Consider the following 144,179-nt stretch of genomic DNA (forward strand, 5'->3'; position numbering starts at 1 on the left):
TTAGTCTCAGGGATCATGAGGCCTTTACAACATAAAATATAACATTAGTCTCAGGGGTCATGAGGCCTTTACAACATAAAATATAACATTAGTCTCAGGGATCATGAGGCCTTTACAACATAAAATATAACATTAGTCTCAGGGATCATGAGGCCTTTACAACATAAAATATAACATTAGTCTCAGGGATCATGAGGCCTTTACAACATAAAATATAACATTAGTCTCAGGGGTCATGAGGCCTTTACAACATAAAATATAACATTAGTCTCAGGGATCATGAGCCCTTTACAACATAAAATATAACATTAGTCTCAGGGATCATGAGGCCTTTACAACATAAAATATAACATTAGTCTCAGGGATCATGAGGCCTTTACAACATAAAATATAACATTAGTCTCAGGGGTCATGAGGCCTTTACAACATAAAATATAACATTAGTCTCAGGGGTCATGAGGCCTTTACAACATAAAATATAACATTAGTCTCAGGGATCATGAGGCCTTTACAACATAAAATATAACATTAGTCTCAGGGGTCATGAGGCCTTTACAACATAAAATATAACATTAGTCTCAGGGATCATGAGGCCTTTACAACATAAAATATAACATTAGTCTCAGGGATCATGAGGCCTTTACAACATAAAATATAACATTAGTCTCAGGGATCATGAGGCCTTTACAACATAAAATATAACATTAGTCTCAGGGGTCATGAGGCCTTTACAACATAAAATATAACATTAGTCTCAGGGATCATGAGGCCTTTACAACATAAAATATAACATTAGTCTCAGGGGTCATGAGGCCTTTACAACATAAAATATAACATTAGTCTCAGGGATCATGAGGCCTTTACAACATAAAATATAACATTAGTCTCAGGGATCATGAGGCCTTTACAACATAAAATATAACATTAGTCTCAGGGGTCATGAGGCCTTTACAACATAAAATATAACATTAGTCTCAGGGATCATGAGGCCTTTACAACATAAAATATAACATTAGTCTCAGGGGTCATGAGGCCTTTACAACATAAAATATAACATTAGTCTCAGGGATCATGAGGCCTTTACAACATAAAATATAACATTAGTCTCAGGGGTCATGAGGCCTTTACAACATAAAATATAACATTAGTCTCAGGGGTCATGAGGCCTTTACAACATAAAATATAACATTAGTCTCAGGGATCATGAGGCCTTTACAACATAAAATATAACATTAGTCTCAGGGATCATGAGGCCTTTACAACATAAAATATAACATTAGTCTCAGGGATCATGAGGCCTTTACAACATAAAATATAACATTAGTCTCAGGGATCATGAGGCCTTTACAACATAAAATATAACATTAGTCTCAGGGATCATGAGGCCTTTACAACATAAAATATAACATTAGTCTCAGGGATCATGAGGCCTTTACAACATAAAATATAACATTAGTCTCAGGGATCATGAGGCCTTTACAACATAAAATATAACATTAGTCTCAGGGATCATGAGGCCTTTACAACATAAAATATAACATTAGTCTCAGGGATCATGAGGCCTTTACAACATAAAATATAACATTAGTCTCAGGGATCATGAGGCCTTTACAACATAAAATATAACATTAGTCTCAGGGATCATGAGGCCTTTACAACATAAAATATAACATTAGTCTCAGGGATCATGAGGCCTTTACAACATAAAATATAACATTAGTCTCAGGGATCATGAGGCCTTTACAACATAAAATATAACATTAGTCTCAGGGATCATGAGGCCTTTACAACATAAAATATAACATTAGTCTCAGGGATCATGAGGCCTTTACAACATAAAATATAACATTAGTCTCAGGGATTTTATTTTTTATTTCACCTTTATTTAACCAGGTAGACTAGTTGAGAACAAGTTCTCATTTGCAACTGCGATCTGGCCAAGATAAAGCAAAGCAGTTCGACACATACAACAACACAGAGTTACACATGGAATAAACAAACATACAATCAATAATACAGTAGAAAAATCTATATACAGCATGTGCAAATGAGGTAGGACAAGAGAGGTAAGGCAATAAATAGGCCATGGTGGCAAAGTAATTACAATATAGCAATTAAACACTGGAATGGTAGGATGTGCAGAAGATGAATGTGCAAGTTGAGATACTGGGGTGCAAAGGAGCAAGATAAATAAATAAATAAATAAATAAATACAGTATGGGGATGAGGTAGATTGGATGGGCTATTTACAGATGAGCTATGTACAGGTGCAGTGATCTGTGAGCTGCTCTGACAGCTGGTGCTTAAAGCTAGTGAGGGAGGTAAGAGTCTCCAGCTTCAGAGATTTTTTGTAGTTCGTTCCAGTCATTGGCAGCAGAGAACTGGAAGGAGAGGCGGCCAAAGGAAGAATTGGCTTTGGGGGTGACCAGTGAGATATACCTGCTGGAGCGCGTGCTACGGGTGGGTGCTGCTATGGTGACCAGTGAGCTGAGATAAAGCGGGGCTTTACCTAGCAGAGACTTGTAGATGACCGGGAGCCAGTGGGTTTGGCGACGAGTATGAAGCGAGGGCCAGCCAGCAAGATCATACAGGTCGCAGTGGTGGGTAGTATATGGGGCTTTGGTGACAAAACGGATGGCCCTGTGATAGACTGCATCCAATTTGTTGAGTAGAGTGTTGGAGGCTATTTTGTAAATGACATCGCCGAAGTCGAGGATCGGTAGGATGGTCAGTTTTACGAGGGTATGTTTGGCAGCATGAGTGAAGGATGCTTTGTTTGCGAAATAGGAAGCCGATTCTAGATTTAATTTTGGATTGGAGATGTTTAATGTGAGTCTGGAAGGAGAGTTTACAGTCTAACCAGACACCCAGGTATTTGTAGTGGTCCACATATTCTAAGTCAGAACCGTCCAGAGTAGTGATGCTGGATGGGCGGGCAGGTGCAGGCAGCGATCCGTTGAAGAGCATGCATTTAGTTTTACTTGTATTTAAGAGCAGTTGGAGGCCACGGAAGGAGAGTTGTATGGCATTGAAGCTCGTCTGGAGGGTTGTTAACACAGTGTCCAAAGAAGGGCCAGAAGTATACAGAATGGTGTCGTCTGCGTAGATCAGAGACTCACCAGCAGCAAGAGCGACATCATTGATGTATACAGAGAAGAGAGTCGGCCCAAGAATTGAACCCTGTGGCACCCCCATAGAGACTGCCAGAGGCTCAGACAACAGGCCCTCCGATTTGACACACTGAACTCTATCAGAGAAGTAGTTGGGGAACCAGGCGAGGCAATCATTTGAGAAACCAAGACTATTGAGTCTGCCGATGAGGATGTGGTGATTGACAGAGTCAAACGCCTTGGCCAGGTCAATGAATACGGCTGCACAGTATTGTTTCTTATCGATGGCGGTTAAGATATCGTTTAGGACCTTGAGCGTGGCTGAGGTGCACCCATGACCAGCTCTGAAACCAGATTGCATAGCGGAGAAGGTGCGGTGGATTCGAAATGGTCGGTAATTTGTTTGTTGACTTGGCTTTCGAAGACCTTAGAAAGGCAGGGTAGGATAGATATAGGTCTGTAGCAGTTTGGGTCAAGAGTGTCCCCCCCTTTGAATAGGGCGATGATCGCAGCTGCTTTCCAATCTTTGGGAATCTCAGACGACACGAAAGAGAGGTTGAACAGGCTAGTAATAGAGGTTGCAACAATTTCGTGGTGAAATAAAAAAAAAGATATACACTGCTCAAAAAAATAAAAGGAACACTTAAACAACACAATGTAAATCCAAGTCAATCACACTTCTGTGAAATCAAGCTGTCCACTTAGGAAGCAACACTGATTGACAATACATTTCACATGCTGTTGTGCAAATGGAATAGACAACAGGTGGAAATTATAGGCAATTAGCAAGACACCCCCAATAAAAGAGTGGTTCTGCAGGTGGGGACCACAGACCACTTCTCAGTTCCTATGCTTCCTGGCTGATGTTTTGGTCACTTTTGAATGCTGGCGGTGCTTTCACTCTAGTGGTAGCATGAGACGGAGTCTACATCCCACACAAGTGGCTCAGGTAGTGCAGCTCATCCAGGATGGCACATCAATGCGAGCTGGGGCAAGAAGGTTTGCTGTGTCTGTCAGCGTAGTGTCCAGAGCATGGAGGCGCTACCAGGAGACAGGCCAGTACATCAGGAGACGTGGAGGAGGCCGTAGGAGGGCAACAACCCAGCAGCAGGACCGCTACCTCCGCCTTTGTGCAAGGAGGAGCAGGAGAAGCACTGCCAGAGCCCTGCAAAATGACCTCCAGCAGGCCACAAATGTGCATGTGTCTGCTCAAACGGTCAGAAACAGACTCCATGAGGGTGGTATGAGGGCCCGACGTCCACAGGTGGGGGTTGTGCTTACAGCCCAACACCGTGCAGGACGTTTGGCATTTGCCAGAGAACACCAAGATTGGCAAATTCGCCACTGGCGCCCTGTGGAGTCTGGAGACACCGTGGAGGACATTCTGCTGCCTGCAGCATCCTCCAGCATGACCGGTTTGGCGGTGGGTCAGTCATGGTGTGGGGTGGCATTTCTTTGGGGGGCCGCACAGCCCTCCATGTGCTCGCCAGAGGTAGCCTGACTGCCATTAGGTACCGAGATTAGATCCTCAGACCCCTTTTGAGACCATATGCTGGTGCGGTTGGCCCTGGGTTCCTCCTAATGCAAGACAATGCTAGACCTCATGTGGCTGGAGTGTGTCAGTAGTTCCTGCAAGAGGAAGGCATTGATGCTATGGACTGGCCCGCCCATTCCCCAGACCTGAATCCAATTGAGCACATCTGGGACATCATGTCTCGCTCCATCCACCAACGCCACGTTGCACCACAGACTGTCCAGGAGGTGGCGGATGCTTTAGTCCAGGTCTGGGAGGAGATCCCTCAGGAGACCATCCATCACCTCATCAGGAGCATGCCCAGGCGTTGTAGGGAGGTCATACAGGCACGTGGAGGCCACACACACTACTGAACCTCATTTTGACTTGTTTTAAGGACATTACATCAAAGTTGGATCAGCCTGTAGTGTGGTTTTCCACTTTTATTTTGAGTGTGACTCCAAATCCAGACCTCCATGGGTTGATAAATTGGATTTCCATTGATTATTTTTGTGTGATTTTGTTGTCAGCACATTCAACTATGTAAAGAAAAAAGTATTTAATAAGATTATTTCTTTCATTCAGATCTAGGATGTGTTGTTTAAGTGTTCCCTTTATTTTTTTGAGCAGTATATATTATATTATAATTTCCCACATTTGGTAGGTCATATTATAATTTCTGACATCTGGTAGGTCATATTATAATTTCCCACATTTGGTAGGCCATTTTATAATTTCTGACATCTGGTAGACCACATTATAATTTCCCACATCTGGTAGGCCATATTATAATTTCCCACATCTGGTAGGCCATATTATAATTTCCCACATTTGGTAGGCCATATTATAATTTCTGACATTTGGTAGGCCATATTATAATTTCTGACATTTGGTAGGCCATATTATAATTTCCCACATTTGGTAGCCCATTTGTTTGTCAACTATAGTTAGATACATGCAGCTTCTCTTCTGTCTTGTTGCCCCAGAAGACTTAATAAAGTAGTGCTCAGCAGAATAATGTTTTACATCGATAGAATGAATGCATTAGTAATCTAGTTAACACAGGTAAAGTTGTCTGTTTTGTTTAGGGACGCATTAACTCCAAAACAGTGGAAAGATTGGTCCTGTGTAAAATGTCCAAATGTCATCAGTTTGACCGGTTTTAAGGAAATGAAAAGCTGAGAAACGATTAAATACGTTTAATATTGGGTGCATATTTTATGTAGTTGAAATACTGTCTGCTTGAATAACATAATCAAAGATAACACATTACATGCCCATTCCAAAATAAATCATATTTCTTCACTCCTGTTCCCAAGACAACATTGGCATTTGTTGTATCATTTTACTTTAAAAAAAAATCCATTGTTCTGCAGGAGTTAATATTAAATTTGCTACAAGTGAGAGGTTACAGGCCTACAGTCAGTATCTCTGTTTTAGTTACTATTCCATTTAACCCAAATTAAATTAGGAATATTCTGTTTATTCAGGGATACAGGGATACTCGTGAGCGGGATATCAAAGGTGCATTTAAACAGTTTATCCCGAATAAAACTGGAATATGAGCTACTATCATAATACCATGCGCATAAACGTGGTCATTGTTGTAAAGTCTAGTCTATAGCAGGTGTTTACTCCCATCTAGTGGAATATACCAATAAACACATTTATGAGTGTGTGGAGACTGCTGAGATGAAACCGAAAGTATATTTGTTGTTTTGTACAGGATCTATTTTGAGACGACAGCAGAAACCACTATTCGCAGAGTAGAAAATAAAGTAAGTATTTCTGAACAATCTAAAGGACAGAGTAAGAGAATGAATATCTGGAATGAGATATTACTAGTTAGTAGAACTGCTACTTGGGCTTAGTTGCTGACAAACAGCAGTTTTCAATGTGGAAACGAATCATTTAATCCTACGCGTTATCAGTCAAAAGTCTGCTAAAGATGGTGGAGCTCTTAAATTATAGGGTTTTATGTTTATCCCAGGGTTTCTTAATATTTTGGTTATTGCCCAGCACTTGCACACCTGATTCAACTAATAATACAATATTTTAAGAGTTTAATATTTGAGGCATATAAGTTAAATGAACATTCTCAAATTTAAACATTTTGGGTTTGTAGGCCTGTTTACAATTATATGCCTAGAGTAATTCACATGTTTTAATGAAAAAACACAACTAAATCTGTTCTCGAATAAATTATACATTTAGCTAAAATTATGTCTCGAGTTAAATGAACATTGTCGAATTAAAACATGTTGGGTTTGTAGGCCTGTTTACAATTATATGCCTAGAGTAATTCACATTTTATTATGAAAAAACACAGCTAAATCTGTTCTCGAGTAAATTATACATTTAGCTAAAATTATGTATTGAAGAAGGACTACAAATAATAAAATAAACTGAAGCAAGATTCGAAACAATGTCACGAGTTACTGCATGCGACTGACTGTTAGCTCCACCCTCTGGTTACTGTTATATAAAGGAGTGACGCCGTGACGACAGTTGAAACTGAAAATAAAGTATCTGTGCAGGGTACAGGTCTTCTCCTCTAATTTTTGTTTTATTTAAATGAAAAAGGCCTCTATCTTCGCACTCACATAGGCCAAGGCTCCGTTCACTCCCTCTCTTTCTCCTCAGCAGCAGGCGCACGTCAAGTGAGCAGCCGGAACCAGTTTCACGTTTTATTGAGTTGCAATTGGCTGACACAGATAACAAACTCGCATAGTTTTAAGTTCATTCGATTTTTCTTGAAGATTTGGTGATTTTTAAAAATTCATTGTTATAACAATAACATTTTCAAACACCCAGCACTAGAAACACATCAGGGGTGAGCAACCCTCCTGGAGAGCAAGCAGGATTTTCTTCCAGCCCTATATCTATAATTTGGTTACCCACTAATTACAAAATATAAAATGTTTGTGTACTTACCTTGAAAGCAGTCTATGGACAAGCAGACTGCAATCTATGATTTGGTTACCCACTGCCACCAACCATTAATATAACAATTTCCTGTGCAAAACCTTGGTGTAGTGGTAACACTCTGGCATGTGTAGAACCTTGGTGTAGTGGTAACACTCTGGCATGTGTAGAACCTTGGTGTAGTGGTAACACTCTGGCATGTGTAGAACCTTGGTGTAGTGGTAACACTCTCTGGCATGTGTAGAACCTTGGTGTAGTGGTAACACTCTCTGGCGTGTGTGGAACCTTGTTGTAGTGGTAACACTCTCTGGCATGTGTAGAACCTTGGTGTAGTGGTAACAATCTGGCATGTGTAGAACCTTGGTGTAGTGGTAACACTCTGGCATGTGCAGAACCTTGGTATAGTGGTAACACTCTGGCATGTGAAGAACCTTGTTGTAGTGGTAACACTGTGGCATGTGTAGAACATTGGTGTAGTGGTAACACTGTGGCATGTGTAGAACCCTGGTGTAGTGGTAACACTCTCTTGCATGTGTAGTACCTTGTTGTAGTGGTAACACTCTGGCATGTGTAGAACCTTGGTGTAGTGGTAACAGTCTCTGGCATGTGTAGAACCTTGTTGTAGTGGTAACACTCTGGCATGTGTAGAACCTTGGTGTAGTGGTAACACTCTGGCATGTGTAGAACCTTGTTGTAGTGGTAACACTCTGGCATGTGAAGAACCTTGGTGTAGTGGTAACACTGTGGCATGTGTAGAACCTTGTTGTAGTGGTAACACTCTGGCATGTGTAGAACCTTGGTGTAGTATTAACACTGTGGCATGTGTAGAACCTTGGTGTAGTGGTAACACTCTGGCATGTGTAGAACCTTGGTGTAGTGGTAACACTCTCTGGCATGTGTAGAACCTTGGTGTAGTGGTAACACTCTGGCATGTGTAGAACCTTGGTGTAGTGGTAACACTCTGGCATGTGTAGAACCTTGGTGTAGTGGTAACACTGTGGCATGTGTAGAACCTTGGTGTAGTGGTAACACTCTCTGGCATGTGTAGAACCTTGGTGTAGTGGTAACACTCTCTGGCGTGTGTAGAACCTTGGTGTAGTGGTAACACTCTCTGGCGTGTGTAGAACCTTGGTGTAGTGGTAACACTCTCTGGCGTGTGTGGAACCTTGCTATAGTGGTAACACTCTCTGGCATGTGTAGAACCTTGGTGTAGTGGTAACACTCTCTGGCATGTGTAGAACCTTGGTTTAGTGGTAACACTCTCTGGCGTTTGTAGAACCTTGGTGTAGTGGTAACACTCTCTGGCATGTGTAGAACCTTGGTGTAGTGGTAACACTCTCTGGCGTGTGTAGAACCTTGGTGTAGTGGTAACACTCTCTGGCGTGTGTGGAACCTTGGTGTAGTGGTAACACTCTGGCATGTGTAGAACCTTGGTGTAGTGGTAACACTCTGGCATGTGTAGAACCTTGGTGTAGTGGTAACACTCTGGCATGTGTAGAACCTTGGTGTAGTGGTAACACTCTCTGGCATGTGTAGAACCTTGGTGTAGTGGTAACACTGTGGCATGTGCAGAACCTTGGTGTAGTGGTAACACTCTCTGGCATGTGTAGAACCTTGGTGTAGTGGTAACACTCTCTGGCATGTGTAGAACCTTGGTGTAGTGGTAACACTCTGGCATGTGTAGAACCTTGTTGCAGTGGTAACACTGGCATGTGTAGAACCTTGTTGCAGTGGTAACACTCTGGCATGTGTAGAACCTTGGTGTAGTGGTAACACTCTGGCATGTGTAGAACCTTGGTGTAGTGGTAACACTGTGGCATGTGTAGAACCTTGGTGTAGTGGTAACACTCTCTGGCATGTGTAGAACCTTGTTGTAGTGGTAACACTCTCTGGCATATGTAGAACCTTGGTGTAGTGGTATGATAATATCGAGCTGGAGGGATTTTCAATGCACCGGCAGAACAGAGAAGCTACGTCTGGTAAGACGAGGGGGGGGGGATGTCTTTTTGTCATTAACAGCTGATGCGTGATGTCTAATATTAAAGAAGTCTCGAGGTATTGCTCGCCTGAGGTAGAGTACCTTATGATAAGCTGTAGACCACACTATCTACCAAGAGAGTTCTCATCTATATTATTCGTAGCTGTCTATTTACCACCACAGACCGATGCTGGCACTAAGACTGCTCTCAACCAACTCCATAAGGCCATAAGCAAACAAGAAAATTCTCACCCAGAAGCGGCGCTCCTGGTGGCTGGGGACTTTAATGCAGGCAAACTTTTACCAGCATGTCACATGTCACATGTGCAACCAGAGGAAAAAAAATTCTAGACCACCTTTACTCCACACAAAGAGATGCATACAAAGCTCTCCCCCGCCCTCCATTTGGAAAATCTGACCATAATTCTATCCTCCTGATTCCTGCTTATAAGCAAAAACTAAAGGAGGAAGTACCAGTGACTCGCTCAATACGGATGTGGTCAGATGACACGGATGCTACGCTAAAGGACTGTTTTGCCAGCACAGACTGGAATATGTTCCGGGATTCATCCAATGGCATTGAGGAGTGTACCACCTCAGTCATCGGCTTCATCAATAAGTGCATCAACGATGTCGTCCCCACAGTGACCGTACGTATATATCCCAACCAGAAGCCATGGATTACAGGCAACATCTGCATCGAGCTAAAGGCTAGAGCTGCCGCTTTCAAGGAGCGGGACACTAATTCGGATGCCTATAAGAAATCCTGCTATGCCCTCAGACGAACCACCAAACAAGCAAAGCGTCAATACAGGATTAGAATTGAATCCTACTACACCGGCTCTGACACTCGTCAGATGTGGCAAGGCTTGAAAACTATTACGGACTACAAAGTGAAACCCAGACGCGAGCTGCCCAGTGACGCAAGCCTACCAGATGAGCTAAATGTATTTTATGCTCGCTTTGAGGAAAGCAACACTGAAGCATGCACGACAGCACCAGCTGTTCTGGATGACTGTTTGATAACGCTCTCGGGAGCCGATGTGAGCAAGAACTTTCAACAGGTCAACATTCACAAAGCCGCAGGCCAGAAGGATTACCAGGACGTGTACTCAAAGCATGCACGGACCAACTGGCAAGTGTCTTCGCTGACATTTTCAACCTCTCCCAGACTGAGTCTGTAATACCTACAGGTTTCAAGCAGACCACCATAGTCCCTGTGCCCATGGAAGAACAGGCCCCATTAACATCAACGGGGCTGTAGTGGAGCGGGTCGAGAGCGTCATGTTCCTTGGTGTCCACATCACCAACGATCTATCATGGTCCAAGCACACCAAGACAGTCGTGAAGAGGGCACGACAAAACCTTTTTCCCCTCAGGAGACTGAAAAGATTTGTCATGGTTCTCCAGATCCTCAAAAAGTTCTAAAGCTGCACCATCGAGAGCATCCTGACCGGTTGCATCACCGCCTGGTATGGCAACTGCTCGGCATCTGACCGTAAGGCGCTATAGAGGGTAGAGCGTACGGCCCAGTGCATCGCTGGGGCCAAGCTTCCTGCAATCCAGGACCTATATAATAGGCGGTGTCAGAGGAAAGCCCATAAAATTGTCCCCCAGGTCTCCAGTCACCCATGTCATAGACTGTTTTCTCTGCTACCGCACGGCAAGTGGTACCGGAGCGCCAAGTCTAGGACCAAAAGGCTCCTTAACAGCTTCTACCCCCAAGCCATAAGACTGCTGAACAATTAATCAAATGGCCACAGGACTATTACATTGACCCTTCTAGGGGTTGTGCCAGTGGGCAATGAAATTCACATAGCAAATCTCACACCAGGCATTCTTCAAAAGTTGGCAGCCCTGTTCGCTGCTACTTGTCTCAATTTTTGTGACATCATGCAAATATTTTGTAAAAAGGGGGAGGGGACCACATCAGACATGGTGTGAATGGTTTTGTGTGTCAAAATCGGAATCCTTATTATTTTATCGAATTGAGACAAAAAATCACTACATCAAAAAGGACTCGTTTTGTGGAACGACCCCGGCTGTGTGGCGACCAGGTTGCTGGGGTAGACATCGCCCAAGACATACTATTATAAATGTGAGTCGTCATTAGCTCTATATAGGGTGCCGTGTATAGGTGACTACAATGCGGAGCCACGACTCGACTGTGTGGCGACCAGGTTGCTGGGGTAGACATTGCCCAAGACACGTTTCTCCTTAACCTACACAGCCCAGTTATAACAGCCGGTTTGGAAAAAAGTTAGGTTCAGACGGTTTCTATACAGATATCCACACAAACAATCCGGATTAGGAATGAGTCACGGATTATAGATATCCCTTCAGTAATAGATTTATCGGAAACAATTGGTAACCCCCTGAAATGTTTTGCCGAATAGATTCCCTATTTTTATGGCCTCCACATTGTATGGGCTCCCGAGTGACGCAGAGGTCTAACATGCTGACCAGACCTTAAATGTCGCGTGCGCGAGCATTGCAAAATAAATGTTGAAATCCATGTTATTCAATTATTGCACCCACACTGCTCGCGCGCACCAACGAGCGTCTGCGTTGCCAAGAGCTAAAATAGAAGTGCTTTCTATTTCTGACGCAGATCGCGCTGCAAGTCTTGCCTCTCCCATCTCCTCATTTGTTTATAGAAGCAGGTACCCACGTGCCATCTCCTCATTGGTTATACCCACGTGAGTGATTGAAAGACGAACTGTTTTGCCAGTTGTCGTGGTAATACTATGAAAGTGTAGATGCCAATCACCATATAAGTTCAAAGATGAAAAAGCCTGGAAGGAGAAGAGATGACTAGAAACGATTCGGTTGACTGTTTTATGTGTGGATTAATTGTCGGAGTAGAGGACCTTGTGCATTTCAGGTAAAATAACAACTCAATGTTTATATCCCAGGACAAATTAGCTAGCAACAGCAAGCTAGCTAAATAGGACAAATTAGCTAGCATGTGCAAGCTAGCTAGCTAAATTACCATACATGTTTAACCTCTCTGGCACCCTAGTCAACAGCCAGTGGAATCCCGTGGCGCGATATTCAAATACCTTAGAAATGCTATTACTTCAATTTCTCAAACATATGACTATTTTACACCATTTTAAAGACAAGACTCTTGTTAATCTAACCACACTGTCCGATTTCAAAAAGGCTTTACAACGAAAGCAAAACATTAGATTATGTCAGCAGAGTACACAGCCAGAAATAATCAGACACCCATTTTTCAAGCTAGCATATAATGTCACAAAAACCAAAACCACAGCTAAATGCAGCACTAACCTTTGATGATCTTCATCAGATGACACTCCTAGGACATTATGTTATACAATACATGCATGTTTTGTTCAATCAAGTTCATATTTATATCAAAAAACTGCTTTTTACATTAGCATGTGACTAGCATGTGACTAGCATTCCCACCGAACACTTCCGGTGAATTTACTAAATTACTTATCCGATTTTAAAATAGCTTTTCGGTGAAAGCACATTTTGCAATATTCTGAGTAGATAGCCCGGCCATCACAGGCTAGCTATTTTGACACCCACCAAGTTTGGTACTCACCAAACTCAGATTTACTATAAGTGTGACGACCCTCCCACTCTGTCTGCCGTATTCTCTCTCTTTGTTCTTGTTTCTTTATTAGGATGCCGGTGGGCGGAGTTGGAAGGGTCGTCAGCTAAATGGGAAACACCTGGGCTCGGGTGTGTCCCAGCATAAAGGCACCTCTTCCACAGTCATTGAGGAGACTCTCTCCACGCAGACACTTTGTTGATTTTGGTTGTGTAGTTTTGTGGCTTTTTGGTTATTTGCTTTGGCACTTTTCAACACCCTGCATTATTACATTCAAGTATGCAAAACACTCACTTACACTACTGATTACACACACCATTGTTAATTACTTAGTTACATTATTTAATAAATATATATTTTGATACTCCTTGTCTCCACGTTGTCTCCCTTTTGTTGCGAACTCTGAGCCGGTTCGTAACGTAAGAAATTTGATTACCTTTGCTGTTCTTCGTCAGAATGCACTCCCAGGACTTCTACTTAAACAACAAATGTTGGTTTGGTTCCAAATAATCCATAGTTGTATCCAAATAGCGGCGTTTTGTTCGTGCGTTCAAGACACTATCCGAAGGGTGACGCGCCCGGCGCGTTTCGTGACAAAAAAATTCAAAATATTCCATTACCGTACTTCGAAGCATGTCAAACGCTGTTTAAAATCAATTATTATGCGATTTTTCTCGTAAAATAGCGATAATATTCCGACCGGGAGTCGTTGTTTTCGTTCAAAGACTGAGAAAGTAAAATGGACTCTTCACGTGCACGCGCGCACCCGTCTCATTGTTCTCAGATCGACCACTTACCAAATGCGCTACTGTTTTTCAGACAGTAACTGCAGAGTCATCATTCAACGTTCTGGTGCCTTCTGAGAGCCTATGGGAGCCTTAGAAAATGTCACGTTACAGCAGAGATCCTTTGTTTTGGATAGAGATGACAAAGAAGGCTAAGAAATGGTCAGAGGGTGCATTCTGTTTGGAATCTTGTCAGGTTTTGGCCTGCCATATGAGTTCTGTTATACTCAGACACCATTCAAACAGTTTTAGAAACTTTAGGGTATTTTCTATCCAAATCAAACAATTATATGCATATTCTAGTTACTGGGCAGGAGTAGTAACCAGATTAAATCGGGTACGTGTTTTTTATCCGGCCGTGCAAATACTGCCTCCTATCCCCAACAGGTTAACGCTTTTCGATCTGTCCCCAAATTAATGTAATTGGTTCAGAGTTTGTTTTGATATTTTAACCTGCGTGTTGTGATCGCGTTTGGTGTGGAGGGACAAAATAAATGTATGCAAGATGATGCACGATGGCACACGCGCACAGCCGGTTTGGGTTCCGTGTAAGGCACTGCGTCTCAATGCAAGAGGGATTAATGCAGTCTCTGGTTTGAATCCAGGCTGCATCACATCCGGCTGTGATTGGGAGTCCAATAGGGCGGTGCACAATTGGCCCAGCGTCGTCTGAGTTTGGCTGGGGTAGGCCGCCATTGTAAGTAAGAATTTGTTCTTAACTGACTTTCCTAGTTAAATAAAGGTTAAATTAAAATGTAAAAAAGCCACCTGTGAGGATGATAAGTTGTAGGACATTCAATAATTCAATAGTTCCAGGCATGTGATATGGTCCTTTATCATGGTGAACAACCTGTTGGTATAAAATTCTAAAGAAAATGTGATTGTATACAAGGTTTGAAATGATTGTTTTAGTCAAATATTATGCAGTATCTGTTGGTAAATGTTTAATTTCTAATAGATGTTATGAATAATAGAGAACAATTGATATTCATGACTATCTTGTCACTGTGTTAACCACAACCAACATGTTGGATCTCTGTTTAGTTGCCACTATGTTAACCACAACCAACATGTTGGATCTCTGTTTAGTTGTCACTGTGTTAACCACAACCAACATGCTGGATCTCTGTTTAGTTGTCACTATGTTAACCACAACCAACATGCTGGATCTCTGTTTAGTTGTCACTGTGTTAACCACAACCAACATGCTGGATCTCTGTTTAGTTGTCACTGTGTTAACCACAACCAACATGCTGGATCTCTGTTTAGTTGTCACTGTGTTAACCACAACCAACATGCTGGATCTCTGTTTAGTTGTCACTGTGTTAACCACAACCAACATGCTGGATCTCTGTTTAGTTGTCACTGTGTTAACCACAACCAACATGCTGGATCTCTGTTTAGTTGTCACTGTGTTAACCACTACTACTACTGCTACTACTACTACTACCACCACTACTGCTACCACTACTATTACTACTACTACTACTACTACTACTACTCCTCTTTCAGGAACTGCTGACACATTCCAGCCACATGAGGTCTAGCATTGTCTTCCATTAGGAGGAACCCAGGGCCAACCGCACCAGCATATGGTCTCACAAGGGGTCTGAGGAGCTCATCTCGGTACCTAATGGCAGTCAGGCTACCTCTGGCGAGCACATGGAGGGCTGTGCGGCCCCCCAAAGAAATGCCAACCCACACCATGACTGACCCACCGCCAAATCAGTCATGCTGGAGAATGTTGCAGACAGCAGAACGTTCTCCACGGCATCTCCAGACTCTGTCACGTCTGTCACATGTGCTCAGTGTGAACCTGCTTCATCTGTGAAGAGCACAGGGCACCAGTGGCGAATTTGCCAATCTTGGTGTTCTCTGGCAAATGCCAAACGTCCTGCACGGTGTTGGGCTGTAAGCACAACCCCCACCTGTGGACGTCGGGCCCTCATACCACCCTCATGGAGTCTGTTTCTGACCGTTTGAGCAGACACATGCACATTTGTGGCCTGCTGGATGTCATTTTGCAGGGCTCTGGCAGTGCTCCTCCTGCTCCTCCTTGCACAAAGGCGGAGGTAGCGGTCCTGCTGCTGGGTTGTTGCCCTCCTACGGCCTCCTCCACGTCTCCTGATGTACTGGCCTGTCTCCTGGTAGTGCCTCCATGCTCTGGACACTACGCTGACAGACACAGCAAACCTTCTTGCCACAGCTCGCATTGATGTGCCATCCTGGATGAGCTGCACTACCTGAGCCACTTGTGTGGGTTGTAGACTCCGTCTCATGCTACCACTAGAGTGAAAGCACCGCCAGCATTCAAAAGTGACCAAAACATCAGCCAGGAAGCATAGGAACTGAGAAGTGGTCTGTGGTCACCACCTGCCGAATCACTCCTTTATTGGGGGTGTCTTGCTAATTGCCTATAATTTCCACCTGTTCTCTATTCCATTAGCACAACAGCATGTGAAATGTATTGTCAATCAGTGTTGCTTCCTAAGTGGACAGTTTGATTTCACAGAAGTGTGATTGACTTGGAGTTACATTGTGTTGTTTAAGTGTTCCCTTTATTTTTTTGAGCAGTGTATATACTCCACTTTAGGCACTCCTCCCTCTCTCCAATCCTTCAGGGGATCTGACCTGACCTCCTGACCTCAACCCCTCCTTCCCCTAATCCACAGATGTCCTCTCTCTTATCACCTATCACACTCCCGTGACTCCCTCCCGTCCACCCAGCACATTTCATAGCCACTCTCTCTTTCTACAGAGAACCATTAACTTCTCACTCCTTTATATACTATGCGTCTGATCTATCATGTCTTTAATATCTCAATGTTCAAAGTTTAGCCCGAATCCAACACCTCGTTAAATTAAAAATGAACAAATACCTCCACTACTACTACTGCTACTACTACTACTACCACCACTACTGCTACCACTACTATTACTACTACTACTACTACTACTACTACTACTACTACTACTACCACCACTACTACTGCCACTAGTACAACTGCTACTACTGCTACTACTACTACTGATACTGCTACTACTACTGATGCTACTACGACTGATATTACTACTACTACTGATACTTCTATTACTACTATTACTACCTGTACCACAGGGGTCTCCAACAGGTCGATCATGAGCTACCAGTATCTCGCCAAACAATTCTGAAAGTACTTGCCGTTTTCACGTGTTCCACCACAAACTGTCATTAACAAATCTCACAAGTATCAGACAGCGCAAGCTACTATCTCATCAACTCTACATTGACATTATCCCACCTCTGGTTAGCCACAATTGGCTTAAGAAGCCAAACCTAACACATTGTCTGGCAATTAATTTCCAGCAATATTACTTCAACTAATACTACTACCACTACTACTACCACTACTACTACTACTACTGCTGCTACTATCATTGCTACTGCTACTACTACTACTACTACTAGGTGGAATCCTCTTAGTTTTTAAACTAAAATCACTATGTTTGCCAGGGTCCAGCAGAAGAGACCAGACTCACCTGAACCCAGCTGTGTATCCATGAAGAGTGACTCATCTATGGAGCAGCCAATCAAATTCAGAAAAGGAGCTTGTACCATTGATCCAGGGTAAGAATTGAAAAATGTGGCAGTGTTTTACATACTGCTACTGCTACTGCTACTATTACTACTACTACTACTACTACTACTGCTTCTGCTACTGCTGCTACTACTGCTACTGCTGCTACTACTACTACTGCTACTACTACAACTGGTACTACTACTACTACTGCTACTGCTGCTACTGGTACTACTACTGGTACTACTGCTACTACTGCTGCCACTACTACTGCTACTACTGCTGCCACTACTACTGGTACTACTACTACTGGTACTACTACTACTGGTACTACTGCTACTGCTACTACTACTGCTAATGCTACTGTTACTGCTGCTACTGCTACTACTGCTACTAATACTACTGGTACTAATACTACTTCTGCTGCTACTACTTCTGCTGCTACTACTACTGCTGTCACTACTACTGGTACTACTGCTACTGGTACTACTGCTACTGGTACTACTGCTACTGGTACTACTACTACTACTACTACTACTGCCACTGCTACTACTACTGCTACTACTACTTTGACTACTAATGCTACTGTTACTACTGCTACTAGTACTACTGCTATTACTACTGGTACTACTGCTACTAATACTACTGCTACTACTACTGCTACTGCTGCTACTGGTACTACTGCTGCTACTACTACTGGTACTACTGCTGCTACTACTGCTGCTACTACTGCTGCTAACACTACTGGTACTACTACTACTACTGCTGCTACTACTGCTACTATTACTACTACTAATGCTATTACTACTAATGCTATTACTGCTGTTACTACTACTGCTGTTACTACTACTGCTACTACTACTACTGCTACTACTGCTACAACTAATGCTACTACTACTGCTACTAATGCTGCTGCTGCTACTACTGCTGCTGCTGCTACTACTGCTGCTGCTACTACTGCTGCTGCTACTACTGCTGCTGCTACTGCTGCTACTACTGCTGCTGCTACTACTTCTGCTACGACTACTAATGCTACTACTACTGCTAATGCTACTACTGCTACTACTAATGTTACTACTAATGCTACTACTACTAATGCTCCTACTAATGCTACTACCAATGCTACTACTACTACTACTAATGCTACTTCTACTGCTACTACTACTGCTACTACTAGAATACATCTACACTAACACAATATTTCTTCTTAATTTGGGTCGTTGGAGGAAGAGTTGGATCATGGGAAGACGGTACATTTGTAATTTGTGTCTTGAGCTGAAAAGGTTTAAGAACCCCTGCTGTACAGAATGAAACTTTTTCAACACATCCATCCTATTTGCAACAAGGCACTAAAGTTATACTGCAAACCAATGTGGCAAAGCAATTAACTTTTTGTCCTGAATACAAAGCGTTATGTTTGGAGCAAATCCAATACAACACATTATTGAGTACCACTCCATGTTTTCAAGCATACTGGTGGCTACATCATGTTATGGGTATGCTTATACATTGTTAAGGACTGGGGAGTTTTTTCAGGCCCAAAAAATTTAATCCTAGAGGAGAACCTGCTTCAGTCTGCTTTCCACCAGACACTGGGAGATGAATTCACCTTTCATCAGGACAATAACCTAAATTCTTTTTTAAAGAATAATGGGCAAATGTTGCACACAAAGACTTACATCTGTAATCTTCCCTGTAGCTCAGTTGGTAGAGCATGGTGTTTGCAACGCATGGTGTTTGCAACGCCAGGGTTGTGGGTTCGATTCCCATGGGGGGCCAGTATGAAAAAAAATATATATATATATGAAATTAAATGCTCTGGATAAGAGCATCTGCTAAATGACTAAAATGTCAATGTAATCACTGCCAAAGGTGCATAAATAAAGTATTGACTCAGGGGTGTGAATACTTATGTAAAGGAGATATTTCTATATTTCATTATATATATATATATATATATATTTCATTATATATATATATATATATATCTATATATCTATATCACTTTGTCATAATGGGGTGTTCTGTGTAGATGGGTAAGAAAAAATTCAGCCTGAGTACTTTCTGAAGGCACTGTATACTACTACTACTACGACCAATTCCTACTACTGCTGCTACTACTACTACTTCTTCCTACTACTACTACTACTTCATGGATTCCTCTCACAAATATTGATTTTACAACTGATATTGATTGTACAACTGATCCAGGGTAAGAACTGAAAAGTCAAGATTGTGATTTATCATTAAGATATTTCCATGGATTAACAAACCCATCTACAAATCAATCTAGTTCTTTGTTCCATTCTGATCATTAAAACATTAATGGTGTTACTGGAGGTCCATCTACTGTAAATGTCAAGGTCCTGATTCATACTGTATGACTCCAAACATCACTAAGGTCCTGATTCATACTGTATGACTCCAAACATCACTAAGGTCCTGATTCATACTGTATGACTCCAAACATCGCTAAGGTCCTGATTCATACTGTATGAATACAAACATCGCTAAGGTCCTGATTCATACTGTATGACTCTAAACATCGCTAAGGTCCTGATTCATACTGTATGAATACAAACATCGCTAAGGTCCTGATTCATACTGTATGACTCCAAACATCGCTAAGGTCCTGATTCATACTGTATGACTCCAAACATCGCTAAGGTCCTGATTCATACTGTATGACTCCAAACATCAAACTTTTTGCAGTTCTTCCAGAGGATCACTATTACGTTTCTTTCTCTCTCTCTTTCTCTCTTTCTCTCTCTCTCTCTGTCTGTCTGTTCTGCCAAAGGATCAGTAGTAACATCTAGAAGTCTTTCTCTCTCCTTTATCACTGTAGTCGATAGTCTACTCTGTTAGAGGATCAGTAGTACCATCTACAATCTCTCTCTCATTTATCTCTGTAGTGGATGGTCTACTCTGTTAGAGGATCAGTATCTCTCCCTCTCCTTTATCTCTGCAGTGGATGGTCTACTCTGCAAGAGGATCAGTCCAGGTGTGCAGTGTGTCAGCAGGTGCTGAGGAATCCCGTCTCTATCACCTGTGGACACAAGTTCTGCAGACAGTGTATCACCAGATACTGGGAGCAACCTGCTCCTTCAGGAGACTATGACTGTCCTCAGTGTAGAAAGAGATCCAGAACACTTCCTGTACTACAGCACCTGAGGGAACCCAATGATGCAAGAGGCTCTGAAAACAGTAATACCACTTGTACACGTGTGCTAAGTCAATACCTCATTATGATTTACAGTAGTTAACTGCAATAATATGAGAGATTATAAATTACTGTAGTTGTGGAAGGCCCACATTTCATCCCGCCAATGAATGTGTCTGATGCACATCCTTTTTACTCTTCCCTCTTAGTGGATGACAGCCTGCAGAGAGCTATAATAAACCACAAAGACAGTCTGAAAAGGAGGTATGAATGTGTGATAGAAGGCATGGAAAAAGCAGGGAATCAAACTCCCCTCAACAGGATTTACACAGAGCTCTACATCACAGAAGGAGAGAGTGAAGGGGTTAACAATGAACATGAGGTGTGGCAGCTAGAGACCGCACCCAGGACACAAACCTCACATGACACAGCAGTCCACTGCAATGACATATTTAAACCCTTACTTGGCCAAGAGAGAAGCATCAGAACTGTGCTGACGAAGGGTATCTCTGGCATCGGAAAAACAGTCTCTGTGCAGAAGTTCATCCTAGACTGGGCTGAAGGGAAGGCAAACCAAGATGTGGATATCATATTTGTGCTTCCTTTCCGGGAGCTGAACTTGATTAAAGATCGGCTGTACAGTCTTCTCAGACTTTTAAATGACTTCCACACAGAACTAGACATAGATAATGCAAAGAAACTCACTGCCTGTAAAGCTATGTTCATCTTGGATGGTTTGGATGAAAGCAGACTTTCATTGGATTTCCAGCACATTGAAAGGGTGTCTGATGTCACACAGGCATCGTCTGTTGATGTTCTGCTAACAAATCTCATCGAGGGAAATCTGCTTCCCTCTGCTGTCCTTTGGATAACTACTCGACCTGCAGCAGCCAATCAGATCCCTTCAGGGTGTGTTGACCAGGTGACAGAGGTACGAGGGTTCAATGACCCACAGAAGGAGGAGTACTTCAGGAAGAGATTCAGTGATGAGGACCTGGCCAGCAGAATCATCTCACACAAAGACATCAAGGAGCCTCCACATCATGTGCCACATTCCAGTCTTCTGTTGGATTTCTGCAACAGTCCTTGAACACATGTTGAGGACAGACAAGAGGAGAGAGATGCCCACGACTCTGACTGAGATGTCCATACACTTCCTGCTCATTCAGACCAGCCTGAAGAACCAGAAGTATCATGGACGAGATGAGATGGGTCAAGAGGAGCTCATGGAGTCAGATAAGGACATTCTTTTGAAGCTGGGGAAGCTGGCGTTTGAAAATCTGGAGAAGGGTAATCTCATGTTCTATGAAGAAGACCTGAAAGAGTATGGCATTGATGTCAAAGAAGCCTCAGTGTACTCAGGAGTGTGCACACAAATCGTTAAAGAAGAGTCTGTGTTATTTCAGAGAGTGGTGTACTGCTTTATTCATCTGAGCATTCAGGAGTTTCTCTCAGCTGTCTACATTTACCATTGTTACACAACCAAGAACATGGATGCACTGAAGCCCTTCCTCAAGAGAAAGTCTGGAGCTGTGTCTGAAGAGCTAACCTTGCATGAGCTGCTGAAGAGTGCCGTGGATGACGCCTTGGAGAGTAAGAATGGACACCTGGACCTTTTTGTCCGCTTCCTTCATGGCATGTCACTGGAGTCCAATCAGAAACTCTTACGACGTCTGGTGACACAGACAGAATGCAGTCCAGAGAGCATCCAGAAAACAATCCGATCCCTTAAGGTGATGCAGAGGAAGAACATCTCCCCTGAGAGGTGCATCAATCTCTTCCACTGTCTGATAGAGATGAAAGACCATTCAGTACAGGAGGAAATCCAAGGGTACTTGAGATCAGAGGACAGATCCAAAAACCTCTCCCATACTCAGTGTTCAGCGCTGGCCTACATGCTGCAGATATCAGAGGAGGTTCTGGATGTGCTTGACCTGAAGGAATACAAGACATCAGAGGAGGGTCGTAGGAGACTGCTGCCAGCTGTGAGAGGCTGCAGGAAAGCTCTGTAAGTATTCATGTAAATAACGTACACCAAAAGAAACTCTTAAACTATAATTAAAACTGATTTAAAAAAAAAGTTGTTGCGGGCCTCCCTAGTGGCGCTGCATCACTACAGATCCTGGTTTGATCCCAGGCTGTGTCGCAGCCGGCCACGACCGTAGAGACCCATGAGGTGGCGGACAATTGGCCCATCGTCATCCGGGTTAGGGGAGTGTTTGGCCGGCCGATGGGTCCTTGTCCCATCGCGCTCTAGCGACTCTTGTGGTGGGCTGGGCGCAATGCACGCTGACACGGACGCCAGTTGTACGGTGTTTCCTCCGCCACATTGGTGCGGCTGGCTTCCAGTTTAAGCGAGCAGTGTGTAAGAAGCAATGCGGCTTAACAGGGTCGTGTTTCGGAGGACGCACGGCTCTCGACCTTCGTCTCTCCCGAGTCCATATGGGAGTTGCAGCGATGGGACAAGACTGTAACTACCAATTGAATACCACAAAATTGTGAAGAAAAAGGGGTGAAAAAAGAAATACAATAAAAAAAAAGAAAACAATTAAAATGAAATAAAATTGCCGCATCAAGCCGTGTATCACGTTTTAAGATATGACCCAAAGGCAGACAAGGTTGAAGAAACAAAAGTTTATTCCTATAACAGGGCAAGGCAAATGACAGGTCAAGGCAAGCAGGGGTCAATAATCCAGCGAGGGTGTAAAGGTACAGGACGGCGGTCAGGGTCAAGTCAGGCAGAGGTCGGTAATCCGGAGTAGTGGGGCAAAGGTACAGGATGGCAGGCAGGCTCAGGGTCAGGTCAGGCAGGAATGGTCAAAACCAGGAAACTGGGAAAAACCGGAACTATAGGAAGGACAGGAGCAAGGGAAAAGCACTGGTAGGTCTGACGAACAAAAAGAACTGTCAACAGACAGAGAACACAGGTATAAATACACAGGGGATAATGGGGAAAATGAGCGACAAGCACGGAGACAGGTGAAACAGATCAGGATGTAACACCATGTATGAATGGTGTAAACATTAGTCATGCACTGGTAACTGTGTAAGGAAGGAAAGCTAACCGTACCATTATAATAACCTGTCTGTCATGGTATTTACTCTGTGTTGACAGACTCACTGACTGTGAACTCACGGACACATCCTGTGAAATGTTGGTCCCAGCTCTCAGTTCAAACTCCTCACACATGAGAGAGCTGGATCTGAGTAACAATGACCTGAAGGATTCAGGAGTGAAGCTGCTCTCTGCTGGACTGGGGAATCCCCACTGTAAACTGGAGACTCTGAGGTCAGTGTTCTTTCACTTGATCAGTAAGTGATAACTGTTCAGTAAATCCATGTGTTTCTAATATAATAATGGGCCTTAATTTAGTGACTTTTATTTAAACTCACAGCCTGTAAAGCTATGTTCATCTTGGATGGTTTGGAGTCTATACCTGAAGTTGTGTTGCTCAAATTAAACCTGGAGTCTATACCTGAAGTTGTTGCTCTAATTAAACCTGGAGTCTATACCTGACATCGTGTTGCTCTAATTAAACCTGGAGTCTATACCTGAAGTTTTGTTGCTCTAATTAAACCTGGAGTCTATACCTGACATTGTGTTGATTTAATTAAACCTGGAGTCTATACCTCACATTGTGTTGCTCTAATTAAACCTGGAGTCTATACCTGAAGTTGTGTTGATCTAATTAAACCTGGAGTCTATACCTGACGTTGTGTTGCTCTAATTAAACCTGGATGTCTATATCTGACGTTAAAGTGGATCATTATTTACCCCAGCTTTACAATAGTATTACTGCTCCTGTTATCAGCTTTAAATCCAAATTAGAGGAGGGACGTTGGAGACTGGGCCCAGTTTTGGAGTGCTGCAGAAAAGCCCTGTAAATACTATCACACAGATCAAATTACCTTTTTTGTAATCTATCGTGGAATGACGCACGTAACATAACTGGTATCGTACTGTCTGTCAACAGACTGGGATGTGACGACTAACGAGAAACTTTTTTATGGTACACAGATTTTTCATCAATGATCATTTTGGCAAATCACAAATTCGCAGAAGTTCGCATCTTTTGATTTTCATTTGGGCCATAGACTTGACCGTAACTTGCAGAGGTGGGTGGAGCTACCGCCCTGCTTCCACTCCTCATTCTAGAATATTTTTAACACGTCTCCCCCAGAACTTAATCAAGCATCTACGTAAGATTTAGTTCTGTGGTTCCGAGATTATCTTTGTTCCCACAAAGATAATTGGCTGAATTGGCTGAATAGATTGTCTATGAGCTGAAAACTCTTGAACAAATTACAATACAAACTGATCAAATAAAGTTGTATGCACAGTGTTCACATTAGTCTTGCACGATAACAGGGTTAGCAGGGAAAGCTAAACGTACCATTGTAATACAACCTGTCTGTCATGGTATTTCCTCTGTGTTGGCAGACTCACTGACTGTGAACTCACGGACACATCCTGTGAAGTGTTGGCCTCAGCTCTCAGTTCAAACACCTCACACCTGAGAGAGCTGGATCTGAGTAACAATGACCTGAAGGATTCAGGAGTGAAGCATCTCTCTGCTGGACTGGGGAACCCAAACTGTAAACTGGAGACTCTGAGGTCTGTATTCCTGTAGTTGGTCAACAGGTGATAACCTTTAATCAGATCCAAATGTAATGTTTTATATTAAAATGTTTACTCTGTGTTCATAGACTCGCTGGCTGTAAACTCACAGACACGTCCTGTGAAGTTTTGACCTCAGTTCTCAGCTCAAACTCCTCACACCTGAGAGAGCTAAATCTGAGTAACAATGACCTGATGGATTCAGGAGTGAAGCGACTCTCTGCTGGACTGGGGAATCCCCACTGTAAACTGGAGACTCTGAGGTCAATATTGCTGTAGTTGGTCAACAAGTGATAACTGTTCACCAGATCCTTGTGTTTATGTGTTTATAAAGGACTAAAATACACAATTCAATGAAATCTGACAATCCACTCCCTTTGACTGACAATAAAGCTGCCACTTTCTTTTCACCGCCAAAAAATAGCAGTTTTATATCATGTTCAAATCTGCAGGTTGTCGCTCTGTGGAGTTGAAGAGGAAGGCTGTGCTTCTCTGGTCTCAGCTCTGAGGTCAAACCCCACACACCTGAGAGAGCTGGACCTGAGTAACAATCGCCCAGGAGACTCAGGAGTCAGACTGCTCTCTGCTGGACTGGAGGATCCACACTGGAGACTGGAGAAACTCAAGTATGTAGAGGGTTTATGTCAATATGTGTTGATGATTAACATACTGTAATAAACCTTGAGACCACCTGAGTGGAGGGACAAGTACTGGTAGATCAGAGTAGACCACCTGAGTGAAGGGGCAAGTACTGTTGATCAGAGTAGACCACCTGAGTGGAGGGACAAGTACTGGTAGATCAGAGTAGACCACCTGAGTGGAGGGACAAGTACTGGTAGATCAGAGTCGACCACCTGAGTGGAGGGACAAGTACTGTTGATCAGAGTAGACCACCTGAGTGGAGGGACAAGTACTGGTAGATCAGAGTAGACCACCTGAGTGGAGGGACAAGTACTGGTAGATCAGAGTCGACCACCTGAGTGGAGGGACAAGTACTGTTGATCAGAGTAGACCACCTGAGTGGAGGGACAAGTACTGGTAGATCAGAGTCGACCACCTGAGTGGAGGGACAAGTACTGTTGATCAGAGTAGACCACCTGAGTGAAGGGACAAGTACTGTTAGATCAGAGTAGACCACCTGAGTGGAGGGACAAGTACTGGTAGATCAGAGTAGACCACCTGAGTGGAGGGACAAGTACTGGTAGATCAGAGTAGACCACCTGAGTGGAGGGACAAGTACTGTTGATCAGAGTAGACCACCTGAGTGGAGGGACAAGTACTATTGATCAGAGTAGACCACCTGAGTGGAGGGACAAGTACTGGTAGATCAGAGTAGACCACCTGAGTGGAGGGACAAGTACTGGTAGATCAGAGTAGACCACCTGAGTGGAGGGACAAGTACTGGTAGATCAGAGTAGACCACCTGAGTGGAGGGACAAGTACTGGTAGATCAGAGTAGACCACCTGAGTGAAGGGACAAGTACTGTTGATCAGAGTAGACCACCTGAGTGGAGGGACAAGTACTGGTAGATCAGAGTAGACCACCTGAGTGGAGGGACAAGTACTGGTAGATCAGAGTAGACCACCTGAGTGGTGATAAGTACTGTTAGATCAGAGTAGACCACCTGAGTGAAGGGACAAGTACTGTTAGATCAGAGTAGACCACCTGAGTGGAGGGACAGGTACTGGATTAATCAGGGTAGACCACCTGTGTGGAGGGACAAGTACTGGTAGATCAGAGTAGCATAGCGCTATCACCATCTTTGCATTAACCAGTATGGGCCGGCGTCAGAGGTCTGAACACACAAACCACAACCTGAGAAAAAACATTTAAATACTTCATTACTTTCAAGTTCATAGGATAACATGGATAAAATGTGAGGTTGCCTATTAAATGTCAAATAAAAAATGTTGCGCAATATTTCAAATGCTTGAATTGCAGAATCAAGAATTTTGTATTTTTCATTTTCATGAGTGTTTATGTCCGCTTGTTTTCATGTTGTCTTTTTGGTCTCGTTCGCTCCTTCTCTGCTGTGCACCTTCCCATTTACACCAGAGATCTGTATATAATGTCGAGATGTTCATGTCTCCGCCCTAATAGGAGTCGTTGTCTCAAAGTTGGGAAGGCAGACGACAAGCTTAAAATAAGTTCATAGAAACGCATTCGCCTTATTTTGGACAGATTTTAGTGAAAGTGAAAAATCTCGCTTCGCCTCTTCCTCTGGTTTACATTACACACACACACTAAGCCCCTCCCCCAGCCTCTCACGCCAACAAAGTTGAGAGATCAAATCTTCCTCTCTGACAAGCGTTTTCAACTCTCTATTTGCATTTGAGGTTTGGTCCAACAGAATGGGTCATATGGACACCACAACACAGAGACATTATTATACTGTAATAGAGGAGAAGTTAACCTTCCTAATGAAACCCTGTTTATGTCTCAACTCCTCAGATTGAGAGCAGAGCAGACACTACTACAACAGGAGTATCTGAACATTGATTCTGGAAAATGAATGCTCAGTTTGTCTCGTGTTGGGGTACCACATACCACTAGCAGCATTTTAGCCAGACTGTTATACTAGCTGTCTGGTCAGTGTTTTATAAATGTGCAATACGCATAAAACACAATTATATAAGGAATTGGCAACTCGTTCTCATTCTGATAAATCAGCTAGGCAACTTGATTTCAACATCTGAACAAAGTGGACAACCTAGCATGCTATTCAAACAGCTGGAGACGGACAGAAGGGTGTGTTCATAACAATTCAACTGTTCAACATGGTTAGCTAGCAGATAGATCCAAGTTGGCTAAACTTGAAATATAAAGATTAACTGGCTAATCACTAGCCCGTGGGCTTGAGAGATTGTTGATGAGACCTGTGTTAATTTTCTATAGTCTAATGCCTGCTACAAGAAGTTGTTAGAACTGTAAAATACACAGTCTACAACAACCCTCCCCTATAGTTATATAGGACCCAGCCCACTGTAATATACACAGTCTACAACAACCCTCCCCTGTAGTTATATAGGACCCAGCCCACTGTAATATACACAGTCTACAACAACCCTCCCCTGTAGTTATATAGGACCCAGCCCACTGTAAAATACACAGTCTACAACAACCCTCCACTATAGTTATATAGGACCCAGCCCACTGTAAAATACACAGTCTACGTTTTAATAAACCGCACCAATCTCGGTCCCTCTACCAATAGTGGAGAAAAATTCCTGTCGTGTCTCCCTTTTCGCTGTCTTAATCGTTCTTCTCGCCATCACTCTCTTCCTTTGATACTCCATGAGGTTTCTAGAGTCCCCAAATTCCCCCTCACTACCTGTCTTTGTCGCCAGCAGCCCTACCCAGCAGCGAACGACAACCTCCCACCATTAGAGTGAGTGCAATACAGATACCTGCAAAGTTTATGAAACCCAACTTTCCTCAAAGCACAATACAAGTTTCTCAGAGTCCCAGGCAAAGTTGGCAAGCAATTATTTAAGGATTTGGTGATGTCGTCATTCCTCGCAAAGCTGTAATCACAACTTGACATGTTATTGAAGTGTTGTGGTTGCAGGTTCATCTGCCTCATCTAATGCCTATTTTTGGGGTGTGTTGCTATGGGCCACCAAGTGCTAACAGTCAGTATCTAGATAATGTTTGTGAAATGCTTGTTAGAGTATGTGATGTAAACTGTTTATGAACAAACAAAGTAAAAACTCAAATAGACGTGTAGAAAAAGATCAAACCAAGTTTATTCACCCACTGGGTCAAACAGCTGCAAAGACAAAGCATGATTACACCAGCACATATATTTATACCCTCCTACTAGACGGAGTCAACTCCCTGCACAACTAGACAGCCAATACATCTCTGTTGCGAGGCAGGAACTTAAGTGGTTCCTTTCACTGGTGTAGTCATGGCCCTGCCTGATGCTAGAACCTTTGTGGGAGTTAAAGTGTATGCATGTGAGATAGGACTGTAGTAGGAGGGTCGTTGGGGTGGGCCCCTCTGGCAGCCCTCCCATAGGTATCTTCTCACTTCATCTGTTGACTTGACCTCGAGCTGAATTCCTCACTCCTCCCTAGTTCCGTAGCTGGCCTGCCTTATCAGGAACTGAAAGTGTTGCCTGTTGCCTCCCTCCTTAGGAACAGAATATGAACTTTCTGGACTTCCCCTTGTCTCACACAGTACCTTTCCATACACCAAATTCTTATCCACCCTTCATTAACCCCAACATATATTCCTTATACATGGAAAGTAATCAGTAAGTTTTAGTATGGTAACTTGAATAAGTATATTTTTAAGCTAAAATCCAACAGTCCTTCCTTTTTGAATAGTAACTCCACACTGTTCAATATTATACAAACTTTGAAATGACTTATAAATGAACAGAAAATAAAACATGATTCATATTCTCAGTTGATTTGTATGTTTACACTTTCGAGACTTATGGCCTCTGACTATGTAATCTTCTTCCATGGCTTAATCTTCCATGGCTTTATAATCACACGAAACACACTCTTACTCCCCCCCCCTATCTGCCATTACCCCTCCTGTTGTACAACTGATAATGACATTTCAGCTGGAGCTTTTGACTTTCTCTTCCTCTTTCGGGTTCCTGAGAGAGTGATAGAAAAAGACTTGAAAAACAAAAGAAAACACCAAATATGACAAGTGTTAGTAATGCATTAAGCTATGCATAATCATACAGTGCATTCAGAAAGTATTCAGACCCCTTGACTTTTTCCACATTTTGTTAAGTTACAGCCTTATTCTAAAATGTATTAAAAATATAAAAAAATCCCTGATCAATCTACACACTACCCCATAATGACAAAGCAAAAACACTTTTAGAATTTTTTGCAAGTTTATAAAAAAATTCTAAACTGAAATATCACATTTCCATAAGTATTCATACCCATTACTCAGTACTTTGTTGAAGCACCTTTGGCAGCGATTACAGCCTCGAGTCTTCTTGGGTATGATGCTACAAACTTGGCACACCTGTATTTGGGGAGTGTCTCCCATTCTTCTTTGCAGATCCTGCCAATGCTCTGTCAGGTTGGATGGGGAGCGTTGCTGCAGAGCTATATTCAGGTCTCTCCAGAGATGTTCGATCGGGTTCAAGTCCGGGCTCTGGCTGGGCCACTCAAGGAAATTCAGAGACTTGTCCTGAAGCTACTCTTGCATTGTCTTGGCTGTGTGCTTAGGCTTGTTGGCCTGTTGGAAGGTGAACCTTCACCCCAGTCTGAGGTCCTGAGCACTCTGGAGCAGATCTTCATCAAGGATCTCTCTGTACTTTGCTCTGTTCATCTTTCCCTCAATCCTGACTAGTCTCCAAAAAAACATCCCCACAGCATGATGCTGCACCACCATGCATCACCGTAGAGATGGTGCCAGGTTTCCTCCAGACGTGACGCTTGGCGTTCAGGCAAAAGAGTTCAATCTTGGTTACATCAGACCAGAGACCATTTAAGAATGATGGTGGCCACTGTGTTCTTGGGGACCTTCAATGCTGCAGCAATTTTTTGGTACCCTTCCCCTGAACTGTGCCTCGAGACAATCCTGTCTCGGAGCTATACAGACAATTCCTTCGACCTCATGGCTTGGTTTATGTTCTGACATGCACTGTCAACTGTGGGACCTTATATAGACAGGTGTGTGCCTTTCCAAACCATGTCCAATCAATTGAATTTACCACAGGTGGACTCCAATCAAATTGTAGAAACATCTCAAGGATGATCAATGGAAACAGTATGCACCTGAGCTTAATTTCAAGTCTCAAGCAAAGGGTCTGAATACTTATGTAAATAATATTATTTTTGTTTTATATTTTTTATATATTTGCTAGAATTTTAAAACCTGTTTTCGTTTTGTCATTATGGAGTATTGTGTGTAGATTGAGGATTTTTAGTAATTTAATCAATTTTAGAATAAGGCTGTAACGTAATAATATTTGGAAAAAGTCAAGGGGTCTGAATACTTTCTGAATGCATGTATATGGCAAAAACCAAAGTTTGATAACATGACGATTCCAACTCTCCCTTAGCCTGACTCCATACCTTTGGGATACTGTTCTGTTGGGGTCCACAAAAATGAAGACTCTATACTTATACCCAGCCTTTCCCCTCAGGCTGCCGGTTTTACATGTGTTCGGACGCAATGTCATCCTCACTTCGCCTCTGTTTCCCAGATAAACCCTCCCCCCTCCTGAGTCTAGGATGTACAATGAATCACTGTGGCTAGGCTGGTGGTGTTATCGTCCCAGCCAGAGTCCAGAGCCTTTGGTGCTCCTCCACACGTCCATCTCTTCTTATCAGTAGGGAGTATACATTAATGCACCTTGCCTCAGTCCATTGTTAATTACCCAGACTCATACACAGAGCTATTTGAGAATAAGCAACCCATTCCTACTCAAGTGAATATCATGATGCAAAACGTAGAGAGAATACAATAATATAAAACAGTGAAGCGATAAGACAGTGTTGTAGGGCAATAGTTCACAATCTATAGTATTAGCTCTATCATATGACTCCTATCTCACCCTTAGGGAGATCATTCCATCTAACTCATAACATGTTTATCACTACTGCAAGGCCAATTATATAGTTATAAACATACTAAAACTTGCTCAAGTCAATTAGTCAGTTTCCAACAGTCCCTCATCTGGAACAATGATCATTCACATGTTCCACGCCACCTAGAATACATATTGACTTGAACAGGAAGATAGAGAATACATGTTTAATCATTTCACACCACCTTTGATGAGAATGAGATTGGGGCAAAGACCTTCCATCCGATCTCTTCTATGTCAATGTGACGCTAGATCTTCACTGGGCTCCATGAAAAGTTGTTCCCTGTTGGATATCCCTCTCACTTCTACTCAGTCTTTGCCAATCGACTTCAGATCATCAGAGACAGCTCACTAGCACCCTCTCCTTCATCCTCATCCTCAGGTGTCAAAGCAAGACTCAGACTACGAGCCTTGATAGTAATTCATTGGACCGTATTGTCCAGAAAGCCATATGTATTAATGCGCTTCAACATTAGGATTCTGATGGCATCTTATAACAAAGCCCATAGTATCAGTGTTCCAATAATGGTTAGCCCAAGTTACAATCTAGTGGGTTTTCTGAAAACCTCCCTCTCAGAGGACACAAAAAGATAAGGTTTCCTCTGAGGAACCCTCCCTAGACTCACTGGATTCTTACAAATATTTAATTAGTTTTAGAAACCACCTGCAGGATGAGCAGTGCAACCCCTCTCACTTTGTGGTCTAAGAGCAGTGCTCTGTCTCTCCTTCTCGCCTTTCCGAATCGTTAGAACTGTTGATAAATTATCCAAACCAAATTTAGAATGACAGTCCTTAGTTCTTCACGTTGAATCTATCACTCAAATTTAAGACCCTCAACTTAGCACACACCGACACTGGCAGAAAGTACATTTACAGACAGGGGCAAATATATACAGTACCAGTCAAAAGTTTGGACACTTATACTCATTCCAGGGTTATTCTTTATTTTTTTACTATTTTCTACATTGAAATAACACATATGGAATAATGTAGTAATCAAAAAAGTGTTAAACAAAACAAAATATATTTAGGGTGCAAAGCTGTCATCAAGGCAAAGGGTGGCTACTTTGAAGAATCTCAAATATAAAATATATTTTGATTTGTTTAACACTTTTGGTTAATACATGATTCCATATGTGTTATTTCATAGTTTTGATGTCTTCTATAAAAATAGTAAAAATAAGCTATTCTTCCAAGCTAGAATCCAACTAAATGGAGGGGTCTACTTTCTTGGGGACCTGAATGTGGACTGGTTTTCATCAAGCTGTCCACAATTTTTTTTATTTAACCAGGCAAGTCAGTTAATCACATCAGACCCACAAATATGTTTATCATCATCCACATAAGAGTCACAGGTAACTCTTTTGTATGATCTCTTATAAACTATTTTAGGCCCAGCTTTTGGAATCTTGGCTTTCCTGGATATAGCCACTGTGATCACTGCATCCAATGGGAATTGATACAGCTTAAGAACAAAGATCTTCAGTATTAGTAAAAATGTAATCAATACATGTGGATGATATAGTTCCTGTAGTGTTTGTAAACACCATGGTAGGTTGATTAATAGCCTGAACCAGATTACAGGCACTGGTTTACAGGCACAGTGAGAAGCTTCCTCATGAGCGGCAGGTAGCCTAGTGGTTAGAGCGTTGGGCCAGTAACCGAAAGGTTGCTAGATCGAATCCTGAGCTGACAAGGTAAAAATCTGTCATTCTGTCCCTGAACAAGGCAGTTCCTAGGCCGTCATTGTAAATAAGAATTTGTTCTTAATAAGGAGCATCCAGACGCTGCACTTGATGACATTGCTTCTTCTGATTATTGATAAACATGCATCTGTGAGAAACTGACTGTTAGAACTGTTAAGGCTCCATGGATTGATGCAGAATTTTAAAACTGTATGGTTGAAAGAGATAAGGCAAAAGGAGTGGCTAATAAGTCTGGCTGCACATCTGAGTGGCTGACATAGTGCAAATTGAGAAATTATGTGACTAAACTCAACAAGAAGAAAAATAAACTGTATTATGAAGCCAAGATCAATGATATAAAGATTGATGGGAAAAACTTTGGAGTACTTTGAATGACATAATGGGCAGAAAGACAAATTCAACTCCATCTTTCATCGAATCAGATGGCTTTTTCGTCACAAAACCATTTGATGTTGCCAATTATTTTAATGATTACTTCATTGGCAAAGTGGGCAAACTTAGGCAGGAAATGTCAACAACAAACAGTGAGCCATCGTATTCATGCATTAAAAAAACTAATAATGAAAAAAAAAGAGCATTGTAAGTTTTAATTTTGTAAAGTTAGTGTGGGAGAGGTGGATTTAAAAAAAAATCTAGCAATATTGTTAAACTCCTAGCATTGACAACTTGTATGCAAAGCTACAGAGGATGGTAGCTGACTATATAGCCACTCCTGTCAGTCATATCTGTCCTGAGGCCTGGTGGGTAGCCAAAGTCATTCTACCCAAGAATGGTAAAGCGGCCTTTACTGGTTCTAACAGCTGACCTATCAACTTGCTGCCAGCTCTTGGCAAACTTTTGGAAAATAATTGTTTGACCAAATACACTAAAATGTGCCGTTTTGTCACACAACACAATGCCACAGATGTCTAAAGTTTTAAGGGAGCGTGCAATTGGCATTTTGACCGCAGGAATGTTCACCAGAGCTGTTGCCAAATAATTGAATGTTAATTTCTCTACCATAAGCTGCCTACAATGTTGTTTTAGAGAATTTGGCAATATGTCCAACTGGCCTCACAACAGCAGACCACGTGTAACCACGCCAGCCCAGATCCTCTACATCCTGCTGAGGAGTATTTCTGATTGTAATAAAGCCCTTTTGTGGGGAAAAAAGGATTCTGATTGGCTGGGCCTGGCTCCCATGAATTTATTTGAATCGACTGATTTCCTTATGTGAACAGTAACACAGTAAAATCTTTGAAATTGTTGCATGTTGCGTTTATATTTTTTGTTCAGTATAAATTGTTGTCTTTTGTCTGTAATGTCTTTTTAGTTACGTGTCAGATCCCAGTAAGGTTATCGCCATTGGCGTCAGCTAAGAGCCAATTTATCCTTGATCTGAAAATGTGGTTGGAGACTTCATATGGAGGGTCTGATGCAATTGTGGAGCCTCCGGAGGCTCGCCGAGGCCAAATTGAGCTCCATACCGCATCGCTATACGCCTCCCAAATTTTGTAACAATGCGGGGGCTCCGTATAGCTCTGAATTGTCATGATTGGTTGACAGTAGGTGGGGGCGGGAGGTCCTGTATAAACAAGCTCACTTCCGTGAAAACTTCCTTCACAACAGCTCTGCGCTGCTCGTCGAAACGCAAGAAGTATGAATGCCCTGACTTCTGCACAGGCCGTATCACTGTAAATGCTGCACGGCCAATGCAGACATCGGATTGACTGTGCATCGCCTTTAAAGGCCTCATCTTGCTTCAGTTCAGCTGGCAGCTAACCAAAGTTTGCTAGGCGAACCGAACGAGTGCTCACATACTCCCTTAAAGACCTTTGCTTGAAAAACAAGAAAAAGTGGCAATAGTACTGTTTGTCCATTTTGAGACTCCGTAGCCTCAAAGTAGTCAGAATTAATCTAAAATAACTCAAATCTGCCATACATTTTTACGTTTTTTGCAGAGGAGATCTTAGTCGCGCAGTTTTACATCTAACTACGATGTTTGGTGCAGTATTTCTCAATGAACGAATGTCAACAAAGACTTTATTGAAGAATTCCTACAGTTGACCAATCATGGACAAAGGGGAGTAGACTTTGGCTCCCGAACTTCGGCTTGTGTGCCCGAACAGCTAAAAGAAAAACCTTACCGAAGTCCCCCCCCCCTCCCAAAAAATAAATGTCACAGTGTTGTCATAATATATGCATGAACTCTTCTGAACTGTTCCGGCTGGGAAGCAGATGCTTTAATGGGACGCCTTAATGGGAATCCAAATAAAATGTCTGCCTGTGTGTTCGTTTGTGTGCGAGTGTGTACATTTACTGTCTGTTCTCCTGCTCCCCCTACAGTGTGGAACCTGGTGGAGTGGAAACAATCAAACCTTGGCCTAGAAAATGTGAGTGTTGACTGCTGTGAAGAATTAGCTTGTTATTACTCAGTCTTATTTCAAGATGATTCAAATAAATATATTGTTTCAGAGCTTGATAAGTGAGTTATGCATGTGTGGTTACACACTAATAGGACTTCACTCTTTTGTGGTTATATTTTGATGCGTGTGCTTTATATGACCATAGAGTATGTGCCTTCAGAAAGTATTCATACCCGTTGACTTATTCCACATTTTGTTGTGCCACAGCCAGAATTCAACAGTGATAAAAAAATAACAATGACAAAGTGAAAACATGCTTTTAGAAATGTTTGCATATTTTTTGAAAATTAAATACAGAAATATCTAATTTACATAAGTATTCACACCCCTGAGTCAATACTTTGTAGAAGCACCTTTGTCAGCGATTACAGCTGTGAGCTTTTCACACCTGGATTGTGCAACATTTGCCCATTATTCTTTTCAAAAGTCTTTGAGCTCTCTGCTAGACAACCATTTTCAGGTCATACATAGATTTTCAAGTAGTTTTCAGTAAAAACTGGAACTCAGTCACTCAGGAACATTCACTGTCTTCTTGGTAAGCAAGTCCAGTGTAGATTTGGCCTTGTGTTTTAGGTTATTGAATTAATCTCCCAGTGTCTGGTGGAAAGCACACTGAACCAGGTTTTCCTCTAGGATTTTCATCTTTTCATTTAATTAATTTGTAAAAAAAAGAAAAGAAAAACTTTGACATTATGTGTTATTGTGTATAGGCTGTTGGATTCGGGGTAAACTTTGAACATTGAGATATTAAAGACATGATAGATCAGACGCATAGTATATAAAGGAGTGAGAAGTAAATGGTTCTCTGTAGAAAGAGAGAGTGGCTATGAAATGTGCTGGGTGGACGGGAGGGAGTCACAGGAGTGTGATAGGTGATAAGAGAGAGGACATCTTTGGATTAGGGGAAGGAGGGGTTGAGGTCAGGAGGTCAGGTCAGATCCCCTGAAGGGAGTAATAAGGGTTTAGTATCCTGTTACCCTCTTCCTGTGGAACCATAAGATGTAAGGATTGGAGAGAGGGAGGAGTGCCTAAAGTGGAGCATATATATACTTGTAATGGTGGGAACATGTCTTTGTCTGAATACAGCTGTGTCGGCCCTTTGGGAAGAATTAAACTTGGTTAAGCTTCTCTAGCGTCCGTGAGTTATTTACTCTGAAAAATTAAAACCTAACAAGGCCATTGACAAAAAAATCTCTATTTAATCAATTTTGAAATCAGGCTGTAACAATAAAATGTGGAGCAAGTCAAGGGGTGTGAATACTTTCTGAAAGTACTGATAAATAAGTCTTAAATTAACTTTATATGAAGATTTACAATATATTGTGTCTTGGTGTCTCCCATCAGATGCCTGTGATCTCACACTGGACCCAAATACAGCAAACCAACAGCTCTCTCTGTCTGAGGACAACAGAAAGGCGACACGTAGGAGAGACAAGCAGCTGTATCCTGATTACCCAGAGAGATTTGAGATCTGGAAACAGGTGCTGTGTAGAGAGGGTCTGACTGGGCGCTGTTACTGGGAGGTAGAGTGGAGTGGGAGAGGGGCTTACATAGCAGTGACATATAAAGGAATCAGCAGGAAAGGAGTAGGTAATGACTGTGTGATTGGATTAAATGAGAAGTCCTGGAGTCTGCTCTGCTGTGACAACAGTTACACTGCATGGCACAATAATAACTCGAATACCATAGCCGTCCCCTCTTCCAGCTCCCACAGAGTAGGAGTGTATCTGGACTGGCCAGCCGGCACTCTGTCCTTCTACAGAGTCTCCTCTGACACACTGACCCAGCTGTACACATTCCACACTACATTCACTGAGCCCCTCTATCCAGGGTTTAGGTTTTACTATGACACCTCAGTGTCCCTGTGTCAGGTGTAGGGCTGACCCCATTTAGTCGACTGGTCGATAGGCTGTTGGTCAGCCAAGATTTATTTAGTCAAGCAGTGGCAAATATATGTAAAATGTTACGGCACGTGAGACAGCTGTTTGATTCACACCTGTCTGCGTGGACTTATCCATTGTGGATGCCGCAGGGATGGAACACCAGTTTATTTTAATGTTTTATTTCACCTTTATTTAACCAGCTAGGCCAGTTGAGAACAAGTTCTCATTTAGAACTGCGACCTGGCCAAGATAAAGCAAAGCAGTGCGACAGAAACAACAACACAGAGTTACACATAAACAAACGTACAGTCAATAACAACTTCCCTGTAGCTCAGTTGGTAGAGCATGGTGTTTGCAACGCCAGGGTTGTGGGTTCGATTCCCACAGGGGGCCAGCACAAAAAAAAAAATAATCAAAAAAAAATGTATGAAGTGAAATGTATGCATTCACTACTGTAAGTCGCTCTGGATAAGAGCGTCTGCTAAATGACTAAAATGTAAAAATGTAAATGTAATAACACAATAGAAAAATCTATATACAGTGTGTGCAAATGTAGAAGAGTGGGGAGGTAAGGCAATAAATAGGCCATAGAGGTGAAATAATTACAATTTAGCATTAACACTGGAGTGATAGATGTGCAGATGATGATGTGCAAGTAGAGATACTGGGGAGCAAGAGGTTAAGTAACAATATGGGGATGAGGTTGTTGGGTGTGCTATTTACAGATTGGCTGTGTACAGGTACAGTGATTGGTAAGCTGCTCTGACAGCTGATGCTTAAAGTTAGAGAGGGAGATATAAGACTCCAGCTTCAGTGATTTTTGCATTTCCTTCCAATCATTGGCAGCAGAGAACTGGAAGGAAAGGCAGCCAAAGGAAGTGTTGGCTTTGGGGATGACCAGTGAAATATACCTGCTGGAGGGCGTGCTACGGGTGGGTGTTGCTATGGTGACCAGTGAGCTGAGATAAGGTGGGGCTTTACCTAGCATAGACTTATAGATGACCTGGAGCCAGTGGTTTTGGCGACGAATATGTGGTGAGGGCCAGCCAACGAGAGCATAAAGGTCACAGTGGTGGGTAGTATATGGGGCTTTGGTGACAAAACGGATGGCACTGTGATAGACTACATCCAGTTTGCTGAGTAGAGTGTTGGAGGCTATTTTGTAAATGACATTGCCGAAGTCAAGGATCGGTAGGATAGTCAGTTTTACGAGGGTATGTTTTGCAGCGTGAGTGAAGGAGGCTTTGTTTTGCGAAATAGGAAGCTGATTCTAGATTTAATTTTGGATTGGAGATGTTTAATATGAGTCTGGAAGGAGAGTTTACAGTCTAACCAGACACCTAGCTATATGGGAAATGCAAAAGCAAAGTGCAGCATCTAGAAATCTAAATGTGTTGATTCAACTTTCTTGTTGTTTTTCAGTTTGAGAGTTCCAACTGTATTTAATGGTGTTTTGTAGTTGTGTTTTCATTTTTTGAATGTTGTATTGTAGTAACCCTCAAGCTTTTTTTAGCCATAAGCTAAGAACTTTTTAATCACGGAAAATGTTTATACTTTTATAAAATATTTGACATTGTATTACTATCACCGCTGTCATTTTCTTTATGTTAGCTAGCCAATAAAATATTTAAAAGCTATCTTTCTGACCATTATCTGGGTAATTGCATTTCAATGTGAGTTAAAAAAAAAAAGTAAATGTAACCATACATTTTCTGTGGGATTGTCATGTAAATTCTGGTGATAACTGCAGGGGCGCAACTTTAGTTTTAGAAGTGGGGGGGGGCATAATTTTTGTAATTATTATTTAAAGAATTGTTGGATAATCACTCCAAACACCCTACCAGACCACTTGGAGGAATCTGCATGGTCTTAAACCACACTGTTGCATTGTTTTGTATCACATTCCAATGATAAAACTGGGGGGGGGGGGGCAAAAATGCAATTTCAGAATGTGGAGGGGACATGTCCCCAGTAAAAGTTGTGCACCTGGATAACTGGATCACTGCTTGTCTCATGGAGAGTGTGAGAGTGGGTGTCATGGTGGGATGGCCTGAACTCAGAGTCTGATAGAATACCAAGGAAAACCACTGTAACTGCAGTAAAACATGGTGGAATAAAGCCAGCTGGCAGTAACTTCACTTACTGCTGTTTGCCTTGGTTTTAACTTAGATTTTGTAGTTACAGCAAATTTAACACTCCATGTTCTCTGAAACAGAAGGTAATAGAACCAGGACACTTTGTCACAAGATTTAACAGATACTACTAAGCCTGATTTCAGTCTGAACTCATCTTTGACCAAATGTGTAGCAGCAGTTAGCAATTGTATGGTAGAATAGCTGTGTACATAATCCTAATTCCTCTTCATCGACTACAGTTGAACATTGTCTTGTTTTAGGGTGTGAACTGGTATGGTCTGATTGAATTACAGCAGTTATTTTAACAATGCTGGTTATAAATATTGTTGACATTCATCCAAGGAGACCTTGACTTGCATTACACTCACTGCAGAAAAAACATTCCTATAAATGACCCCTAAAATACTGATAACCCCTAAAATACTGATACTGCACTCTGCCTTGGTATGACCTTTATCAGCTATATGGGAATTGAAAAAGCTAAGTGCAGTATCTAGAATTCTAAATGTGTCGATCCAACATTGTTTTTCTGTTTGATGGAAACAGTTTGAGAGTTCTAACTACATTCCAACTGTATTTAATGGTGTTATGTAGTTGTGATGTCATGTTGTGACTGTTGTATTGTAGTAATCCTTAACTGTATTTAATGGTGTTATGTAGTTGTGATGTCATGTTGTGAATGTTGTATTGTAGTAACTAACTGTATTTAATGGTGTTATGTTGTCATGTTGTGACTGTTGTATTGTAGTAATCCTTAACTGTATTTAATGGTGTTTTGTAGTTGTTGTCATGTTGTGAATGTTGTATTGTAGTAACCAACTGTATCAATGGTGTTTTGTAGTTGTGTTGTCATGTTGTGAATGTTGTATTGTAGTAACCAACTGTATTTCATGGTGTTATGTAGTTGTGTTGTCATGTTGTGACTGTTGTATTGTAGTAACCCTCAACTGTATCAATGGTGTTTTGTAGTTGTGTTGTCATGTTTTGACTGTTATATTGTCGTAACCCTCAAGCTTTTTTTATCCATAAGGTTATTTAATCACGGAGAATGTTCATACTTAATAAATATTTGGCTTTGTATTACTATCAATGCTGTCATTATTTTTATGATAGCGATTATTTCTATATTTTGTTTATCTTTCTTACCATTATCTGGGTATTTACTCTCTCTCTCTCTCTCTCTCACACACACTCACTCACTCACTCACTCACTCACTCACTCACTCACTCACTCACTCACTCACTCACTCACTCACTCACTCACTCACTCACTCACTCACTCTATCACTCACTCACTCACTCACTCACTCACTCACTCACTCTATCACTCTATCACTCTATCACTCTATCACTCTATCACTCTATCACTCACTCACTCTATCACTCACTCACTCTATCACTCACTCACTCTATCACTCACTCACTCTATCACTCACTCACTCTATCACTCACTCACTCACTCACTCACTCACTCACTCACTCACTCACTCACTCACTCACTCACTCACTCACTCACTCACTCACTCACTCACTCACTCACTCACTCACTCACTCACTCACTCACCACACACACACACACACACACACACACACACTCTATCACACTCTATCACACACAATCTACACACACATTATGACACCGTCTCTTTGGCTAGGGAGATCTGGCCAAGAAGGCAGCAGTAGGAAAAACAGAATACAAACAGCACAACAACACGTTATCAAGAGCTGGTCCTGTCTCCAGGAAACATTTACATTCCTCCGGGGTAAACCCGTTTCATAGAGTACAGCAGGTAGCCTACAGCAGGATTTTGATCCAACTTGGCCTCATACCTGACCAACTGACCTAATTGATCAATTCAGTGATTGCCTAAATTCAACACACCTGGTATTCCAGGTTGATTAAATCAAAAACATGAATTGTTGTGCTGACCTTATGGGGACATTGAACTGTTTGCACACATCCCGTGTGGGGACGTCTTGACAAACTGTGGACAAAATAATTATCCCAATAAGGCAGACCATGTCAAAACCTAACCTTAACCCTAACCCTAATTCTAACTCTAATTCTAACCCTAAACCCCCTAGAAATTTCCTTTTTCCTTTTGGGTTTCGGCAAAATGTCCCCAGTTGGTCGAATTTCTATTAGTTTACTTGTGGGGACTTCTGGTCCCCACAAGTAAAGTTAAACGTGCACTCTCTCACACTCAAACACACACAATCTACCCACACATTATTCTTTAGTTGTGCTGTTTGTATATTGTTGTATTGTAGAGAATACAAAACATTGGCACCTGTATGTTTGAGAATTATTCTGCAATATTATGCTCAGTCCAAAACTTTGCACAGACAGAACTGCCTGCCTCAGATAAGACGCTTGCATGTCTACGAACTTTAGGTAGAGGGAACCCTCATCATGTGTCATCGGCACCTGTTTAGCTTTTGCAGAGAAGTCTCCCGTCTTGATCAGCATAGAACAGAGTCCCTAACAATCTGCATCACCTCTGTGGGGAGACTAAACTCATCAAATCTTGTTTCAAAGTTATCTTTCAGTTTAACTAAAAACTCTGACATCACGGGAGTCATCTGTACTGATGACTGGAAATAGTTACGCGCTGTAGGGAAATTGATGATTTTGTTCTGGGCTCAAATCAGAGGAGACAATAACAAAGGTATTTTGAAAAGCAATACATTTTTCAAGCATGCCAAAAACTGTTTTACCCCTCCCCTGTAGTCCCCAGTTAAGTCCATTCAAGGGATTTCAAAATGTCACTCAAACAAACCTCAGCTACAAACTCCTCATCAACAGTTTACACTAGTATGTGTTGGGTTTGTTGTGGCGGTAAGGTATGTTACTCCTCATCAACAGTTTACACTGGTATGTGTTGGGTTTGTTGTGGCGGTAAGGTATGTTACTCATCAACAGTTTACACTAGTATGTGTTGGGTTTGTTGTGGCGGTAAGGTATGTTACTCCTCATCAACAGTTTACACTAGTATGTGTTGGGTTTGTTGTGGCGGTAAGGTATGTTACTCCTCATCAACAGTTTACACTAGTATGTGTTGGGTTTGTTGTGGCGGTAAGGTATGTTACTCCTCATCAACAGTTTACACTAGTATGTGTTGGGTTTGTTGTGGCGGTAAGGTATGTTACTCCTCATCAACAGTTTACACTGGTATGTGTTGGGTTTGTTGTGGCGGTAAGGTATGTTACTCCTCATCAACAGTTTACACTAGTATGTGTTGGGTTTGTTGTGGCGGTAAGATATGTTACTCCTCATCAACAGTTTACACTAGTATGTGTTGGGTTTGTTGTGGCGGTAAGGTATGTTACTCCTCATCAACAGTTTACACTGGTATGTGTTGGGTTTGTTGTGGCGGTAAGGTATGTTACTCCTCATCAACAGTTTACACTAGTATGTGTTGGGTTTGTTGTGGCGGTAAGATATGTTACTCCTCATCAACAGTTTACACTAGTATGTGTTGGGTTTGTTGTGGCGGTAAGGTATGTTACTCCTCATCAACAGTTTACACTAGTATGTGTTGGGTTTGTTGTGGCGGTAAGGTATGTTACTCCTCATCAACAGTTTACACTAGTATGTGTTGGGTTTGTTGTGGCGGTAAGGTATGTTACTCCTCATCAACAGTTTACACTAGTATGTGTTGGGTTTGTTGTGGCGGTAAGGTATGTTACTCCTCATCAACAGTTTACACTAGTATGTGTTGGGTTTGTTGTGGCGGTAAGATATGTTACTCCTCATCAACAGTTTACACTAGTATGTGTTGGGTTTGTTGTGGCGGTAAGGTATGTTACTCCTCATCAACAGTTTACACTAGTATGTGTTGGGTTTGTTGTGGCGGTAAGGTATGTTACTCCTCATCAACAGTTTACACTAGTATGTGTTGGGTTTGTTGTGGCGGTAAGGTATGTTACTCCTCATCAACAGTTTACACTGGTATGTGTTGGGTTTGTTGTGACGGTAAGGTATGTTACTCCTCATCAACAGTTTACACTAGTATGTGTTGGGTTTGTTGTGGCGGTAAGGTATGTTACTCATCAACAGTTTACACTAGTATGTGTTGGGTTTGTTGTGGCGGTAAGGTATGTTACTCCTCATCAACAGTTTACACTAGTATGTGTTGGGTTTGTTGTGGCGGTAAGGTATGTTACTCCTCATCAACAGTTTACACTAGTATGTGTTGGGTTTGTTGTGGCGGTAAGGTATGTTACTCCTCATCAACAGTTTACACCAGTATGTGTTGGGTTTGTTGTGGCGGTAAGGTATGTTACTCCTCATCAACAGTTTACACTAGTATGTGTTGGGTTTGTTGTGGCGGTAAGGTATGTTACTCCTCATCAACAGTTTACACTAGTATGTGTTGGGTTTGTTGTGGCGGTAAGGTATGTTACTCCTCATCAACAGTTTACACTAGTATGTGTTGGGTTTGTTGTGGCGGTAAGGTATGTTACTCCTCATCAACAGTTTACACTAGTATGTGTTGGGTTTGTTGTGGCGGCAATCGCAGAGTAAAGCAATTATCTCCTCCCTAAACTCACATACTCTCTTGAGTGCATTAGGCCTACCCTTACTTAGCTACCTAACATCATTATGTAAAAGTAGATCATGATGCTCAGCAGACTACGAAACAAGCCATGTTGAAGGATAAATGTTGATCAGATAAAGTTTATGAAAGCCATAACAGAGTCCATTGTTTAACTCACTGCTGAGTTTAGCCAAAGCGCACAGGCAGTGTAATCATATCTGCAGCGAAAGAGCCAATAGGCAGGCAGACAGACTCTGTAACCCTGTTCCCAGTTACAGTCAGTCAGAGCTGCTATGTTACTGCTATTGATTGACAGCACTTAAAGGGGAATGGAAACAGTTTAGGAAGTAAATCTAAGTAAAGAGATGTATTCAATCCACTAATACTAAACATGTGCATTTAACATAAAAACATCTCTATATTTAGTATTTTGATCGCCGACCAGGTTTATTTGAGCTATGGTCAGCGCCATTTTAAATTGCCATAGTAACGACTGCTGCATCTTAACTTCTTAAAGTGGCAATCAGCAGTAGAAATAATAACACAGTGTCTCCCTGCTCCTCTTTCGGTAAAAATCTGCAAGGACTGACCATCCATGATATCAAAATTGTAATCCTGATCTGTTTCCACTACCATGTACCCAGTTGGCTCCTACTCTAGCCATTATCTGGCAGCACCCCTGTAACGCCCTGGCCATAGAGAGGGGTTTTTGTTCTTTATTTTGGTTAGGCCAGGGTGTTACATTGGGTGGGCGTTCTATGTTCTTTTTCTATGTTTTTGTATTTCTTTGTTTTGGGCCGTGTGTGGCTCCCAATCAGGCACAGCTGAAGTTCGTTGTTGTTGATTGGGAGTCACACATAAGGAGCCTGTTTTTCCTTTGGGTTTTGTGGGGGATTGTTTCTGTTTAGTGTTTTGCACCTGACAGGACTGTTTGGCTGTCGGTTTCCTTGTTTTGTTGTTGTTGTTGTTGTTGTTGTTGTTGTTGTTGTTGTATAGTGTTCTTGCTGAATTAAATTCAAAGATGAACACTAACTCCGCTGCGTATTGGTCCACGTTCTCAGACGATGACTTCTCTGTTTCGTCTGACGAAGAAGACAGCCGTTACAACCCCCACTCACACCTGTTTGTGTTTGGCTACGCAGACCCTTTAGCTGAGGTGTTTCAGGCGTGTCTGTGTAATTACTGCTACGAGAACAAACTCATTAATCTGGAGCAACGATCGTCTCAAACATGAACGGCTTCAGTAGGCTTATTGGCTCCCTAACTAACATTATTTCATTCTCTGTAATAAACTCATTCTCAGAGGTAGTTGGTAAATTCAGCCATTCTTGGGAGTTCCAAAATGTTCTCTCCTGCCAGTGATGCAACAATGCCAATAATCTGTTCCATTTTTGTCAAACAATTGTACAGACTAACAGACTTCTAGTCTTTCATGTTATTTATTATTGGGATCCCCATGATCTGTTACAAATCAGCAGCTACTCTTCCTGGGGTCCAGACACTCTAAAGTTGTATCCAAGTATATTAGACATCTCTTTACAGGACAGGGGAACAGTGGTGGTAGCAGTTGATGGGCTTTTTGGTTTGCCTTGGAGAAAGTCATCTGGATCAAGTTATGAGCCACCAAAACATGGGGAAAAGCACTTTGCCAACCAAGCTGATGTGGATCGATTCATTTGTAAGCCCATATCACCAACAGAGGTAAAGTGATAACATTATGCCTGAATGTAATATGAGCTGCATTTTAAGGACACCTTCCATTGTTTCCTTATGCACAACTGGAAGGGAATGCGAATGAAATCTATAATTTTTTGAAGTCATGATATCAAACCTGGCCACTAATTCATATTTAAATGATGAAGTTGTCCCTCCACTTCATCTGTTTAACTCAGTGGTCTTATGGTTGGAGACGGTATGTTGGTATTGTGTATGTTGAATGTAATATTATTGGTTGTCTCATGCAACATCCACTTAGACACTGAACCTGGTACAACTGTGATCTGCTTCAGGCAACAGCTCAGTACGGTATACCTGTACTGTACTTGATATAAAAACAAATGTTTAGGGTTACCATAGATTTCAGGCGGGCAACACCATCAGGTCCAAACCCAAAGCAAGGAAATTGGATGAGACTGGCGTGTTGGGGGGGTTTGCTGCAAGCATCAGCCCCCACTTCACTTCTTGAACATAGAAAAGGGTGAAAGGTGGGATGCAGTAATAATGAGGGTTTTTCATTTTCTTTTTCCATATTTTTTGCAGTGTTTGATTCATTTAGTTTGCAAATAATGATGTATCTCTACAGTAGTTTGTCAAATGCAGTGTACCTGCTGAGAGATGATGAAGGAGGAGTTGAAAGGAAAGAAGATCAATCTCATCTTCATGGAAAACATTGATGGCAGATGCAGCCACACGTGCAAGTAATTAACCTTTTTTTATTCACGATCTCATTGACTGTAACATTTGAATAGCAGTTTTCACCAAAAATAGTTTTAACATGAACATTTTGTACATAACTGTATAGAGAAACCTTCCTGAATTGAATCATGGGACCAAATTCATTGTGCCAGATTTCCATGCTTATGGATAGGACTTGCCATGTCAGGCACATGAACATGATCATTATATTGTCAGTAGGTATTTATTCATATTTTATAAGGTTTAACCAAATAACCCTTTTACCATGATGACTCCGTCCCATCGTATTGACCTCCTGACTGATGCACTTCTCCGCCATGGGAAAAAGATGCACCAGAGGCAAAAATTGTACACTTGGAATCGTTATTAATTTATGCTGGTTGACTATAGTGATGTTCCTAACATTTCCTGTTTTTTGTTTTAGTGGACTCTCTGCCACAGAGGCTTTCCCAAGCAACAGAAGTTGCAACAGAGGCAGAAAGGGAAATGGCAGAAATTGCACAGTCTCTTCCAGGTAAACCACTGTATCAATAATCTAAGCATAGAATTTCAGTATTGATTAGAAATGGGATCCTCGAAGGGGAGTGCTCCAGGGAGAGAGAGACACAGCTGCATGTGAGCTCTCGCATTTTTCAACATGTTTTTTTTTTTACAAAAAGATAGATTTGGAGTTAGATAAACTTGGATTTTTCGGGCAGGGACTTATACAGGATCCTACCCTCTACAGCATAACCTTCACTCCAGATCAAAACTCCAAGTCTACAACATAATTTTGGACAAAACTACCTGGAAGGATTAGATCTACCAAGTATTCCTTTTTCCAGCGATGGCAAACAAACAGCAGAGACCTGAGAACCTAGAACTGAGACAGACCAGATACAACTTCAATTAGCAGTGAGGTGTGAAGTGAGAGGTGTTGAAGCCTTTGAGCCCAACAAATGGCAGGCGTATCACAGGCTACCCCATCCCAAATCCAGAGGCCTTTGAAGCTGTTCAGAGACCATCCACTGCCATTTTCTACAAGAAATCTGCCTCCAGAAATAAAAGCTACTCCCAAGTGGGTGACCACTACTTCCGTTGCCTGCTGCACTGCTGCTTGGATTCCACCTGGCGATCTGTTCACCGTCAGCCCTGGCTTGTCTCCCCCTGTCTGGTACCGGTACCCCCACCACAATCCCTCCTCTCTCCCGAGCTTTCTCTCCCAGCACACAGGCACTGTTGGGGCGAGTGACTGTGAACTTACAACGGCTAGCCCCAAGTCATTATATATTTTTTCTTGTGCAGTTTGCTATTTTGCTAGTTGCCTCATGACTCCTGCATGCTTTGTTGACTATGAACTTTCTTGTTTACCCAACCGTGGGACAGACCAAGTTTGTTTCCACACTCGGGACTCTCTGCTACCATGTTGTGTTACTGCCATGTTGTGTTGCTTCCATGTTGTTGTCATGTTGTGTTGCTACCATGCTGTGTTGTTTTATTAGGTGTCTCTTGATGTAGTGTTGTGTTGTCTCTCTTGTCGTGATGTGTGTTTTGTCATATATTTTTATTTCATTTATTTATATTTTGAATCCCAGCCCTCATCCCCGCAGGAGGCCTTTTGCCTTTTGGTAGGCCGTCATTGTAAATAAGAATTTGTTCTTAACTGACTTGGTTAAATAAAGGTTACATTCAAAATAAAATAAATGTTGTTACATCTGTCACTGTTGTTATGTTTTAGGAAAAACACTGGACACCATTAGGGATTGGAGCAGGAGTGTCAGTGTCACCCTTTAGAGGCAAAAACCTACTCTGTCTTGGGGGGAGCAATATGTTGCAATGCCCCAGCAACATACCATTGCAATGTAAGAGCAATTGTATAGCAGCATATGTCATTTTTTTGTTTTTATGTTTCGATTAGATTACCTTTTTTTAAATCTGTATTTTCCGTTATCAATAGATGATAAAGGTATTGCCAACAGCCTGTCCGAAAGCCTTGCCACAGTGGGTAGTAGCATACAAAATGTGAAGGACTACAACCTAAGGAGACAAGGTTTGTCCTCACAGCTCCCACAGGCCCTGGTGTATGAGGATGCAATGCAGGTGGACATCACTGTTTGGTCCTGGTGAGCAGAGGATGATGGGAGTTTCACCTCATGTCTCTTTGTGCTCCATTCCCTCAGAGAGTGGCCGTGTGAAGAGAAGAGCTACATTGAGGATGTATTCACTGTCAAGAAGTTCTACTCACATGAGCAGGAACTGATCGTCGAGGCCTTACAACATAATGAGAGCAAGATGGATTTTCTCTTGGGGCAAGAGCTGTCCTTGCTGGAAAGCTTGATGAGTACCAGCATGCAGAAGGACAATGTGAATTGTTCAGACAAGCTTTTTTTGAGGGCAGTGGCAGAAAGCTAGAAGTGGAGGACATCGAGGAAGTGGATGAGGATAATGACTATGAAGTGAGCCTGGTATACCCCAACCTGAGTCTAATGGAATAGACAGGTTTGCTTCCTCCAAAGTATTGTCTTTTCGTTGACCTGTTAGTTGTGTAGTTTGTAAATATCAATAGATATTATAATTTGAACCTCTAGATCACCATTGACATCTTTAAATAAAATAATATCTTCTGCAGCTGATCCTGCCTGCAACATTTAACCGTCCAATAATGGGTTTAGCACCTAAGGATTCTAGCTTTAAGGCTTCAGTATGTAGCCTACAGAGAAACACATTTAGAGATCAAGCCTTGTAGACTCGTTATTTCTGATAAATTTACTTTGCTTGAGAGAGGAGACTGGAGGCCATAGTGTGGTCGAACCATTATAGTTCCTAAGCACTGAAACAGCTTGATTGTATTACCTTTAATGATAAGAATAAGCTCATATTTGATTGCTCAGCAAGGTTATGTCCACATGCGAAGCCAACAGGCTCTGGGCAAGAGCTTAAAGACCTTGAATATGTTCAGCTGGAGGACATAAAATACAATTTGACACCAATACATTGCTGGGAATTGCTTCAGTCCTTCAAGAAAAGAGGTGAGATCTTTACTGATAAATGTAACATATTTAATTGTTATGAAAAAAGTGCTATCTAGAACCGATAATGGTTCTTTGGCTGTCCCCATAGGAGAACCCTTTGAAGAACCCTTTTTGATTTCAGGTAGAACTCTTTTGGGTTCCATTTAGCACCCTTTCCACAGAGGGTTCTACTGGAACCAAAAAGGGTTATCCTATGAGGACCGCTAAAGAACCCTTTTGGAACCCTGTTTTATAAGAGTGTACACACACAAGGTTAAAAAGGTTCTGTAAATAGTTCATTTGTTTGCCCTCAAAATAAATGGTTTATGATATGTGGGACTGAGGCATATCCAATAAAGGGACAGAAATTACAAAAAATACATAAAAGAAAGTAAAAAACTGAAGTAATATTTCTGTGAATTGTTTGTTTGTCCTCTTGTGCTGGTATGGAGTCCAGCGCATAGCCTAACAGACAGTTTTTTCTTTGTATTTCTTTAAAGGAAAATGAAGAATGGATAGGCTGAATTGTTTTGATCTGTAAATAGTTTGTCGGTGTATTTTCTGACGATCTGTCCATCAGCAAACATGCGTAGCTGGCAAAAAGATTAAGAAAGATTATTCGTTTCTTTTGATTGTACAATGTTGTGGCATAAGTGTCAGGAGAATAAAAGTTTTACTCCTCTTTGAAGTGAAGCAATATATGGGGCAATGGAATACCTTTCTGTATCTGGAAATAATGCAGGCAGCTGTAGCCAGCCATGCAGGGCTCTATGCTGACCTTTTTTACAAGGAGTATGTGTGCGCCTACGTTGAAAAATGTAGGCACAAACAAATACATTTAGGAGCACAATGAAACATTTGGTGTTAAATCTAGAATCCTTTACATTTTTCTAGGAAACCCTGGTGCTCCTAAATAAACATTTCAGGTCAAACAGCAAAATATTTAGGCGCATATGCGAGTAAAGTGGTCACACTGTAGAGCCCTGCCATGCATTATTATCTAGTCTAGTTGATTGATAATTGAATAGAACTAAGTATATAATCTGTATTTTCATCTGTATTTTCAGCTGTTGTCACATCCTGACCAGCAGAGGGAGTAGTTGTTTAGTATTTTTGGTCAGGACGTGGCAGAAGTACTGTGTTGTATGTGTTTTTCTGGTATTTCTGTTTCTATGTTGGTCTGTGTGGCTCCCGATCAGGGAGAGCTGGTTATTGTTGTTCCTGATTGGGAGTCATATATTAGGAGTGTGTTTGTCACCTGGGTTTTGTGGGTTTTATTTCGCACTGCTACGTATAGTGATAGCCTGTGAAACTGTCTCCTGTCGTTCTAGTTTGTTTTTCCGTGTGCATCAAACTTAATAAAATGATGTGGAACACGCAACCCGCTGCGTATTGGTCTGAGTGATTTCTCCTTATCATCAGACGACGAAGTTTGTGACAGAACAACCCACCAAACCAAGACCAAGCAGCGGAGAAAGGAGCGGCAGGTTGAGGATATGGACTATCGTGAGAGATGGAGTTGGGAACAGATTCTGGCCGCAGAGGGCCTGTGGAGGAAGGCTGGTGAGGACCGGGAACGCTACCGGGGTACACGACTGGCGAGGAAGCCGGAGAGGCACCCCCAAGATTTAGCTACCCGTGAGTATATGGAGGAGCGTATGGAGTGGAGGGCGCCGTGTTTTGCTAAGATGCGCACAATCTCGCCCATACGCACGCACAGGCCGGTGCGCGCTATTCCAGTCCCTCGCAGATGCCGCGCTAGAGTGGGCATCCAGCCTGGTAGGAGGATGCCTGTGCAGCGTGTCTGGTCACCGGTACGCTTCCTCGGACCAGGCTACTCTACTCACGGTAACCATCAAGCCCCTGCACAGCCCAGTTCGCTCGTGCAGGGCAGCTAGTTCCATCCAGCCAGGATGGGTTGTGCAGGAGGTGCTGTCAAGGCCACCTGTGCACCTCCATGGCCCAGTCTTTCCGGTTCCCGCCTCTCGTGCTGACCCGGAAGTGAGTACCTCCAGTCTGGCACGACCAGTACCAGCACCACGGATCAAGCTTCCCATGGGTCAGCCTAGTCCTAGTCAGCCTGTTCCCGCTCCTCGCACTAGCCATGGGGTGCGTGGTTTAAAACTGGCAGTTCCAGTACCAGCACCACGCATTAGGTTTATAGTGCATAATAGTAGTTCCTCTCGGCCGGTTCCTGCTTCCCGCACTAGCCCTAGGGTGCGTGTCTTCAGCCTGGTACCTCCTCTACCAGCCCCACGCATCAGGCTTCCAGTGCGTCAGCCCAGCCTCGAGAGTATCCGGCACCAGTGTGCTGCAGTCCAGAGTATCCGGCACCAGTGTGCTGCAGTCCAGAGTATCCGGCACCAGTGTGCTGCAGTCCAGAGTATCCGGCACCAGTGTGCTGCAGTCCAGAGTATCCGGCACCAGTGTGCTGCAGTCCAGAGTATCCGGCAACAGTGTCCAGTCCGGAGCTGAGGGAGTCTGCTTGCGACCTGGAGCCGAGGGAGTCTGCCTGCGACCCGGAGCCGAGGGAGTCTGCCTGCGACCCGGAGCCGAGGGAGTCTGCCTGCGACCCGGAGCCGAGGGAGTCTGCCTGCGACCCGGAACCGAAGGAGTCTGCCTGCGACCCGGAACTGAATAAGTGTTTGATTAACTGTGAACTGAGTCTGCCTACAGCATTAAACGGAATGAGTCTGCCTATGATCCGGAACGGAATGAGTCTGCCTATGATCCGGAACGGAATGAGTCTGCCTATGATCCGGAACGGAATGAGTCTGCCTACGACCTGGAACTGAGTGAGTCTGACTACGGTCCGGAGCCAAGCAAGTCTGTCTACAGTCTGGAGGGCAGTAGGCCCGAACCAGAGCCACCTCCAGGATAGGTGGGTTGGGGAGGAGGGGTGTAGCAGAAGTGCTGTCGTTGACGGCAGCCACCCTCCCTTCCCTCCCTTTTTTTTGTTTAGGGGGTATTTGGTTTTGTTTTTTTGTTGTGGTATTGGGGATTTTTGTGGTTTCTTTTTTAGGTGCATTCGGGGTATGCACCTTTAGGGGGGGGTACTGTCACGTCCTGACCAGCAGAGGGAGTAGTTGTTTAGTATTTTTGGTCAGGACGTGGCAGAAGTACTGTGTTGTATGTATTTTTCTGGTATTTCTGTTTCTATGTTGGTCTGTGTGGCTCCCGATCAGGGACAGCTGGTTATTGTTGTTCCTGATTGGGAGTCATATATTAGGAGTGTGTTTGTCACCTGGGTTTTGTGGGTTTTATTTCGCACTGCTACGTATAGTGATAGCCTGTGAAACTGTCTCCTGTCGTTCTAGTTTGTTTTTCCGTGTGCATCAAACTTAATAAAATGATGTGGAACACGCAACCCGCTGCGTATTGGTCTGACAGTGATTTCTCCTTATCGTCAGACGACGAAGTTTGTGACAACTGTATTTTCAGCTGCGATCGTTTCCTAGCCTAGGAACATACCACCCTAATATTTACCCTCAAATAAAAGGTGACATGTACTTTCACATATTCATCATCTGATTGCAAAACCAAAAAGGTGGAGTTTAGAGCCAGTGCTCTACTCTTCAGTGTTCATATACATATGGTGAGGACCAATGTTCCCTCTAAGCTGCACGGGTTTGATGGCATCACCGGACAAACAAAATCACTGATACGTCTAAGGCATTATACCAAACACATATAAGACTATGCACTGAATACCAACCAAAAGCGCATCCCAATAAGCATTAACCCATCAAAATGCAACAAAATACTATACGCCAAAATGTCTAGGAACCAACCTTATGATCCCGGATGAGCCCCCACTTGTTACGAACCAGCTCGTAGGCCGTAACAAAGAGGGAGACAACATGGAGATAAGGAATAACACATACATTTACTAACTAAAGTCAACTATATACAATTAACAATGGTGTGTGTAGTCAGTTATCAGTAGTGTAAGTGAGTGGATGCATGCATAGATGGTGATAATGATGGGTGTTGAGAGGTGCCAAAACAAACTAGTAACAAAATGCCACAACCAAAAATAACAGTGTGGCTGCATTCCAAACACTTAACAGACACTCCCCTCAGCCCAAACACTCCCCTCAGCCCTCAAATTAAGTGGACACTTCTGAGGACGTATCATGACGTCTGACGAGTTTACACTTGCAGGGTAAGGGGCGAGGGAGGAAGGATTTAATTTTAAATGGACCACTCTTGCCCGGAAATTCATCACTCGTTTGTCCCGCGACGATTGTGTTTTCAGCCACCGGTAGCTTGTGGGTGCTTTATATGCATTGCAGTCAATTATGAGTGCATTTCTACTTATATTAACTCTATAATTATTAATATACGCCTACTGTATGATAGCTAGCAAATGAATTAGCTAATTAACGTTAGCCTGCCTAGCTGGAACTTCTGAAGAAGTTTTATTTCTACAATTTCCAAAAACTAACCAAACAAAAACATAATTACTTTTACAAGACGTGTTTGTGCCGTCATGTGCATTAGTAGCACAAATTCTAACTTATTTACATTACTTTTTACTTACACTTGTATGTAGACTCCTCCATGTTGAGGTTTTAAGTTTTGGCAGACTTTTCTTAGCGGATGTACAATAATCGCAAATTGAATTATGGGCCGTTTCAGGCCCAGAGTGAACATATTTGTACACTCGCAAACTCGATCAAAAATGAGTGCTGAGGGGCTTACGTTGCCAACTTCCCTTGCTTGGCTAATCATTTGGACCGACGACAAATATGGCCGTGGGGATTCCCCCAAGGTTATAAGGCGAGTGTAAGTGGAGGAGGGTGTGTCTCTTATGAGTTTGAAATGCAGCCCATGTCTGCATGGAGAGAGTCTCTTCCAATGAATGGGGGAAAGGTGTATTTATCCTCGGGACACACCCAAGGCCAGGTGTGTCCCATTTCGCATTTCGCTGACGACCCTCCCAGCTCCGCCCACCGACATCCTATTAAGGAAAACAAGAGCAAAGAGAAAGAATCCGGCAGATAGAGTGGGAGGGTCATCACATGAGTACTCAGGCCATGGAAAAACGTTTCTTTTTTTTCTTCAGGTTCCAGGAATTGTGTACATATCCTTGCGACATCGATCGGGCCGTGCATTATCATGCTGAAACATGAGTTGATGGCGGCGGATGAATGGCATGACAATGGGATCTCATCACGGTATCTCTGTGCATTTAAATTGACATGGATAAAGTGCACTTGGTGTCGTTGTCCGTAGCTTATGCCTGCCCATACCATAACCTCACTGCCACCATGGGGCACTCTGTTCACAACGTTGACATCAGTAAACCGCTCGCCCACATGATGACTTACATGTGGTCTGAGGTTTTTATATGACAAAACTGCACATTTTAGAGAGACCTTTGTAATGATCAAGCTGTTTAATCAGCTTCTTGATATGCCACACCTGTCAGGTGGATAGATTATCTTGGCAAATGACAAATGTTCACTAACAGGGATGTAAAACTTAAAAGCTTTTTGTGTGTATGGAACATTTCTGGGATCTTTTATTTCAGCTCGTGAACTACATGTTGCCTTTAAATTTTTGTTCAGTGTATTTACAGGAATAAACTGTCTCAAACTGGTGTGTGCGTCCAGTGTGTGTGTGTCCAGTGTGTGTGTGTGTCGCGTGTGTGTATGTCCAGTGTGTGTGTGTGTGTGTGTGTCCAGTGTGTGTGTCCAGCGTGTGTGTATGTCCAGTGTGTGTCCTGTGTGTGTCCGTGTGTGTGTGTCCAGTGTGTGTGTGTCTAGTGTGTGTGTGTGTGTGTGTCTAGTGTGTGTGTGTGTGTGTGTGTGTGTGTGTGTGTGTGTGTGTCTCCTGTGTGTGTCCAGTGAGTGTGTGTCTAGTGTGTGTGTTCAGTGTGTGTGTGTGTCCAGTATGTGTGTGTGTGTGTCCAGTATGTGTGTGTGTCCAGTGTGTGTGTGTGTCCAGTGTGTGTGTGTGTGTGTCCAGCGTGTGTGTGTGTGTGTCCAGTGTGTGTGTGTGTGTGTGTGTGTGTGTGTGTGTGTCCAGCGTGTGTGTATGTCCAGTGTGTGTGTGTGTGTGTGTGTGTGTGTGTGTGTGTGTGTGTATGTCCAGTGTGTGTGTGTGTGTGTGTGTCCAGTGAGTGTGTGTGTGTGTTCTCACAGGGCGCAGGTTCACAGAAAGAGACAGACACAGAGTTACCATGGTTATTACTTACAGGAATAAACTGGTCCAAACTGGTGTGTTTATTACTCCATGTATTTAAATGTCATATTGTGATCAATCATAAACACATGATTAGAGTGAAACATCATGTTGTGTTTGACACAGGGACCACCTGACACAGGGACACTGAGGAGTCATCCCAAACATTAAACCCTGGATAGAGGGGCTCAGTGAATGTGGTGTGGAATGTGTTCAGGTGGGTCAGTGTGTCAGAGGAGACTCTGTAGAAGGACAGAGTGCCGGCTGGCCAGTCCAGATACACTCCTACTCTGTTGGAGCTGGAGGGGGGGACATCTATGGTAGTGGCATTATTATTGTGCCAAACATAGTAACTGTTGTCAGAGCAGAACAGACTCCAGGACTTGTCATAGTATCCTATCACACAGTCATAACCCCCTTCTCTCCTGCTGATTCCCTTATATGTCACTCCGATACCAGCCCTGATCCCACTCCACTCTACCTCCCAGTAACAGCACCCAGTCAGACCCTCTCTACACAGCACCTGTCTCCAGCCCTCAAATCTCTCTGGATGATCAGGATACGGCTGCTTCTCTCTCCTACATGTCACCTTTCTGTTCTCCTCAGACAGAGAGAGGTGTCTGTTTACTGTGTTTAGGTCCAGTGTGAGATCACAGACATCTGATGGATGAAACCAGACACAATATTAGAAATCATCATCATTCACATTAGAATGTTAACTCACTTTTCAAAAATGTATTTAATGTAGATGTTTCTAGGTATCAAAAAGAGAAGTTAAGGTAACTTCAGACTTGAATGATCATATGTTATACAGTATGGTACTATAAAACACACGTATTCACATTAATTACACACACACACACACATTTCTAATGTGACAAAACGCGCCACACACATACACAGACACACACATTGTCAAAGCAACTCTTTCTAAACTTTGGTGTCCCTGATTTCTGCTTCTGTAGAACTACAGCTGATATGTAATATGACCAAGTAAGTCATGATGGTGGTCTTTGACTTTGACTTAACTTGAATTCAGACTTATTCTTAGTCATATTCTTCACAGAAGTCAACACTCACATTTTCTAAGCCCAGGTTTCATTGTGTACTCTCCACCATGTTCCACACTGTAGCAGTAAGCAGAGGAACAGACAGTCATGGAGTGATACACGTGAATTCACACACACACACACACACACACACACACACACACACACACACACACACACACACACACACACACACACACACACACACACACACACACACACACACACACACACACACACACACACACACACACACACACAGCATATAACTTTGTCCAAGAGGTGGTAAGAATGTTTGTCTTAACTAGCCTGATAACTCAAACATGTCTGATATGAAAATTGACATAAACCCTCTACATACTTCAGTTTCTCCAGTCTGCAGTGGGGATCCTCCAGTCCATCAGAGAGCATTCTGACTCCTGAGTCTCCTGGGTGATTGTAGCTCAGGTCCAGCTCTCTCAGGTGTGAGGGTTTTGACCTCAGAGCTGAGACCAGGGAAGCACAACCTTCCTCTTTGACTTGACAGCGTGACAGCCTGCAAAGAGTAAATCATATTAAGATCACATTGCTATTCGTTGGCTGTGAAAATAGTGGCAGTATATTTTTCCAACATATTCAGAAATATCAAATGTCCTGAAACCTGCCATATCTATTCATAAATGGATATATCATAATTAACAATGACAAATGACCGAAGTACTGCTTGTAGATAGAATCATGTATAGTACAAATATTCAAGTAGACAGACCAGACCAGATTAAAAATCAGTATCAGTCAAAAGACAGACGGTGAAATATCATATTTAGATTGTATTGAGTATACAGTCCACACCAAACCCACTGGCTCCAGGTCATCTATAAGTCTATGCTAGGTAAAGCTCCGCCTTATCTCAGCTCACTGGTCACCATAGCAACACCCACCCGTAGCACGCGCTCCAGCAGGTATATTTCACTGGTCATCCCCAAAGCCAATACCTCGTTTGGCCGCCTTTCCTTAACAGTTCTCTGCTGCCAATGACTGGAACGAATTGCAAAAATCACTGAAGTTGGAGACTTAGATCTCCCTCACTAACTTTAACCATCAGCTGTCAGAGCAGCTTACCGATCGCTGCAGCTGTTCACAGCCCATCTGTAAATAGCCCATCCAACCAACTACCTACCTCATCCCCATATTTGTTTTTTGTTTTTTCTGCTCTTTTGTACACCAGTATTTCTACTTGCACATCCTCATCTGCACATCTATCACTCCAGTGTTAATTGCTAAATTGTAATTACTTCTCCACTATGGCCTATTTATTGCCTTACCTCCTTACTTCATTTGCGCACACTGTATACAGATTTTCTATTGTGTTATTGACTGTACGTTTGTTTATCCCATGTGTTGTTGTTTTTGTTGCACTGCTTTGCTTTATCTTGGCCAGGTCACAGTTGTAAATGAGAACTTGTTCTCAACTGGCCTACCTGATTAAATTAAGGTGAAATAAAAATTAAATAAAAATAAAATCAATTTTTACTGTGAATCTTTAAAAAAAATTATATACAGTATATATATATTTTATTCATTTTGAATGTGGCTCGATAGTCCAACATTTTGGATTTGAGATCAAATGTTGCATATGAGGTGACAGAATATTATGTCACCTTTTATTTGAGGGTATTTTCATACATATCTGTTTCACTGTTTAGAACTGAAAGCACTTTATGTATCTAGTCCCCCTATTTGAAGAAGTCAAAGGTATTCTGACCAATTCACTTATAGTGTATTTAAGTAGTCAAAAGTTTAGTATTTGGTCCCAAACTCGTAGATTGCATTTGCAGTTTGTCTTGGTTGTGTTTGGGGTTATGTTTTGCCAAATAGTAACTGAATGGTGGATGTTGACTGGATTAATCTTCTAAGTCAGTAGATAACATGTTTCTAAACACTACTAAATTAATCCTGATGATGCCATGATTAAGAAAAATCATGAATGAATCATGAATAAAAATAATGAGTGAGAAAGTTACAGCGGCTACAACAAAACAGCTAACCTCTCACCATGACCAATAACAGAGGCTACAACAAAACAGCTAACCTCTCACCATGACCAATAACAGAGGTGGTATGATCGTTGTGCCTCTATAACTTTCTCATTCATAATTATTCACAATTATTCATAATCATCGTAGCATAAACATGAATGTAGAAATGTTCAGAAACATCTTCTATTCTGACAATACAAGTGAAGTGACTCCAAAATAACAGAACATTATTCACAATTCAGTTTCTATTAGGAAAAACATCACCCAAAACACAACCAAAACAAACTGCAAATGCATTCAACAAGTTTGAAGAATCACAGGCTTGATGTGATCACTGCAGCAAAGAATAATGGACCAAATACTAAACGTTTTGACTAAATTATTTCGTCCAAATAATAATAATGTGAGAAATACATACATAAAGTGCTTTCCCTTCTAAACGGTGAAAAATATATGTATGAATTCCTGCAAATAAACGGTGACATTCTGTCCGTTGCCTAATATGAATCATTTTATCTCAAATAAAAAATACTGGAGCATAGCACAAAATGTAAAACTGTAAGCTTCACTGTCCAAACATATATGGTGTGGACATATCGCACAACGGTCTAAGGCACTGCATCTCAGTGCTAGAGGCATCACTACAGACCCTGGTTCGATTCCAGGCCGTATCACAATTCTGCCGTGATTGCGAGTCCCATAGGGCGGTGCACAATTGGCTCAGCATCGTCCGAGTTTAGCCGGGGTAGAGCATCATTGTAAATTTGTTCTTAACTGACTTGCCTAGGTTATATAAAACTTAAATAAAAACATTCTGTACTATCACCTAATATGAAACAATCTCAAATCCAAAATGCTAGGAACATAGCACCAAATTTAAAACTGTAAGCTTCACTGTCCAAACACATTTGGTGTGGACTATGTGTGCCTGGTAAACACATGTGGATCTGGTGAACAGTTATCACTTGTTGACCAAGTACAGGAATACTGACCTCAGAGTCTCCAGTTTACAGTGGGGAATCCCAAGTCCAGCAGAGAGCAGCTTCACTCCTGAATCCTTCAGGTCATTGTTACTCAGATCCAGCTCTCTCAGGTGTGAGGGGTTTGACCTCAGAGCTGAGACCAGAGAAGCACAGCCTTCCTCTGTGACTAGACAGCCTGACAGCCTGCAAAGAGTGAAATCATTTAAAATCACAGTGCTATTCTTTGGTGGTGAAAATAGTGGCGTTTATATTTTTGTTCAATATAGTTTGACAGTGAAACTACAATTTTAAATCTGTCTCCATACTCCAGCATTTTGGATTTCAGATCAAATGTTTCAAAAGAGGTGACAGTATATAATGTCACCTTTAATTTGAGAGTATACTCATGCATTTGCATTTTGTTTTGGTTGTGTTTTGGATTATGTTTTTCCCAATAGAAACTGAATGGTGAATAATGTCCTGTGATTTTGGAGTCACTTCACTTGTATTGTCAGTAAGAATAGAAGATGTTTCTGAACACTTCTACATTCATGTGGATGCTACTTTGATTATGAATAATTATGAACTAATCGTGAATGATGATAAATAACAACGTTACAGAGGCACAAGGAACATAACCCCCCTCCCCCCGATAAAAAAGCTAACCTCCTCTGTTATTGGTAATGGTGAGACGTTAACATGTTTTGTTGTAGCCTCTAACTTTCTCACTGGTTATTATTCATGATTCATTCATGATTTTTCTTAATCATGGAATCATCAGGATTATCTTAGTAGTGTTTAGAAACATGTCATCTACTCACTTAAACAGAAGATTAATCCAGTCATCATCCACCATTCAGTTACTATTGGGCGAAACATAACCCAAAACACAACCAAAACAAACTGCAAATGCAAGCAACGAGTTTGTGACCAAATATTAAACTTTTGACTACTTTAACAAACAGAATACTTATGACTTCTTCAAATGTGGGGACTAGGTACATAAAGTGCTGTATTTCGAAACGTGAAAGAGATATGTAGTGTCACAAGCTTGATGTATATCACTGCAGGAAAATAATATTGGAACAAATACTACAATCTTGACTAAATACATTTTTCCAAGTAACTATGAATATTTAAAGTGGGAGAACGAGATACATGAAGTGCATTCATTTCTAAACGGTAAAACAGATATTTATGAATACCATCAAATAAAAAGTGACATTCTGTACTGTAGCCTAATATGAAACATTCTATCTCAAATCCAAAATGCTGGAGCACCAAATTTAAAACTGTAAGCTTCACTGTCCAAACACATATGGTGTGGACTATGTTACTGATAAACACATGTGGATCTGGTGAACAGTTATCACTTGTTGACCAACTACAGGAATACTGACCTCAGAGTCTCCAGTTTACAGTGGGGATTCTCCAGTCCAGCAGAGAGCAGCTTCAATCCTGAATCCTTCAAGTCATTGTTACTCAGATCCAGCTCTATCAGGTGTGAGGGGTTTGACCTCAGAGCTGAGACCAGAGAAGCACAGCCTTCCTCTGTGACTAGACAGCCTGACAGACTGCAAAGAGTAGAATTATATTAAAACCACATTGCTATTCTTTGGTGGTGAAATAGTGGCAGCATATTTTTTTCAACATATTTAGATATTTCAGTGTCCTGAAACCTTCCATATCTATTCATAAATTAATGTATCATTATTAGAAATGACAAATTATCAAAGTATTGCTTGTAGAGAGAAAAACATAAAGTGCAAATATTTGAGTAGACTGACCAGAACCGTTTAAAAAGCAGTATCAGTCAAAAGACAGACAGTGAGGTATCAGATTTAGATTGTATTGAGTATACAGTCCACACCATATCTATTTTGACAGTGAAGCTAACATTTTAAATGTGGCTCTATACCCCAGAATTTTGGATTTGAGATCAAATGTTTAATATGTGTGGGAGTTAATGTAAAGAAACTAGATGCAGCTGCTATGCTGAAGAAACATAATTGAATAGCAGGAAGTAGCAAGGACAATGAGTACATTGACCGGATAGAAAGCTAGGGGGCTACTAGGGGCAGCTGATATGCTGAGCCACTAATGTAAACAATGAGTACATTGGCCAGATAGAGAGGTGGGGGCATGCAATACAATTGCCATCTCTGAGTAGGATGTCATGCCAAAGATTGCATTAGCTGAGAACATAGATACAATTGTGCTTTCTGACGTACCAATGTCAGGAGGAAGCAGGAGGAAGGATGGTGGCAAATTGACCAACATGTGAACCATATACAATAAATGTATTTTTGTTGTATAAGCTAGGGGGTTCTGCCACCATTGTAATCCAAACCGGAACAGATGTGTGCGTCATCAGGCGTTAACAAGCAAGAACTGATATGGAGAGATAATGGTGAAGAACGGTCTAGGGAAGCTATTTTCATATAGAGGGAGGGGACTCTATACGTTATGCAAAGACAGAATCATATAAAGATAGGACTCTGTAATATGAGAATTTTGTCTTTTTTCATGGAAGGGCTCGGCTTTTGCTACTTTGTATTATAGTCTATATTGAATTCAAAGGTTCTTGTAAGAGTGTTATATTTTTGAAGCAATATTCCACGACATATGACGTGACAGTATATAATGTCACCTGTAACTTGAGAGTATGTTCATACATATCTGTTTCACCGTTTAGAAATTAAAGCACTTTATGTATCTAGTCCCCACAAGTATTCTGACCAATTCACTTATAGTGTATTAAAGTAGTCAAAAGTTTAGTATTTAGTTCCAATTTCCTTGCACACAATGACTACATCAAGCTTGATTTGGTTGTGTTTTGGGTTATATTTTGCCCAATAGTAACATAATAGTGGATCATTTTCTTTCTAAGTGAGTAGATAACATGTTTCTAAACACTACTGAATTAATCCTAAAGACGCCATGATTAAGACAAATCATGAATGATGAATAATAATAATGAGTGAGAGAATTACAGAGGCTACAACAAAACATGCTAACCTCTCACCATTAACATCAAATAAAAGGTGACATTCTGTACTGTTGCCTAATATGAAACATTTTATCTCAAATCCAAAATGCTGGAACGTAGCTCCAAATGTAAAACTGTAAGCTTCACTGTCCAAACAGATTTGGTGTGGACTATGTGTGTCTGGTAAACACATGTGGATCTGGTGAACAGTTATCACTGGTTGACCAAGTACAGGAATACTGACCTCAGAGTCTCCAGTTTACATTGGGGATACCCCAGTCCAGCAGAGAGCAGCTTCACTCCTGAATCCTTCAGGTCATTGTTACTCAGATCCAGCTCTCTCAGGTGTGAAGGTTTTGACATCAGAGGTGAGACCAGAGAAACACAGCCTTCCTCTGTGACTCCACAGCCTGACAGCCTGACAAAGAGATCATCATGATTTCACAAACACACTGTTAATGTAACACCAGCAGTGTAGAAGGACAATCGCAGATGCATTTGGTTTATTCTCTCAAACAAGATATGGATTCATCTTCCATCTCCTAGAATGGTGTGGTCATATTGTTATACTAATGTGAACAACAATGCACTGATTCAATATGTTTTTCAACATAATATAATATATTATATACATATTATAATACATATTTTTCGCTAAACTGAATATTTCTTCCTGATGATCAATACTTAAATGTCATTTGATGTACTCACAGAGCAGCTCTGGAGGCTTTGACCACTGGCAGCAGCCTCAGAAGAACTTCCTCTGATCTGGAGTATTTCTTCAGGTCAAATACATCCAGCTGCTTTTCTGATGTCAGCAACACAAAGACCAGAGCTGACCACTGTGCAGGTGACAGGTTGGCTTCTGAGAGCCTTCCTGATCTCAGGTAGCTTTGGATCTCCTCCACTAGAGAATGGTTATTCAGTTCATTCAGACAGTGGAACAGATTGATGCACCTCTCTGGAGAGGGATTCTCCCTGATCTTCTTCTTGATGTAGTTGACTGTTTCTTCATGGCTCTGTGAGCTGCTTCTTGTCTTTGTCAGAAGACCTTGTAAGTGCTTCTGATTGGACTCCAGCGAGAGACCCAGAAGGAAGCGGAGGAAAAGGTCTAGGTTTCCCGTCTCACTTTGTAAGGCTTTATCCACAGCACTCTTGTAGACAGAAACGTTACGCTTGTGTCTGATCCTCACAGAAAAGTTCCTGGACATTGATTGTGATTCGGCCATTAGATTCTCATTGTTGTTGATGAATGAGAGGAACACATATACAGCAGCCAGAAACTCCTGAATGCTCAGATGCACGAAGCAGTACACCTTGTCCTGGTACAGCACACATTCCTCTTTAAAGAGCTGTGTGCACAATCCTGAGTACACCGAGGCTTCATTGACATCAATGCCAGCCTCTTTCAGGTCTTCTTCATAGAAAATCAAATTTCCCTTGACAAGCTGTTGAAAAGCCAGTTTTCCCAGTGACAGAATGCTCTCTTTATTCCAGTGTGGACCTGTCTCTTCTTTCCCAATATACTTTTCATTCTTCTGTTTGGTATGAAACACCACAAGGTGTGTGTACATCTCAGTCAGAGTCTTGGGCATCTCTTCTCTCTTATGCTTCAGCATGTGTTCAAGGACTATTGCAGAAATCCAACAGAAGACTGGAATGTGGCACATGATGTGGAGGCTCCTTGATGTCTTTATGTGTGAGATGATTCTACTGGCCAGGTCCTCATCACTGAATCTCTTCCTGAAGTACTCCTCCTTCTGTGGGTCATTGAACCCTCGTACCTCTGTCACCTGGTCAAGACACACTGAAGGGATTTTATTGGCTGCTGCAGGTCGGGTAGTTATCCAGAGAAGAGCAGAGGGAAGCAGATTTCCCTTCATGAGATTTGTCAGCAGAAGATCCACTGAGGTTGACTCTGTGATGTCACAACAGATCTTGTTCTTCTGGAAGTCTAGCGGTAGTCGACACTCATCCAGACCATCAAAGATGAACAGAACTTTGTACTTGTCGTAGTTGGAGATTCTTGATGATTTTGTTTCTGTTGAGAAGTGATTGAGAAGTTCAATCAAAGTGTGTTTTTCCCCTTTCATCAAATTCAGCTCCCGAAAAGGGAAAGAAAATACAAATTGGACATCCTGATTTGCTTTTCCTTCAGCCCAGTCCAGAATGAACTTCTGCACAGAGACTGTTTTTCCAATGCCTGCAACTCCCTTTGTCAGCACAGTTCTGATAAGTTTGTGTTGTCCAGTTAAGGGTTTGAAGATGTCATTACAGTTGATTGCAGTCTCTGGTCTTGCTTGTTTCCTGGTTGTTGTCTCAATCTGTCTCAGCTCATGTTCATTATTGACCTCTCCTGTTCCACCCTCTGTGATGTAGAGCTCTGTGTAGATCTTATTGAGAAGGGTTGGGTTTCCTTGTTTTGGTGTCCCCTCAAATACCCATTGAAACTTCTTCTTTAGATTAGATTTGAGTTCACGTTGGCAAATCACAGCAAGCTCATCTGAATGAAGAAATAACACATAGGATATTAATATTACGTCTGTTTAAATGCCTATTGTGCCTACACAGTATTGTAGGACTGTGTTATAAAGTTGTACATTATAATAATGTATTCTCTTAACTGCCTGTATAAATGTGTAAATGTTTTCATAATGCATTACACATTTGTGTGACTGATTATATTATTATTGGTGTTATTGATGGTATTATTAATGTTGTCTCTCTCCCTCTCTCTTTAAATTAACCAACACAACACATCCCTGCTGCTACATTACAAGGTCACTAGGTGCTGTGTTATTAAGGCTGCCACGATATCATAGAGTTACACAGCTACTTTAGCTGTACTTTAGCTACAGCTTTTAAATGTTTGTTAAAAAACAGCATTCAACATGGGAGAGAAAGCTCTTACTTTTCTCCAGTGTGTCAGCAAGGTCCTTCTGGTTCATTTTCCTCAGGAAGTGCAGTGTGATCTTCAGAGCCCCCTCTCTGGCACTGCTCTCCTGCTTCTCATCTTCAGCGTCCACCACTTCCTTATCCTGCTTCTGACTCTCAAAGCCTTCTGGGAGTTCTGGACTAAGAATCCTCTTGAACATCGTCAGCTCATTCTTCACAAATGTCATAATATTCTCTTCAAGCAACTGAAATAAATTAAATAAATAAGTGAACTAAGAAAATAAATGCTTTCTCATTAACACATTAATGAATGATTGACAGATCAACTTTACTTTAGGTTAGCAAAAACAAATGTACATATCAGGACCACATACACTGAATATGAAGGCCAGGTCTGTTTGATGACTTTGGGAAGACTGACCACTGAGAATCTCTGACTCTGATCTCTCTTGTTGGTTTCTGTGGACAAAACATTTTGTTTAATATTGTTTTAGGACTATGAAAATGGAAAAAAGGATTAGCCTATGGATTATGAAAACAACAAAAATAAATGGGAAAATTGGAGCGGAGAAATTACTAGAGACAGTGTTGTTTAACTCACTGACCATGACCCATGAGTTCTTCTTACCTTTGTTCAGTAGAAAAATATATAGGATAATCCATAGACTTATCACTCTTCATGGACACACAGCTGGGTACAAGGGAGGCCGGTCTCTCCTGCTTGATTGGGCTTCAACACAACAGAGACAAACATTACATCTCTCATCTACTCTGAGCTCAGATGGGGAACCATAAGAGTTTCATTCCAAAACGCTATATCCATTCCTCAAGCCCTACCTTGAGGAACACCGAAATTTACAATTGATTTGTCAGAGGACAAACCATTCACAGCGATCATACACTGTTTACCAGGGGGCAGGGCTACCGACGTTAAGGCTAATCTAAAGACGGTGCTGGCTAAAGCTAAAACTGGCGAGTGTAGAGAGTATAGAGATATTGTTATCCACGTCGGCACCAACGATGTTAGGATGAAACAGTCAGAGGTCACCAAGCGCAACATAGCTTCAGCGTGTAAATCAGCTAGAAAGATGTGTCGGCATCGATTAATTGTCTCTGGCCCCCTCCCAGTTAGGGGGAGTGATGAGCTCTACAGCAGAGTCTCACAACTCAATCGCTGGTTGAAAACTGTTTTCTGCCCCTCCCAAAAGATAGAATTTGTAGATAATTGGCCCTCTTTCTGGGACTCACCCACAAACAGGACCAAGCCTGGCCTGTTGAGGAGTGACGGACTCCATCCTAGCTGGAGGGGTGCTCTCATCTTATCTACGAACATAGACAGGGCTCTAACTCCTCTAGCTCCACAATGAAATAGGGTGCAGGCCAGGCAGCAGGCTGTTAGCCAGCCTGCCAGCCTAGTGGAGTCTGCCACTAGCACAGTCAGCGTAGTCAGCTCAGCTTTCCCCATTGAGACCGTGTCTGTGCCTCGATCTAGGTTGGGCAAAATTAAAAATGGTGGTGTTCGCTTTAGCAATCTCACTAGTATAAAGACCTCCTCCATTCCTGCCATTATTGAAAGAGATTGTGATACCTCACATCTCAAAATTGGGTTACTTAATGTTAGATCCCTCACTTCCAAGGCAGTTATAGTCAATGAACTAATCACTGATAATAATCTTGATGTGATTGGCCTGACTGAAACATGGCTTAAGCCTGATGAATTTACTGTGTTAAATGAGGCCTCACCCCCTGGTTACACTAGTGACCATACCCCCGTGCATCCGGCAAAGGCGGAGGTGTTGCTAACATTTACGATAGCAAATTTCAATTTACAAAAAAAAAACAATGACGTTTTCATCTTTTGAGCTTCTAGTCATGAAATCTATGCAGCCTACTCACTCACTTTTTATAGCTACTGTTTACAGGCCTCCTGGGCCATATGCAGTGTTCCTCACTGAGTTCCCTGAATTCCTATCGGATCTTGTAGTCATAGCAGATAATATTCTAATTTTTGGTGACTTTAACATTCACATGGAAAAGTCCACAGACCCACTCCAAAAGGCTTTCGGAGCCATCATCGACTCAGTGGGTTTTGTCCAACATGTCTCTGGACCTACTCACTGCCACAGTCATACTCTGGACCTAGTTTTGTCCCATGGAATAAATGTTGTGGATCTTAATGTTTTTCCTTATAATCCTGGACTATCGGACCACCATTTTATTACGTTTGCAATTGCAACAAATAATCTGCTCAGACCCCAACCAAGGAGCATTAAAAGTCGTGCTATAAATTCTCAGACAACCCAAAGATTCCTTGATGCCCTTCCAGACTGCCTCTGCCTACCCAAGGACGTCAGAGGACAAAAATCAGTTAACCACCTAACCGAGGAACTCAATTTAACCTTGCGCAATACCCAAGGACAGTTGCACCCCTAAAAACTAAAAACATCTGTCATAAGAAACTAGCTCCCTGGTATACAGAAAATACACGAGCTCTGAAGCAAGCTTCCAGAAAATTGGAACGGAAATGGCGCCACACCAAACTGGAAGTCTTCCGACTAGCTTGGAAAGATAGTACCGTGCAGTATCGAAGAGCCCTCACTGCTGCTCGATCATCCTATTTTTCCAACTTAATTGAGGAAAATAAGAACAATCCGAAATGTCTTTTTGATACTGTCGCAAAGCTAACTAAAAAGCAGCCTTCGCAAATGGAGGATGGCTTTCACTTCAGCAGTAATAAATTTATGAACTTCTTTGAGGAAAAGATCATGATCATTAGAAAGCAAATTACAGACTCCTCTTTAAATCTGGGTATTCCTCCAAAGCTCCATTGTCCTGAGTCTACACAACTCTGCCAGGACCTAGGATCAAGGGAGATACTAAAGTGTTTTAGTACTATATCTCTTGACACAATGATGAAAATAATCATGGCCTCCAAACCCTCAAGCTACATACTGGACCCTATTCCAACTAAACTACTGAAAGAGCTGCTTCCTGTGCTTGGCCCTCCTATGTTGAACATAATAAACAGCTCTCTATCCACCGGATGTGTACCAAGCTCACTAAAAGTGGCAGTAATAAAGCCTCTCTTGAAAAAGCCGAATCTTGATCCAGAAATTATAAAAAACTATCGGCCTATATCGAATCTTCCATTCCTCTCAAAAATTTTAGAAAAAGCTGTTGCACAGCAACTCACTGCCTTCCTGAAGACAAACAATGTATACGAAACGCTTCAGTCTGGTTTTAGACCCCATCATAGCACTGAGACTGCACTTGTGAAGGTGGTAAATGACCTTTTAATGACGTCAGACCGAGGCTCTGCATCTGTCCTCGTGCTCGTAGATCTTAGTGCCGCTTTTGATACCATCGATCACCACATTCTTTTGGAGAGATTGGAAACCCAAATTGGTCTACATGGACAAGTTCTGGCCTGGTTTAGATCTTATCTGTCGGAAAGATATCAGTTTGTCTCTGTGAATGGTTTGTCCTCTGACAAATCAATTGTAAATTTCGGTGTTCCTCAAGGTTCCGTTTTAGGACCACTATTGTTTTCACTATATATTTTACCTCTTGGGGATGTCATTCGAAAACATAATGTTAAATTTCACTGCTATGCCGACGACACACAGCTGTACATTTCAATGAAACATGGTGAAGCCCCAAAATTGCCCTCGCTAGAAGCCTGTGTTTCAGACATAAAGAAGTGGATGGCTGCAAACTTTCTACTTTTAAACTTGGACAAAACAGAGATGCTTGTTCTAGGTCCCAAGAAACAAAGAGATCTTCTGTTGAATCTGACAATTAATCTGGATGGTTGTACAGTCGTCTCAAATAAAACTGTGAAGGACCTCGGCGTTACTCTGGACCCTGATCTCTCTTTTGAAGAACATATCAAGACTGTTTCAAGGACAGCTTTTTTCCATCTACGTAACATTGCAAAAATCAGAAACTTTCTGTCCAAAAATGACGCAGAAAAATTAATCCATGCTTTTGTTACTTCTAGGCTGGACTACTGCAATGCTCTACTTTCCGGCTACCCGGATAAAGCACTAAATAAACTTCAGTTAGTGCTAAATACAGCTGCTAGAATCCTGACTAGAACCAAAAAATTGTATCATATTACTCCAGTGCTAGCCTCCCTACACTGGCTTCCTGTTAAGGCAAGGGCTGATTTCAAGGTTTTACTGCTAACCTACAAAGCATTACATGGGCTTGCTCCTACCTATCTTTCCGATTTGGTCCTGCCGTACATACCTACACGTACGCTACGGTCACAAGACGCAGGCCTCCTAATTGTCCCTAGAATTTCTAAGCAAACGGCTGGAGGTAGGGCTTTCTCCTATAGAGCTCCATTTTTATGGAATGGTCTGACTACCAATGTGAGAGACGCAGACTCAGTCTCAACCTTTAAGTCTTTACTGAAGACTTATCTCTTCAGTAGGTCCTATGATTAAGTATAGTCTGGCCCAGGAGTGTGAAGGTGAACGGAAAGGCTGGAGCAACGAATCGCCCTTGCTGTCTCTGCCTTGCCGGTTCCCCTCTTTCCACTGGGATTCTCTGCCTCTAACACTTTTACAGGGGCTGAGTCACTGGCTTACTGGTGTTCTTCCACGCCGTCCATGGGAGGGGTGCGTCACTTGAGTGGGTTGAGTCACTGACGTGGTCTTCCTGTCTGGGTTGGCGCCCCCCCTTGGGTTGTGCCATGGCAGAGATCGTTGTGGGCTATACTCGGCCTTGTCTTAGGACGGTAAGTTGGTGGTTGGAGACATCCCTCTAGTGGTGTGGGGGCTGTGCTTTGGCAAAGTGGGTGGGGTTATATCCTGCCTGTTTGGCCCTGTCCGGGGGTATCATCGGATGGGGCCACAGTGTCTTCTGATCCCTCCTGTCTCAGCCTCCAGTATTTATGCTGCAGTAGTTTGTGTGTCGGGGGGCTAGGGTCAGTCTGTTACATCTGGAGTATTTCTCTTGTCTTATCCGGTGTCCTGTGTGAATTTAAATATGCTCTCTCTAATTCTCTCTTTCTCTCTTTCTGTCTTTCTCTCGGAGGACCTGAGCCCTAGGACCATGCCTCAGGACTACCTGGCATGATGACTCCTTGCTGTCCCCAGTCCACCTGGCCGTGCTGCTGCTCCAGTTTCAACTGTTCTGCCTGCGGCTATGGAACCCTGACCTGTTCACCGGACGTGCTTGTTGCACCCTCGACAACTACTATGATTATTATTATTTGACCATGCTGGTCATTTATGAACATTTTAACATCTTGACCATGTTCTGTTATAATATCCACCCTGCACAGCCAGAAGAGGACTGGCCACCCCTCATAGCCTGGTTCCTCTCTAGGTTTCTTCCTAGGTTTTTGGTCTTTCTAGGGAGTTTTTCCTAGGGAGTTTTTCCTAGCCACCGTGCTTCTTTCACATGCTTTGCTTGCTGTTTGGGGTTTTAGGCTGGGTTTCTGTACAGCACTTTGAGATATCAGCTGATGTACGAAGGGCTATATAAAAATACATTTGATTGATTGATTGACATGGGAGCAGTTGCGGGCCCACTGTGACAACCTGCCTGGGAGGCAGGTAGAACCCGAGAGGCAGCCCCAATAATTTTTTTGGGGGGGGCACAAGGGCTATTTGGCGGGGCGAGATTGGAGCCCCAGGCCAGCTCCCCGTACCCTTGTAGGGCAGACTGGACAGGTCCCGTGCTTTGGGGTTGGGGCTGTGGTGAGGCCTTGGATTCTCAGGCCGGTAGGCACAGTACCAGCGCCCCGCATGTGCCAGGGCGAAGTAGGCATCGAGCCGGAAGGGGTGATGCCAACCCTGCGCTCAAGACCGCCAGTGCGCCTCTACGGTCCGGTGTTTCCCGCCATACGCACTAGCATGGAGGTGCGTGTCTCCAGGCTGGCACGTCCAGTACCAGCCCCACGCATCAGGCGTCTAGTGCGTCAGCCCAGCCTCGCCAGTCAAGAGTCGCCTGAGCTGCCCGCCAGTCAAGTGTCGCCTGAGCTGCCCGCCAGTCAAGAGTCGCCTGAGCTGCCCGCCAGTCAAGAGTCGCCTGAGCTGCCCGCCAGACAGGAGTCGCCTGAGCCGCCCGCCAGACAGGAGTCGCCTGAGCCGCCCGCCAGACAGGAGTCGCCTGAGCCGCCCGCCAGTCAGGAGTCGCCTGAGCCGCCCGCCAGTCAGGAGCCGCCTGAGCCGCCCGCCAGTCAGGAGCCGCCTGAGCCGACCGCCAGTCAGGAGCCGCCTGAGCCGCCCGCCAGTCAGGAGCCGCCTGAGCCGCCCGCCAGTCAGGAGCCGCCAGAGCCGCCCGCCAGTCTGGAGCCGCCAGAGCAGCCCGCCAGTCTGGAGCCGCCAGAGCCGCCCGCCAGTCTGGAGCCGCCAGAGCCGCCCGACTGCCCGGAGCCGCCTGAGCGGCCCGACTGCCCGGAGCCGCCTGAGCGGCCCGACTGCCCGGAGCCGCCTGAGCGGCCCGACTGCCCGGAGCCGCCTGAGCGGCCCGACTGCCCGGAGCCGCCAGAGCGGCCCGACTGCCCGGAGCCGCCAGAGCGGCCCGACTGCCCGGAGCCGCCATAGCGGCCCGACTGCCCGGAGCCGCCAGAGCGGCCCGACTGCCCGGAGCCGCCAGAGCGGCCCGACTGCCCGGAGCCGCCAGAGCGGCCCGCCTGCCCTCCGGCCCAGCCCGAGCGGCCCGCCTGCCCTCCGGCCCAGCCCGAGCGGCCCGCCTGCCCTCCGGCCCAGCCCGAGCGGCCCGCCTGTCCTCCGGGCCAGCCCGAGTGGCCTGCCTGCCCGGCACAGCTATCGGCGCCGCCAAAGTGGACAACGCCAAAGGTGGAGCGTGGTTTACGTCCCGCACCTGAGCCACCTCCAGGATAGGTGGGTTGGGGGAGGGAGGGTGTAGCACAGTGCCGTCGTTGACGGCAGCCACCCTCCCTTCCCTCCCTTTAGTTTAGGGGGATTTTTTGTTGTTGTTTGTTTTTTTCTTTTTTTTTCTTGAGGTGCTTCCGGGGTTAGCACCTTTAGGGGGGGGGGGGTACTGTCACGTCCTGGCCAGTATAAGGGTTAATTGTCATTGTTGTTTGGTCAGGACGTGGCAGAGGGTATTTGGTTTATGTGGTTCGGGGGTGGTGTTTTTGTAGTAAGGGCATTTGATTTAAGTATTCCGGGGTTTTTTGGGCACTGTTTGAGATTCATGTATTCTATGTTTAGTCTAGGTAGTCTGGTTCTATGTTTAGTTAATTAGGGTGGGGACTCTCAATTGAAGGCAGGTGTGGTCTATTTGCCTTTGATTGAGAGTCCCATATATTAGGGTGTGTTTGTGTTTGTCATTTGTGGGGGATTGTTCTTGCACTGCGTTTTTGTATGCCTGTAAGACTGTTCCTGTCGTGTGTATTGTTTTTTTTCCAGTGGATGCTTTACTCCTTTTTTTAAATTAAAATATGAGTATCCATAATCCCGCTGCAGTTTGGTCTATTCAACACGGCTCTTTTTGTGACACATAATGACAAAAAATACAGTTTTTAGAAATGTCTGCTAATTTATTGAAAAAAATGTAAACTGAAATATTACATTTACGTAAATATTCAGACCCTTTACTCAGTACTTTGTTGAAGCACCTTTGGCAGCGATTACAGCCTCGAGTCTTCTTAGGTATGACCCTACATGCTTGGCACACCTATATTTGGGGAGTTTCTCCCATTCTTCTCTACAGATCCTCTCAAGCTCTGTCAGGTTGGATGGGGAGCATCACTGCACAGGTATTTTCAGGTCTCTCCGGAGACCGGGCTCTGGCTGGGCCACTCAAGGACAATTAGAGATTTGTCCCGAAGCCATTCCTACGTGATCTTGGCTGTGTGCTTAGGGTCGTTGTCCTGTTGGAAGAAGAACCTTCACCCCAGTCTGAGGTCCTGAGCGCTCTGGAGCAGGTTATCATCAAGGATCTCTCTGTACTTTGCTCCGTTCATCTTTCCCTGGATCCTGATTAGTCTCCCAGTCCCTGCCACTGAAAAACATCCCCACATCATGATGCTGCCACCACCATGCTTCACCGTAGGGATGGTGCTAGGTTTCCTCCAGACGTGACGCTTGGCATTCAGAGCGATTTACAGTACCGTTGCCTTATCTTAATTTGATAATCCTGTTGTTGCAGGAATTTTCCTGCACAGTAGGAAATGCCAATTTGTAGTGTATTCAAGGTTTAAAAAGGCTTACAAAGTTTGTCATTTCCACTTTAAAATGTCAGACTTATTTTGCTATAATGAAAAATGTATCAACCCCTACAAAATAAATACCATTAATTATAATCCACATAATAATTCAAATGTCCTGTTGCTGCAGGGTTCTTTTCCTGCTGTGAGAAATAGGGTCAAATTAAGACATTGCATCTGTAAGTGTATTCATCTTACGATAGTTCAAATCAAAATCAAATCAAATTTTATTTGTCACATGTGCCGAATATAAAAGGTGTAGACCTTACAGTGAAATGCTTACTTACAAGCCTTTAACAAACAATGCAGTATTAAGAGAATCCCCCAAAAAGTAAGAGATAAGAAAAACAAATAATTGAAGAGCCGTAAATAACAATAGCGGGGCTATATACAGGTGGTACCGGTACAGAGTCAATGTGAGGGGCACCGGTGTCGAGGTAATGGAGGTAATATGTACATGTAGGTAGAGTTATTAAAGTGACTATGCATAGATAATAACAGAGAGTAGCAGCAGCGTAGAAAAGTAATATTGAAGGTACCCATAAGCAATCATTTCGGATGGGATATAGCGTTTTGGAAATAAACTCTTCATATAAACAAACTTGTCATCTCACCTCTTAGCTGTGGTGTCATGTTCCCCAGATAGACTCATTTTAGAGGCAGGGCCCCCCTCCTCTCTCTCCCCAGAGAGACTCATTTTAGAGCACTGACCCCTAAACAGAGATCCAGCATGTTGGTTGTGGTTAACACAGTGATAACTAATTATTGATTGTCAATTGTCATTTATTCATCATCTCTTTAAGAAATAAAACATTTACTAACAGACATATCGAAACAGTCAGGTGATTTAATGCAATCACATGAACATGTAGTTGTGACATCTCATCTCCATGGTAACTGTCAATAATACTAATAATAATAAGTCACTGTTTGTTAAGGTAGTTCTAGACAGTGCAGCAACACAAGGACATGTCTCACAATTATTTGTATTCATTAAAAGTAGGCTATTTATTGTCTTTCAATCTGTTGTTTTGTAAACGTATCTGAGAATATAGACAGAAGGGCTAAAATGGGCATCATTGATCTGAGGGAAAAATCATTGATACATTCAGAAAGTTTTTTTTGCAACAAGTAAGATAATTTATATTATGTAAAGTAGGCTAGGTTATAATGTATAATAGAGGTTTGTTAGTGATATGCAGATTGAGGTCTATACATCAACTATAGCCTACATATCCTAGATGACCAGCCTAAACATGTTCAGATCAGTTCAAATAACATTATAGGCCTACCAGTGTCAGGACAGAGCATGTAGCCTAGGCCTGATATTTTTCACATATCCAACAGAGAGTGCAGCCAGAATAACAGCAAAGTAGCTGCATTTGTGTTTGTTTAAGTTGTTTTCTAGTGACATTTATTTAGATACATCCATAACAATGAGCTAATGATGATTTCACCTGGCATAGAAAATGTGCTCTCTCGTCAGGACACTGTTCCTCAGAGGAGCTAGCCAACAACACAGCTAACACAATAACTTCAAATAGAAGCTGGAAAGACTGCAACTAGCTGCACTTCGTTTCATTTAACCTGTTTTCTATTGATCTTTTAACCTGTTTTCTATTGTGCAAAGCGGTCACCAAGGCAAAGGGTGGCTACGGTGAAGAATCTCAAATATAAAATATATTTTCATTTGTTTAACATTTTTTTGGTTACTACATGATTCCATATGTGTTATTTCATAGTTTTGATGTTTGGACACACCTACTCATTTAAGGGTTGTTCTTTATTTTTACTATTTTCTACATTGTAGAATAATATTGAAGACATCAAAACTATGAAATAACACATGGAATCATGTAGTAACCAAAAAAGTGTTAAACATGTCACGTCCTGACCCTTGTAAGATGTCATTTTCTATAGTAGTGTAGGTCAGGGCGCTAACTTTAAACGCTGTGTCTCCCACGTGCTAGCGTAGCAACGTCTACTCCGCGGCTTCCCTGTTCCATCTATAGCTGTACACTGGACCCTATGATCACTTGGCTACATAGCTGATGCCTGCTGGACTGTTCATTTATCATGGTACTCCACTTTGTTTGCCTTTTTTTCGGCCCTAGCCCCGAAATCAGGCCCTGTGTGTAGTTAACCATTCATCGCCATTTTACTTGTTGTTGTTGTCTTAGCTAGCTCTCCCAATCAACACCAGTGATTGCTTCATGCCTCGCTTTTTTATCTCACTCAAATGTCAATATGCCTTGTATACTGTTGTTTAGGATAGTTATCATTGTTTAAGTTTACTGCGGAGCCCCTAGTCCCACTGTACATGCCTCAGATATCTCCTTTGTCCCACCTCCCACACATGCGGTGACCTCACCCATTATAACCAGCATGTCCAGAGATGTAACTTCTCTTATCATCACTCAGTGCCTGGGCTTACCTGCACTGTACCCGCACACCACCATAACCCTGTCTGCACATTATGCCCTGAATCTATTCTACCACACCCACAAATCTGCTCCTTTTATTCTCTGTCCCCAACGCACTAGACGACCAGTTTTGCTAGCCTTTAGCCGTACCCTCATCCTACTCCTCCTCTGTTCCTCGGGTGATGTGGAGGCTAACCCAGGCCCTGCGTGTCCCCAGGCATTCTCATTTGTTGACTTCTGTAATAGAAAAAGCCTTGGTTTCATGCATGTCAACATCAGAAGCCTCCTCCCTAAGTTTATTTTACTCACTGCTTTAGCACACTCCGCCAACCCTGATGTCCTTGCCGTGTCTGAATCCTGGCTTAGGAAGGCCACCAAAAATTCTGAGATTTCCATACCCAACTACAACATTTTCCATCAAGATAGAACTGCCAAAGGGGGAAGAGTTGCAATCTACTGCAGAGATAGCTTGCAAAGTTCTGTCATACTTTCCAGGTCTATGCCCAAACAGTTTGAGCTTTTAATTATAAAAATGAATCTCTCCAGAAATAAGTCTCTCACTGTTGCCGCCTGTTATAGACGACCCCTCAGCTCCCAGCTGTGCCCTGGACACCATATGTGAATTGAAAAATCTATTTTCAGAGTTCATTCTGTTAGGTGACCTAAACTGGGATATCCTTACCACCCCAGCAGTCCTACAATCTAAGATAGATGACCTCAATCTCACACAAATTATCAAGGAAACCACCAAGTACAACCCTACATCCGTAAACATGGGTACTCTCCTAGATATTATCCTGACCAACTTGCCCTCCAAATACACCTCTGCTGTTTTCAATCAGGATCTCAGCGATCACTGCCTATTGCCTGCATCCGCTATGGGTCCGCGGTCAAACGACCACTCCTCATCACTGTCAAACGCTCCCTAAAACACTTCTGCGAGCAGGCCTTTCTAATCGACCTGGCCCGGGTATCCTGGAAGGATATTGACCTCATCCCGTCAGTCGAGGATGCCTGGTCGTTCTTTAAAAGTAATTTCCTCACCTTCTTAAATAAGCATGCCCCTTTCAAAAAATGTAGAACTAAGAATGGATATAGCCCTTGGTTCACTCCAGACCTGACTGCCCTTAACCAGCACAAAAACATCCTGTGGAGGACTGCAATAGCATCGAATAGTCCCCGCGACATGCAACTGTTCAGGGAAGTCAGGAACCAATACACACAGTCAGTCAGGAAAGCAAAGGCTAGCTTTTTCAAGCAGAAATTTGCATCCTGTAGCTCTAACTACAAAAAGTTTTGGGACACTGTAAAGTCCATGGAGAACAAGAGCACCTCCTCCCAGCTGCCCACTGCACTGAGGCTAGGAAACACGGTCACCACCGATAAATCCACTATAATTGAGATTTTCAATAAGCATTTCTCTACGACTGGCCATGCTTTCCTCCTGGCTACCCAAACCCCGGCCAACAGCTCCGCACCCCCCGTAGCTACTTGCCCGAGCCTCCCCAGCTTCTCCTTCACCCAAATCCAGAAAGCAGATGTTCTGAAAGAGCTGCTAAACCTGGACCCATACAAATCAGCTGGGCTATACAATCTGGACCCTCTTTTTCTAGAACTATCCGCTGCCATTGTTGCAACCCATATTACCAGTCTGTTCAACCTCTCTTTCGTATCGTCCGAGATCCCTAAAGATTGGAAAGCTGCCGCGGTCATCCCCCTCTTCAAAGGGGGTGACACTCTAGACCCAAACTGTTATATCCATCCTGCCCTGCCTTTCTAAAGTCTCCGAAAGCCAAGTTAATAAACAGATCACTGACCATTTCGAATCCCACTGTACCTTCTCCGCTGTGCAATCCGGTTTCTGAGCTGGTCATTGGTGCACCTCAGCCACGCTCAAGGTACTAAACGATATCATAACCGCCATCAATAAAAGACAGTACTGTGCAGCCGTCTTCATTGACCTGGCCAAGGCTTTCGACACTGTCAATCACCGTATTCTTATCGGCAGACTCAATAGCCTTGGATTCTCAAATGACTGCCTTGCCTGGTTCACCAACTACTTCGCAGACGGAGTTCAGTGTGTCAAATCGGAGGGCCTGTTGTCCGGACCTCTGGCAGTCTCTATGGGGTACCACAGGGTTCAATTCTCGGGCCGACTCTTTTCTCTGTATATATCAACGATGTCGCTCTTGCTGCGGGTGATTCCCTGATCCACCTCTACGCAGATGACACCATTTTGTATACATCTGGCACTTCTTTGGACACTGTGTTAACTAACCTCCAAACGAGCTTCAATGCCATACAACACTCCTTCCGTGACCTCCTACTGCTCTTAAATGCTAGTAAAACCAAATGCATGCTTTTCAACCGTTCGCTGCCCGCACCCGCCCGCCCGACTAGCATCACTACTCTGGATGGTTCTGACCTAGAATACGTGGACAACTACAAATACCCAGGTATCTGGCTAGACTGTAAACTCTCCTTCCAGACTCATATCAAACATCTCCAATCCAAAATCAAATCTGGAATCGGCTTTCTATTTCGCAACAAAGCCTCCTTCACTCACGCCACCAAACTTATCCTAGGAAAACTGACTATCCTACCGATCCTCGACTTTGGCAATGTCATCTACAAAATAGCTTTTAATACTCTACTCAGCAAATTGGATGCAGTCTATCACAGTGCCATCTGTTTTGTTACCAAAGCCCCTTATACCACCCACCACTGCGATCTGTATGCTCTAGTCGGCTTGTCCTCGCTAAATATTCGTCGCCAGACCCACTGGCTCCAGGTAATCATATAAGTCTATGCTAGGTAAAGCTCCGCCTTATCTCAGCTCACTGGTCACGATAACAACACCCACCCGTAGCACGCGCTCCAACAGGTATATCTCACTGGTCATCCCCAAAGCCAACACCTCATTTGGCCGCCTTTCCTTCCAGTTCTCTGCTGCCAGTGACTGGAAAGAATTGCAAAAATCGCTGAAGCTGGAGACTTACATTTCCCTCACTAACTTTAAACATCAGCTATCTGAGCAGCTAACCGATCGCTGCAGCTGTACATAGTCCATCTATAAATAGTCCACCCAATCTACCTACCTCATCCCCTTGTTGTTTTTATTCACTTTGCTGCTCTTTTGCAAACCAGTATCACTACTTACACACCATCATCTGCTCATCATCATCTGCTCATCTATCACTCCAGTGTTAATCTGCTAAATTGTAATTACTTTGCTACTATGGCCTATTTATTGCCTTACCTCCTCATGCCATTTGCACACTCTGTATATAGACTTTATTTTTTTTCTATTGTGTTATTGACTGTACGCTTGTTTATTCCATGTGTAACTCTGTGTTGTTGTTTGTGTCGCACTGCTTTGCTTTATCTTGGCCAGGTCGCAGTTGTAAATGAGAACTTGTTCTCAACTAGCTTACCTGGTTAAATTAAGGTGAAATAAATTAATAAATAAAAATACTTGGTCACTGTTAAAACTGTAACTGAGGTGGGTACAGCCTCAGTGTTCACAGTAAACACACGCCGGAAGTTGTATAGATCACTACACTATAGTAGAACTATGATACAATTACATTTATCATACAAAATGTGAAATGTAGAATTATCATGAATGAATATTGTATATATTGAATTCACAGGAGGTTGGTGGCACCTTAATTGGTGAGAACGGGCTTGTGGTAATGTCTGGAGCGGAATAGGTGGAACGTCCTCCCCTCAGCAGCCTCCACTGATTGAATTTGACTTGCTCACGTCCAGTTAGCGCCATTTTGTATGATTAAACTGTCAAGTCATTACATATTTTCCCTTCTTCTGAGAGCACCTTCCTGATGACTAGTGCTCTGTACATTCCTATGGATGAGGCTTTGAGCTGGAATGTGAAGCTAACTGAAGCTGATAGCTTTAGAAAACCAGTATATCTGGCTTGCATCACAGTACACCCCTCAGACTACGTTCAGGTTTCAGCATCAACCAGGCATCAACAACCGAGTTGTAGGCTACTACCTGGGTCGTATTCATGAGTTTACACCACAGCCACAAGTTTTGCAACAATGCATAAACGATTTGCTCCAAACGCCGTACAAGGTGACCTAAACGGTTTAAGTTGCCAAACGTTTTGCTACGGTGAGCTCCAATGAATACACACAACCGGTTTTGAGGGAGTGTAAGTTGTTGTTAGTCTTTCCACAATATTTTGAATCTCTCTTTCACACAAAATACCTTCCTGAGTGAAAAGAGTTAACAGTAGATTAGGAAGAGAAAATGTTTGTTTGTTGTTTGTTGTGTTTTTAGCCTGTTTTGAGAAGACAAGCCTACAGGCCTATGATACAGTAGAGATCACCCTGGGGAACACAGATGGGCACGGAACGAATCCCCCCCATCTAATTTACATCTAATACATTTTAAGGAGAGTAGGCTTATTATAACACTGTCCAACAAAAATATAATCAACTATATTAATACACATAACAATATCATCAACTATATTAATACACATAACAATTTCATCAACTATATGAATACACTTAACAATATCATCAACTATATGAATACACATAACAATATCATCAACTATATGAATACACATAACAATATCATCAACTATATGAATACACATAACAATATCATCAACTATATTAATACCCATAACAATCGTCGCCTTACCTTTAATTTCTCTCTCAACAGAAGCAGAGTCTGGAATGATCATGCGGTCATCGAAAGATACTTTTGTTTCCTCAACTAATTTACATATCAGGTTCTGCCTGTTCTCTCTCTCTCTCGCAAGCACGCACATACACACACACACACACAGACAAGGCCAACCAATGGAACAAATAAAAAATGGACTAAATAAAACATACCTGCACAGAAACATATCATTGGCTCAAGAAATTCCGTAATTTGGTGTTTTGTTGATGTTGGGGGAATATACTGTCTCAGGCGCCGCTCCAGGATCTCCCATAAGTGTTCAATTGGGTTGGGACCTGGTTACTGAGACGAACATGGCATATTGTGAAACAGCAAGTTGAGCAGTCTTCACCACTGAAGCTCCTGCCAAACATTCGTCACTGAAGCTCCTGCCAAGCGCTTCACGAGCAGGGTCACAGTTTCTCCTAATAGCAGCTCCTCTCTCCCCAGGGTTGAAGCTCCTCTCTCCCCAGGGGTACAAACTCCTCTCTCCCCAGGGGTAGCAGCTCCTCTCTCCCCAGGGGTAGCAACTCCTCTCTCCCTAGGGGTAGCAGCTTCTCTCTCCCCAGGGGTAGAAACTCCTCTCTCCCCAGGGGTAGCAGCTCCTCTCTCCCCAGGGGTAGAAACTCCTCTCTCCCCAGGAGTAGCAGCTCCTCTCTCCCCAGGGGTAGCAGCTCCTCTCTCCCCAGGGGTAGCAGCTCCTCTCTCTCCAGGGGTAGCTGCTCCTCTCTCTCCCCAGGGGTAGCAACTCCTCTCTCCCCAGGGGTAGCAGCTCCTGTGTGTCTCTCTACTCTGGAACACTCTCTACTCTGGAACACTTTCTACTCTGGAACACTCTCTACTCTCTCTCTACTCTGGAACACTCTCTACTTTGGAACACTCTCTACTCTGGAACACTCTCTACTCTGGAACACTCTCTACTCTGGAACACTCTACTCTGGAACTGTAAGGGCTGTCGTGAGAGAGAGTAGACCAAGGTGCAGCGGCGTTAGTGTTCATCATAATTTTTAATTAGAACAAAAGAGAACACTACACAAAAATAAGAAAACCGACAGCCAAACAGTCCTGTCAGGTGCAAAACACTAACAGAAACAATTACCCACAAAACCCAAAAGAAAAACATGCTCCTTATGTGTGACTCCCAATCAGCAACAACGAGCTTCAGCTGTGCCTGATTGGGAGCCACACACGGCCCAAAACAAAGAAATACAAAAACATAGAAAAAGGAACATAGAACGCCCACACAATGTAACACCCTGGCCTAATCAAAAAAAAGAACAAAACCCCTCTCTATGGCCAGGGCATTACAGGAACACTCTACTCTGGAACACTCTCTACTCTGGAACACTTTCTACTCTGGAACACTCTCTACTTTCTCTCTACTCTGGAACACTCTCTACTCTGGAACACTCTCTACTCTGGAACACTCTCTACTCTGGAACACTCTCTTCTCTGGAACACTCTCTACTCTGGAACACTCTCTACTCTCTCTCTACTCTGGAACACTCTCTACTCTGGAACACTCTCTACTCTGGAACACTCTCTACTCTCTCTCTACTCTGGAACACTCTCTACTCTGGAACACTCTACTCTGGAACACTCTCTACTCTCTCTCTACTCTGGAACACTCTCTACTCTGGAACACTCTCTACTCTGGAACACTCTCTACTCTGGAACACTCTCTCCTGTGGAACACTCTCTCCTGTGGAACACTCTCTACTCTGGAACACTCTACTCTGGAACACTCTCTACTCTGGAACACTCTACTCTCTCTCTACTCTGGAACACTTTCTACTCTGGAACACATACATCTACAGAGTACTGCCAAAAACCACTCAACAACTTCAAACATACACTCTGACCTGTCCAATGAGCAAAACTGATTCAAGAGTCCCACAGTACACAAAGTCGCTCTCTCACACACACACAACTACACATAGACACACAACAAACAAAAATCACATGAAGCACTTATTATCAAAACAGTATAGTTCTTTTAAAACTCATTGTGACTGATACATTTGAAGAAAGAAGTTCAACAGGTTGAAACTGAGTGAAAAACATGGTCGGTGTGGATGTTGTATATTAGAGCTTATGCATACTCATAGACTATATCTGAGCCCAAGCCCGAAATAATTATACAATACATAGCCTACCGCATATTACGCACAGCAGAAAAACATTAAAAACAGAAAAAAGATGTCTCCGGTACATAATTGGTCTAGCCTAGACTCCAAAATTTAACAAATTCTAGTAATGGCCTTTGAGTGATTGTATTATTATGCATACTGGATGGACTGGTTACCTTATGTTACACTCCAGACTGTCTATCCATTAGTCTGGGAGAGAACGTATAGACCATGCTGTTGGATGGACTGGTTACCTTATGCTACACTCCAGACTGTCTATCCATTAGTCTGGGAGAGAACGTATAGGCCATGCTGTTGGATGGACTGGTTACCTTATGCTACACTCCAGACTGTCTATCCATCAGTCTGGGAGAGAACGTATAGACCATGCTGTTGGATGGACTGGTTACCTTATGCTACACTCCAGACTGTCTATCCATTAGTCTGGGAGAGAACGTATAGGCCATGCTGTTGGATGGACTGGTTACCTTATGCTACACTCCAGACTGTCTATCCATTAGTCTGGGAGAGAACGTATAGGCCATGCTGTTGGATGGACTGGTTACCTTATGTTACACTCCAGACTGTCTATCCATTAGTCTGGGAGAGAACGTATAGGCCATGCTGTTGGATGGACTGGTTACCTTATGCTACACTCCAGACTGTCTATCCATTAGTCTGGGAGAGAACGTATAGGCCATGCTGTTGGATGGACTGGTTACCTTATGTTACACTCCAGACTGTCTATCCATTAGTCTGGGAGAGAACGTATAGGTCATGCTGTTGGATGGACTGGTTACCTTATGCTACACTCCAGACTGTCTATCCATTAGTCTGGGAGAGAACGTATAGACCATGCTGTTGGATGGACTGGTTACCTTATGCTACACTCCAGACTGTCTATCCATTAGTCTGGGAGAGAACGTATAGGCCATGCTGTTGGATGGACTGGTTACCTTATGCTACACTCCAGACTGTCTATCCATTAGTCTGGGAGAGAACGTATAGGTCATGCTGTTGGATGGACTGGTTACCTTATGTTACACTCCAGACTGTCTATCCATTAGTCTGGGAGAGAACGTTTAGGCCATGCTGTTGGATGGACTGGTTACCTTATGCTACACTCCAGACTGTCTATCCATTAGTCTGGGAGAGAACGTATAGGCCATGCTGTTGGATGGACTGGTTACCTTATGCTACACTCCAGACTGTCTATCCATTAGTCTGGGAGAGAACGTATAGACCATGCTGTTGGATGGACTGGTTACCTTATGTTACACTCCAGACTGTCTATCCATTAGTCTGGGAGAGAACATATAGGCCATGCTGTTGGATGGACTGGTTACCTTATGTTACGCTCCAAACTTCCTATCCATTAGTCTGGGAGAGAACGTATAGGCCATGCTGTTGTATGGACTGGTTACCTTATGCTACACTCCAGACTGTCTATCCATGAGTCTGGGAGAGAACGTATAGACCATGCTGTTGGATGGACTGGTTACCTTATGTTACAATCCAGACTGTCTATCCATTAGTCTGGGAGAGAATGTATAGGCCATGCTGTTGGATGGACTGGTTACCTTATGCTACACTCCAGACTGTCTATCCATTAGTCTGGGAGAGAACGTATAGGCCATGCTGTTGGATGGACTGGTTACCTTATGCTACACTCCAGACTGTCTATCCATTAGTCTGGGAGAGAACGTATAGGCCTATGTCGAGGGGGGGCAAAGTACGGCCCACGGCCGTTTCCGGCGCGCCGTGTACATCAATCCGACCCGGGAGACACCTTTTTTCTCCCCAATTTTGTGGTATCCAATTGGTAGTTACAGTCTTGTCTCATCGCTGCAACTCCCGTATGGACTTGGGAGAGGCGAAGGTCGAGAGCCATGCGTCCTCCGAAACACGACCCAGCCAAGCCGCACTGCTTCTTGACACAATGCCCACTTAACCCGGAAGCCAGCCGCGCCAATGTGTCAGAGGAAACAACGTACACCTGGCGACCGTGTTAGCATGCATGCGCCGGCACGCCACAGGAGTCGATAGAGCGCAATGGGACATGGAAATCTGTGCCTGGCAAACCGTCTCCTAACCCGGACGATGCTGGGCCAATTGTGCACTGCCTCATTGGTCTCCCAGTCAATGCCAGCTGTAACATGGCCTGGGATCAAACCCAGGTCTGTAGTGACGCCTCAAGCACTGCGATGCAGTGCCTTAGACTGCTGCAACACTCGGGAGGCCCCCGCAATTTTTAAATCCTGATGTGGCCCTTGAGCCAAAAAGTTTGCCAACCCCTGGCCTAGGTGATGCTGTTGGTTCATTGATTGTGCAGGGCAGTTTACAGAGTTAGTCTTCCAGATTACAGAATTTGATTGTAATATAGTCTAGTAATAGGAAGAAAACAAATATTTTCATAATTAATAGGCTGACATATTATATTTCCATCTCCTCCCCTCTATCCTTCATACATTTTTGGAGTGTGCAGAGGGAAGGGATGTTAGTGAAATATGTTTCCTTGTGAAAACATGTTACTATTGATGTTCCAAAACAGATTCCACCTGGTTTCCCAAATTAAGCACCGGGTAGCTACAGGAACAGGGATGGAGAGCCAATGGCATACAGAGTACTGGGTAGCTGCAGGAACAGGGTTGGAGAGTCCATGGCATACAGAGTACTGGGTAGCTGCAGAAACAGGGTTGGAGAGCCAATGGCATACAGAGCACTGGGTAGCTGCAGGAACAGGGTTGGAGAGCCCATGGCATACAGAGCACTGAGTAGCTGCAGGAACAGGGTTGGAGCGCCAATGGCATACAGAGTACTGGGTGGAATATCAGCTGTCGCGCAGTGAGAGGCTGCATGCTCCTCAAACACTGGTGGATTTTTGGAGTGAAATAACCAGAGCATACACAGCATATGATTGAAAAACAAAAACCGAACAGGCGGGAAAGCGACCTCCATTTGCTAGTCGAGGTGTTTCCCTGCCCCTGTTCATGCCCATTTGATAATCGGACGATCTAAATTGAAACAAATTGTACTAAGGCCAGGCATCAGAGGCAAAATGTTTTGGAACTATAACTTCCATACTTTCATAGAATGTACAAATAAATCGGCAATAATGTATATAAATACTTGATTTGTATCATTTTATCCCAACTCTGTCAACTACACCTAGAATACATTTTGTTTTTGTTAACATGTTTCATGTAGAACTTCAACCACTATTTTTAAAACTCTCCATGTTGAATCATATTAAATCAATCAAAAGTTTGTTTCTGGAGCATATCATTAGCTAGTCCATACATGGCTATATCCTTTGTAGACGTAGTGCTTTGTGCTGAAACATGAGTAATTTACTAACATCCGTTGTAGGCCGTCATTGGCCCACAATTGGCCCAGCATTGTCTGGGTTTGACCGGTGTAGGCCGTCATTGTAAATAATTGTTCTTAAGTGACTTGCCTAGTTAAATAAAAGTTAAATAAAAATAAATAAATACTGGCATTTAAAGGCCCTTTCCGGCAACCTGATTGGTTAAAAGGCCTCACGTGCAGCGCAGCACTTCCTTGTTTGAAAATATTTCCCGTGAAGAATTGACATAAAGAGAGACAAAATTATAAAATCTCGAAGAATATACCTACAGTATGTGAATAAAAATAGGTGATCTCAGTTAGCCAATGCGAGAAAACCAGTGAATGAAATGTTTTTCTTTCCTGATCAGCCGAATGAGGCAGTGGCAGTGCAGGTAGAGGAGGGAAAGGAGGTAGCCGACAGCAGCGTGTCGAGACGCAAATTAATTAAGATGAAGATGACAGCTAGCAGTGATCAACCAGACAGCAGACAGCCAGCCAACTGTCACGGATCCCCCCGGTACTGTTGCTCATTCCGTGCACCAGTTCTGGACGTCTACGTCACCGGCCCCTAGGCGTCTGTCGTGGAAAATTACATAATTAGTCATGCTATCCCATGTTTTACTATTTAAAGAATAGTCTCTTGTTATATGCTAGTGTTTTTTCTAACCTGAAACAAACTTGTCTTAGTGTGACTTAGTCATAAGACTGGGCTTACAGTTTAGAGACGTTTTGGTGCACCTGCTAACTCCGCTTGCTGATTGCTCTCAAGAAAACCGAGGTTACCTGCACCCAGGGCTGCGTTAGACGTGGCTCAGGGAGCCCACACTCCAACTAAAACGGAGCAGAAAGGGACCCGCCTCAGACCAGCTGGGACCATCAGTGAGTGGATACGCCAACCCGAACATGCAGAGTTAAGGGTGAGACAAATTTTCTTAAACGCAAACCTCCAATTGGGGAAAGTAAACTTTTCGAAAATCCTGTTCTGGGAATAGGTCACGTGTGTTAAAGATACCAGGAGAGAGTCCTGATGAAAGCGATTCCAGAATAAGATCCCGAGGTACTATAGAGCTACCAGGACAAAGTCCTGAAGAAATATGCCATGGGTTACGATGGTAAGATGTACATTCATGAGCTATGTGATTCCAGGACAGGGTCCTGAGGTTCAAGTCAACAATATTCCTGCAGGTTAGAAAAACATTGTAAAAGAAAATGTATGAATCAGTGTACTGGTAAAACAGTTGGTTAGGATTGGGAAACCAGCTGTAAATGTAAAACCTACATGGAAATGTGCATAGGAGGAACTACCACGTGGGTATAGCATTTAAAGTTACATAGAATAATTTCATATATTAAAAAAAATGTAAAAAGGAAGACGTTCCTAATTAAACATTGTTGTTTGTGCGTTTGTGCTTGAGTGTGTGTGTATAGTGGAGTTTCACAATGACAGCCAAGAGCAGCAAGGGAGAACCTTCCCTGCCCGATCCACTGACCAGACCAGTGAAGGTCATGGCAATGAATGGGGCAGGGGCATTCTGTGGTCTCTCTCTCTGCATGAGCATGACCAGGGGGAGAGAGTCTCCGCCAGGAATTTACGATCTGAGATAACAGAAACTGGGTGCAGGAGAGCGTGAGAGAGGGGGAAGCCACAACATACACCTAGAAAGGGCCACATCATGACATTCCCACCACTGGTGGTTTGAGTCTTGTGATTATTCTGCAAGTTACAAATCAACATAAAAAGAATTACCACGTGACGTCCTGTTCGTAGATGTTCGTTGCCGCCCCCCTCTGGTGGTTGAACTTGGTAGGGTCTTTGACAGCGGGGCAGGCCTCCACAAGGATGGGCGACTGGGTGTCTCAGGTTTGGGATCGCCGTTCCGGACCCGTCATCTGGTCGTCCAGACTGGAAGATCTGGGCAGTAACTTAGGCAGATGTCAACAACGCACACACACTCACGAAATATATAATTACATTAATTCCCCAATGAGCGGCGTTGTGGCACTAAGTGATAGTTGTATGGGGACTTTGTTTATGGCTCTATCGCTTCTTAAGTGATCCTAGCATAAATCCTAATTGGATGTTCCGTTGTACATGTGCATTTATGTCAAGGGAAGAAAACCAAGTATCCTGGCAGACTACAACTTGTTCAGAATGAGTCTGACGTAATCAGGTAATTTTCAGGTCAATGTCTGGAGGTCAGTCAGAATTGGTGTCGAGGGTGTCTGTAGTGGTTTGTTCAATAACAAAATATAATAATACTTATTATATCAATTTCACAGCCTTGTTGTCTTCAATATCTTGCACTGCCGTCTCATGTGCTTAAATTACAGATATGTCTAAGAACTTTAAACTCCATCCTAATTATCAATTCTACACATTTCCTTAAAGTTAGTATCACATGTGACCCTTTTTCTTCATTATCCAAATGGCCCTCCTATGCGGCTGATCAGACCCCACAGGAGAGCCATAATTGAGGTCAAAGTCATACCACTCCTTCACAGAAGGGCTTCTTCCTAGATTAGACAAATTAACAAAAAAATCATCCAACTTTATCTACATATTGTATCTCAGGTTCCCGGAACTTCCCTTATAAAAATAATTCACGTGTTTAATTAAAACTCAGAAAATAAAATTTCCAAAATACCATGTGTGTATACCCCTTTAAGATATCCTGTCCCTAGGAATTTTTCCAACGAGAGACAACTAAGCGCTCCTTTTTCCATAAAATAACCACAAACATTTGGTCATCATTCCTTACACCGCTTCACAAACCCAAACGTTGACTACAAACAAAACCTAATAATAACTCCACTGTTCGTCCTCAAATCATTAATAATTTGTTTTAAACTTCCTCGATGGTTCTGTGTACTTTAATTGAACATACACTACCCTTGGATACAATCCTGTACTGCAAATCTATGAAACTCCCATATTTAACGTACTATTTGACTAATTTGACCCAAACTTGCTTTACAACATTAAAATCCCTTCAGTTTGTCTGCAAACAGGCCCATTCTGTTTGCTAGGAATACCCTGCTATTATACACACAACTGTGTTTAATGTGCATCGTCCCTGTAAAATTAAAATTAACTCAACCTGCAATTCACTTTACTGACTTTACATTTTTCCATGCAATGGAAACAGATTATAATGTTAGCTTACATTCACTTCCTGTTCAATTCACTGGTGTTACTAATCAATCAAACCACGAATCAATAACCAGAATTTATCACCAAACTTTTACGATTCCATTATTCAGACCCGAATCGCTTCCAGCCACATATAGTCCAGCGCTCACAACCAACTCTCCACTTTTAACCCGTAGGGTAAAACATGACCTCTTTTCCAACAACTTTCTGCCTTACCTCTATCGTAAGATTAAGACCAATGTTACAACTTTGTCCTCTCTTTCGGCTTCACTCTTATGAAATGTCTTTAAAAATACCATGTATATCGCCAAATTTATAAAATACTTCTTTCAACTCTTTTAGCATAAAAATAAACACCTTTCGGTGGTTACAATTCTATCGCAATTACCTATCCGCTCCTTATAATTCATTAGATTTAGGTAACTGCCTTCTCCTTGATTCCGTCATTCAAATACAACTCCCATTCTCTATAAATCCTTTAAGCAGGCCTTTTAGACCACAAACAACGTACTTTATCGAATTCGCCTCGCTATTATTTTGAATGAATTAGTCTTTCAATCTAAACTAAACAAGCTATCAAAACGTTCGGTTTCTATCTCAAACAAACACTAACAACCGTATCGTTCCAGTCAAAACATAACAATGATTAAATTAACATTAAGTCCCCTGGTGCATGGGCTGGGATCTGAACACAGGCCTTCCCACATGGCAGGCAAGAATTCTACCGCTGAACCACTAATACTATTGCTTAGGGCTGCAATTTCAGTGGTTGTGTCCTACTCTGTCACAATGTTTACAGGGAGCCTTACACTCCCGGACGAAATGTCCTGTCTTATTAAAAGGCTTTCTATCGTCTGGTTCTATCCCTTTTCTACTCTCCCTGTTTCCCACTTTCTCTTTCTCCTTTTGACAATCTCGGTTATTTTGTCCCGTTTTGTTACAATGTTTACACGGTGCCTCACAATCCCTTGCATAATGCCCCAACTTCTGACAGTTGAAACATGTATTTGCCTTATTCCTATCCCTTTTTTATTTTCTTTTTTCTTCTTGAACACAGTTACCCCTACAGTTACTGTTAGATGCTCTACCTCAACCGGTTCACTCTTTTTACAGTTTCAGTGATTATGACCTACTTTATTGCAGTGTTTACACGGTGCCTCACAATCTCTAGCGAAATGACCCGGTTTGTTACAGTTAAAGCATCTATCTCCCCCTTTCTTTTGACTGTCTCTATCCACTTTTCTCAATAAGTTTGCTAAATCCTGTTCTCCTTTCTGCGTCTCTGTGGGGAACTTGGGAGTCCTCTCCGTCTGGGAGGATTTACTACTCATGTTCGTTCAATTACTATCGTTGTTATTATGCTTCTCCTCACAATCTATGTGTGCGTTCTATTACTCTCTATGTATGTGCTTACACCGTTATTTATCCTTAACCTATGATGATAAATACCTATCGTTAAACTTTCCTAGAATTTTAGAATAATTATTTGCATGAATCCTGATATTTTACTTAAATCTCACACGTATATTACTATAAGTTATACTTATCGTTTCTTGCGACTTTCGACTGTTCAATATATCTATCTCACACGCAAATAATTATCTTCTTATTCTATGTGTGTGCTTTCAAAACTCTGATTCCATTACCTCTGTGTATTCCTTACCTACTGTTCATTTCCTCTAGGATCTTAGAATAATTATTTTGCTGACTTTTGATAGATTATTAGGTCTCGTCTCACATGTACACAACAATAAGCTATTTCCCAGAGGTTGCAAGGCCCTGGTTAACAACCCATTTTTCCGTTGTTTGTTATGACTTTTGACTGATTCATATATCTATCTCACACGTAACTATCTTCTTACCCCCGTGGACATTTCCCAATGTGTCTATGTGTTGCTACTACTCTCTATGTGTGTATCTCTTCTTCCTACTACGCCCGATTCCTATCTTCCAATTACCTAGAATACTACCTATCAGGGTTCTCTATACAACATTCTAAAGACAGGTCACCAGGGTCTTTTAGTTTATACTGGTAGTGCAGATACCCATTTACATGTACGTCATTTAGCAGACGCTCTTATCCAGAGCGACTTACAAATTGGTGCATTCACCTTATGATATCCAGTGGAACAACCACTTTACAATAGTACATCTATATCTTATTTGGGGGGGTTAGAAGGATTACTTTATCCTATCCCAGGTATTCCTTAAAGAGGTGGGGTTTCAGGTGTCTACGGAAGGTGGTGATTGACTCCGCTGTCCTGGCGTCGTGAGGGAGCTTGTTCCACCATTGGGGTGCCAGAGCAGCGAACAGTTTTGACTGGGCTGAGCGGGAACTGTGCTTACGCAGAGGTAGGGGGGCCAGCAGGCCAGAGGTGGATGAACGCAGTGCCCTTGTTTGGGTGTAGGGCCTGATCAGAGCCTGAAGGTACGGAGGTGCCGTTCCACTCACAGCTCCATAGGCAAGCACCATGGTCTTGTAGCAGATGCGAGCTTCAACTGGAAGCCAGTGGAGTGTGCGGAGGAGCGGGGTGACGTGAGAGAACTTGGGAAGGTTAAACACCAGACGGGCTGCGGCGTTCTGGATGAGTTGTAGGGGTTTAATGGCACAGGTAGGGAGCCCAGCCAACAACGAGTTGCAGTAATCCAGACGGGAGATGACAAGTGCCTGGATTAGGACCTGCGTCGCTTCCTGTGTAAGGCAGGGTCGTACTCTGCGAATGTTGTATAGCATGAACCTACAGCATCGGGTCACCGCCTTGATGTTAGCGGAGAACGACAGGGTGTTGTCCAGGGTCACGCCGAGGCTCTTAGCACTCTGGGAGGAGGACACAATGGAGTTGTCAACCGTGATGGCGAGATCATGGAAAGGGCAGTCCTTCCCCGGGAGGAAGAGCAGCTCTGTCTTGCCGAGGTTCAGCTTGAGATGGTGATCCGTCATCCACACTGATATGTCTGCCAGACATGCAGAAATGCGATTCGCCACCTGGTTATCAGAAGGGGGAAAGGAGAAGATTAATTGTGTGTCGTCTGCATAGCAATGATAGGAGAGACCATGTGAGAATATGACAGAGCCAAGTGACTTGGTGTATAGCGAGAATAGGAGAGGGCCTAGAACTGAGCCCTGGGGGACACCAGTGGTGTCCTCCATTTCGGACAAAGTCACTGAGGACTTAACAATTCCTAGGTGGCTTCTACTCCCAATTCCTATCTTCCAATTGCATAGAATACTACCTATATCAGGGTTCTCTATACAACATTCTAAAGATAGGTCACCAGGTTAGAATGCACAATCAAATCTAGAGATCAATGTCCAAACCACACAAGAATCAATATTTATCTGAATGTAGCATAGACGTCAATTCCCCAAATCCGTGAATAAAGATTTACTGACCTTCGTCTTGTAGGCTGGGAAAAGCAATGTAGGTTGGATTCCGTCACCGTCTCTGTCGACCTTAGATATTTACCGGCCTGTTATGGAACCCCAATTTCAGGGGACAGGTCTTTAATTAACGAGTCTATGACCCGCCCGTGCACGGTTTTCGGCGTGTTACCTTAGGAAGACAGGGACAGATTTTTGGATTCGGCTCAAAGGACCAATTTGTTAAGAGAATTATGTTCTCAATGTTAACTTCATCCAGTCTGCCATCCAGAATGTGTAAGATTCTGGTTTACAAGCTTACATAATCAGAATAGTTTATTCAGGAGGGCGCTCTGCAGTTCATACACAAAACATCTATTATATAACAGGCTCCTCATCTACGCACACACATTACACACTAACACTAAGGGAATTTAATTGTTCTTCCCCAGAACTCTCAACACCGTAAATTCTTACCCAGCTGACAGTTTCAGTACTCTGAGATTAGGGAAACCTGGAAGGTTCAAGCTAGGTCAGGTCAACCACAGTTTAACAGTTCTTGATGTTTACTTAAACACACAGACCTCCATTCCTCTCTTATCCTAGTCAATCTCATGAGACTTATACTTAACCCTTTAGTTACCTATGCTACAGGCTATATAGACCATATCCCTAAATTCAGGGTAGAATTATTTAATCACTTACACTCAAGCAGGAATTCCTTTAACAATGTCCAAACCTCCCATGTCAAATGAATCAGTTACCAATGTAGGAGCCTCGGGAGTGACTATGAAAGAGTTGCTCACGATGCCCCTACCTGTTAAAGTTGACAACACATGCATAAACCATCTATTAATTCTTTCTGCATGTTGTCCTGTAAATTTGTCAGGAAGATATCTTCTCTGTAAATTGGGAATTAATATTCTTTGTAAAGGAAAAGGTCTCACTGTTGTACAGCCTCAGGAGACATGTCATCGCATGATGTTGTCCGACACGGTCTCAACATGTGATTGGTACTATGCGTGGGACGTACAGGATATTGATGGGTCACATTATGACCCTACTGACAACATTTTCTCAACTGCTCACAGAAAGGCAGTTTTATGTCACAGACTGGCTTACATTGCACTGCACATTTCTCACCATTGACAAGAGATTTAGATTATGAACAAAATTAGCTGACAGGAACCATACCCCAAGAAAGCTTACTTTGCAGTGACATGTATAGTGGGCGCCAATTTTGCGCTTTAAGTGTTAAATTGACTAAAGAGCAGGCTTTGTTGTATGTATTTACAGGGTGCCTCATGTATCAGTAGCTAAAACAGATGATGTTGCTTGGGAGGATACTGGTATTTGGTTGAAGTCTGTCTTGCAGGTCACTGACTGGGAATTCAGAGTGGATGGGTCTAAATTCTCCCCCAGCATACATACTTATTGTGTTCAATTTTTTGGGCTGTACATGTTCAATGAAGTGTAGCACTAAACCAACTAAACAGATGATTTCTGTGGAGAATGAGTCACCCTTGTTGATTGGTCTCCCGGACTCTCTATGGGCTAAAGATAAGTATGACATTGGGTGAATGAGGGGGGTTGAACCACTTACTGTCACACCTAAAGGAACACACAGACCAAGCAGAACTCAGTATCCCCTAATTCAGGAAGCTGTCAAGAGGATTACCCCTGTTCATTGGTAGAAAGAGGAGCTATTGTGCCTTGTATCGACTCTCCCTGTAATACCCCTATTCATCCTGTCCGAAAAGCCTCAGGTGATTGGCGTATTGTTCAAGATCTCAGACCTGTTAACGATGCAGTTTATGCAAGGGCTCCTGCTGTGCCAAACCCCTTGAATATTCGAGCCAATCACGGCGCAACTAGAGAACATTACCAACCCCTACACTCTGTATTTTCTGCTGGTTGACACCACAGAAAGCACTTACTCAAGAAAACAAAAAAGACCATGTTGTATTTAGCTTTATTAACTCAATTATATATTTTTAACACTGTTTGCAAACTGATATGTGACACCAATAATGTCAAAATTACATGCAAGAAAGGCAACAACCAAAGCATTTTTGTTTTTGTTTTGCTAAACAGGTGGGGCTGAAAACAGGTTGGGCTCTGCCCTGAATGACGAGTCGCCATTGTCTCCATAGACTCCATACTTCATTTACTGACTCCACACTATAAATACTCCTCCTTAATGGCTTGATCTCTCTGTGGCTTTATATGGCTCGTGTTCAAAGTGTAATCTAAAAATCTTTTATCATGTGACCCAGATGTTTTGAGTTCATCCATGAGTTCAGCCTGGTCCCAGTTTGTTTGTGCTTGTCTGCATTGACCACAGACTTTAAATATGCACTGACAAGCTGTGAATAGAACAACTATTATTTTCACAAAATATAGATTGATGCTGTTGCATGACAAACAACTTGGAAAAACAATCAGATGCCAAGTTTCTAGTTAGATTCCTCCAGTCCAATGGTTATCTCCTGTTATCTGGACAGAATAGTGACTATTATAATGACAGCATAGTGGATATTATAATGACAGATTAATAGATATTATAATGACAGAATAAAATATATTATAATGACAGAATAGTGGATATTATAATGTGAATACTGAATACACAGTATCACTTCCTGAAGCTGCTTGCTGCAACGTAACAAGGGTGTGTATTTCAGCAGGAGTCGTCATTGTTGACAACCAGTACCTAACAGACATTAAAAAAAAATGCCTGAGAGGTGTTTCTGTCTTTCTGGTCCTGATGAGAAAAAGATGAAATGTTGGGGGAGGTTCTCTTCTGTCCTGTTGAACCAATCCAGTAAATGTGGAGGAGTTAAGATGTAGTGTTGCTTTGTTAACGTCCAAAAGAGTAAGTCACATCACAGGATCTCTTTCCATTTCTCCTGAATGTTTCTGACCACACAGGGGGTGTTGTACCAGGGATGACAAAGAAAGGAGATTCCCTAAAAACACACTACTAAGATACAGCTACGACCCCATTGAAGGTGACATTTTACACAGTTAAGATCTGTGTGTATGATCATAAAATCTTCCTTTTCAACTGAATAAGACCCTTTTCTATGTACTGAACACAACCCCTATTACTGTACTCTATTTACTGTACTGTCATATTCTGATCAATATTAAAACATTTACACCTCTCTTCTTTCATCTGGTTGATGAACCTTTAGTGGTCAAATCTGTCACATGTACATTTCATTCAGTGGAATTGAGTTTATACAGAAACAAGATTGTTGTGTCAAGAATTAGACAAATAAACATTTTACAGACAATATTTACAAACACCAAGAAGCCCAATAACAACAAGATCAGTGATTTGTAAATGAAACCAGGTTTTACAAGACAGTGTTGTGATTCATTCTATTAATAAATGACTCTAGTTAACAATGTCTGACAAGTTCAATGGTGTTTATTCATGAATATGTACAATCATATGTTTACACACTAGAGAGATATTCTACATTGTTGCCCCTGTGTGTCTTACTGAACATGACTAGAGAGATATTCTACATTGTTGCCCCTGTGTGTCTTACTGAACATGACTAGAGAGATATTCTACATTGTTGCCCCAGTGTGTCTTACTGAACATGACTAGAGAGATATTCTACATTGTTGCTCCAGCTTGTCTTACTGAACATGACTAGAGAGATATTCTACATTGTTGCTCCAGTGTGTCTTACTGAACACGACTAGAGAGATATTCTACATTGTTGCTCCAGCTTGTCTTACTGAACATGACTAGAGAGATATTCTACATTGTTGCTCCAGTGTGTCTTACTGAACATGACCAGGATTAGAGTGAAACATCATGTTGTGTTTGACACAGGGACCACCTGACACAGGGACACTGAGGTGTCATACCAAACATAAAACCCTGGGTAGAGGGGCTCAGTGAATGTGGTGTGGAATGTGTACAGGTGGGTCAGTGTGTCAGAGGAGACTCTGTAGAAGGACAGAGTGCCGGCTGGCCAGTCCAGATACACTCCTACTCTGTAGGAGCTGGAGGAGGGGACGTCTATGATAGTGTGATTATTATTGTGCCAGGCAGAGTAACTGTTGCCAGAGCAATTCAGACTCCAGGACTTGTCATTGTATCCAATATCACAGTCATTGCGCCATCCTCTCCTGCTGATTTCTTTATATGTCACTCCTATAAGAGCCATACTCCCACTCCACTCTGCCTCCCCTCTCCCACTCCACTCTACCTCCCAGTAACAGCGCCCAGTCAGACCCTCTCTACACAGCACCTGTTTATGGTCCTGAAATCTCTCTGGGTGATTAGGATACGGCTGCTTCTCTCCCCTACATGTCACCTTTCTGTTCTCCTCAGACAGAGAGAGGAGTCTGTTTACTGTGTTTGGGTCCAGTGTGAGATCACAGCCATCTGATGGATGAAACCAGACACAATATTAGAAATCATCATTCACAGTAGAATGTTAACTCATTTTCACTAATTCATTTCATGTTTCTCGGTATCAAAAGGAAAAGTTAAGGTAATTTGAGACTTGTTGAATGATCATATGTTATACTGTATGGTAATATAAAACACAATTATTCCCATTAATTACACACACACTGTCACAGTTGTCGTAAGGCGAGGACCAAAACGCAGCGGGAATATGTGCACTCATCTTCTTTTATTAAATTGGCAAAGAAGGAGAACCAAAATAAATACGTACACCAAAAAAAAACACAATGCCGAATACCATGCCGGTGACAGTGTGTGTGTAATTAATGGGAATAATTGTGTTTTATATTACCTGTAATGTCACTAGGACTGTAACTCTCTGTCAGACACTGTAATGTCACTAGGACTGTAACTCTCTGTCAGACACTGTCATGTCACTAGGACTGTAACTCTCTGTCAGACACTGTAATGTCACTAGGACTGTAACTCTCTGTCAGACACTGTCATGTCACTAGGACAGGCACAAAGCTATAGACAGCACAATCTCCCATAAAAACCCATGAAAACAAACTCCTAATTATAGGACTTTCAATCAGAAGCAACGATAACCAGCTGCTTCCAATTGAAGGTCCAACCCCAATAAACTAAACATAGAAATAGACTAGACTAGACAGAACATAGAAATACACTAACATAGAACAGTGCCCAAACCCGGAAATAATAAATCAAACACCGTTCTAAACAACCAACCACCCCGAACCACATAAAACAAATACCCCCTGCCACGTCCTGACCAAACTACAATAACAAATAACCCTTATTACTGGTCAGGACGTGACACACACACACACACACCTGTATGCATGCATGAACACACACACACACACACACACACACACACACACACACACACACACACACACACACACACACACACACACACACACACTGGACACACACAAACACCTGTATGCATACACGAACACACACACACACACACACTGGACACACACGCACTTGTACACATGAACACACACACACACATTTCTAAAGTAACACGAACACGCCACACATATACACACACATTGTCAAAGCAACTCTTTCTAAACTTTGGTGTCCCTGATTTCTGCTTCTGTAGAACTACAGCTGATATTTAATATGACCAAGTAAGTTATGATGGTGGTCTTTGACTTTGACTTAACTTGAATTAAGACTTATGCTTGGTCATATTCTTCACAGTAGTCAATACTCACATTTTCTAGGCCCAGGTTTCATTGTGTTCTCTCCACCATGTTCCACACTGTAGCGGTAAGCAGAAGAACAGACAGTCATTGAGTGATACACGTGAACTCAAGCATTCACACACGTGCACATACACACACGAACACATACACACACAGTCAGCATATAACTTTGTCCAAGAGGTGGTAAGAATGTTTGTCTTAACTAGCCTGATGACTCAAACATGTCTGATGTGAACATTGACATAAACCCTCAACATACTTGAGTTTCTCCAGTCTGCAGTGTGGATCCTCCAGTTCAGCAGAGAGCAGTCTGACTCCTGAGTCTCCTGGGTGATTGTAGCTCAGGTCCAGCTCTCTCAGGTGTGAGGGGTTTGACCTCAGAGCTGAGACCAGAGAAGCACAGCCTTCCTCTGTGACTAAACAGCCTGATAGGCTGCAAAGAGTAAAATCATATTAAAATCACACTGCTTTTCTTTGGTGGTGAAAATGGAGTGGCAGTATATTTTTTCTACATTTTCAGATAGATCAGTGTCCTGAAACCTGCCATATCTATTCATAAATGAATGTATCATTGTTAGAAATGACAAAATATTGAAGTATTGCTTGTTGAGAGAAAAATGTATAGTACAAATATTTGAGTAGACTGACCAGACCATTTTAAAAAGCAGTATCAGTAAAAAGACAGACAGAGAGGTATCAGATTTACATTGTGTTGAGTCCACACCCTATCTAGTTTGACAGTGAAGCTAACATTTTAAATTAAATGACAGGACATTATTCACCATTCAGTTTCTATTGGGAAAAACATCATCCACAACACAACCAAAACAAACTGCAAATGCATTCATCAATTTGTAGAATCACAAGCTTGATGTAATCCTTGTGAGTAAGGAATATGGGACCAAATAATTAACTTATGACTACTTTAATACAGTATAAGTGAATATGCCCAAATTATTAAGACTTATTCAAATGGAAGAACTAGATACATCAAGTGCTTTCATTTCTGAACAGTAACACAGATACATTACATTGCCATAAGTATGTGGACACCTGCTCTTGTCGAACATTATATATTCCAAAATCAATGGCATTAATATGGAGTTGGTCCCCCCTTTGCTGCTATAACAGCCTCCACTCTTCTGGGAAGGCTTTCCACTAGATGTTGGAACTTTACTGCAAGGACTTGCTTCCATTCAGCCGTAAGAGTATTAGTGAGGTCGGGCACTGATGTTGGGAGATTAGACCTGGCTCGCAGTCGGCGTTCCAATTCATCCCAAAGGTGTTCGATGGGGTTGATGTCAGGGGTCTGTGCAGCCCAGTCAAGTTCTTCCACAACGATCTCAGCAAACCTGTTCTGCATGGACCTCGCTTTGTGCACTGGGCATTGTCATGCTGAAACAGGAAAGGGCCTTCCCCAAACTGTTGCCACAAAGTTGGAAGCACAGAATTGTGTAGAATGTCATTGTATGCTGTAGAAGATTTGCCTTCACTGGAACTAAGGGGCCTAGCCCGAACCACGAAAACAGTCCCAGACCATTATTCCTCTTCCACCAAACTACAGATTAGTAGAATGTCAGATTAATTTAAATTTTTTATTTAACCTTTATATAAATAGGCAAGTCAGTTAAGAACAAATTCTTATTTACAATGACAGCCTACCAGGGAACAGTTTGTTAACTGCCTTGTTCAGGGGCAGAACGACAGATTTTTACCTTGACAGCTTGGGGATTCGATCCAGCAACCTTTCGTTTATTAGCCCAACACTCTAACAACTAAGCTACCTTCATCATACAGAGAACGCGTTTCCAATGCTCCAGAGTCCAATGGCGGCGAGCTTCAAACTACTCCAGCCGACGCTTGGCATTGCGCATGGTGATCTTAGGCTTGTGTGTGGCTCAAGACAAACAGTTATTGTGCTGACGTTGCTTCCAGAGGCAGTTTGGAACTCGATAGTGAGTGTTGCAACCGAGGACAGACAATTTGTACGCGCTACGTGCTTCAGAACTCAGCAGTCCTGTTCTGTGAGGTTGTGTGGCCTACCACTTCGCGGCTGAGTCTTGTTGCTCCTACACATTTCCACTTCACAATGACAGCTCTTACAGTTGACGAGAGCAGCTGAAAAAGCTGAATCCACAAATTTGAAGGGGTGTCCACATACTTTTGGCCATGTTGTGATTGTATGAATACCCTCAAATAAAAAGGTGACATTCTGTACTGTCGCCTAATATGAAACATTCTATCTTAAATCCAAAATGCTGGAGCACCAAATTTAAAACTGTAAGCTTCACTGTCCAAACACATATGGTGTGGACTATGTGTGCCTGGTAAACACATGTGGATCTGGTGAACAGTTATCACTTGTTGACCAACTACAGGAATACTGACCTCAGAGTCTCCAGTTTACAGTGGGGAATCCCAAGTACAGCAGAGAGCAGCTTCACTCCTGAATCTTTCAGGTCATTGTTACTCAGATCCAGCTCTCTCAGGTGTGAGGGGTTTGACTTCAGAGTTGAGACCAGAGAAGCACAGCCTTCCTCTGTGACTTGACAGCCTGACAGCCTGCAAAGAGTCAAATCATATTAAAACCACACTGTTATTCTTTAGTGGTGAAAATAGTGGCAGTATATTTTTCCAACATATTCAGATTTATCAGTGTCCTGAAACCTGACATATCTATTCATAAATTAATATATCATTATTAGATATAATCAATCTATTGCTTGAGGAATGAAAAATGTATAGTACAAATATTTTAGTAGACTGACCAGGCCAGTTTAAAAAACAGTATCAGTGAAAAGACAGACAGTGAGGTATCAGATTTAGATTGTATTGAGTATACAGTCCACACCATATCTATGTTGACAGTAAAGCTAACATTTTAAATGTGGCTCTCTACTCCAGCATTTTAGATTTCAGATCAAATGTTTCATATGAGGTGACAGTATATAATGTCACCTTTTATTTAAGGGTATTTTCATACATATCTGTTTCACTGTTTAGAAATGAAAGCACTTTATGTATCTATTCCTCCTATTTGAAGAAGTCATAAGTATTCTGACCAATTCACTTATAATGTCTTAAAGTATTCAAAACTTTAGTATTTGGTCCCAAACTCGTTGCTTGCATTTGCAGTTTGTTTTGGTTGTGTTTTGAGTTATGTTTTTCCCAATAGTAACTGAATGGTGGATGATGACCGGATTAATCTTCTTTCTAAGTGAGTAGATAACATGTTTCTAAACACTACTAAATTAATATTGATGCCATGATTAAGAAAAGCATGAATGAATCATGAATAATAATGACTGAGAAAGTTACAGAGGCTACAACAAAACATGCTAACCTCTCACCATTACCAATAACAGAGGCTACAACAAAACATGCTAACCTCTCACCATTACCAATAACAGAGGCTACAACAAAACATGCTAACCTCTCACCATTACCAATTACAGAGGCTACAACAAAACATGCTAACCTCTCACCATTACCAATAACAGGTGAGGTTGGCATTTTTGGGGGGGTGGGAATATGATATTTCTGCCTCTAACTTTCTCATTCATCATCATTCACGATTCATTCATAATTAAGGTAGTATACACATGTTTGTAGAAGTGTTCAGAAACATCTTCTATTTTTACTTACAACGCAAGTGAAGTGACTCCAAAATAACAGTACATTATTCACTATTCGGTTACTATTGGGAAAAACATAATAAAACACAACCAAAACAAACTGCAAATGCATTCAACAAGTTTGTAGAATCACAAGCTTGATGTAATCACCGCAGGCAAAGAATACTGGATCAAGCACTAAACTTTTGACTAAATTAATTTGTCTAAATAATTACAATTTTTTCAAATGGGAGAACTACATACATAAAGTGCTTTCATTTCTAAACTGTAAAATATATATGTGTGAATACCTTCAAATAAAAGGTGACATTCTGTACTGTAGCCTAATATGAAACATTTTATCTCAAATCCAAAATGCTGGAGCATAGCACCAAAATTAAAACTGTAAGTTTCACTGTCCAAACACATTTGGTGTGGACTATGTGTGCCTGGTAAACACATGTGGATCTGGTGAACAGTTATCACTTGTTTACCAACTACAGGGATACTGACCTCAGAGTCTCCAGTTTACAGTGGGGATTCCCCAGTCCAGCAGAGAGCAGCTTCACTCCTGAATCCTTCAGGTCATTGTTACTCAGATCCAGCTCTCTCAGGTGTGAGGGGTTTGACTTCAGAGCTAAGACCAGAGAAGCACAGCCTTCCTCTGTGACTAGACAGCCTGACAGGCTGCAAAGAGTCAAATCATATTAAAACCACACTGCTATTCTTTGGCTGATAAAATCGAGTTCCAGTATATTTAAACATATTCAGATATATCAGTGTCCTGAAACCTGCCATATCTATTCAGAAATTAATGTATCATTTTTAGAAATGACAAATTATCAAAGTATTGCTTGAAGAGAGAAAAATATAAAGTACAAATATTTGAGTAGACTGACCAGAACCGTTTAAAAAGCAGTATCAGTCAAAAGACAGACAGTGAGGTATCAGATTTAGATTGTATTGAATATACAGTCCACACCATATCTATTTTGACAGTGAAGCTAACATTTTAAATGTGGCTCTATACACCAGCATTTTGGATTTGAGATCAAATGTTTAATATAATGTGCCAGTATATAATGTCACCTTTTATTTGAGGGTATTTTCATACATATCTGTTTCACCGTTTAGAAATGAAAGCACTTTATGTATTTAGTTCCCCCATTTGAAGAAGTGAAAAGTATTCTGACCAATTCACTTATAGTGTGTTAAAGTAGTCAAAAGTTTAGTATTTGGTCACAAACTCGTTGCTTGAATTTGCAGTTTGTTTTGGTTGTGTTTTGGGTTATGTTTTGCCCAATAGTAATTAAATGGTGTATGATGACTGGATTAATCTTCTAAGTCAGTAGATAACATGTTTCTAAACACTAATAAATTAATCCTGATGGCACCATCATTAATACAAATCGATAATGATGTTGAATGAGAAAGTTACAGAGGCACAAAGATCATACTCCACCCCCACCCCCCAAAAAACAATGCATACCTCTCCTGTTGTTGGTAATGGTGAGAGGTTAGCATTGTCTTGTTTTTTGGAGGGGGTGGGGAAGTATGATCTTTGTACCTCTGTAACATTCAACATCATTCACGATTTTTCATGATTATTCATAATTAATGAAGTATCGACATGAATGTAGAAGTGTTCAGAAACATCTTCTATTCTTACTGACAATACAAGTGAAGTGACTCCAAAATGACACAGGACATTATTCACCATTCAGTTTCTATTGGGAAAAACATCTCCCAAAACAACCAAAACAAACTGCTAGTGCATTCAACAACTTTGTAGAATCACAAGACTGATGTAATCACTGCAGGCAAAGAATATGGGACCAATTACTAAACTTTTGAATACTTTAATACAATATAAGTGAATTGGTCAGAATACTTATGATTTCTTCAAACGGGGGGACTGGATACATGAAGTGCTTTCATTTGTAAATGGTAACACAGGTATGTATGAATACCTTCAAATTAAAGGTGACGTTCTGTACGGTCATCTAATATGAAACATTCTATCACAAATGCAAAATGCTGAGCATAGCTCCAAACGTAAAACTGTAAGCTTCAATGTCTAAACACATTTGGTGTGGACTATGTGTGCCTGGTAAACACATGTGGATCTGGTGAACAGTTATCACTTGTTGACCAACTACAGGAATACTGACCTCAGAGTCTCCAGTTTACAGTGGGGATTCCCCAGTCCAGCAGAGAGATGCTCCACTCCTGAATCCTTCAGGTCATTGTTACTCAGGTCCAGCTCTCTCAGGTGTGAGGGGTTTGACCTCAGAGCTGAGACCAGAGAAGCACAGCCTTCCTCTGTGACTTGACAGCCTGACAGCCTGCAAAGAGTCAAATCATATTAAAACCACACTGCTATTCTTTAGTGGTGAAAATAGTGGCACTATTTTTTTTCAACATATTCAGATATATCAGTGTCCTGAAACCTGACTTATATTTTTACAACTTAATGTATCATTATTAGAAATGATCAAATCATCACTTTTTGAGTAGACTGACCAGACCAGTTTAAAAGCAGTATCAGTCAAAAGACAGACAGCGAGGTATCAGATTTAGATTGTATTGAGTATACAGTCCACACCATATCTATTTTGACAGTGAAACTAACATTTTAAATGTGGCTCTATACCCCAGCATTTTAAATTTGAGATCAAATGTTTCATATGAGGTGACAGTATATAATGTCACCTTTTATTTGAGGGTATTTTCATACATATCTGTTTCACAAATGAAAGCACTTCATGTATCTAGTCCCCCCATTTGAAGAAGTCATAAGTATTCTGACCAATTCACCTATAAAGTCTTAAAGTAGTCAAAACTTTAATATTTGGTCCTAAACTCGTTGGTTGCATTTGCAGTTTGTTTTGGTTGTGTTCGGGGTTATGTTTTTCCCAATAGTAACTGAATGGTGGATTATGACTGGATTAATCTTCTAAGTGAGTAGATAACATGTTTCTAAACACTACTAAATGAATAATGATGATTCCCTGATTAAGAAAAATAATGAATCACTCATGAGAAACTATGAATAAGAAAGTTACAGAGGCTATAACAAAACATGCTAACCTCTCACCATTACCGATAACAGAGGCTACAACAAAACAAGCTAACCTCTCACCATTACCAATAACAGAGGCTACAACAAAACATGCTAACCTCTCACCATTACCAATAACAGAGGCTACAACAAAACATGCTAACCTCTCACCATTACCAATAACAGAGGCTACAACAAAACAAGCTAACCTCTCACCATTACCAATAACAGAGGCTACAACAAAACATGCTAACCTCTCACCATTACCAATAACAGAGGCTACAACAAAACATGTTAACCTCTCACCATTACCAATAACAGAGGCTACAACAAAACATGCTAACCTCTCACCATTACCAATAACAGAGGGGGTATGATATTTGTGCCTCAGTAACTTTCTCATTCATCATCATTCACGATTCATTCATGATTATTCATAATCATGGTAGCATCCACATGAATATAGAAGTGTTCAGAAACATCTTCTATTCTTACTTACAATACAAGTGAAGCGACTCCAAAATGACAGGGCATGATTCACCATTCAGTTGCTGTTGGGAAATATCATCCAAAACACAACCAAAACAAGCGGCAAACGCACTCAACAAGTTTGTAGAATCCCAAGATTGATGTAATCACTGCAGGCATGATTACAAATACTACTACTATTTTGTCCAAATATTTAGTACTTCTTCAAATGGGAGAACTAGATACATGAAGTGCTTTTATTTCTAAACGGTCAAACAGATATTTATGAATACCCTCAAATAAAAAGTGACATTCTGTACTGTCGCCTAATATGAAACATTCTATCTCAAATCCAAAATGCTGGAGCACCAAATTTAAAACTGTAAGCTTCACTGTCTAAACACATATGGTGTGCACTATGTGTGCCTGGTAAACACATGTGGATCTGGTGAACAGTTATCACTTGTTGACCAAATACAGCAATACGGACCTCAGAGTCTCCAGCTTAGAGTTGGGATTCCCCAGTCCAGCAGAGAGCAGTTTCACTCCTGAATCCTTCAGGTCATTGTTACTCAGATCCAGCTCTCTCAGGTGTGAGGGGTTTGAGCTGAAAACTGAGAGCAACACTTCACAGGATGTGTCTGTGAGTTTACAGCCAGTGAGTCTGCCAACACAGAAGAAATACAATGGCAGACAGGTTGTATTAAAATGTTACACTTAGCTTTCCTTGCTCCCACTGTTTGCCGTGAACTAATAATGTGTACGCCGTGCATACATGGCTCAATGTTATACCTTTTTCTGATCAGTTTGTATTATAGTTTAAGAGTTTTCAGATGATAGAAGGTTTAGTCAGCCAATGAAAATACTGTTGTTCCTACGTACAGTAAAGTTTGGTCTGAGGGATAGTCACATGAGTACTTACAGAGCCAGTCAGCCAATTAAAATGCTGCTGTAACTACAATTTCTTTTGTTGTGCAATATTTACATTAATACTTACAGGGCTTTCCTGCAGCCTCTCACAGCTGGGAGCAGTCTCCTACGACCCTCTTGTGATGTCTTGTATTCCTTCAGGTCAAACACATCCAGAACCTCCTCTGATATCTGCAGCATGTAGGCCAGCGCTGAACACTGAGTAAGGGAGAGGTTTTTGGATCTCTTCTCTGACGTCAAGAACGCTTGGATTTCCTCTTGTACTGAATGGTCTTTCATCTCTATCAGACAGTGGAAGAGATTGATGCACCTCTCAGGGGAGATGTTCTTCCTCTGCATCACCTTAAGGGATCGGATTGTTTTCTGGACACTCTCTGGACTGCATTCTGTCTGTGCCACCAGACCTCGTAGGAGTTTCTGATTGGACTCCAGTGACATGCCATGAAGGAAGCGGACAAAAAGGTCCAGGTGTCCATTCTTACTCTCCAAGGCTTTATCCACGGCACTCTTCAGCAGCTCATGCAAGGTTAGCTCTTCAGACGTAGCTCTAGACTTTCTCTTGAGGAAGGTCTTCAGTTCATCCATGTTCTTGGTTGTGTAACAATGGTACATGTAAACAGCTGAGAGAAACTCCTGAATGCTCAGATGAATAAAGCAGTACACCATTCTCTGAAATAACACAGACTCTTCTTTGAAGATTTGTGTGCACACTCCTGAGTACACTGAGGCTTCTTTGACATCAATGCCACACTCTTTCAGGTCTTCTTCATAGAACATGAGATTACCCTTCTCCAGATGTTCAAACGCCAGCTTCCCCAGCTTCAGAAGAATGTCCTTATCTGACTCCATGAGCTCCTCTTGATCCATCTCATCTCTTCCATGATACTTCCGGTTCTTCAGGCTGGTCTGAATGAGCAGGAAGTGTATAGACATCTCAGTCAGAGTCGTGGGCATCTCTCTCCTCTTGTCTATACTCAATATGTGTTCAAGGACTATTGCAGAAATCCAACAGAAGACTGGAATGTGGCACATAATTTGGAGGCTCCTTGATGTCTTTATATGCGAGATGATTCTGCTGGCCAGGTCCTCATCACTGAATCGCTTCCTGAAGTACTCCTCCTTCTGTGGGTCATTGAACCCTCGTACCTCTGTCACCTGGTCAACACACCCTGAAGGGATCTGATTGGCTGCTGCAGGTCGAGTAGTTATCCAAAGGAGAGCAGAGGGAAGCAGATTTCCCTTGATGAGGTTTGTCAGCAGAACATCTACAGACGATGTCTGTGTGACATCAGACACCATTTCAACATGCTGGAAATCCAATGGAAATCTGCTTTCATCCAAACCATCCAAGATAAACATAGCTTTACAGGCTGTGAGTTTCTTTGCATTGCCTATGTCTAGTTCTGTGTGGAACACATTTAAAAGTCTGAGAAAACTGTACTGGATATCTTTGATCAAGTTCACCTCCCGGAAAGGAAGCAGAAATATGATATCCACATCTTGGTTTGCCTTCCCTTCAGCCCAGTCTAGGATGAACTTCTGCACAGAGACTGTTTTTCCGATGCCAGCGATGCCCTTGGTCAGCACAGTTCTGATGCTTCTCTCTTGACCAGGTAAGGGTTTAAATATGTCATTGCAGTGGATTGCTGTGTCATGTGAGGTTGGTGTCCTGGATGCTGTCTCTAGCTGCCACACCTCATGTTCATTGTTAACCCCTTCACTCTCTCCTTCTGTGATGTAGAGCTCTGTGTAAATCCTGTTGAGGGGAGTTTGATTCCCTGCTTTTTCCATGCCTTCTATCACACATTCATAACTCCTTTTCAGACTGTCTTTATGGTTTACTATAACTCTCTGCAGGCTGTCATCCACTACAAGGGAAGTGTAAAATGTTGTGTATCAGACACATTCATTGACAGGATGAAAAGTGGGCCTTCACTTCTACAGTAACTTATATTATTGTAGTTAACTACATTTAAATCATATTGAGGTATTGACTTCGAACATGTCTACAAGTGGTCTTACTGATTTCAGAGCCTCTTGCATCATTGGGTTCACTCAGGTGCTGTAGTACAGGAAGTGTTCTGGATCTCTTTCTACACTGAGGACAGTCATAGTCTCCTGAAGGAGCAGGTTTCTCCCAGTATCTGGTGATGCACTTTCTGCAGAACCTGTGTCCACAGGTGATAGAGACTGGATCCCTCAGCACCTGCTCACACACTGCACACCTGGACTGATCCTCTTGCAGAGAGCTGAAAGAACATTATAAAAACATAAAGACATTGTGATCCTTCACTGCTATTTCTCAAATATTGTACAGTCGTGGCCAAAAGTTTTGAGAATGACATAAATATTAATTTCCACAAAGTTTGCTGCTTCAGTGTCGTGATACTTTTGTCAGATGATACTATGAAATACTGAAGTATAATTACAAGCATTTCATAAGTGTCAATGGCTTTTATTGACAATTACATGAAGTTGATGCAAAGAGTCAATATCTGCAGTGTTGACCCTTCTTTTTCAAGACCCCTGCAATCCGCCCTGGCATGCTGTCAATTAACTTCTGGGCCACATCCTGACTGATGGCAGCCCATTCTTGCATAATCAATGCTTGGAGTTTGTCAGAATTTGTGGGTTTTTGTTTGTCCACACGCCTCTTGAGGATTGACCACAAGTTCTCAATGGGATTAAGGTCTGGGGAGTTTCCTGGCCATGGACCCAAAATATCAATGTTTTGTTCCCCGAGCCACTTCGTTATCACTTTTGCCTTATGGCAAGGTGCTCCATTATGGCATTGTTTGTCACCAAACTGTTCCTGGATGGTTGGGAGAAGTTGCTCTCGGAGGATGTGTTGGTACCATTCTTTATTCATGGCTGTGTTCTTAGGCAAAATTGTGAGTGAGCCCACTCCCTTGGCTGAGAAGCAACCCCACACATGAATGGTCTCAGGATGCTTTACTGTTGGCATAACACAGGACTGAACAATCGGAAAGGGGATTCATCAGAGAAAATTACTTTACCCCAGTCCTCAGCAGTCCAATCCCTGTACTTTTTGCAGAATATCAGTCTGTCCCTGATGTTTTTCCTGGAGAGAAGTGGCTTCTTTTCTGCCTTTCTTGACACCAGTCCATCCTCCAAAAGTCTTTGCCTCACTGTGCGTGCAGATGCACTCACACCTGCTTGCTGCCATTCCTGAGCAAGCTCTGTACTGGCGGTGCCCCAATCCCGCAGCTGAAACAACTTTAGGAGACGGTCCTGGCGCTTGCTGGACTTTTTTGGGCATCCTGATGCCTTCTTTACAACAATTGAACCGCTCTCCTTGAAGTTCTTGATGATCCGATAAATGGTTGATTTATGTGCAATCTTACTGGGAGCAATATCCTTGCCTGTGATGCCCTTTTTGTGCAAAGCAATGACGACGTGTTTCTTTGCAGGTAACCATGGTTGACAGAGGAAGAACAATGATTCCAAGCACCACCCTCCTTTTGAAGCTTCCAGTCTGTTATTCGAACTCAATCAGCATGACAGAGTGATCTCCAGCCTTGTCCTCGTCAACACTCACACCTGTGTTAACGAGAGAATCACTGACATGATGTCAGCTGGTCCTTTTGTGGCAGGGCTGAAATGCAGTGGAAATGTTTTTTGGGGGGATTCAGTTCATTTGCATGGCACAGAGGGACTTTGCAATTAATTGCAATTCATCTGATCACCCTTCATAACATTCTGGAGTATATGCAAATTGACATCATACAAACTGAGGCAGCAGACTTTGTGAAAATTAATATTTGTGTCATTCTCAAAACTTTTGGCCACGACTGTAGATATTAATACTGAACCTCTAACAGAGTAGACCATCCACTACAGAGATAAAGGCGAGAGAGAGATACTGATCCTCTAACAGAGTAGACCATCCACTACAGAGATAAAGGAGAGAGATAGATACTGATCCTCTAACAGAGTATCCACTACAGAGATAAAGGAGAGAGAGAGATACTGATCCTCTAACAGAGTATCCACTACAGAGATAAAGGAGAGAGAGAGAGACTTGTAGATATTAATACTGATCCTCTAACAGAGTAGACCATCCACTACAGAGATAAAGGAGAGAGAGAGACTTGTAGATGTTACTACTGATCCTCTAACAGAGTATACCATCCACTACAGAGACAAAAGAGAGAGAGATACTGATCCTCTAACAGAGTAGACCATCCACTACAGAGATAAAGGAGAGAGAGAGACTTGTAGATGTTACTACTGATCCTCTAACAGAGTAGACCATCCACTACAGAGATAAAGGAGAGAGAGAGATACTGATCCTCTAACAGAGTAGACCATCCACTACAGAGACAAAGGAGAGAGAGAGATACTGATCCTCTAACAGAGTAGACCATCCACTACAGAGATAAAGGAGAGAGAGAGATACTGATCCTCTAACAGAGTATCCACTACAGATATAAAGGAGAGAGAGAGAGACTTGTAGATATTAATACTGATCCTCTAACAGAGTAGACCATCCACTACAGAGATAAAGGAGAGAGAGAGACTTGGAGATGTTACTACTGATCCTCTAACAGAGTAGACCATCCACTACAGAGACAAAGGAGAGAGAGAGATACTGATCCTCTAACAGAGTAGACCATCCACTACAGAGATAAAATACTTGCAGATCTTAATACTGATCATTTGGCAGAACAGACAGACAGACAGACAGACAGACAGACAGACAGACAGACAGACAGACAGACAGACAGACAGACAGACAGACAGACAGACAGACAGACAGACAGACAGACAGACAGACAGACAGACAGACAGACAGACAGACAGACAGACAGACAGACAGACAGACAGACAGACAGACAGACAGACAGACAGACAGACAGACAGACAGACAGAGATTCATACAGTATGAATCAGGACCTTAGTGATGTTTAGAGTCATACAGTATGAATCAGGACCTTAGTGATGTTTAGAGTCATACAGTATGAATCAGGACCTTGACATTTACCGTAGATGGAATGGAACAAAGAACTAGATTGATTTGTAGATGGGTTTGTTAATCCATGGAAATATCTTAATGATAAATGACAATCTTTTCGGTACTTACCCTGGATCAGCTGTACAATCAATATCAGTCGTAAAATCAATATCTGTGAGAGGAATCCATCAAGTAGTGGTAGTAAGAAGTCGTAGCAGTAGGAATTGGTGGTAGTAGTAGTGGTATACAGTGCCTTCAGAAAGTACTCAGGCTTTATTTAAGTACTCAGGCTTTAACACTGCATCCTTGGCAGCGATTACAGCTGTGAGTCTTTCTGGGTAAGTCTCTAAGAACTTTCCACACCTGGATTGTGCAACATTTGCCCATTATTCTTTTAAAATTCTTCAAGTTTTAGGCTATTGTCCTGATGAAAGGTGAATTCATCTCCCAGTGTCTGGTGGAAAGCAGACTGAACCAGGTTTTCCTCTAGAATTTAAATTTTTTAGCCTGAAAAACTCCCCAGCCCTAACAATTATAAGCATTGCTTTGCCACATTGGTTTGCAGTATTACTTTAGAGCCTTGATGCAAACAGGATGAATGTGTTGGAAAAGTTTCATTCTGTACAGCAGGGGTTCTTAAACCTTTTCAGCTCAAGACCCAAATTAGAAATGTACCATCTTCCCATGATCCAACTCTTCCTTCAACGACCCAAATTAAGAAGAAATATTGTGTTAGTGTAGATGTATTGTCATGACTCGCGACCCACCTCTCACATGCCCAGGGCCCACTTTGGGTCCCGACCCATAGTTTAAGAAACCCTGCTGTACAGGCGTCCTTATTTTCCCTCTGTCATTTAGGTTAGCATTGTGGCGTACCTACAATGTTATAGGTTAGTATTGTGGAGTTCCTACAATGTTATAGGTTAGTTTTGTGGAGTACCTACAATGAACCAGGATCTCTAGTGGCACAGCGAGCAACTACGATGCAGTACCTTAGACCACTGCGCCACTCTAGTGGTGAAGAATCGCCAGTACATCTCTTGGAAAAAGTAGGTGAACCCAAACGTTAATCACGTTAAGATATCCAGCCAATCGCAATTGACTGGATATCGATGTCTCATTCAATTTAACTGAAATCGCCAGATTTACCTTTTCAAGTGGATCTTTTAAATAATATCCAAATTGATTAGTTGCTAAATGAGACAATTTAAACGTTTTCCACATTAACCTAGATGAAGGAACACTCTCAGGTTAATTTAAAGTTTAATTCCCAGATAGCCTATACAGGTTTGATTTATCATTAAAATAGATTAATCAGTAAAATCTGCTTTTGCAAAGCACACTCAGTAAAACCCATTACTGACGGGAGCGAATCCCATGTGGCTTTGGCCTTAGGAAGTATCCCCAGTACATTTCTTGAAAAAGTATTCGGTGACACCCAAGTGGTTACTTATGATATCCAGACCGATATCATTGTCTCATTGAATTTAATAAGTTAAATTGTCGAACATACCTTTCAAGTGGATCTTTTAAATAATATCCAAATTGATTGGGTTTCTACAATGAGACAAGTTAAACTTTTTCCACATTAACCTAGATGAAGCAATGATCCCAGGTTAACTAAAGTTTAATTTCCAAATAGCCTATACAGGTTTGATTTATCATTAAAATGGATCAATCAGTAAAATGTGTTTTTTGCAAAACCCATTCAGTAACCCAGTACTGACAGAAGTCCCGACCCAGCGGGAATCCCATGTGGCTTCGGCCTTAGGGGGAAGTGTACCATAGTGGTGAATGTACCCTAAACATTTAAACTACTGGTTACTTTTATGATAATCCAGACACTCTCAATTGCTTGGATATCATCGTCTCATTCAATTTAAATTATTGAAATTGTCGAACATACCTTTCTAGGTTCTTCCAATTAAATGAGACATTTTAAACTTTGCAATAGTAACCTAGATGAACCAACTTCCCAGGTTAATTTACAGTTTAATTCCCAGATAGCCTATCCAGGTATGATTAATCATTATCATTGATTAATTAATTCAATTTGCTTTTGCAAATTCATTCACGATCAACTCTCACAGTACTGGTACAGTACTGATGGTTCATTAAAGTCTATAAATAGATTAAAATCGTCTTTGCAGCTCCCAACGTATTCCAAAACCAAAGTTTGTAAAATTAGGAAAAACATTTTTACTTTCAAATGTTCTAATAATGTGCAAGCTATCAGAGGGGGTAGTCCCCCCTCGCCTGCTAATTAGTGAACCTCCACCCATAAATGGATTGATCTCTGACCTCAGCAGCGATACCAACCCTAATTATGCCATTAGCGGAAAAACAGCAGGCAACAACGGTTTCCAAAATCAACCATCGGGCGCAGGCCTCGTAAAGGTTCTCTCCAGTCTAGCCCTGATGTCTTGCCATCCGAGATTGGCATCGGTCCAATACCGCAGTGCACAGCTGAAGCACAAGCAGGTAATGGTAGACATAAAGGGACAGGTGGAGAGAACTGGGAAATCAATGACAAATGCAGAAAAGGGAAAAATTCTGCTAGCTATGGAACTGCGGTTGAAAAGTGAACAATTAAATGTAATTGCAAAAACTTATGACGATGAACAAGCACATACTCTTCTACAAAATCGTCTTCTACAGGAACAACTCGATTTAGCCAAAACTAAATACAATGATGTCCACGCCAAACTAGATAATTCTGAAGAGTTATCTACAAACAGGAGCGCTCTACGTGATAACATGCATGCAGTTTTGTTGAACTTTACTCAAAGTAACACGGTTCTACTCAAAACGCTGCAGACCAAAGACGATCTGTTAATGAACACAGTGACAAAGTTGGATGACAAATCAGCAGAACTCATTGAAGTCGCCAACCAAATGAATGATGCGAGAACTCAGGTGATGAAGATAGAAATATTGATTTCTAAGCAAGCGGAGGAAATCTCATCACTGAATCTCTTGCTCCGTACTCAAGACCTCTATCTGCAAATCATGACAGATAAGTTTGAGACCGAAAGGAGCAAGTGCGACACTCACGTGTCCGAAATCAGTACTCTAAGCACTCAAGTGGACTCTGCAATTCAGCAGAATACCACCCTTAGGTACCATCTGGAGGAAGTCCAGAATGATCACGCTCTACAGCGTGACTACCCATCCAAGCAACCGGAGCCCTGTACTCAAAGGAGTAAAGACGATAGGTTTCAGACTTTGCCTCCCTCACGTATCCGTCAGTCTTCTCCTCTTGGCCATTCGGCACTGAGTAATATGGCGCCTCTTGGCCAACAAAGCCAATGCTTGGCTTCTCCTCTTGGCCTTTCGGCCCCAATGAAGCCAACCCGCTTGGCGCAGAATACCTTGACAAATTCGTCAAGAATTTCCCCACCTTTGACCCCGTCCCAGGTCAGCCAAACGATACTGAGACATTCCTAACTGACATAGAGGATGTGTTGGATGGCTACCCGAACGCTACGGGTTCTGACTGGGTTTACCTGTTGAAGCGAACGTCGAATAGACACGTGACGAGGTTCATTCGTATACAACAGCAACACGTGCTAAATGACTACGCTAAACTTGCCACAGCTTTGAAATTAGAATTCAGTGGTTCTGCAACTCGCAAACACGATAGCTCACTGGCTAACACCGTCAAACAAGCTCGGAACGAACACCCACAAGCTTACTATCATAGGCTTTGTTCAGCTTACTTTGGCCTACTCACTGAAACAGGAATGGAAGAGCTGTTACCATTCAAACAAATGTTTCTGTCGAACATGTATCCCACCTTCATTACCTAGTTGGGCCCTGCAGCCCATGTTGGTTTGCCTATCTTACAACTCAGAGAGCTTGCAAGCACAGCTTTTGAGGCATCAAAAGTTCACAACGCTAAGAGCCCTGACCACTCGGTTTTGAAGTTTGACCAGGAGCACTCACTCCAGTTAGAGGGTGCATTATCAGGTATTGGAGCGTTGAGAGATGACGCACAACAACGGTTTCTACCACGAAACCATGATTCCAATATCCTCAGCGGTCGAAATAACTGTAAAGAACGTCGCCATCAAAACGACTATCGCTACAATCGACCCGTTCGCTACGTTCCTGCACCCAACCCACAAAAAGTGTCAGAGCACAAGGGTAACAAAGGGTTGAAGGACGATCAAAACGTAGACCAATGTTCTCCAGAAGTTCCACTACGGGAAGAACTAAAGCGAGAACAATTTGAGAAAAGGGTCAAAGATAAGACACAAGGACTAGACGGGGAATTACCGGACACCAGGTCTGCAGGAATTAACACCCATGGCAAGGACGTTGTAAGTTCAAATGTCTCCCACTCTCATTTGAGACCCTATCCAGGGCCCGCTTGATCAAGAAACAAGCCCACTGGATTTGTCTATAGACTCTGATACAAAGGTTGGGAAGAAAAAGGTCAAACGCTTCATTAAAGCCAAGCCCACTCGAAATCTGAAAAGTCGATCTGCTTCCACCTTGAACAGGAATGGCACATCACGTCATTGTGAATGACCACTCCACTTTGTGGGGAATATGTCCACTAAACACAAATCTAAACGTCCATACCTGGAAACAGTCATGGAGGACTGCTTAACTTGTCATGCGCTAATTGATTCGGGTGCGACAATATCGCTCATCTCTCAAACATTGTTCGATGATCTCAAAAGGGCTTTGAAGCCAACTAAACATTGTATAAAAGTGGAACGGTGCTACACTACACTTTGAGGGGTCACTCAGACTGCGTCACCTCTCACATTGAGAGTCATGCTGAAACTACACTTCCAGGACGTATTGCTCGTTCACCCTGTGTATGTTACCAGCCTCGAATCTGTACCCCTGCTACTTGGAGCAGACTTGATGGATCGATTACTCCCACTGATGGATTGGAAAACCAACCAGGTATGGTCACAGGCCACAGTGCCTTCTCCACTGACCACACTGTCTTCCCCTAACGCTAGTTGCAATGCAGTCATTCACGAGGGGTACCTGTCGAAAGCACCCCTTGGGAAAAATACATTTCGAAACCTCTTGGTGCAGAATCCGATCCAAGGAGATACAACGATATCTCGACACATTCCATCAGCCAATCTGATTGACCATTCTTTTCAGGATTTCGAGCCAGCTGTCTCTGTGAATGAGCAACTTCCCTCCTCCTTGCAGTCGTGCAATACGGTAGTTGAGACGAACTTATCTTGCCCTTCGGACACTTCCACAAGCACTGCGGCCGTCTCAGCAAGAAAAAACATCGATGCGCACAGTATACTCTGCTTCCGATGATACACATTCCGCTTTGTGGGGGACTGTCACCCCTTTCAATGACACTAATGGCCTCAGTCCAGCAGCTGACCCAATGACTCCCACTGGTGAAACACTTTGCGATATCACAGACCAATATCCTCGTCTCAATTCGCAGGTACTGAAGAGGTTGCCACACGCGGACGCGGTGGTGACTGACAGGCCTCGACAGCCACTGAGCGTTTTGAAGCACAAACACCAGGAGATTTGGTTGAAAGGTTACAGCCATTCTCATAACAACGCGGTCGCTGACAACTCGTACATAGGGTCCGACCTTTTCGTTTCTGCCTCGGATACCAACAACACCGGCTGGTGGGGGGGTTCCGAGACACAAAGCGGGGGAATAGTAGCCCAGGCGCATGATGAGCCTCATCGAGGCCGGTGGGGGGGTCGAGACTACAGGCAACGCCGTACAAGGCCGCCAGAGCATAAAACAAATCTAGTTGTAAACTCCCCTAAGAGAACAGTGAGGAGCAGACAGGCCCCTAGACGGGGATTATCTTAGAACACATCTAAGATAGTACTGAGGTGTACAACACTGGTCGTAGAAGAAGTCCAGTGGACTTCCACCTCAAACAAATGGCAAACATTTTCTTTTCTCATACCTTGCCATGTGTAGGTTCAACTACAACACAACTAGTAAAATGCTCTAATCATGTGTTCCGGTAGAATATTTCAGAATAAATCAGTAGGATAACTGTCCCCTTGAGTACCAGTACCAATACCAGCAACAGTCAGTCCAGCTACAATCAGTAAAAAGGTTAGAGACCTAACCAATCAAATTACCCTTGACAACAGCGACATAGGAGTCACTCAGAGTGCAAAACGGGGAAGGGAATCTCCAGTGCACTCTTCCAATGGTTAACACACATGCCACTAATAAATAGAACCCTCCATTCAGGATGAAAGTGTACGTCTGGTCCAATACTTAGAGTACTTCCGTCGTAAGGTTAGCTCCTCCGTGGATAAGATAGCTATGAAATAGACATCTTCATACCTATCGCCACTACAATAGTGGAAGACACAGTGACTTGTAGTAAAACCACTACAGACTCCCTCGACACCAATTCTGACTGACCTCCAGGCATTGACCTGAAAATTACCTGACTACGTCAGACTCATTCTGAACAAGTTGTAATCTGCCTAAATTCTGCCTAAGTTAAGTTCTGCCCAAGTTGTAATCTGCCTACATCTGCCTAAGTTACTGCCCAGATCTTCCAGTCTGGACGAGCAGACAACGGGTCCGGAATGGCGATCCCGAATCCGGACACCCACTGCCCATCCTTGTGGTGGACTGCTCCGCTTTCAGAGAGCCTACCAAGTTCAAACACCAGAGGGGGACTGCAGTGATGATCTACAAACAGGATATCACGTGGTCATTATTTTTATGTTGATTTGTAACTTGCAGTATAATCACAATATCCAAACCACCAGGGGGGGACTGTCATCGCTCTATCTCTCTCTCCCTCCATCCCCCTCTCTTACACCCAGGCTTCTACTATCGCAGGTCATAAATTCCTAGAGAAGTCTCTCTCCTCATGCCCAGGCAATATAGAGAGAGAGTTTCATAGAGAGAACAAAGGAACTTCTTCTACATCACAGAACGTGAGAACCGAACAGTACCTATGTTCTGGAGAATGTATACACGGTCAGTGAAGAATCCAGCTATGACCGGCCCATTTCATTTAATGTTTGTGAAACTCATGAGAGACAATACAGCCACATTACCATAACTCTGTTTATACAAGCGTCTCCGTTGTGGGGGTTGCATCTAATTGTTGTATAAAATGAAGAGTAAAGATGAAACTATTTGTGAAATGATGTGATATGATATAATGTGAGAGAATTTTAGTTCTGTTTAAAGTTTCACTAAGTCATTAACCCGCCCCAGGAGCACAGACATGACCTGGCGTCATGGGACAGACCTTTTCTATGTTCCGAATTAACCCCCCAACCTGCGTTTTCCCACTCCAGACCAGTACCTCATCACAGAGGGCTAAGGTTTGAGTAGAGACCATGCATTTCTCTTGCTGAATTCTTAACCATACCACTTGGTTAAACTCTTAAGACTATCGATACCGACAGAATAAGAGCAACTCTTCGATACTGATTTCTAGACTGCAGCTAGAAATGATGTACCACTGAGACGCGAGAACCGACAACCGCCGAAACATCTATCCTATGAGAACATTTCTGAATGGGACTCTGAAGTATCCATTCTAACCACGAAGCAGAGAGACGATCAGATGAACTTCCAACAGAAAGAAGGACGATTCCAACAGAGATCACGACGACACATTGAGCGTAAATATATATATTGATTGCAATTATTCCCAAATGAGTGAGCATTCATGTGCAGAGGATTAGCATTTCTAATGTTATAATTATCAACTGTGTAGTGACTCATTGGTGTAATTCCCGCCTTTCTCAGCCAACCCCCACTTCCCTTTTTGTCCACTGAAGCCGTAATATCGGTTTAGCCCACTAGGGCACATCCCCTATTATTTCCTCGTAACCATATGTACTGTTTGTTTACGCATTTCTGTGATTATTTAGTTCATTCATCAATAAATGATTTAAGACAATTGATGTATGGATGATTCATAGTAAAGACTGGGTTCGTGCAGATAACCAACAATTTATGACGTTTGGAATGAGACTAACATGAGGTAAAGAATAGTTCATTAATTAGAAGACTAATTGATCAGATATTTTAATATCTGAAAAGTTGTATTGGGAAAATTATAACTTTGTAATCTGAATATTTTCCTTGGTGCCCCGACTTCCCAGTTAAATACATTTACATGATTAGTTTAATCACGTGATAAAATAAAATAAACGTCTTCAATTTAATGATGCCAAAGACACGACATAGTCATAGCGGTAGAAGTAGCAGTAGTAGTAATAGTGGTAGTAGTAGTAGCAGTAGTAGTCATAGTAATAGTGGTAGTAGTAGCAGTAGTAGTCGTAGTAGTGGTAGTAGTAGCAGTACTAATAGTAGTAGTAGCGGTAACATTAGTAGTAGTCATAGCAGTAGAAGTAGCAGTAGTGGTAGTAGTAGCAGTAGTCGTAGTAGTAGTAGTGGTAGTAGTAGCAGTAGTAGTCGTAGTAATAGTAGTGGTAGTAGTAGTAGTAGTAGTAGTAGTAGTAGTAGTAGTAGTCGTAGTAGTGGTAGTAGTAGCAGTACTAATAGTAGCAGTAGCGGTAGCAATAGTAATAGTAGTAGTTTTTTAGTTCTTACCCTGGATCAGTGGTACAATCTCCTGTTCTGAATGTGATTGGCTGCTCCATAGATGAGTCACTCTTCATGGACATACAGCTGGGTCCAGGTGAGTCTGGTCTCTTCTGCTGGACCCTGGCAAACATACAGTGATTTTTTTTCTCAGTTTAAAAACTAAGAGGAATCCACCTAGTAGTAGTAGTAGTAGTAGTAGTAGCAGCAGTAGTACTAGTAGTAGTAGCAGCAGTAGCAGTTGTAGTAGTAGTAGTAGTAGTAGTAGTAGCAGCAGTTGTAGTAGCGGTAAAAGTATTAGTAGAAGTAATAGTAGTGGTAGTGATAGCAGTAGTAGCAGCACTAGTAGTAGTAGTAGTAGCAGCAGTGGCAGTAGTATTAGCGGTAGTAGTAGTAGTATTAGTAGTAGTAATAGTAGTGGAAGTCATACTAGTAGTAGTAGTAGTAGCAGCATTAGTAGTAGCAGTAGTAGCAGTAGTAGTAGACATAGTAATAGTAGCAGTAGCAGCACTAGTAGTAGCAGTAGTAGAAGCAGCAGCAGTACTAATAGTAGTCGTAGCATTAGTAGTAGTCATAGCAGTAGAAGTAACAGTAGCAGTAGTGGTAGTAGTAGCAGTAGTAGTCGTAGCAGTAGCGGTAACAGTAGTAATAGTAGTAGTAGCAGTAGCAGTAGTAGTTGTATGTAAAACACTGCCACATTTTTCAGTTCTTACCCTGGATCAGTGGTACAATCTCCTTTTCTGAATGTGATTGGCTGCTCCATAGATGAGTCACTCTTCATGGATACACAGCTGGGTTCAGGTGAGTCTGGTCTCTTCTGCTGGACCCTGCCAAACGTACAGTGATTTTTTTTCTCCCAGATTAAAAACTAAGAGGAATCCACCTAGTAGTAGTAGTAGTAGTAGTAGTAGTAGCACTAGTAGTAGCAGTAGTAGTAGCAGTAGCAGCAGTAGTACTAGTAGTAGTAGCAGCAGTAGCAGTTGTAGTAGTAGTAGTAGTAGTAGTAGTAGCAGTAGCAGCAGTAGTAGAAGCGGGAAAAGTATTAGTAGTAGTGGTAGTTATAGTCGTAGTAGCAGCACTAGTAGTAGTAGTAGTAGCAGTGGTATTAGTATTAGCAGTAGTAGTAGTAGTAGTAGTATTAGCAGTAGTAATAGTAGTGGTAGTGATAGTAGTAGTAGTAGCAGCATTAGAAGTAGCAGTAGTAGTAGACATAGTAACAGTAGCAGTACTTGTAGTAGCAGTAGTAGAAGCAGCAGCAGTACTAATAGTAGTCGTAGCATTAGTAGTAGTCATAGCAGTAGTAGCAGCAGTAGCAGTAGTGGTAGTAGTAGCAGTAGCAGTAGTTGTAGTAGTAGTAGTCGTAGTAGTAGTAGTGGTAGTAGTAGCAGTAGTAGTGGTAGTAGTAGCAGTAGCAGTAGCGGTAGCAGTAGCAATAGTAGTAGCAGTGGCATTAGTATTAGCAGTAGTAGTAGTAGTAGTATTAGCAGTAGTAATAGTAGTGGTAGTGATAGTAGTAGTAGTAGCAGCATTAGAAGTAGCAGTAGTAGTAGACATAGTAACAGTAGCAGTACTTGTAGTAGCAGTAGTAGAAGCAGCAGCAGTACTAATAGTAGTCGTAGCATTAGTAGTAGTCATAGCAGTAGTAGCAGCAGTAGCAGTAGTGGTAGTAGTAGCAGTAGCAGTAGTTGTAGTAGTAGTAGTCGTAGTAGTAGTAGTGGTAGTAGTAGCAGTAGCAGTAGTAGTGGTAGTAGTAGCAGTAGCAGTAGCGGTAGCAGTAGCAATAGTAGTAGCAGTAGTAGTAGTATGTAAAACACTGGCACATTTTTCAGTTCTTACCCTGGATCAGTGGTACAATCTCCTGTTCTGAATGTGATTGGCTGCTCCATAGATGAGTCACTCTTCATGGACATACAGCTGGGTCCAGGTGAGTCTTGTCTCTTCTGCTGGACCCTGGCAAACATACAGTGATTTTTTTTCTCAGTTTAAAAACTAAGAGGAATTCACCTAGTAGTAGTAGTAGTAGTAGTAGTAGTAGTAGCGGTGGTGGTAGTAGTAGCAGCAGTAATAGTATTAGTTGTAGTAATATTGCTGGAAATGAATTGCCAGATAATGTGTTAGGTTTGGCTTCTTAAGCCAATAGTGGCTAACCAGAGGTGGGATCATGTCAATCTAGCGTTGATGAGCTAGTAGCTTGCGCTGTCTGATACTTGTGAGATTTGTTAATGAGTTTGCGTTGGAACACATGAAAATGGCAAGTACTTTCAGAATTGGTAGCTCATGATCAACCTGTTGGAGACCCCTGTGGTACAGGTAGTAATGGTAGTAATAGAAGTATCAGTTTTAGTTGTAGTATCAGTTGTAGTAGGAGTAGTATCAGTAGTAGTATCAGTAGGAGCAGCAGCGGTAGCAGTAGCAGTAGTAGTGGTAGTAGTAGTAATATTAGTAATAGAAGTATCAGTAGTAGTAGTAGTATCAGTAGTAGTAGTAGTATCAGTTTCAGTATCAGTAGTAGCAGCAGCGGTAGTAGTGGCAGTAGTAGTGGTAGCAGTAGTGATGGTGGTGGTAGTAGTAGTAGTAGAAGTGGCGGTATTTGTTAATTTTTTATTTAACGAGGCAAGTCAGTTAACCTGTTGGGGGTAGAGGGCAGTATTTACACGGCCGGATAAAAAACGTACCCGATTTAATCTGGTTATTACTACTGCCCAGAAACTAGAATATGCATATAATTATTGGCTTTGGATAGAAAACACCCTAAAGTTTCTAAAACTGTTTGAATGGTGTCTGTGAGTATAACAGAACTCATATGGCAGGCAAAAACCTGAGAAGATTCCTGACAGGAAGTGCCCTCTCTGACCATTCCTTGAGCTTCTTGTCTCTGTTTATTGAAGAGTGAGGATCTTTGCTGTAACGTGACACTTCTGACGACTCCCATAGGCTCTCAGAAGGCGGGAAAAAGCTGAATGATGTAATTCCAGCACCAGGCTGAAACACATTAGCGCTTTTGGCAAGTGCTCTATCAGAGGACAATGGGCGGAGGCGCGTGCACGAGGGGATCCCATGCTTTTATTTTCTTTCGTCTTTGAACCTTAACACAGATTCCCGGTCGGAATATTATCGCTTTTTTACGAGAAAAATGGCATAAAAATTGATTTTAAACAGTGGTTGACATGCTTCGAAGTACGGTAATGGAATATTTAGAATTTTTTTGTCACGAAATGCGTCGTGCTTGTCACCCTTCTTTACCATTCGGATAGTGTCTTGAACGCACGAACAAAACAGAGGATATTTGAACATAACTATGGATTATTTTGAACCAAACCAACATTTGTTATTGAAGTAGAAGTCCTGGGAGTGCATTCTGACGAAGACAGCAAAGGTAATAACATTTTTCTTATAGTAAATCTGACTTTGGTCTGGGCTAAACTTGGTGAGTGTCTAAATAGCTAGCCCTGTGATGCCGGGCTATCAACTCAGAATATTGCAAAATGTGCTTTCACCGAAAAGCTATTTTAAAATCGGACATAGCGAGTGCATAGAGGAGTTCTGTATCTATAATTCTTCAAATAATTGTTGTGTTTTTTGTGAACGTTTATCGTGAGTAATTTAGTAAATTCACCGGAAGTTTGCGGGGGGTATGCTAGTTCTGAATGTCACATGCTAATGTAAAAAGCTGGTTTTTTATATAAATATGAACTTGATTGAACAAAACATGCATGTATTATATAACATAATGTCCTAGGGTTGTCATCTGATGAAGATCATCAAAGGGTAGTGCTGCATTTAGCTGTGGTTTGGGTTTATGTGACATTATATGCTAGCTTGAAAAATGGGTGTCTGATTATTTCTGGCTGGGTACTCTGCTGACCTAATCTAATGTTTTGCTTTCGTTGTAAAGCCTTTTTGAAATCGGACAGTGTGGTTAGATTAACGAGAGTCTTGTCTTTAAAATGGTGTAAAATAGTCATATGTTTGAGAAATTGAAGTAATAGCATTTCTAAGGTATTTGAATAACGCGCCACGGGATTCAACTGGCTGTTGAGTAGGTGGGACGATTTCGTCCCGCCGACCCTAGAGAGGTTAAAAACCTCTTCCGACGACAATCCCGTGAGTGGGACCGAGTTAGTGAAAAATCAGAGCGCCATACTCAAAACCACAAATCTAATCATTTCTATTTCTCAAACATAGGACTATTTTACATCATTTTATAGATACACTTCTCCTGAATCAAACCACGTTGTCCGATTTCAAAAAGGCTTTACAGCGAAAGCAAAACATTAGATTATGTTAGGAGAGTACATCGACAAAAGTAACCACACAGCCATTTTCAAAGCAACTACATGCATCACAAATACCCAAAACACAGCTAAATGAAGCACTAACCTTTGACAATCTTCATCAGATGACACTCCTAGGACATCATGTTACACAATACATGCTTTTTCTGTTCGATAAAAGTTCATATTTATATATAAAAACAGCATTTTACATTGGCGCATGACGTTCAGAAAATATTTTCCCTCGGTGATTCAGCACTACAATTTACAAAATTACTCGTCATAAACGTTTATAAAATATTAAACTGTCATTCAAAGAGTTATAGATGAACATCTCCTTTATGCAACCGCATTGACAGATTTCAAAATAACTTTACTGGGAAGGCACACTTTGCAATAATCTGAGTACTGAGCTCAGAAAAATACACTACGCAATACAGATAGCCGCCATCTTGGAGTCATCTAAATGCATAAATAGCATTATAAATATTCACTTACCTTTAATAATCTTCATCAGAAGGCACTTCTAGGAATCCCAGGTCCACAACAAATGTTGTTTTGTTCGATAAAATCCATAATTTATGTCCAAATAGGTCCTTGTTGTTCGCTCGTTCAATTCAGCTACTCCAAATGTAGGAAGAGCGTGGAAAATCTCAGGACGAAAAGTCAAAAAAATATCTATTTACGTTCGTTCAAACATGTCAAACGTTCTAAAGCATCAATCTTTAGGGCCTTTAGAACATGAAGATTCAGTAATATTTCAACCGGACGAAACCAATGTCTTGAAAAACGTTTTGGAACGGAGCTACCTCTCGCGTGAATGCGCGCCAATGAACAGATATCCTTCCCTGGGTGACCAACTTCCCGGCCTTCTCATTAGGTCTCTGTTCATCGTAGACGCCTCAAACAACTTTATAAAGACTGTCGACATCTAGTGGAAGCCTTAGGAAGTGCACAATGATTACCACGCCACTGTGTGTTCAATAGGCAATGACTTGAATAGAGCCCACGCATCCAGATTTCCACTTCCTGGTAGGATTTCTCTCAGGTTTTTGCTTGCCATATGAGTTCTGTTATACTCACAGACATCATTCAAATGGTTTTAGAAACTTCAGAGTGTTTTCTATCCAAATCAACTAATAATATGCATATCCTAGCTTCTGAGTTTGAGTAGGAGGCAGTTTAATATGGACACATATTTTTTTCGAAATTGACAATACTGCCCCCTATCCCTAAAGGACAAGAAGAGGTTTTAAGAACAAATTCTTTATATGTAATAAAAACATTTCTTATTTACAATGACGGCCTACACTGGCCAAACCCGGACGACGCTGGGCCAATTGTGCGCCACCCCATGGGACTCCCAATCACGGCCAGTTGTGATACAGCCTGGTAGTGTTGGAGACCGCTGAGGTACAGGTAGTAATAGCATTAATAGTATCATCAGTAGTAGTTGTATCAATCACATTTATTTATAAAGCCCTTTTTACATTGGCAGATATTGAGACACGTGCCACGCAATAATATGGTGTTAGCAATAGGAGAGTTGAAAGGTTGATTATGATAATTCAGAAAGTTTAATGATGTTTGTAGTCATATAGTATTAAGCATTTAGTCTCATTTACTCTGAGCTCAGCTGGGGAACTTAATTCTTAAATATATATTTGTTTGTCATTTTAAATATTATCATCTTACCTCTTAGCTTTGGTGTCATGTTCCCCAGAGAGTCTGCTTTTAGAGGCAGGGCCCCCCTCTTCTCTCTCCCCAGAGAGACTTCTTTTAGAGACAGGGCCCCCCTCTCTCTCCCCAGAGAGACTCCTTTTGGAGGCAGGGCTCCCTTCCTCTCTCTCCCCAGAGAGACTCCTTTTAGAGGCAAGGCCCCCTTCCTCTCTCTCCCCAGAGAGACTCCTTTTAGAGGCAGGGCCCCCTTCCTCTCTCTCCCCAGAGAGACTCATTTTAGAGAACTGAGCCCTAAACAAAGATACAACATGTTGGTTGTGGTTAACACAGTGACAAGATAGTATTGAATATCAATTGTTCTCTATTATTCATAACATCTATTAGAAATAAAACATTTACCAACAGATACTGTATAATATTTGACTAAAACAATAATTTCAAACCTTGTATACAATCATATTTTCTTTAGAATTTTATACCATCAGCTCGGTCACCATGATAAAGGACCATATCACAAGCCTGTGACTACTGAATGTCCAACAACTTATCATCCTCACATGGGCATCCTAGGTGGCATATTTAAAATGTGAATTTAACAAATATTTAACTAGGCAAGTCAGTTAAAAACAAATTCTTATTTACAATGACAGCCTACCCCAGCCAAACTCGGATGACGCTGGGCCAATTGTGCACCGCCCTATTGGACTCCCAATCACAGCCGGATGTGATGCAGCCTGGGTTTAAACCAGAGACTGCAGTGACGTCTCTTGCAGTGCCTTAGACCGCTGCACCACTCGGGAGCCCACTCGGGAGCCCATACAATGTGGAGGCCGTAAAAATAGGGCTGCTATTCGGCAAAACATTTCAGGGGGTTACCAATTGTTTCCGAAAAACCTATTACTGAAGGCACATCTATAATCCGTGACTCATTCTTTGTCCGGATTGTTTTTGTGGATATCTGTATAGAAACCGTCTGAACCTAACTTTTCTCCAAACTGGCACCTATAACTGGGCTGTGGTAGGTTAAGGAGAAACGCGTTTTGGGCGCTGTCTACCCCAGCAACCTAGTCACCACACAGCTGAGTTGTGGCTCCGCATTGTAGTCACCTATACACGGCATCCTATATAGAGCTAACGACCACTCACATTTAAACTCAGCAAAAAAAGAAACGTCCCTTTTTCAGGACCCTGTCTTTCAAAGATAATTCGTAAAAATCCAAACAACTTCACAGATCTTCATTGTAAAGAGTTTAAACACTGTTTCCCATGCTTGTTCAATGAACCATAAACAATTAAGTAACCTTCTTAGGGCTAGGGAGCAGTATCCTGAATTTTCGCCTGTCTGACGTGCCCAAAGTAAACTGCCTGTTACTCAGGTCCAGAAGCTAGGTTAGGCATGTAATTGGTAACATTGGATAGAAAACACTCTTGAGGTTTCTAAAACTGTTAAAATAATGTCTGTGAGTATAACAGAACTGATATGGCAGGCAAAAACCTGAGGAAAATCCATCCGGAATTTTCTTTTTTTGGAGGTTACAGGCCTTTTCAATGCAAGCCTATGGGCTATACAAAAAAAAAATAGCTCCATGATTTCAGTACCCATGGCTTCCACAAGATGTCAACAGTCTTTATACAAGGTTTCAAGCTTGTTTCTTGAAAGACAAACAAGTAAATGTAGTTTATCCAAGGTGAGCCTCATTAGGAAAGTAGTCTTTTGGCACACTTGAATGAGGGCCGCTCTTCGTTATTTATCTTCCCTATTGAACATCCTAGTCTCCGTATTAAATATTATAGTTTATTTAGATATTAGAGTACCTGAGGATTAATTAGAAACGTTGTTTGACTTGTTTGGACGAACTTTACCGGTAACTTTTTGGATTCCTTTGTATGCATGTTGAACGAGTGGATTACTGAAATCAACGGCGCCAACTAAACTTACTTTTTGGGATATAAGGAAGGACTTTATCGAACAAAACGACCATTCATTGTGTGGCTGGGATCCTTGGGATGGCAAACAGAGGAAGATCTTCAAAGGTAAGTGATTTATTTTATCGCTATTTGTGATTTTGTGACACCTGTGCTGGTTTGAAAAATATGTTGATATGGGGCGCTGTCCTCAGATAATCGAATGCTAGCAGTCCGCTAGCGGTCCGCGAGCCCTAAAAGGTTTTTAATTCATTTTAATGAACATGCACCTGTGGAACGGTCGCTAAGACGCTAACAACTTACAGACGGTAGGCAATTAAGATCACAGTTATGAAAACTTCGGACACTATAGAGGCCTTTCTACTGACTGAAAAACACCAAAATAAAGATGCCCAGGGTCCCTGCTCATCTGCGTGAATTTGCCTTAGGCATCCTGCAAGGAGGTATGAGGACTGCAGATGTGGCCAGGGCCATAAATTGCAATGTCCGTACTGTGAGACACCTAAGACAGCACTACAGGGAGACAGGATGGACAGCTGATCGTTCTCGCAGTGGCAGACCACGTGTAACAACAACTGCACAGGATTGGTACATCCGAACATCACACCTGCGGGACAGGCACAGGATGGCAACAACAACTGCCTGAGTTACACAAGGAACGCACAATCCCTCCATCGGTGCTCAGACTGTTCACAATAGGCTGAGAGAGGCTGGACTGAGGGCTTGTAGGCCTGTTGTTAGGTAGGTCCTCACCAGACATCACTGGCAACAACGTCGCCTATGGGCACAAACCCACCGTCACTGAACCAGACAGGACTGGCAAAAAGTGCTCTTCACTGACGAGTTGCGGTTTTGTCTCACCAGGGGTGATGGTTGGATTCGCGTTTATCGTCGAAGGAATGAGCGTTACACCGAGGCCTGTACTCTAGAGCGGGATCGATTTGGAGGTGGAGGGTCCGTCACGGTCTGGGGCAGTGTGTCACAGCATCATCGGACTGAGCTTGTTGTCATTGCAGGAAATCTCAACGCTGTGCGTTACAGGGAAGACATCCTCCTCCCTCATGTGGTACCCTTCCTGCAGGCTCATCCTGACATGACCCTCCAGCATGACAATGCCACCAGCCATACTGCTCGTTCTGTGCGTGATTTCCTGCAAGACAGGAATGTCAGTGTTCTGCCATGGCCAGCAAAGTGCTCGGATCTCAATCCCATTGAGCATGTCTGGGACCTGTTGGATTGGAGGATGAGGGTTAGGGCCATTCCCCCCAGAAATGTCTGGGAACTTGCAGGTGCCTTGGTGGAAGAGTGGGGTAACATCTCACAGCAAGAACTGGCAAATATGGTGCAGTCCATGAGGAGGAGATGCACTGCAGTAATTAATGCAGATACTGACTGTTACTTTTGATTTGCCCCCCGCCCTTTGTTCAGGGACACATTATTCAATTTCTGTTAGTCACATGTCTGTGGAACTTGTCCAGTTGTTGTCTCAGTTGTTGAATCTTGTTATGTTCATACAAATATTTACACATGTTAAGTTTGCTGGAAATAGATGCAGTTGACAGTGAGAGGAAATTTCTTTTTTTGCTGAGTTTATAATAGCACGTCTTGGGCGCTGCCTATCCCAGCAACCTGGTTGCCACACAGCCGAGTTGTGGCTCCGATTTGAAGTCACCTATACGAGGCGTCCTATATAGAGCTAACGACGACTCACATTTATAATAGTTTGTCTTGGGTGATGTCTACCACAGCAACCTGTTTGCCACACAGCCGCGGTCGTTCCACGAAACGAGTCCGTTTTGATGTACCAATTTTTTGGTCACAATTCGATAAAAAAATAACCATTCACAACATGTCCGATGTGGTCCCTTCCCCCCCTTTCCGTAATATTCGCATAATGTCACAAAAATGTATATAAGTAGCAGCGAACAGGGCTGCCAACTTTTGAAGACAGCTTGGTGTAAGATTTTCTATGTGAATTTCATTGCCCACTGGCAAAACCCCTAGAAGGGTCAATGTAATAGTCGGATGGCAATTTTATTAATTGTTCAGCAGTCTATGGCTTGGGGGTAGAAGCTGTTAAGTAGCCTTTTGGTCCTAGACTTGGTACTCCGGTACCTCTTGCCGTGCGGTAGCAGAAAAAACAGTCGATGACTTGAGTGACTGGAGTCTCTGACAATATTATGGGCTTTCCTCTGACACCGCCAATTATATAGGTCCTGGAATGCAGGAAGTTTGGCCCCAGTGATGTACTGGGCCGTACATACTACCCTCTGTAGCGCCTTACGGTCAGATGCCAAGCAGTTGCCATACCAGGCGGTAATGCAACCGGTCAGGATATTTTCGATGGTGCAGCTGTAGAACTTTTTGAGGATCTGGAGACCAATGCCAAATCTTTTCAGTCTCCTGAGGGGAAAAAAGTTTTGTCATGCCCTCTTCACAACTGTCTTGGTGTGTTTGGACCATGATAGATCGTTGGCGATGTGGACACCAAGGATCTTGAAACTCTCGACCCGCTCCACTACAGCCCCGTTGATGTTAATGGGGGCCTGTTCGGCCCGCCTTTTCCTGTAGTCCACGTTGAGCTCCTTTGTCTTGCTCACATTGGGGGAGAGGTTGTTGTCCTGGCACCACACTGCCAGTTCTCTGACCTCCTCCCTATAGGTTGTCTCATCATTGTCAGTGATCAGGCTTCCCGCTGTTGTGTCATCAGCAAACTTAAGGATGGTGTTGGAGCTTTGTTTGGCCGCGCAGTCGTGGGTGAACAGGGAGTACAAGAGGGGACTAAGTACACACCCCTGACGGGCCCCAGTGTTGAGGACCTGCATGTCAGATGTGTTGTTACCTACCCTTACCACCTGGGGACAGCCCGTCAGGAAGTCCAGGATTCAGTTGCAGAGGGAGGTGTTTAGTCCCAGGGTCCTTAGCTTAGTGATGAGCTTTGTGGGCACTATGGTGTTGAACGGTGAGCTGTAGTCAATGAACAGCATTCTCACGTAGGTGTTCCTTTTGTCCAGGTGGGAAAGGGCAGTGTGGAGTGCGATTGAGATTGTGTCATCTGTGGATCTGTTGAGGCGTTATGCGAATTTGAGTGGGTCTAGGGTATCCGGGAGGATGCTGTTGATGTGAGCCATGACCAGCCGTTAAAAGCACTTCATGGCTACCGACGTGAGTGCTACGGGTGGTAATCATTTAGGCAGGTTACCTTTGCTTCCTTGGGCACAGGGACTATGGTCGTCTGCTTGAAACATGTAGGTATTACAGACTCAGTCAGGGAGAGGTTGAAAATGTCAGCGAAGACACTTGCCAGTTGGTCCGTGCATGCTTTGAGTACAGGTCCTGGTAGTCCATCTGGCCTGTGGCTTTGTGAATGTTGACCTTTAAATGTCTTGCTCACATCAGATACCAAGAGCATTATCAAACAGTCATCCAGAACAGCAGGTGCTCTCGTGCATGCTTCAGTGTTGCTTGCCTCGAAGCGAGCATAAAAGGCATTTAGCTCATCCGGTAGGCTTGCGTCACTGGGCAGCTCGCGTCCGTGTTTCCCTTTGTAGTCCGTAATAGTTTTCAAGCCCTGCCACATCTGACGAGTGTCGGAGCAGGTGTAGTAGGATTCAATCTTAATCCTGTTTTGACGCTTTGCTTGTTTGATGGTTCGTATGAGGTATAGCGGGATTTCTTATAGGCGTCCGGATTAGTGTCCCGCTCCTTGAAAGTGGCAGCTCTAGCCTTTAGCTCGATGCGGATGTTGCCTGTAATCCATGGCTTCTGGTTGGGATATATACTGTACGTACGGTCACTGTGGGGACGACGTCGTCGATGCACTTATTGATGAAGCCGTTGACTGAGGTGGTATACTCCTCAATGCCAGTGGATGAATCCCAGAACATATTCCAGTCTGTGCTAGCAAAACAGTCCTGTAGCGTAGCATCCGCGTCATCTGACCACTTCCGTATTGTGCGAGTCACTGTTACTTCCTCCTTTAGTTTTTTCTTGTAAGCAGGAATCAGGAGGATAGAATTATGGTCAGATTTGCCAATTGGAGGGCGGGGGAGAGCTTTGCATGCATCTCTGTGTGTGGAGTAAAGGTGGTCTAGAGTTTTTTCTCTCTGGTTGCACATGTGACATGCTGGTAAAAATTTGGTAAAACTGATTTAAGTTTGCCTGCATTAAAGTTCCCGGCCACCACGAGCGCCGCTTCTGGGTGAGCATTTACTTGTTTGCTTCTGGCCTTATAGAGTAGGTTGAGTGCGGTCTTGGTGCCAGCTTCGGTCTGTGGTGGTAAATAGACAGCTACAAATAATATAGATGAGAACTCTCTTGGTAGATAGTGTGGTCTACAGCTTATCTTAAGGTACTCTACCTCAGGAGAGCAATACCTTGAGACTTCTTTAATATTAGACATCGCGCATCAGCTGTTATTGACAAAAATACACACACCCCCCACCCCTCGTCTTACCAGACGTAGCTTCTCTGTTCTGCCGGTGCATTGAAAATCCCTCCAGCTAAATATTATCATACCACTACAACAAGGTTCTACACATGCCAGAGAGTGTTACCACTAAACCAAGGTTCTACACAGGAAATTGTAATATTAATGGTTGGCGGCAGTGGGTAATCAAATCATAGTTTGCAGTCTGCTGGTCCATAGACTGCTTTCAAGGTAAATACATAAACATTTTATATTTTGTAATTAGTGTGAACTATATATTGCAACTCAATAAAACGTGAAACTGGTTCCGGCTGCTCACTTGATGTGCGCCTGCTGCTGAGGAGAAAGAGAGGGAGTGAACGGAGCCCTGGCCTATGTGAGTGCGAAGCTAGAGGACTTTGTTATTTAAATAAAACAAAAGTTAGAGGAGAAGACATGTACCCTGCACAAATACTTTATGTTCAGTTTCAACTGTCGTCACGGCGTCACTCCTTTATATAACAGTAACCAGAGGGTGGAGCTAACAGTCAGTCGCATGCAGTAAATAGTGACATTGTTTCGAATCTTACTTCAGTTTATTTTATTATTTGTAGTCCTTCTTCAATACATAATTGTAGCTAAATGTATAATTTACTCGAGAACAGATTTAGTTGTGTTTTTTCATAAGAAAATGTGAATTACTCTAGGCATATAATTGTAAACAGGCCTACAAACCAAAACATTTTAATTTGAGAATGTTCATTTATATGCCTCAAATATTAAACTCTTAAAATATTTTATTATTAGTTGAATCAGGTGTGCAAGTGCTGGACAATAACCAAAATATTAAGAACCCCTGGGATAAACATAAAACCCTATAATTTAAGAGCTCCACCATCTTTAGCAGACTTTTGACTGATAACACGTAGGACTAAATGATTAGTTTCCACATTGAAAACTGCTGTTTGTCAGCAACTAAGCCCAAGGATCAGTTCTACTAACTAGTAATATCTCATTCCAGATATTCATTCTCTTACTCTGTCCTTTAGATTGTTCAGAAATACTTACTTTATTTTCTACTCTCCAAATAGTGGTTTCTGCTCTGTCGTCTCAAAATGGATCCTGTACAAAACAACAAATGTACTTTCAGTTTCATCTCAGCCGTCTCCACACCCTCATCAATGTGTTTATTAGTATATTCCACTAGATGGCAGTAAACACCTGCTATAGACTAGACTTTACAACAGTGACAACGTTCACAGTCGCACATATTAGTAGCTCATATTCCGCTTAAGGTGTTATTCGGGATAAACTGTTTACTTGCACCTTTGATATCCCGCTCACGAGTATCCCTGTGTCCACGAATAAACCGAATATTCCTCATTTAAGCTAATTTGGGTTAATTGGAATAGTAACTAAAATAGGGATACTGACTGTAGGCCTGTAACCTCTCAGCTGTAGCGTGGTATTAACTCCTGCAGAATTAAGCATGATACAACAAATGCACGTGTTGTCTTGGGAACAGGAGTGGAGAAATATGGTTTATTTTGGTAATGGGCATGTAATGTGTTATCTTTGATTATGTTATTCAAGCAGACAGTATTTCAACTACATAAAATATGCACCCAAGATTAAACGTATTTAATGGTTTCTCAGCTTTTCATTTCCTTAAAACCGGTCAAACTGATGACATTTGGACATTTTACACAGGACCAATCTTTCAGCTGTTTTGGAGTTAATGCGTCCCTAAACAAAACAGACAACTTTACCTGTGTTAACTAGATTACTAATGCATTCATTCTATCGATGTAAAACATTATTCAGCGGAGCACTACTTTATTAAGTCTTCTGGGGCAACAAGACAGAAGAGAAGCTGCATGTATCTAACTATAGTTGACAAACAAATGGGCTACCAAATGTGGGAAATTATAATATGGCCTACCAAATGTGGGAAATTATAATATGTCCTACCAAATGTCAGAAATTATAATATGGCCTACCAAATGTGGGAAATTATAATATGGCCTACCAAATGTGGGAAATTATAATATGGGCTACCAAATGTGGGAAATTATAATATGGCCTACCAAATGTGGGAAATTATAATATGGCCTACCAAATGTGGGAAATTATAATATGGCCTACCAAATGTGGGAAATTATAATATGGGCTACCAAATGTGGGAAATTATAATATGGCCTACCAAATGTGGGAAATTATAATTTGACCGAAATTCTAAGCAGAAACATCTAAATTAGGGGTAAATGTAGTCTAAGCCAGCAGGCAATAAGGTCCAGAACAGTGTATCAGCAAAATACAAAATATATGGAATTATGGTGGATCAAACTGCACAGGTAGAATACTTTTTGAAGTGATTGGTTTGACAATCAGATGAAAACATCATCACACAACACCTATGAGAAGTGAAACTGAGCCTGCGTGAAAAACAACAGTAAACAGGATAAGGTGTTGACATGCCACAGTATCCCGTCTAAGATCAGCATATCCCAGGCATCTTATCCGGGGTTCTCATAACCAGTATACAAGCTTTTTCGGGTTATTGTAAACGGGATATGATGTTTATATGCATCAACTCAAAAACAGAATACTTGAGTATTGTGAATAACAGCGGGATATTGGTGTGCATGTAAACGTGGTCAGTATGTGTTTGGTTTCTGGGCCTGGTGACTCATGATCCCTTATTCATAAAGGCAGAGTCTCAGAGGAGGAGTGCTGATCTAGGATCAGGTCACCCTCTCCATGTAATCTGATTCATTATGATCTAAAAGGCTTAACTGATCCTAGATCAGCACTCCTACTCTTTATGAATACTGTCACAGGTGACTCCTCCAGGTGAGGAAGAGTTGTGCCTTACCGTTTTGAACTGGAGTAATACAGGAAGGAAGGAAAGTCGAGGACCAGACCGTGACTGCTGGTGCACCTGTCTACTTCTGTCAACAGAGTTAGAATGTCTGGCTGATTCCCTTAATGGAGGTCGAGCATCAGATCTACGATGCAGAAGAACAGGACTTATGTGGATGTTCTGGCTTTCATCAACCATGGGATTCTGGAGACGTTTTTCAGAATGGCAAGGATCAACTGGAAGTGACGCGCCACACCTGAAGGCCTTAGGTATTTGGTTGGATGACAAGTTGTCCTTTAAAGTTCATGTGGATAATCTTGTTACAAAGCTTAAATTGAAATTGGGTTTTATATTTTCGTAATAAGGCTTGCTTCCCGATTATGGCTAGAAAGAAGATTGTTCAGGCCACTTTTCTCTCTGTAATTGATTATGTTGACTTGTTGTATATGCATGTAGCCTCCTCTGTCTTACAGAGACAGGACTCTGTTTATCATGCATCCTTGTGCTTTATTACAAATGCCAAGTCACTCACCCACCATTGCACCTTGTACCAAATGATAGGTTGGACCTCACTTTATGCACAGAAAGATACATTTGTATGTGTTCATCTACAAATCCCTTTTGGTTAAAGCCCCTCTTTACCTCTGTAGTCGTGTCTCCTTCACCACCAACAGTTACCATACCGGTCTGCTAGGTGGTTGATACTTAAAGTCCCCAGGACATTCACAGTATTAGGCAAGACTGCCTTCTCTTCTTGTGCACCAGAGGCATGGAATATTATACAATCCATGCTTCATCTAGATATGTTAATGCCACTGAATTCATTTAAAATATTGATGGGAGACTGTTACGGAGGAGTGTACATGCTTTTTTAGGCTGGATCATGTTGTTGTATTGTTGTATGTTTTAATTATGTCATGTATTGATTGTTCCTGCCTTCTTGCCCAGGTCTCCCTTGAAAAAGAGACTATGGGTCTCAATGGTCTTTCCCTGGTTAAATAAAGATTAAATACATTCTAAAAAATGGGGTGCACACTTCACAATATGGTCTAAATAATCAATATTGTATATTACAAAACAGTGTCAGAAGTATAAAGTCAATAGTGGTAGTGAACTAAATGTTGCTTGTAATTACCAGTCTATCTTTTACACCACTAGTATCCTGATTAGCATGTAAACCCACACACTAAAGAGGAACACAAACAGCCTCACACTTGACCTCTCATCCCCTTTCAACAATGAGCTGGCCATACAGTCTTCAAGTCTGCAAAACCAAGAGAGCTGTCAATAGTTTTGTGCCATCATCAATATGGCTTCTAAATGAATAGGCCTCATGATCCCTGAGACTAATGTTATATTTTATGTTGTAAAGACCTCATGACCCCTGAGACTAATGTTATATTTTATGTTGTAAAGACCTCATGACCCCTGAGACTAATGTTATATTTTATGTTGTAAAGGCCTCATGACCCCTGAGACTAATGTTATATTTTATGTTGTAAAGGCCTCGTGATCCCTGAGACTAATGTTATATTTTATGTTGTGAAGGCCTCATGACCCCTGAGACTAATGTTATATTTTATGTTGTGAAGGCCTCATGACCCCTGAGACTAATGTTATATTTTATGTTGTAAAGGCCTCATGACCCCTGAGACTAATGTTATATTTTATGTTGTAAAGGCCTCATGATCCCTGAGACTAATGTTATATTTTATGTTGTAAAGGCCTCATGATCCCTGAGACTAATGTTATATTTTATGTTGTAAAGGCCTCATGATCCCTGAGACTAATGTTATATTTTATGTTGTAAAGGCCTCATGATCCCTGAGACTAATGTTATATTTTATGTTGTAAAGGCCTCATGATCCCTGAGACTAATGTTATATTTTATGTTGTAAAGGCCTCATGATCCCTGAGACTAATGTTATATTTTATGTTGTAAAGGCCTCATGATCCCTGAGACTAATGTTATATTTTATGTTGTAAAGGCCTCATGATCCCTGAGACTAATGTTATATTTTATGTTGTAAAGGCCTCATGATCCCCTGAGACTAATGTTATATTTTATGTTGTAAAGGCCTCATGATCCCTGAGACTAATGTTATATTTTATGTTGTAAAGGCCTCATGACCCCTGAGACTAATGTTATATTTTATGTTGTAAAGGCCTCATGATCCCTGAGACTAATGTTATATTTTATGTTGTAAAGGCCTCATGACCCCTGAGACTAATGTTATATTTTATGTTGTAAAGGCCTCATGATCCCTGAGACTAATGTTATATTTTATGTTGTAAAGGCCTCGTGACCCCTGAGACTAATGTTATATTTTATGTTGTAAAGGCCTCGTGATCCCTGAGCCTAATGTTATATTTTATGTTGTAAAGGCCTCGTGATCCCTGAGACTAATGTTATATTTTATGTTGTAAAGGCCTCGTGATCCCTGAGACTAATGTTATATTTTATGTTGTAAAGGCCTCGTGATCCCTGAGACTAATGTTATATTTTATGTTGTAAAGGCCTCGTGATCCCTGAGACTAATGTTATATTTTATGTTGTAAAGGCCTCGTGATCCCTGAGACTAATGTTATATTTTATGTTGTAAAGGCCTCATGACCCCTGAGACTAATGTTATATTTTATGTTGTAAAGGCCTCATGACCCCTGAGACTAATGTTATATTTTATGTTGTAAAGGCCTCATGATCCCTGAGACTAATGTTATATTTTATGTTGTAAAGGCCTCATGACCCCTGAGACTAATGTTATATTTTATGTTGTAAAGGCCTCATGATCCCTGAGACTAATGTTATATTTTATGTTGTAAAGGCCTCATGACCCCTGAGACTAATGTTATATTTTATGTTGTAAAGGCCTCATGATCCCCTGAGACTAATGTTATATTTTATGTTGTAAAGGCCTCATGATCCCTGAGACTAATGTTATATTTTATGTTGTAAAGGCCTCATGACCCCTGAGACTAATGTTATATTTTATGTTGTAAAGGCCTCATGACCCCTGAGACTAATGTTATATTTTATGTTGTAAAGGCCTCATGATCCCTGAGACTAATGTTATATTTTATGTTGTAAAGGCCTCATGATCCCCTGAGACTAATGTTATATTTTATGTTGTAAAGGCCTCATGATCCCTGAGACTAATGTTATATTTTATGTTGTAAAGGCCTCATGATCCCTGAGACTAATGTTATATTTTATGTTGTAAAGGCCTCATGATCCCTGAGACTAATGTTATATTTTATGTTGTAAAGGCCTCATGATCCCTGAGACTAATGTTATATTTTATGTTGTAAAGGCCTCATGATCCCTGAGACTAATGTTATATTTTATGTTGTAAAGGCCTCATGATCCCTGAGACTAATGTTATATTTTATGTTGTAAAGGCCTCATGATCCCTGAGACTAATGTTATATTTTATGTTGTAAAGGCCTCATGATCCCTGAGACTAATGTTATATTTTATGTTGTAAAGGCCTCATGACCCCTGAGACTAATGTTATATTTTATGTTGTAAAGGCCTCATGATCCCTGAGACTAATGTTATATTTTATGTTGTAAAGGCCTTATGATCCCTGAGACTAATGTTATACTTTATGTTGTAAAGGCCTCATGATCCCTGAGACTAATGTTATATTTTATGTTGTAAAGGCCTCATGATCCCTGAGACTAATGTTATATTTTATGTTGTAAAGGCCTCATGATCCCTGAGACTAATGTTATATTTTATGTTGTAAAGGCCTCATGATCCCTGAGACTAATGTTATATTTTATGTTGTAAAGGCCTCATGATCCCTGAGACTAATGTTATATTTTATGTTGTAAAGGCCTCATGACCCCTGAGACTAATGTTATATTTTATGTTGTAAAGGCCTCATGATCCCTGAGACTAATGTTATATTTTATGTTGTAAAGGCCTCATGATCCCTGAGACTAATGTTATATTTTATGTTGTAAAGGCCTCATGATCCCTGAGACTAATGTTATATTTTATGTTGTAAAGGCCTCATGATCCCTGAGACTAATGTTATATTTTATGTTGTAAAGGCCTTATGATCCCTGAGACTAATGTTATATTTTATGTTGTAAAGGCCTCATGATCCCTGAGACTAATGTTATATTTTATGTTGTAAAGGCCTCATGATCCCTGAGACTAATGTTATATTTTATGTTGTAAAGGCCTCATGATCCCTGAGACTAATGTTATATTTTATGTTGTAAAGGCCTAATGATCCCTGAGACTAATGTTATATTTTATGTTGTAAAGGCCTCATGATCCCTGAGACTAATGTTATATTTTATGTTGTAAAGGCCTCATGATCCCTGAGACTAATGTTATATTTTATGTTGTAAAGGCCTCATGATCCCTGAGACTAATGTTATATTTTATGTTGTAAAGGCCTAATGATCCCTGAGACTAATGTTATATTTTATGTTGTAAAGGCCTCATGATCCCTGAGACTAATGTTATATTTTATGTTGTAAAGGCCTAATGATCCCTGAGACTAATGTTATATTTTATGTTGTAAAGGCCTCATGATCCCTGAGACTAATGTTATATTTTATGTTGTAAAGGCCTCATGATCCCTGAGACTAATGTTATATTTTATGTTGTAAAGGCCTCCTGATCCCTGAGACTAATGTTATATTTTATGTTGTAAAGGCCTCATGATCCCTGAGACTAATGTTATATTTTATGTTGTAAAGGCCTCATGATCCCTGAGACTAATGTTATATTTTATGTTGTAAAGGCCTCATGATCCCTGAGACTAATGTTATATTTTATGTTGTAAAGGCCTCATGATCCCTGAGACTAATGTTATATTTTATGTTGTAAAGGCCTAATGATCCCTGAGACTAATGTTATATTTTATGTTGTAAAGGCCTCATGATCCCTGAGACTAATGTTATATTTTATGTTGTAAAGGCCTCATGATCCCTGAGACTAATGTTATATTTTATGTTGTAAAGGCCTAATGATCCCTGAGACTAATGTTATATTTTATGTTGTAAAGGCCTAATGATCCCTGAGACTAATGTTATATTTTATGTTGTAAAGGCCTCATGATCCCTGAGACTAATGTTATATTTTATGTTGTAAAGGCCTAATGATCCCTGAGACTAATGTTTTATTTTATGTTGTAAAGGCCTCATGATCCCTGAGACTAATGTTATATTTTATGTTGTAAAGGCCTAATGATCCCTGAGACTAATGTTATATTTTATGTTGTAAAGGCCTCATGATCCCTGAGACTAATGTTATATTTTATGTTGTAAAGGCCTCATGATCCCTGAGACTAATGTTATATTTTATGTTGTAAAGGCCTCATGATCCCTGAGACTAATGTTATATTTTATGTTGTAAAGGCCTAATGTTTCTTTTGATTGTTGAATATTACATTGACATGTAGTTGTTTTCTCTCTCGTCTAGACAATAAAGACTGGTTTCCTACAGGATCGCTTTGGAGTGGATGCTGAGGGGAGAACGTCTCGGTCAACGCCAACGCCAGGTACTCCCATCTTGTGTGGTCGCAGCAATTCAATATAAATACCCGGACCCCAACGCTGACCCCAAGCTACGTTGGATTCCAGGATGTAGAGGAGGCTCATGACATAGTATACAAATAAATGTTTTAAAGAAATGACGTTGCATTCCACGAATTTTAAATAGACACTTTAAACACATAATAAACTATAAACACATTGTAAAACATATAAAACAACAATTACTGTCACTCAGCATTAGTTATGCTCTGCTCATAACCAATATATCATGCTTGTTAAACAATTTGTGTTCAAAAACCATATAAAAACATCACATTTTATAAATAATATTTTTTGTTGTATTTGTTGTTTGTTGGAAAGGAGCTGAGTCAGAGCTGCAGTTATCACTAGTACTAGAAGCAGAGCTGAGTGGATGGAAACATGTCTTTTTCATCTAATGGTGTTTCTAATGAAGTGTCCAGGAACAAGCGCCTCCCTACTGGGGTTGATACAGTCACAGGTGGGAGGAGTCCTATTTCCATCTCGCCAATCACCTCAGGCAGGCTGTTCTAGATCAACTCATACAAACTTTGTTAGAGCCACTTGTGTGACAACAGTTATGCTGAAACATCCTGAGATATATTGCCTGGCCTGGCAGCCCAAAGCCTGGACCCTGGGACAACTGTACCTGGTGGTCGCCTGCCGATGGCATCACTTAGTCTTGGGTGTGGAAGCCTCCTACAACCGAAGACAACAGACACCATGGTCACTATTGACCCCAAACATGCTGTGCCCACTGACCACCAGAGGAGGCTGGTAACGGGAGGATGAACGGCTCATAATAAGGACTGGAATGAAGTGAGTGGAATTGTACTTGTGTGTTTGATACATTCCATTCATTTTATTCCAGCCATTATTATGAGCCTGTCCTCCATGCCACCAGCCACCACTGCTGACCACAGACCAGAGACCAGACAAACAGTCTAACTGGCAACCCACGGATACATTAGTCTGGTCCCAGATCTGTGTGTGCTTTAGCCAACTCCTTTAGATATACATAGCATGACAGTCAGAAGAGTTGGTTTAAACATATCTGAATCAGGAAACTATGAGTTGGTTTGAACAGATCTGAATCAGGAAACTAAGAGTTGGTTTGAACAGATCTGAATCAGGAAACTAAGAGTTGGTTTGAACAGATCTGAATCAGGACACTAAGAGTTGGTTTGAGGTTGTCAAGGGTGTCAATAATTTGGGACCCCACTGTATACTTCAAAGTTATAGATATGTTGAAACTGGATCCATCATAATGATTCTACATGTTATAATCTACCATGGCCTTTACTGGCCAAAGGTTAAACTACTGTTATGTTTATGATATACTATGGTGTTGTGTCACTAGACTTTGACCAGATATTATTTCATCCAAAGATCTACTGTACCTAAAACATAGATACAGAGCCACTTGTCATCAGGAAGGTGCTCCCTCAGCACAACGGACAATATCTCAATGACTTGACATGTTCTGGTTGTGAATTCAGGCTACAAGGTAAGAATCTTCCCAGGGATTATTGTAAAGTGTGTAGGGACATTAAATGTATGGTGTTGTCTTAGTATAGAGAATGAGAGTAAAACAGTCAGATCTAACAGTCCATTTCACCTGGGAGAGGTACGTGACAGTTCAATCATACAAAATGGCGCTAACTGGGCGTAGGCAAGTCAAATTTAAGAACGTATTGTTCATTTATCATGTTATAGGAGTCGTATATCGTGGTTATTTTACAATTTGTAAAAATGTTGATGTATCATAGTTATAAATCATCTGACAGAATATCAGAACATTTGTTGTTTTCAAAATTACAACGAGCTCCTGCTTCCTGTGTAATTTGGTATGAAACCACTGAACATACTTTTCTTCACATTGTTATTTTGAATTATATTTAGTAATACCATAATAATAGCATACCTGTTGAACAAAGCAACACACTAGAATGAGTGAAATGATTAAAAGAGAAAGTGAGATATTATTATCAACAGTTCCACTACATGGAGAAGAGGTGAAACATATCAGTCACAACTACATGTTCATGTGATGCATTAAATCACCTGACTGTTTGGATGTGTCTGTTAGCAAATGTTTTATTTCTAAGAGATAATGAATAAATGAACAATTGACATTCAAAAATTAGTTGTCACTATGTTAACCACAACAAACATGTTGGATTTTTGTTTAGACGTCAGTGCTCGAAAATGAGTCTCTCTGGGGAGAAAGAGGGGGTCCCTGCCTCTAAAATGAATCTATCTGCTGAACACGACACCAAAGCTAAGAGGTGAGATTACATTTTTGTTTTAGAATATATAAGGAGTTTATTTCCAAAACGCTATATCCATCAGAAATGTTTTTGGGGCCTGCTACAGACGGCTATATGGGTCCACTAATACAGGACTGGTAAAGGTCCAGTGCACTACTTTTGTGTAGATTTTTTTAGTTTTTCAATTCAGATCCTTCAGCACCTTCAAATCAAATCAAATTTATTTTATATAGCCCTTCGTACATCAGCTGATATCTCAAAGTGCTGTACAGAAACCCAGCCTAAAACCCCAAACAGCAAGCAATGCATGTGAAAGAAGCACGGTGGCTAGGAAAAACTCCCTAGGAAAAACTCCCTAGAAAGGCCAAAAACCTAGGAAGAAACCTAGAGAGGAACCAGGCTATGACGGGTGGCCAGTCCTCTTCTGGCTGTGCCGGGTGGATATTATAACAGAACATGGTCAAGATGTTAAAATCTTCATAAATGACCAGCATGGTCAAATAATAATAATCATAGTAGTTGTCGAGGGTGCAACAAGCACGTCCGGTGAACAGGTCAGGGTTCCATAGCCGCAGGCAGAACAGTTGAAACTGGAGCAGCAGCACGGCCAGGTGGACTGGGGACAGCAAGGAGTCATCATGCCACGTAGTCCTGAGGCATGGT

At 42.1% G+C, this 144,179-nt stretch overlaps 2 protein-coding genes, 2 long non-coding RNA genes and 1 pseudogene across 5 annotated transcripts; 2 read left to right on the plus strand and 3 right to left on the minus strand.

Annotated features, from left to right (window-relative positions):
- The first annotated feature begins 16,363 nt into the window (after positions 1-16,363).
- Positions 16,364-38,217, plus strand: LOC106606277 (NLR family CARD domain-containing protein 3-like; annotated as a pseudogene). Its single transcript, XR_006770118.1, has 9 exons — positions 16,364-17,504; positions 20,423-20,658; positions 20,824-22,622; positions 23,730-23,903; positions 25,056-25,229; positions 25,322-25,495; positions 25,685-25,858; positions 35,836-35,882; positions 37,260-38,217. The product of XR_006770118.1 is annotated as an NLR family CARD domain-containing protein 3-like (transcript).
- A 7,263-nt stretch (positions 38,218-45,480) lies between these two features.
- LOC123743377 (uncharacterized) lies at positions 45,481-53,246 on the plus strand. The gene is made up of 2 exons (XR_006770119.1): positions 45,481-48,918; positions 49,049-53,246. It is a non-coding gene; the product is annotated as an uncharacterized lncRNA (long non-coding RNA).
- Positions 53,247-56,061: 2,815 nt separating this feature from the next.
- Positions 56,062-66,217, minus strand: LOC123743378 (NLR family CARD domain-containing protein 3-like; the record flags this gene model as incomplete). Its single annotated transcript, XM_045719717.1, has 7 exons — positions 56,062-56,728; positions 57,149-57,195; positions 57,479-57,652; positions 60,128-60,301; positions 61,498-61,671; positions 63,798-65,589; positions 65,998-66,217. Coding segments are annotated over 7 exons (3,135 nt in total), but the record flags the coding sequence as incomplete, so codon positions are not given.
- A 138-nt stretch (positions 66,218-66,355) lies between these two features.
- Positions 66,356-81,331, minus strand: LOC106606279 (uncharacterized). Its single transcript, XR_001329019.2, has 4 exons — positions 81,273-81,331; positions 74,787-74,885; positions 66,610-66,711; positions 66,356-66,440 (listed from the first exon to the last, which is right to left on the minus strand). It is a non-coding gene; the product is annotated as an uncharacterized lncRNA (long non-coding RNA).
- A 13,909-nt stretch (positions 81,332-95,240) lies between these two features.
- LOC106606278 (NACHT, LRR and PYD domains-containing protein 14) lies at positions 95,241-126,637 on the minus strand. The gene is made up of 13 exons (XM_045719716.1): positions 126,530-126,637; positions 122,397-122,510; positions 121,274-121,387; positions 120,570-120,683; positions 109,060-109,286; positions 107,105-108,905; positions 106,598-106,771; positions 104,750-104,923; positions 103,092-103,265; positions 101,353-101,526; positions 99,224-99,397; positions 98,974-99,020; positions 95,241-97,696 (listed from the first exon to the last, which is right to left on the minus strand). The coding sequence occupies exons 2-13, from the start codon at positions 122,468-122,470 to the stop codon at positions 97,119-97,121; spliced, it is 3,825 nt and encodes a 1,274-aa protein (XP_045575672.1). The 5' UTR covers positions 122,471-122,510; positions 126,530-126,637; the 3' UTR covers positions 95,241-97,118.
- Between the last annotated feature and the right edge of the window lie 17,542 nt (positions 126,638-144,179).

This window comes from Salmo salar, chromosome ssa06 (assembly GCF_905237065.1).
Source record: "Salmo salar chromosome ssa06, Ssal_v3.1, whole genome shotgun sequence".
Classification (NCBI taxonomy): domain Eukaryota; kingdom Metazoa; phylum Chordata; class Actinopteri; order Salmoniformes; family Salmonidae; genus Salmo; species Salmo salar.

What these genes read in the sequence shown, in the direction of transcription:
- LOC106606278 (XM_045719716.1), bottom strand. Translation starts at nt 122,470, where the DNA reads ATGTCCATGAAGAGTGACTCATCTATGGAGCAGCCAATCACATTCAGA. An exon ending in AGAGGCTGCAGGAAAGCCCT is followed by an intron (nt 106,772 to 107,104) that starts GTAAGTATTAAT and finishes CTGTGTTGGCAG; the next exon opens with ACTCACTGGCTGTAAACTCA. An exon ending in TGTAAACTGGAGACTCTGAG is followed by an intron (nt 103,266 to 104,749) that starts GTCAGTATTCCT and finishes GACTCTTTGCAG; the next exon opens with CCTGTCAGGCTGTCTAGTCA.